The 144,179-nt window shown below is 46.0% G+C and overlaps 4 protein-coding genes across 6 annotated transcripts; 1 reads left to right on the top strand and 3 right to left on the bottom strand.

Moving 5' to 3' along the window:
- Window positions 1-55,545: 55,545 nt before the first annotated feature.
- On the bottom strand, window positions 55,546-65,041 carry LOC119445863 (RUS family member 1). Of its 2 annotated transcripts, XM_037710168.2 has the most exons (8): window positions 64,605-65,041; window positions 64,177-64,254; window positions 63,933-64,047; window positions 60,808-60,853; window positions 60,469-60,501; window positions 60,111-60,216; window positions 59,047-59,219; window positions 55,546-56,921 (listed from the first exon to the last, which is right to left on the bottom strand). In XM_037710168.2, the coding sequence occupies exons 1-8, from the start codon at window positions 64,740-64,742 to the stop codon at window positions 56,216-56,218; spliced, it is 1,395 nt and encodes a 464-aa protein (XP_037566096.1). In that variant the 5' UTR covers window positions 64,743-65,041; the 3' UTR covers window positions 55,546-56,215. The 2 variants fall into 2 exon arrangements, with proteins under 2 accessions (XP_037566096.1, XP_037566097.1); XM_037710169.2 differs by lacking the exon at window positions 60,808-60,853 and having other exon boundaries at window positions 64,605-64,741.
- Window positions 65,042-66,621: 1,580 nt separating this feature from the next.
- LOC119445862 (T-complex protein 1 subunit zeta) lies at window positions 66,622-84,287 on the bottom strand. The gene is made up of 10 exons (XM_037710167.2): window positions 84,082-84,287; window positions 81,485-81,548; window positions 80,446-80,580; window positions 75,483-75,874; window positions 74,465-74,624; window positions 73,989-74,071; window positions 72,548-72,792; window positions 71,942-72,178; window positions 68,882-68,954; window positions 66,622-66,792 (listed from the first exon to the last, which is right to left on the bottom strand). The coding sequence occupies exons 1-10, from the start codon at window positions 84,216-84,218 to the stop codon at window positions 66,723-66,725; spliced, it is 1,596 nt and encodes a 531-aa protein (XP_037566095.1). The 5' UTR covers window positions 84,219-84,287; the 3' UTR covers window positions 66,622-66,722.
- Window positions 84,288-85,418: 1,131 nt separating this feature from the next.
- Window positions 85,419-93,314, top strand: LOC119445865 (voltage-gated hydrogen channel 1). Of its 2 annotated transcripts, none has more exons than XM_049663685.1 (5): window positions 85,419-85,544; window positions 85,923-86,097; window positions 86,241-86,348; window positions 89,061-89,292; window positions 90,781-93,314. In XM_049663685.1, exons 2-5 carry the CDS (start codon window positions 86,017-86,019, stop codon window positions 91,020-91,022), a joined length of 663 nt encoding a protein of 220 aa, XP_049519642.1. In that variant the 5' UTR covers window positions 85,419-85,544; window positions 85,923-86,016; the 3' UTR covers window positions 91,023-93,314. The 2 variants fall into 2 exon arrangements, with proteins under 2 accessions (XP_049519642.1, XP_037566098.1); XM_037710170.2 differs by having other exon boundaries at window positions 85,427-85,669.
- A 350-nt stretch (window positions 93,315-93,664) lies between these two features.
- On the bottom strand, window positions 93,665-133,389 carry LOC119445861 (ribosomal protein S6 kinase delta-1-like). Its single transcript, XM_037710166.2, is given in 16 exon segments — window positions 93,665-100,136; window positions 104,285-104,380; window positions 105,347-105,429; window positions 106,201-106,290; window positions 106,560-107,303; window positions 110,412-110,685; window positions 113,347-113,651; window positions 116,815-117,045; window positions 125,567-125,750; window positions 126,422-126,662; window positions 129,042-129,145; window positions 131,641-131,691; window positions 131,693-131,757; window positions 132,584-132,701; window positions 132,791-132,826; window positions 132,996-133,389. Coding segments are annotated over 16 exon segments (2,841 nt in total). The 5' UTR covers window positions 133,098-133,389; the 3' UTR covers window positions 93,665-100,019.
- Between the last annotated feature and the right edge of the window lie 10,790 nt (window positions 133,390-144,179).

Below are 144,179 nucleotides of genomic sequence, written 5' to 3'. Positions count from 1 at the left end.
TATTATCAGACAGGTAGCTCAATGACGGTCAAGTGACTGTTGCTTCCTGCTTCGCTTCCCATGCTGGTAGTTGTAAAGCCCCTCTTGTGCTGCTAATTTAAAAAAACACACAACTCAAATTTTCAAACCACCACTACCGGGTGATATATGATTCATAAAGCCATAAATAAACCAAACTTTGCATCGATGCCAGTGGCCACAGACTGGGGGTTCTCCTTAAGTAATAGCAGCACAGTAAAGTACGAGCAATTGCCTACGCCATCCGCCTTCTTTCGTTTTTTCGGAACCACGCTGTCGAACCGAAGAGGCACTGAACCGAAAGCTGGAGCTGCACCGTTATTTTAGGCTAAAGTAGAACCAAACCCAACCGTTAAGTTCCCGCCATTTTGAAACCAAGCCTGAAAGGGAACTTGTTGGGGGAACCGTTCTGTAACGGTTTGACGAACGGTTGAGCACATCCAAGGTGAAACAATGCACAAAGGCCTCGCGTAGTCGGCAAACAATTCTCATGCTAAAGGAAAGATTCAGATATAACATCAACTCCGATCTGGCTTTCCGTATGTCATTAATTTTTGTACCGATAAGGCTGTAATGACGGTGACAGAATGACAATGACGAAATGACGACGACGACGTGTTGGTGTTGGAGTTAACGTTCGCGTTTATGTGCAGCAGCTGCCGCAGCGGGACGTTTCCGTTCGCGCACTATTTTTGGTGTATGTCTGCACCACGCCCGGTGCCGACCAGTCACCCAAGACTGTAGCCAGGAGCTAGTAGGCATGACAAGGGCACAATAACGATGGCATCATGATGACGATGAAACGACCACGTGTTGACGATGAAACGACGGCGTGTTGTTGTTGCATGTTACGTCCGCGCCTACGTGCGTCCCGTGCCGCGGTGGACTGCCTCGATTTGCATTATATTCGATGTTTGTTGGCACTATGTCGGGTGCCAACATCGTCCAGACTGCAGCCAGAAGTCAACAGTGATGACAATGATTCGGCGATGACGGCATGGTGATGACATTACTTTCAGTACGACCCATGCATTCAGCAAAAGCGAGCAGCAGTAGCAGCAAAGTCGAAGGAAATAAACAAGGAATGCTTGGATTTAAAAATGAACGCAATTAATGGGATTCATATGACAGCAATTCTTCAGCAATCGTTTTCCCCAGTTTTGCATGTAACGAATTACATGTATCTAATTACTGGTAATCAACTACGTTTCTTGGTATTTTGTAAATTAACGATTTTTTTTTCAAGCAAAGCCTGTATACGCTAGCCTGCGCTGGTGATGTAACCCTAAAAAAAATCACAGCATATCCACGGGGTGAATGATGATGAGTTGGCGAAGCTCCGGAGGGAATCATCGGATCTCCCGCTTAAGGGAACGCTAGCACAAACGCGTTAGAAACGTGCAGTACTCTCTAGTAAGGGGGAGCGGCCACAGCGTCTTACGCAGCCATTTACACATGCCGGAACGTGCACCGCGTTTGCCGACGCCATCACATGACTGCTGAGAGAGTATACCCCCCGGATTCATAAACGCTCCTCGACTTGAACTTGACTTGCCACCGCTTTGGGCAGCGCGTTCGAAACGCGTTGAAGGTAAGGCGGAGAGGCCACAGCGTCTTACACCAGCTTCTTACACGGGCCGTAATGCGCTAGCACAAACGCGTTGGAAACGCGCTAGAAACGCGGCCTTTCGTTAATGTTGGGTATTTATTGCCATAGTGGTGCGTGTGTCCATGTCCGCTTTGTGGCGTAGTGAGAATACTACGCCACAAAGCGGACATGGACACACGCACCACGATATTTAACTGTAGAAAATGAGGACGGACTGCCTTTGGACCTCTTTATGCAAATGGGCCTCCACTGTTTATGACGGGCTCGAATGGCAGGTTTTTATTGTGAGCCTGACCGAAGGCCTACGCGACAACTTTTCCGGGAGGGTGTTTCCAAGTTCATCGATGTAATTAAAGATCAGGAATGCCCCCCGGATTGTCTGACGAGGATTGAGCCCCTCGCAACTTTAAAAGAATTTTAAACCTGACATGACATGGCAGCCAAAATGTGGCTGACCGCACAACATGGATGCATGCAACTGTGAAAGTATGTGTATATGTATCATTATGTATTTTGTTTTTTGGCAAGAACTGTTGAAATTGGTGTCCGCAAAGTGAAAGTTCCGGCAATAAAGAAAAAAAAAAAGCTTTGTGGCGTAGTGAGCTAACGCCGCGCGCTCGGAAGCGAGGGGTCCCTGGTTCGATTCCGCGCTACGGACACAACTTCGGAATTTTTTTTCTCATTTTTCTCAGACTGGTTACACACTACTACTACGACGACGGGGACGAACGGGTGCCGCTATAAGGAGCTTCGCCCCTAAAAACTAGCTGCTCTCAGAGCTGCACAGGTGGCTCGTGCTCGGCACACGCTCATGCCACTGCTCCCACGTTCGTCGTCGTCGTCTGCTCCCACAGCTGGCTGCGTTGCCACTAATCATTCCAGCGTAGATTTTTACTTCTCTTCTGCATTCGTAATGTGGAGGCCGCTTTTACGGGCGTATGAGTCATTTATTTTCTTAGGTAACTGACAGATTACGTTTTCAAGAAATTTCATGAAAATCCATCCAGAATGAACGCGCTCGGGAAAGGGCTCGTCGTCGACGTGCCGATTCTAGCGTGAGGGCTTCAGAAGCCCAGTCGAAACGTCAGCGAAGAGCCGCCGAACGCGAATTGCGGGAGCGCGCGACAGTAGCAGCTACAATTGCCAATGCTTTGCTTAGCTAACAATGGCATCACATCTGAGTTCTTTAAGAAGCCAGAGACGTCGTGCCTGCAACAGCCTATTCAGGACCATTCATAACGCATCTCTAGCTGCTTTAAAGGACAGGCGCTGCATTCTTACTTCAGTAGGCATGGCAGACATAATATCGGTATATTTAAGTGCATTTCAGTGCGATGATTTTTTAAGAATAGTGCATTATTCATCGGTCACTGAATAACGCGTTATCACATTCAACCATACGTACAAGGGAAGGATGCACAGCATCGACAGAAGAAAGAAAATGACACATAACGACAATAAGCTACGAACGTTGATCCGATGTAAGGTCATTAGCGAAGGGTGGGCTAAAGGTGTTAGTGGAAATGTGTTGGAAGCAGAAAGGGTGCCGACGTCGTCAATGCCGTCGAGAGAAGAGCCGTCTGACGCGTCGATGATGTGCCGCGATCGAGCAAATTGGGCATAACCGAGACATTGGCCCAAATCACTCCAAACGGTCGTGAAGACGACGCTGAAATGCTGTTTCAAATCAATGAACAGCGACAACAATTATGATCAACCACCGTGGTTGCTCAGCGGCAATTGGTGTTGGGCTGCTGAGCGCGAGGTCACGGCATTGAATTCCAGCCACGGCGTCTGCATTTCGATGGGGGCGAAATGCAAAAACACCCGTGTACTTCGCTTTAGGTGCACGTTAAAGAAGCCCAGGTGGTCTACATTATTCCGGAGTCCCCTACTAAAGGGGACTCGGGAATAATGAGGCACGCCGTATACGGCGTGCCTCATAATCAGGGCTGCTATGCCGGATGCGCCGAGTTTCTCGTTCGCACGAGTTTTACCCGAGTTTGCTCGATGGCAGTCAGTGAACGGAGATAGCAAGGAACGTGCAAAAACAGCAGGCAAAAAGAAATGTCGAGGTAAAGCCGCGTATGACAACATGAGCGCACCCTGCGCGGCACAGTGCTTCCGCGCTTCAAGCACTGAAGACTGCGCAACAAAATGCGCCAGCGCCGCGTATTGTTATCAACGTATTACCGCAATTTAGCAATACCGTCACTGTCCCGCTGTCTATCTGCACACTTGCCGTGAGCCGCTAGCCACGCCTTTCTCGAGCGCGTCAAGGGCGTGCCTCCTCTTTCGGGCATTATCTTTCTATCCTCCGTCGAACGCAAACAGGGCACATGCGGTGCATTCTTGCACTTGCACTTTCCCTCAGTCGAATACTTTAAAACACAACAAATAAAATAACGAACAGTTTATTTCCTAAAGTATCGGTTTTTCGTTTGGAATGCTTTAAATGTTTGATGACAAACGGAGATCGAGCGAATGATTAAATTTTGCACTTTTTTGTCGCGAGTGGCGACAGTGAGCCGAAAGCTTACAAGCGGATACATTCCAGAGGGTCGCACGCACGAGGGAGTGAGGCAGGGGCGCTGCAGTGCTATCCTTGATAAAGTCAGTCACGACAATGATCTGTTCATTCCCTGTCTATTGGGGGAATGGCAACGCAGCGCTGCGACATGGCTGTTCACCGCAGGTGCTTCACTGAGGCAGCTATTAAGGCCGCCGCTTTACCAACTGAAACGAAATTGTACCCATAGAGACGGGAGCAAGGGCTGTCACTGCCAAATGGCTGTGTGGTATATATTGTAGGGTCCGTAGTGACGCATCACAGTGAAAATGCGCCCGTTTATCTGCGTACGCGAAGCCTCCGCGATGCATTGCGATGAACAGCGTGCTGCCCAGCGACACAATTCATCGTTTGTCATCGCTTGCCCAGTGAAGGTGCATCCGTGCGCATGTACGCAGTATTTAAGCGTGTTGTTCACTCCAATGTGCTTGCTGATTGCCTCTGCTGCTGAGCTAACAGCGATCGCAGATGGATATAGTAACGACGACGCAGCAATCGCATTTATTTGCTGTGCGCTACGTTGCTACAATGCAGACAATGAACCGTGTTGTGGTGCCATCACAGCCTAAGAAGATAGATGCATGAGCCAGCGAAAGTCGCCGCTTTTTTGATAGTGGTTCTCAGTACATCACCCATGACCGTGCGCTGTGCGTGTTTTCTGTCGGCAGTCAAGATTGTTGATGCCTCTCAGTTCCGCACCACGTCGCTGTTGCCGAAAAATAAGTTGGGCGTGGCCCAACCGTTGTGGGCGCGCGCACAAGAGTTACATGCCTCGCGCGGGGCGTGACCTATGGTTTTGATTGACACGCGAACTCGTGCCAAACTCGTACATCGCGAAACCCCCCTCGAGTTGAACTCGCGAACATGGCGGCGGCGGCAGCAGCCTGAATCATCGCATCCAGCGGCAGCAAGCGTCCATATGAACGTCTGGACTCATTCTCATACATGTCCGACGTTGACTTTCAGCGTCATTTTTGCCTTTACGAAACGTCAGTGCGCTGGCTGGGTGACGAGTTAGGCGAAGGCCCACGTCTGCGGAGACAGCGTCGCGGGCAAATTATGCTTTCCGAGCAGAGAGTGGTGTGACTATAAGTTGCGGAGGAAAAGTTCGTGGGATCGCTTCGGCTCTCTTCGGCTTCAAGCGCTGTTCGTCCACCGCGCTCCAGCCCCAGGCCAGGTCCGGCGTCGTCATTGGAGTACTGGGGCACCTGCGAGCACCTGGGGTTCAACCAGGACCAACCAACCTGCGAAGGCGAAGTGCTCACATAATATAGGAAGACTCAGAATGGACGCCGGGCTGCCTTCTGGTGTAGCAGGTGCCAAAAGCAGTTTTCGCAGTTATACGGTACCGCTGCACTGCACGGGTAGAGAGGCGAAGGAAGTTACTTCGCCAACACGGTCCGCCTCGGCCGTCCGAACAACCACCTCTCCAGGTGGCAAGTGATTTGGCTCACGTACTGCGTGAGCAAAAGCGTATACATATGGCTATACCGGCGACATGTTTCCTCTGTCGGAGCACGTCATCGCCGACTGCAGGAAATACTTCCGCGAGGTCGCGAGGGACGAGCCGCTGGTGCGACCTCCACTCGGTGGCCCCAGCAAGATAGCGCAAATTGACGAGTGCCTTCTTCCCGGCGAGCAAAGTATAATCGAGGCCGCCTAATGACCTGCGACAACGTTTCACCGAGCCTGCCAAAATTACGTCGGTGTTAAAGATCATGGACCACGGATCTTCGGCATGGTCTGCGCGACCACAGGGGTGCTGTGACTTTTCAAGGTCGACCGACGAAACGCGGCGACGCTAGGCGCCATTATTGCGGCCAATGTTCAACCGGGAGCCATTATTCATGGTACCGAATTGTCCGCATACAGCTGTATTCCAAACTTAGTAGATGCTAACGGGGATATGCCTCAATGTGCATTGGGAGACAGTCAACCACAGCGTGAACTTTGTGGACCCCCTCACGGCCGTTCACACACAAAAAATAGAAAGTTATTGTCAAAAAGTGAAGTGCCACCTCGTCAGCGGTGGGTACAGGGTAACTGTACCGATGCTGGAGTCCCACTTGGGATGGATGTGATGGCAGTCAACGGCGACGTGCGCTGCAAAGACACTTCCTTGCGTTTGTTAGAAGCCAGGGATCGCTCGCGCTACCCGCTATGAAGACTCTTTCTTGCGGTTGTTAGAAGCCATCGCACGGCGCTAGCCAGTATGAAGGTGCATCATAAAATGAAAGAAAATAAAGCGTAGTTTTCTGAACCATTGATTTCCGTCATTACTCCGTGCTTCCATGTTAAGCGCGCGGCTAGCCACTTCTGTGCTAGCCGACGCTCACTTCGTCTCGCAGCCTCACTTTAGCGTAAGCAACGAGCGATCTGTTAAAAGACTAGTGTGAAAACAAGGGGCACACCAATCTGTGCGCGGAAATGCTAGCGCAAGCATGTACCGAGCCGCGCCAATCCAATCCAGAGGGGAAAAAAAGGAGGACGAGCGTCCCCTCGGGGTATAACGCGAAACGTTATACCACGAGAGGACGAAGAGGCTTATACGAAAAGGCATTATTACCGGAAAGGCATCGCTACAAAATACCGGCCCAGTACGTCACCAATGAAAACATTTTAAAAAATTATGAATCATATGTTGTCATACGCGGCTTTACCTCGACTTTTCTTTTTGCCTGCTGTTTTTGCACGTTCCTTGCTATCTCCGTTCACTGACTGCCATCGAGCAAACTCGGGTAAAACTCGCGCGAACGAGAAACTCGGCGCATCCTGCATAGCACCCCTGATTATGAGGCACGCCGTAGTGGGGGACTCCGGAAATTTGGACCACCTGGGGTTCTTTAACGTGCACCTAAATCTAAGTACACGGGTGTTTTCGCATATTACTTAGATTTCAAAAAGTGCAGACAGTATGGCTAAAATAGGAAAATGTGGAGTCACGGGTTTTTTGCTTCCATCCGCGAATAATTCATTATAAGTACGAAACTATGCATGCTTTCTGAAGTTTGCTCGTGACGATGAGTGTTGAGGTATGCAGAGATTGTATTACCTATTTAACACTATCATGTCGTCAAAACGCTCTTACGTGTAGAAATAGAAGGTAATGGCAATATAAATAATATTAACCTCACAAGATTTCATGGGTAACTTTATTTGTTTAACTGTCTTTTCACTAACGAATATGTTTTACCTATGTCTTCAAGTACCAGAGAAAAACTACACGTGGCACGCGCGTGCTGTATTAGTGAAGATTCAGGTGTGGTTTTTGTGAATTATTTCCACGTAATGTTTATTTTATCTCAACACCGAAATGACACATGTGTGTTGGTAGTAAGAACACATGCATCCGTTACCTAGTGGTAGGGCGCCCGCCTCGGCTGCGGGAGATTGTGGGTTCGATTCCCAGCGCCGCCGGGCACCCACTGATTCAAATGGATACAAACCTCCCCGGCCTGGCGTCTGGCTTCCTTCAGTGGTGATACGCTTGGGAAAGGAGCCTGCGCCCTGAATTCCCGTCGAAACCCTCGTGAGCACATAAAAAAGTGATGTTTGGGCCGCTCCCATGGCGACCATTTCCCATGTGGCGCCCCAAGCACCCATTGAGGTGGGGACGCCTTCGGGCTTAGGCCGAACCCCACCTTCCCAAGCACTGAGGTCCCATAACGGCCGAGCACTAGGCTGGGAGCGCGCCTGCCGCTAGGACACTGCAGCAGTGTCTTAGCGGTAGAGCATCCGCCTCGTGTGCGGGAGGTACCGAACTCAAATCCCGGTGCCGCCGAGAACCCACTGGTTCTTAAATGCGAAGCATTTCTTGGCGAACATTTGCTACTTTGACAGTATCTATATATCTAGCCGCCTGCGTCTTTGCGCTCTCATGGTCGTTTCGTTAACTTGGTATGTACCAAAATTGGCATACTATGACACAAGTAAATGACGAATATAAGTGATATGTCATGGCATGTGTGCCATGTAGGTCATGACACTGACCTAGCGAAAAAGATTAAAACTCAAAAGCCACTGGAATAGGTTCGGACGTGGACACTAAGTGAAGGAAACATTAAAGGATGATGGTAGAAGTCGTAGTCATGAGCATGACTCAGCAAAAATGACAATGACTCAGCGAAAAAAGATTTAACACCACTCAAAAACCACTAAAATGGATTCGGACGTGGGCACTAAGTGAAGGAAACGCTGAAGGATTGTGGTCGAAGTCGTATTCATGACCATGACTCTGCAAAAATGAGAATGACTCAGCGAAAAAAAAAAGATTAACACTCAAAAACCAATGCAATGGGTTCGTACGTGGTACTAAGTGAAGGAAAAGGCTAAAGGTTGATGGTCGAAGTCATAGTCGTGAGCATGACTAAGGCATTGGCCTTAAGGTCTCTTAGGTGTAAAGGGACTCCTGAGCACTCATGACATGCGTGTCATGAAAGAGCTGCCTACATCTTGGTGCTCTCATAATCGTTTCGTTATCTTGGTAGCTGGCATGCAGAGATTGTATTACCTATTTAAGACTGTCATGTCGTCAAACGCTCTTACGTGTAGCCATAGAAGGTAATGGCAATATACATATTATTAACCTCACAAGATTTCATCGGTAACTTTATTTCTTAACTGTCTTTTCACGCCTTCTTATATGACATGCGGTATATGCGGGTTATATTGCCACACCATTCTATCATTCATGTTGCTCATACGTTGTCTTGCATTCTTGGCAAAGCTATTCTTCGGAATTTTGAGAATGACAATCCACAAACAAATGTCATGAAACAAAACACCCACAGCGCATGCCTTTCATGTTAAATCTTCTCAGACTTTAAAACTAAAAGTACGAAACAAAAACGGAAACCTCAAAATTATGGAATTTTTTGGGCGCGGCTGTGCAATATCTCCGGGATGCGACTTTACAATTGCTAGTAGGTACAGCGGGGGCGTGGCACCGCGTGGCACTTTTGAGGCGCTGGTCTGCGCCGCCGCGCGTCGGCTGACCGTGGAAAGAGTTACTGACCGTTACGGTCAGTAACTAGCAGTCGACGCGCGGCCGCGCAGACCGGCGCCTCAAAAGTCCCTAAGCGAATATGTCCCTAGGCACCTAGGAGCTCCACGATTGCCATGACAACACGTGTTAAGCGGAAGCCACGTGACCCGCAGTGCCACGCCCCCGCTGTACCTACTAGCAATTGTAAAGTCACCTCCGGGATCGCCCCACGCAAGAGGCCGCGTTTCTACCAGAAAGCTTGCCTTCGTGCATAGCGTTCGCCGCCAGTGTTTCCCGGTAACCATTACGGTTGCTTAAACTGCAGTTGTCGGGAAGCGTGAGAAGCGGACCGTCAGGGATCTTTGAATGCTATCGTGTTCCACTCTTAAAAGCGTAGCTTAAGCGTCCTCCAATTTTTTTTTTTCGTGCTCACGAGGGTTTCGACGGGAATTCAGGGCGCAGGCTCCTTTGCGAAGCGTATCACGCCTGAAGGAAGCTGTACGCGAGGCCGGCGTACGCTTGTGCCCATTTGAACCAGTGGGTGCCTAACAGCGGTAGGAATCGAACCCACAACCTCCCGCAGCCGAGGCGGGCGCTCTACCACTAAGCCACGGCTCCGGTACTTATTTTAAGATCTGGGTTAACCCATTGCTTTGCCGGTTATTTAAAAACAGCGGTACCGACACAGCACACAGAAAAGAGTGGGAACACACACAGCGCCGTGTGTGTCCACTATATTTTTTATGCCCTGTGTCAGTAGCGCTGTTGTTGAATAACATGAAAAAGCAACAACTCGCCAAGTCTACCGTTCATCTTCAGTCCATTACTTTGAATTCCTGCACAACTGTTGAGGCCCACCGTTGGGATGCCTGCCGCTATGTAGATACGTCAGCATTTATGCCTGAACAGGTCGGCTATACTTTGATCCGACTATTCAAGATATGCGTGACCGTCAACAAGTCGCGGAATGAACTTTCTTCAGGATAAACTCGCCAGTCGTTTGGAGTGGCTCAACGCCATTGAGCTACTCAAACGCGAACGAGGTGGTTAACATACGCATGCATGCGCTTGCCCTCAGTGAAGAACACGTACTGCAAACACCTCATCACGGTCAACAAACAATGTGCAAAAGTTCTGCACACGTGCTTTGGGGCAGAAGGGGAGTGCATAAAACACATTTTGTCAGGCGTGAAAAGCTTCATTCGCCTGCAGAAAAATATATGAGGATGCCGTAATAGCGGAGTTACACGCGTTTGATGATCGAAACACGGCCCTCGCTCGTTTCGCTCTTTCCTTCGTTACTCTCCTCGTCGGCTAGTCTCTCCTCCTCTCCGATCGCTCTTCCAAATGTCCCGTGATTACCTCATCACCAACACGCTTCTCAAAACACTGTCCACTTCCGGTTAAGGCACGTCCAGCGGCAAATATACCGACGGGGGAACCGGCCTCCGGTAGCGTATAACGTCTGCCGCAGGAGAGGTGTCCAAAGTAGACGGCAGTTCGGCCGGCGCACTGCCCTCCGCACGTTCGACGGGCCAATCGACGACCGCGAAGCAGCGCGCCTCCGCCACCGGCGACGAAAACATCCGATGCAGCTTCTGTTTCAAACCAAATAACGCTATGTTTTGAAGTGAACCAGAGAAGGCCTTTATAACGACGATATCGCCACCATCGAGCGATCAGAGGCGTTGAGGCCGGCGCACAAATGTGTCCCGGTCTCATTCTCACTCACCGTTCGCGAGCAAAACCGCCGTCGAACGGCAGCCCGCGAATGGCAAACGGCGTGCGGCGAGTTACCGTGCCGGTAACGTGGACCGGCCTTAGCCGCGACTAAGCGCTTCTCGGCTACCCGCTGTGCGGCCGAGTCGGCCCGTGCTCATGCGAAACGTGCCGCTATGGACCCTGTGTTGCGCGCACGTCTAGAAAGGCCAACACTGTTGCACGCTGTTCGCGCAGCTAATCAGACCGCTAAGCACGACTGTGTTGAAACGTGAGCGATTTGGCACTTGCGTTGCGGGCTGTAATTACCGATTCGTAGTGCGCACAAGCGAGCAACACGACGAGGAAGAGCAGGGAGCGTGCGTACCTGCTAGCAGACTAACCGGAAGTCGTAGTTTCTTGCTGAACCAATCGACATCGTCGCCGCCGTTGGCGTCACCAGATGCACCCTGGTGACAACACGACGACCGGAAAGGCTCGGAGAGGAGCACGGCATTGTTTTTTGATCTTGTGGCACGCCCGCGGCACGTCAGCGCTTCAGCGTTTGGCATCGTTGATCGTGACGGCATTCTGAACTCGATGCGCGTGTTTACTTGAAATCTTTAAAATAAACATCGGAGGTGGTTCAGAGGCCCTTTAAGAAGCGCATGCGGTCAAAATTAATCAGGAGCCCTCAACTAAGGCGTGCCTCCTGATCAGAACTGGTTTTTGCGCGTAAAACGCCAGAAAAAAAGAAAAAAAGGCGTAACCGTTACTGGTATGTTACTGGTATATCGAGCGAAAGCGTCATCCCTTCACAGCGCTGGCTACATATCAAGGTCGCACAGAGCTTGAGGTCGCGGAGAGACTTTTGTGTGAAAGGTGCTGGCGACTTCGTCCTGCTAGCTGACTTCTCGCTACATGACGTTCCCGTCGCGAAAGAAAATTGAATCATGGAAGTACCATTCTCTAGGGAAGAACTGCAAGCGGACTTGGCTGCGCGCAGGCGGTCGTCATCACCCGGTCCCGATGGGGTGACCTACGCTGCTTTAAGGTACCTAGGTTCAGCAGCACAATACTGTCTGCTGGATATCTTTAATCAATCTTGGCATCACTGCATACTCCCCGGCGATTGAAAGTGTAGCCGACTAGTGCCTCTGCTGAAGGCTGGGAGGTCTCCACTGGACCTTACATCGTACCGGCCGATTACACTTGCGAGTTGCATCGTTAAGGTCATGGAGAGGATGCTGCTGATACGACTGGAATACCGCGACTACTATGACATTTACCCTGAGGCTATGGCTGGTGTACGACCTGGGCGCTTCTCAATTGACAGCGTAATTGATCCTTGTGACCTCCGTGCAGCAAGAAAAAGCTATAAAGCGTCTCCCCGTGGCACTTTTCTTAGACGTAAAAGGTGCCTAGGACAATGCAACCCACGAAGCCATTCTCCAAGCGCTTGAAGCTGCAGAACTTGGAGACAAGGGCGTAGCCAGAATTTTTTTTTTTTTTTTTTGGGGGGGGGGGGTTCACCGGCCCGACCGGGGGGGGGGGGGGGGGGGCAAGCTTCTGCTTTCCTCTAGGTCACGTGATCGATAATAAATGTCGGTAGTTTAAGCACACTCTATACATGTATATCAAAGACATGGGACCCCCCCCCCCCCCCTCGCGTGTGCGTGTGCTTGTGAAGCAATTAAGTAACAAGTAAAGTAAGCTCAGTAAATACAGTAAGTACGACAGGTACAGTGGGCGTTTGGAGCAACGGTCTCTCATCGCGCCACTGAATAGACCAGTCTTCGAAAACGCATCATTCAGACGACCCGTGCGATCGGAGAAGACATCATTAATTGTTAATTTCCGTTAAGCGTAGATGGCGTCGTCCTCGTCGGGGCGAAGTGCGTTTCACAAGTCAAGGACGGCTATACGCGTGAAAATGCACGTGTGACTAGGCTATACCTACTCCCATAGCAATAGCTTGTTCGCTGCGTCTTTGCGCTAGAAAACTTAAATACGCGCAAAAACGCGTAAGGCTTTTTTTTTTTTTCGAAGCTTTCGTCGCCCTGCTCCCTCATACGAGAGGGTTGCATTTCCTGCGGCAAGTGCATGGGCCGCTGTGTCTTCCGCTGTGTGCGAGCGTGCAGCCGTCATTTGCCTTTACGTCAACAGATTAGGATTAGGTAGATTAGGAGTTCTCTATGTTATCAGTTATCTATCTAACTGAAGATGGCCTAACAAATATATATATATATATATATATATATATATATATCCAGTCGTGGTGTTCGACAAGGCGGTAGAAATTGAGCCCGACTTTTTTCAATCTTTTTTCTAGTGGGGCTTGCCAAAACGCTACCACAGATGGCTAATGTCTCGCTCTACGCCGACAATATTTTCATCTGGACGTCCAACTTGACAAGGCTACAAGTGCGTGCCGGAGTACAGAAAGCGGCAACCCTCACAGCGGCATACCTTCGCCGACAAGTTCTGACGATATCTCCAGGCAAATGTGCACTACTGGCATTCAATTACACAAAGACTGATGTCTTTCTAGCCGGTGTGTACGGAGGGCCAGTCAATTGAGTACAAGAAAACTCACAGGTTCTTAGGCGTTATTGTGGATGGCGACCTCAGCTGGACTCCCCACGTTCCCTACATGAAGAAACAATTCATTTGTATAGAGAATATCTTTATATTCGTAGCTGGAAAATCGTGGGGAGCATCCCTGCGCTCCATTTTTGGGATACAGTCTCCCTGTCTCGTCCAACACATGCAAGACTAATATCCTTACACTACAGAGCGTACAAGCCCCAGAACTTCGGACATGTCTTGGCATCCCGAGACGTTCATCGACAGCTGCAACAATTGCCATTGCACAGGAGCACCCGACCACCACTCACATCGTCGGTGAGTCGCTAAGAGCGCACATTTGACACCTTTCACGGCTATTATCCCAGCATTTAGTTGATTTGCCAGTGCGAAGGCCACAAGCTACAGTCTGTAGTAATGTGACGAGACACCACACATCCATACCATCTGGCTTCAAGCCTGCGAAACGCCCAACATCGGCATTGCGGTGTCTCCGGCAAGTTCACGTTCTAAATATGAAGTTATAACGGCAGTTCCGATCCGCGTGACTGGCGATCTGTTAGCGTGAGGGCGGAGCCACGAGCACAAGGAAGGCTCGAGCTGGCGCGCCTGCACGGGTCCGTGTAAAAAAAAAAAAAAAAAAGAACGGATGGAATGCACCCAGAACCAAACGGTCGTCACGTCGAATCTGTCTCGTGTGCGCCCCACAAAAAAAAAAAATCACCCTTCTTTTTTCAGTGCTGGGTGTGAAAACAAGGCAGCGTGATAATTTGCAGCTCACGTCCAAATGAATAGAAATAACTTTCAGAAATATCTGTCAAAAAATTTCTTCAACGTGCCAGGCAGTCTGTTTTAGGCGCATTCGCTTCGCGGCCGACGTGTCACATCAGAATAACCAATACAGGGTTCTGCTCGGAGATAGTTTTATACATGAATATTTTGGTGACATTTGCACCCAAGAGGACGTTAGCATAAGGAACGTAACATGCACGAATGTATTTTAGGTGCGCGTTTAAAACCATTTGCGTCAAAGCAGAACAGATGTCAAATGTTGTTGTCCTCCGCAGGCAGAGCTTGATCAATGCGAATACGAATAACTTCTTGTGTGCTCTCACGGTGCTCCGTCCGTGTGTCAGGAGAAAGAATAATATAGTTTAAAGATGGCTGTACGCTTATTGCGGTAGGTGAAAATGAGAAGGGTGGAAGACGAAGTCAGTCCTTAGGAGAACGCTTTTCTCAGTCTGTAATATTTTTTTTTAATGTTCCTGGCCTAGGTTCCACACTCCTCAGACAGTCTTCGTAGAGGCACTAGTTGGTCCCTTAGATGTACAATTATGTGTCATAAATTCAATTGGCAGTGAGAAAGAAAATCTCCAAGTTGTATTTCACTATATGTATCTGAACAGCGCGAAAAACCTTTCTTAACATATATAAACGTACTATTACAAAATCACTTAATCGCGCTTAACATAAACGCCGTCATAGCGACAGATGAATCGCAAAAACAAGAAAAATCGGGAATTGGATTTTTCTCTTCCGCTTTTGACTGCTTGTTCCCTTTAAGAATCCTTGAATACATAACATTATTTTTAGCTGAGTTTCTGGTGGTTACAATGGCCCTACGAGAAGTGAACTCATGAATCTCGGAGGTTGTTATAGTAACGAATTCTTCATCTTTATATTCAGCTGTCACTGCAAGTGGTGGCTCAGATATTTCACGTAAATTTCATTATCTAATAACCTATCACTTAACATTTCTTAGATTGGTATGGGTTCCTGGTCACAAATGATTCGTCAGGAATGAATTAGCATGCAGCATGGCGAGAGCTGCCCTTGGTGATGCAATTCCTGCCAATCCTTACTGTATCAGCTTTCATAACTGCTGCTAAGTTCAGGAGACGGTGAGTTATGCAAGACTCCTGGGACCTATCATTACCGCATTTAACTGATTACCGACACCTCCTATTTCCTTTGGGCAGAGACTTCTGCCGTAATAGACATGTTGAAGTCCTGTTTATACCAAGCTCTGATGTACAACACATACAGTAAACTATTATCTGCATCGATCTGGCTTGACGCTCTCCTCCTTGTGCTCATACTGTGGTGAGGCTCAGACAATAAAACACTTCGTGTCATGCCGCCGTTTTCCGTCATTACGAAAACGTACTTTAGAAGACCAATTTCATGGTACTGGATTGAACACAATGATTCCCGATATTACATCTTTGGGAGCCTCTTCTCCGGGACAATATCATAAGGATTTGGTGCAGTTATTCTGAGGTATCTAAATAAATCAGGACTATTTCCTTGCTAAATTCTCAAATCTTATCTGACTTGTAGAAGGGCACGCATTTGGGCTGGTTGGTTCAAGATTACGATAAGATGAAACAGCGCTTAACAACCGCACGTCACTCTTTTTACCTATTCAAAATGTATCAATAGTACTTCTTTTAGAGTCGTGTATACTTTTTTCTTAAATCGCGCCTCACTCTTGGCCAATCCCTCACAGTGGGTATGAGCCACTCTCTGGGGCAATAAAAAAAAAACAAAGAAACAGAACACTTGTACTTCTTTTCTCAACTTTTATTTCTTTCCCTGCAATTCTGGGAGCTACCGCTCCCTCCTTGCGGCAATAGATGAAGAGACCTCTGAAGACCTTGCTGGTGCGCAGCCGTCAAGTCGTATAGCATCCAGCAAACATGGAAGCGCGTCAAGCGATAAAGACAGCCTGAGTTATGCTTGGAGGACTACGATTGCTCGGAGAATGACTTCAAACTCGCGATGAGTAGGACATCAAAAAGAAGACTACGGCAGGCATCATCGTTGGCAAGTGATTCTCCCGTGAAAAGTGCACCACGGCGCTGGCTGTATACACTGGGCTCTTCATACCCGTGGACCCGACGACCAATTTCCGGCTCCTAAACAGGCACGGCCTCCCGGCCATTTCTGTTGCTCGAGAATATCGCACCAGGTGAGATTAAAGACATGAGAATAAAATCGCGGAAAATGTTCCATGCAGCTCAGGTGTTACGCCGTGCCACCCGATAAGGCCTACGTAATATTCCTGAATTCGAAAATGTAAAATATGACCAATGATCCCTACAGGCTGTGATGGTACTGCGGACGTCCTTTATGACTTCGACATTGCCATTCCGAATGCCCACTTGCCAATACTAACCTAACCAAGGACAGGAGGAAATTTCATTTCGAATATTTCCAGAATGGAAACACGCGCTGTACGAAGGTGTTCTTCGAAAGTGACAGCTTTTCTTCTCACGTCAAATTAGAACATTTCGGCCATCCATTACGACCATTCCAACTCATGCCCCTGCAATGTTTCAAGTGCTGCAAGATTCGCCACGTAAAGGGTGTCTGTTTGAACAACGCCGTGTACCTGTCGTGCGCTGACTCCTATCCAGGAGGTACCTGCCGCACAGATGTTCTAAAATTCTCTAAAGGCAGTGGTGCTCCCAAGGCCTCATCAAAGGATTGCCCGTGGATGCGGAAGGCATTCCTGTCTCTCAAACGAATAGTCTGGAACAATTCAATGCATCGAGAGGCTCTCGATACCGATACCGATACCGAGAGGCTCTCGATACCTACGCCCTCTCGATACCGACGATACCGACGCCAAAGACGTTGATGAAAACCCGCAGCTGCAGATAGTCAGTGACCATCTTTCGTCAGAGGGTTTGCCGCATCGACGCACAGCACCACCAAGATAGATACAAAGAATACAAAGTGAAGACTCGCCCGTCCTGATAAAAGACCTGAGCTACTGAGGGCACAAAGTGCTGTTGAGTCACCTCGACACGCACCGACCTCGACGCCTGCAGCAACGGTTCAAGCGACGTTGTCTAATCTCACCGGGTTATCAAAATTTTGCAGTCTCTTCGCATCATTCTGAACAGCAGGCACACTTCGTCGCACGCACACGCGCAGTCTAGGGTAGAGTGACCTGGAATAATAGGGTATTCTGTAGGTTACTGTAGTCTAGGGAGCCTCGATGCCATCCTCGCCCACCACTCACCTTCTACTGGAAAATAGCGTTTGCCCTCCGCTGTGCGTTCGCCCCCCGTGAACGCGCGTCCCTCGCCCTCGCGCGCTTTAGCGCGCACATAAGTCACGTTTGCTCTCCGCCGTGCGTTCGCTCCCCGTGACAGCGCGCGCCTCCCACCTTCATTCACTTTCACTCGCACATACAGCTTACGGTCAATTAGAGATTTTTTTCTATTTCCGGACGCGACCATAGAAGAGGGAGCCCTTAACACCTTCGCGGTAAAATTTGTTCAACGTGTCAGGCAGTCTGTTTTAGGCGCATTCGCTTCGCGGCCGACGTGTCACATCAGAATAACCAATACAGGGTTCTGCTATAGGAGATTACTTTAATCAATATATTGGTCACATTTGCACCCAAGAGTACGTTAGCATGAGGAAAGTAACATGTAGGAATGTATTTTAAGTGCGCGTTTAAAACCATTTGCGTCAAAGCAGAACAGATGTCAAAGGTTGCTGTCCTCTGCAGGCAGAGCTTCATCAATGCGAATACGAATAACTTCTTGTGTGGTCTCACGGCGCTCCATCCGCGTGTCAGGAGAAAAAATCATACAGCTTAAAGATGGCTGTACACTTATTGCGGTAGGTGAAAAGAGAAGGGAGGAAGACAAAGTCATTCCTTAGTAGAACACTTTTCTCAGTCTGTAGTATTTTTTCAATGTTCCTGGCCTCGGTTCCACACTCCACAGACAGTCCTCGTACAAGCACTAGTTGGTCCCTTAGATGTACGATTATGTGGGATAACTTCAATTGGCAGTGAGATAGAGAATCTTCAAGGTATATTTTATTTTGCTTTCTGCAACAATACTTGAGAAATTCACGTTCTGCACTCCGGACAGTGAATTGTTAACCGTTCAGAGTGACAAAAATATCTTTTGTGTTGTCTACCGCCCTCCAGACCGAAAACTTCGAATTTTTTTCTCATCGTTAGAAGCCCTTTTTGATTATGTGTCTATAAATGAGCATGTGCTATACCTTTCCGGTGATATGAATATTGATATGCGAACCGCGTCACCAGCGCAGACAGAACTTGCTTCTTTATTTGATTCTTACGCTCTTGTGAAAGTAATTACTTTACCAACGCGCGCAACTTGTTCCACTTCATCTACTTTAGATTTAATTATCACTAACAAAGATAAAAGCACTATAACTCCCGGGACTTTGATAACTGACATCAGTGATCATTTTACAGTATTCGCCTTTATGCTAATACCAACCATAAACATGCATCTAAATCACCGGCATCTTATTATCGCTGCATTGATTCAAAAGCCCCTCGACATCTTTCGTAATCGAATATGTGCAGCCGACTTCTCCAATATATTATCACTATCTGATGCAGATTGTGCATACGATGCACTAATGACCGAGTTAAAACACACATACCAAATTGCTTTCCTTTGAAACGCTCTCGCAAAAGAATATCGAGGAAACCATGAATTACGAACGCCTTATTGAAAAAAGTAGAAAAAAGAACGAAATTATATGCGCAATTCAATAAATCCAAGCATCCCGCGAAATTGTCTGAATATAAAAAATGTCGCAATAATTTGAACAAAGAACTACGTCAAGCCAAGTACGATTACTTCAGCTATTTGTTTTCAGATAATTCTAGCACGAACACTCAGTATCGATGGCATCAACTAGGTAAACTACTTGGACATCACTACAACATTGGCCCAAAGTGCATTATGAGTGATGGCGCTGTGCTGACAGAGCAGGATATCTCGAATGCCTTTAACGATTTCTTTGTGAATATCACAAATACACTATGGTTTCCTACTCATTCGATAAGCACGCCAAGTCACCGAGCACCAGGAGTCTCGATGTGAATGTTTATGTCCCCTACAACTAAAAATCAAATAATTTCTGTATTCAGAAATCTTAAAAACAGTAGGGCTTTAGATATTAGCGTTTTTTCAAATAAAATGTCTAAAATATGTAATTGATTTGTTAGCCCCAATCTTGACATACATGTTCAACCTTTGTCTCAGTAGTGGAGTATTTCCTAAGCAGATGCAGATTGCAAAAGTTATTGTGATGCACAAAGGAGGCGATACCTCGGAATTGTCAAATTATAGGCCAAATCCTATTCAACCGCTAATTTCTAAAGGTATGGAGAAAATTATTCACACGAGAATAACTAATTTCTTAGATAAGCATTCCGTTTTGTCGAATGATCAGTTCGGGTTAAGACCAAAAATATCCACTGAGTAGGCACTGCTCAAGCAAAAGGAACTCATTATAAATGCATTCGAAGAGAAGCTCCTTGTCCTCAGAATTTATATTCACTTTTCCCTAGCCTTTGATTTAATCAATCATGACTTGTTTGTAAATAAACTAAACCACTATGGTATATGGGCGACTCCTAATTCTTTGATATGGTCATACCTTCAACATCGTAAACAAATTGTAGCACACAATGATGCTCTCTCTGATGGCCAATACATAAAATCCGGCATGCCGCAAGGCAGTATCTTAGGCACTTTGTTGTTTTTAGCTTACTTAAATGATATTATATTACACTAAGCTACCGGTGAACCTTACTGCCTACGCTGATGAACTTACGGTGCTCATTACTGGTAGATGAGAAAATGACATCCTCTACAGGTAATGAGTTTTTGCAATACATGTGTCAGTGGTCGCACGAAAATTACCTAAAAGTGAACACAAGCAAAATTAAAGCCATGGTATTCCGAGCAAAATGCAAAGTTGTAAAAGATATTATCCTTCGGTTTGGGGATAAATATATTGAAATCGTGCGCAGTATCAAATGTCTGGGAGTAAACTTCTCGGAATCGCTTATTTGGGATGCACAAATTAATAACATACGATCAAAAATGAACAAAGTGAATGGGGTGTTATGTCGTCAACGGTATGTGCTATAAAACAGAATTAAACCGATAATCCACAACGCATTCTTAGTTCCAATACTTAACTATTGCCACACTGTGTGGGGCACAAGTACGAAGCATAATTTATCCAAGATAATTGTTACTCAGCAACATGCGATAAAGTTAGTTGCTAGCCTACCATGGTATGTCTAAACAGACAACTATTATTCCGAGTTTAACATCATTCAAGTGCCTAATCTTTATGCCTTCAGGTTAATTGTTATGTACATGCAAGAATGCTATTAGAACAAACAACGCAGATATGTTGACGCTATTCAACCTTCAAAGTCATGTGCCTATGTACAATGCAAGCCGTTGCACCGCTTGGTCTACGCCGTTTTGTCAGACTGTGTACCGATTTCAATCAAGCGCCTATAAACTTCTTCGTTACCTCGACACACTTGAACGGAATAACATATCACTGGAAGAAATATTGAAAAATAAGTTAATTAGTGTTTTGCGGCTCCTGCACTTATGGATGGTGTTTCATTTTGTTTTTCGTATGTTTTGTTATTGCTTGTTAAATCACACAATGTTAAAAAATCCACTAAGGCTGTTCTCAATTTTGTACGTATATTTTCTTATTGATCCCTAGTGCAAGTATTTTTGCCCTTGTACGTTCGAAAATTCAAAATGTCTACCAATGTCTTCAGCATTCCTGTGCGTATGTCATAACTAAGCTGTTTCCTCACCATACTGTCACGTGGGGCGTAAGGGGGATTTTTCAAGCCGCTGCATGCGGCTTTTACCCTTACGTCCACTCTAATCCTGTATTCTGCGGAAAAAGAGAAATAAAGGTTATTATTATGTTATTATCTTATATTTTACTTTATATATCCGAACAGCGCCAAACACATTTCTTACAATATATATTACAATTGACATATAATAACTATAATATTACAATATAAAGTGTCGTATGAGTTGGTGTCGAAGGATACAGGTAAGAAGCAGCATAATACGGATGAATGTTTGTCTCTTCTGCGACGACCAATTTATGGAGAGATTCCTCAAAAAAAAGTTGGGGTGAAAAATAGAGATATAATTTCGCGCCCGCAGTTGATGATGGCGTTAAGCCGTGAAAGAAAATCTCATCAAATAATCACGTCGTGAGAGCAAGAATGCAGTAATAAAGTCAACCGTGTCAAACGTCCTGAATAACGCTGTGGTCTGTACAGGTTTCTAACAGCTGTGCGCGCTGTGCTGTAGCTGTACGGAGGGCTATGCTGGCGTTGTCGCTTTCCGGATGGAGCGACGAAGTATTAACGCGACAGCGTTTGGGGCTCCGTGTCGCAGCAAATCCGGCGTCGGCGTTGGCATTGGCGCCCCCGGCGGAGAAAATCATCCCCAACCACGTTTAGGCATGCCACACCATTCTATCATTAATGTTGCTCACACCTTGTCTTGTATTCATGGCAAAGTTTTTCCTCGGAATTTTGAAAATCAAACAAATGTCATGAAACAAAACACCCACAGCACATGCCTTTTATGTTAAGTGACAAAGAAATATGGAAACCTGAAAATGATGTAATATCTCCGGGATCGGCCCACGTAAGAGGCCGCGTTTCCACCAGAAAGTACGCATACGTGCATAGCGTTCGCCGCCAGTGTTTGCCAGCAACCATTACGGTTGCATAAGCTGCAGTCGTCGAGAACCATGGGTAGCAGTCAGGGATCTTTGAATGCTTTCGCATTCCACTTTTAAAAGATAAGCTTAAGCGTCCTCCCAGTTTTTAAATGCGAAGCATTTCTTGCCGGCGGCTCTGTCCGTCCCTCCCGCGGCGTCCCACACCCCCACAGCGCATGCGTGTCCCCTCCCCATTTCCTTCCTCTCCTACGCCCCCTTTCTCTCCTCTAGAAATCGTGTACGGAGCGGCGCAGCGCGTCCCACACCCCCCCCCCCCCCCCAGCGCATGCGCGTCCCCTTCCCCTCTCTCTCCTCTCCTACGCTCCCCCCTTTCTCCCCTCTAGGAATCCGGAGCGGCGCGCACGACAGGTGCTGCGACAGCTGTATACTCCGCTGGGGCGCCACTGGTAGTTCCACGGTATGAAAATGACGGAGCGCGCGTGCCTCATTCTCTCTCCTGTGCAGCGCCGCGATGAGCGCTCGGGCCGCAGCCGCGAAACCATCTCCCGCTCAAGCTAACCATCTCCCCGCTGCTTCGCATTCACACATGGTTCCCTTTAGCGGGAGATGGAGTAATTTTTTTTTCTTTCATGAAAGAAAGTGGCCCCAGTGTCAAAGGTGCAAGGGTTGAGGCACATTCGTCAGAAATTGCAATCCCGTGATACCAAGAAAAGCGAGTCCGTGGACGCTGCGACGGCCACGCAGTTCTTGTTTCGTGAACACAAAGAAGTCATAGAACGTAAATTGGCAAGAGTTGCGATAGATTTAGCGTATAATGTTCTAAATATGAAGTTTTAACGGCAGTGCCATTGGCGTGGCCGGCGATCTGGTAGCGTGTGGGCTGAGCCACGAGCACAAGGGGGGCTCGAGCTGGCGCGCCTGCACGGGCCCATAAAAAAAGAAAGAATGGATTGCTCCCAGAACTAAACGGTTGTCACGGCGAATCTGTCTCGTGTGCGCTCGGCGAAAAAAAAAATCACCTTTCTTTTTTCCACGCTTGGTGTGAAAAAAAAAAGTCAGCGTGATAATTTGCAGCTCACGTCCTATTAAATAGAAATATCTTTCAGAAACATCGTTAAAAAAATTGTTCAACGTGCCAGGCAGTCCGTTTTAGGCGCATTCGCTTCGGGGCCGACGTGTCACATCATAATAAGCAATACAGCGCTCTGCTCGGAGATTGCTTTAATGAATATTTTGGTGACACTTGCACCCAAGATGACGTTAGCATGAGGCAAATAATATGCAGGAATGTATTTTAAGTGCGTGTTTAAAAGCATTTGCGTCAAAGCAGAACAGGTGTCAAATGTCGTTGTCCTCTGTAGGCAGAGCTTGATCAATGCGAATACGAGTAACTTCTTGTGTGGTCTCACAGCACTCCATCCGTGTGTCAGGAGAAAAAATAATATAGTTTAAAGATGGCTGTACACTTATTTCGGTAGATAAAAAAGAGAAGGGAGGAAGATGAAATGATTCCTTAGTAGAACGCTTTTCTCAGTCTGTAATATTTTATCAATGTTCCTGGCCTCGGTTACACACTTCTCAGACCGTCTTCGTACAGGCACTAGTAGTTCACTTAGATGTACGATTATGTGAGATAACTTCAATTGGCAGTGAGAAAGAGAATCTTCAAGTTATATTTGACAATATATATCCTAACAGCGCAAAACACATTTCTTACAATATATAAACATGCTATTACAAAATCACTTATTAGCGCCTAATATAAACGCCGTCATAGCGTCAGATGAATCGCAAAAGCAAGTAAAATCGGGAATTGCTCTTTTCTCTTCCGCTTTTGACTGGTTGTTCTCTTTAAGACTTCTTGAATACACACCATTATTTTAGCTGTGTTTCTGGCAGTTACATTGGCCCTACGAAATGTGAACTCATCAATCTCCGAAGTTGCTATAATAAAAGATTCTTTATCTTTATATCACTGCAAATGATGGCTCCGATATTTCACGTAAATTTGGTTGCCTAATAACCTATCACTTAACATTTATTACATTGGTATGGGTGCCTGGTTCCCAATGATTAGTCAGGAATGAATTAGCATACAACATGGCGAGAGCTTCCCTTCCTGGTACAATTCTCCCACCCTTCCTGCATCAGCTTTCATTACTGCGGCTAGGTTCAGGACATGATTAGTCTTGCAAGACTCGTGCGATCTATCAATAACAAATTTAACTGATTACCGACTCCTCATATTTCATTTGAGCAGAGACTTCTGCCGTAATAGACAGGTTGAAGTCATGTTTATATTAAGTTCTGATGTCCAATACATACACTATACTATTATCTGCATCGATCTGTACTGAAGCCTCCTCCTTGCGCTCATACTGTGGTGAGGATCAGACAATTGAAGTTTTCTTCGTGTCATATCGCCGTTTTCCATCATTGCGAAAACGTACTTTAAAGGCCAATTTCGTGGTACTGGATTGAACATAATGATTCCCGATATTCTATCTTTGGGAGCTTCTTCTCTGGGACAATATCATAAGGATTTGGTGCAGTTATCTTGAGGTATTTAATTAAATCAGATAAAGTTCCTGTTGCTGCGCTTCCTGAAGAAGCTATTCATTATTCGGACCCTATTCCTTTACGCAAATTCCACCAAATCTCTCCTCTCGTGTTCCTAGAATCGATGCGTAGTTGCCCAGCCCTTTCACAACAGCCTGCTCTTTCTCCACTTTCGCATTGAAGTCGCCCATGACTACATTATACTGAGTTTGCACCTTTCTCATTGCTAATTTCATATCTTCATAAAACTGTTCTATTTCTTCATCATCGTGACTTGAGGTTGGGATGTAGACTTGTACTACCTCCATTCTATGCCTCCAATTCAGCTTTATTACGACGGCTGCTACCCTCTCATTAATGCTACAGAATTCATCAATGTTGCCCGCTATGTCTTCATGGACTATAAATCTTACTCCGAATTCTCTCTTATCTGGAAGACCTCTGTTGCCGAGGACTTGGCCATTAGTCAGCACTCTATATGCCTTACCAGTTCTTCTAACCTCATTAAGGCCAACAATATCCCAGACAATACCTGATAATTCTTCAAATAGCCCTGCTAAGCTAGTCTCACTCGAAAGGGTCCGCGTGTTGAACGTTGCCAGGTTCAGTTTCCAGCGGTGGCCTGTCCGTACCCAGAGAATCTTAGCACCCTCTGCCGCGTCGCAGGTCTGACCGCCGCCTTGGCCAGGTGCTCCGCCGCCTTGGCCAGGTGCTCCGCAGCCGCTGGGGACTGAGGGCCATTGAGGGGCATACTCGCGTGAGAGGCTCTGTACCTAAAAAGCGTGGACGCCGAATGGAGGAAGAGGTCAAGAAAGTTGGCAACGATATAAAGGATAATTCAAACTGTAAATACATAACCAGGAGTCATCAGACTGAAAGTGGGAGAAACAGAGACACTGAATTGGATGCAAAAAATGGAAACAAAAAGGACCGTGCATATTTACAAGAATGAGAAGAAAGAAATTGGAAGTGAAATTCTGCACGATAATATAATGGGAAGTGCTTTTCCATTTCAGGCTTGAGCCTGAAATGGAAAGGAAATGGAAATGGAGCCTAAGGACCAAAACATCCCGGAGCAAATATTTCTGAGTCAACAGAAAGAAAGTGAGAGAAACAGAGACAGTGAATTGGATGCAACGTTTGAAAACGAAAAAGGCCATAGAGATTTACAAGAATGAGAGGAAAGTAAGCATAGGCAAAATTCTGTACGATAACACGAAGGGAAGTGCCTTACTATTTAAGGCTCGAGCTGGTAGCCTAAGGGCAAGAGCATACGGGAGCAAATATTCGCACCTAAATGAGGCATGTGTATTATTTAAAGTGAACGGAAGCATCAATCGATCAGTAGTCGAGATAATCAAGAGACACTTAGACAATTGATGGAAAAACATCAGGGAAGAGATTGATACGACCGGATCCGTTACAGTTAGCGGTACAACGTAAATGCAGAAGTTTTGAGGAAGAGAAATAAGAATAAAGAGATGTATACCAAAGTGATAAAATGAAAAGCACGTATAACATACCTGAGTAACTCAAGCGGGCTAGGCGACTATTTCTCACCACACCGTTTCAAAGAGAATGCCAAGAAGTCATCATCATAATCAAGCTGCCATTGTAGGAAGTATCATCTTCTATGGGAGCTTCGTTACCATGCGTTGCATTTTCCCAGGAGTTATATTATCGGCGAAGACAGCCCGTTGCATACTAAAAGGGTGCTGAAACCAAACTCGAAGTTGGTCGCAACTGCCAGCTATACATTATTTTTGGCGATAAATGTCTCGACAGGTAGCGAGGAGAAAAGTGGCGTATGAGTTGGTGTCGAAGGATACAGGTAAGAAGCAGCAGCATACGGATGAATGTTTGTCTCTTCGACGAACAATTTAGGGAGAGATTCCTCAAAAGGGAGTCGCGGTGAAAAATAGAGATATACTTCCCCGCCCGCAGTTGCTGATTGCGTTAAGCCGTGAAAGAAAATCCTATCAAATAATTACGTCGTGAGAGCAAAAATGCAGCATTAAACTCAACCGTGTCAAACGTCCTGAATAATGCTGTGGGCTGTACAGGTTGCTAACGGCTTACACGCTGTGCTGTAGCTGTACGTAGGGCTATGCCGCCAAATGCGTTTGTCGCTTTCCGGATGGAGCGACAAAGTATTTCTTTCATAAAAGAAACAGTGGCCCCAGTGTCAAAGGTGCAAGAGTTGAGGCCCATTCGTCAGAAATTGCAATTCCGTCAGACTAACAAAAGTGAGCCCGTGGACGCTGCGACGGCCACGCAGTTCTTGTTTCGTGAACACAAAGAAGTCATAGAACGTAAATTGGCAAGAGTTGCGATAGATTTAGCGTATAATGTTCTAAATATGAAGTTTTGACGGCAGTGCCATTGGCGTGACCGGCGATCTGGTAGCGTGCGGGCTGAGCCATGAGCACAAGGAGGGCTCGAGCTGGCGCGCCTGCACGGGCCCATAAAAAAAGAAAGAATGGATTGCTCCCAGAACTAAACGGTTGTCACGGCGAATCTGTCTCGTGTGCGCTCGGCGAAAAAAAATCACCTTTCTTTTTTCCACGCTTGGTGTGAAAAAAAAAAGTCAGCGTGATAATTTGCAGCTCACGTCCTATTAAATAGAAATATATTTCAGAAACATCCGTAAAAAAATTGTTCAACGTGCCAGGCAGTCCGTTTTAGGCGCATTCGCTTCGGGGCCAACGTGTCACATCAGAATAACCAATACAGGGTTCTGCTCGGAGATTACTTTAATCAATATTTTGGTGACACTTGCACCCAATAGGACGTTAGCATCAGGCAAATAATATGCAGGAATGTATTTTAAGTGCGTGTTTAAAAGCATTTTCGTCAAAGCAGAACAGATGTCAAATGTTGTTGTCCTCTGCAGGCACAGCTTGATCAAAGCGAATGCGAGTAACTTCTTGTGTGCTCTCACGGCGCTCCATCCGTGTGTCAGGAGAAAGAATAATATAGTTTAAAGATGGCTGTACGCTTATTTCGGTAGGTGAAAAAAAGAATTGGGAGGAAGACGAAGTAATTCCTTAATAGAACGCTTTTGTCAGTTATTGGAGATCATCCTAGCTCTACGAAAACTTCCCACATCTATTACTTCAGCCGTAATCTTAACCAACTCCTTGTCTGTTTGCTCCGCTTTATCAGTATCCAATTCATCTGTCATTCTCCGAGAATTTCATTCATCCGTCCCCCAACATTTACGCCTTATCCATCTGGTATGGGTGCCAGGGCACGTTGGGCTCACTTTAAACGAATCAGCAGACGCACTAGCAGCGGTAGCTCTTAAAAGCCCGGTACTGAGGATCCTAAGACCTTCGGCATACGTCACTTCTGCGAGATTTTAAAATTTTTCCGTCCAAGAAGAACATGCCAAATGATGTGTACTCAATAACACCGATTTTCAGCACCTTAGATTTCCTTGGCACAGCAGATGGTGTTCAACAAAAAAATTTGATGTTTTATTTACTAGAATGCGTTGCCGAATACCAAGGCTTAATTTCTGTTCCCATAGGTCTGGTTTGGCACCTTCCCCTCAATTTTTTTCTTGCACTTAACCCGAAACTATGAATCATTTCTTTATAGAGTGTCGTAGGTTCACCTAGCATAGAAAACGACTTCTACAAGGTTCCCTCCACCAACTTAGATTTACTATTACGCGACCTATCATTCTATCTCTGGGGGCGTCGGCACTAGGACATTGTAATAGGAACGTATGCAATGCCATATTTATTTTGCAATGGAAACAAGGAGACAGTCATGCTAATTTTTATAACAACACAACAAAAATATTTGATTCAAATTTTAAGATGCTATAGCATAAAAATTATCATTAACGATTAGAATTCATTTATTATCTCATTCTTAAGTAAGAAAATCCCATTTTAGTATCCATCGTTTTTCTTCCTACTGCCACCCGATTCATGGCCAATCCCCCGTAGTGGGTTGTGCTATTTCTATAGGCACCAAACCAAACCAAGCTTTTCTCAGTCTGTAATAATTTTTCAATGTTCCTGGCCTCGGTTCCACACTCCTCAGACCGTCTTCGTACAGGCACTAGTTGGCCCCTTAGATGTACGATTATGTGGGATACCTTCAATTGGCAGTGAGAAACAGAATCTCCAAGTTCTATTTCACGATATATATCCGAACAGCGCTAAACACATTTCTTGCGATATATAAACGTGCTATTACAAAATTGCTTGATATAAACGCCATCATAGGTACAGATGAATCACAAAAACAAGAAAAATCGGGATTGGAATTTTGTTTTCCGCTTTTGACTGGTTGTTCCCTTTAAGACTTATTCAATACATACCATCATTTTTATCTGTGTTTCTTGCGGCAGGAAGACGACGACGAAGTGGCTCTTGTGTGGAACCCTGAGTGCGCTCCGCAGAATTTTCATGAAATTAACGGAAATTCGCAAGGAACGAGTGAAACTTCTACGACAACGAACATCGAAACATCCCAGGACCACGTGGGGCCAAAATTTGGCAAGTGGATCACTTTTTTCAACGTTTTGTGCGACGTCCACGCCTATGCCTGTTTCGGCTTAGTACGACCTCTGACCCCGCCGGCCCCGGCGAGCGTCGAGGTTAGCCCCGGCGAGGTGACACCCCAGCACTCAAACCGCAGCTCGATATGGATGTCATAGAGGTGGAGGGCGAGGACATCACCCCCGAAGTAATGCAAGATCCAGGCTGGATAGCGGCTCACGAGAAGAGGCACAGGAGCGGGAAACTCAACAATGAACAAGGCGAGAGACAAGTAAAAAAACCGGCCATCACGGCGCAATACAAGAGCGATGTGCGCATACGCCAACCACCGACGGCGCCGAAGCAACCGAAACTGCCGCACGATGACTTTAAGATCGTCATCCGCCCGCGTGGCGGCTTCGATGCGGCGCGACTCCACACCGTTGTCGTAAGGGACGGCGTGCTCCTTGGGGCCGACTTGACTCATGAAGCAGCGAGAGACGATACGCTTAGAATCAACGCACGACAGAATACACTAACGATGAGCACCCCAGTCAAAGACAACGCCATCAAGTACAGCAAACTTGAAGAAATACGGATCGGAAACCAGACCTATGCCGCAGCAGCGTACATAACGGCGCCGGAGGATACTTCGAAAGGGGTTATCCACGGAGTACCCGAGAATGAAAGCCAAGAAGTCATCGAGAAGAGCCTGGTCACCGACCGAAACCCTACGATACTACACGCGAGAAGAATGGGCCGCACAAACTCAATCGTTATAGTATTCGAAGGGACACACGTCTCCCACTACGTGTACTACCGTGGCGCTGAATACCGCTGCCTACTACACAAGAAGAAACACGAAGTGTGCGAACAGTGCGGGCGCATCGGCCACAGGTTGGACGTGTGCCCCAATCCAAACAACAAGAAATGCCGCGGATGTGGCATACCGAACCCAACGGAAGAACACCAATGTACACCAAGCTGCAGATTATGCGGCAAGCAACACATCACGGGAGACAAGAAGTGCACGGAAATCTTCAGGACTCCCTATGTACTAAAGAAACGACATTGGGAGAGAACCCGGCAAGAGCAGCAGAGACTCAGCGCCGAAGACCGGACGAGCCGCTCTAGAGAGCGGCCGAACCCCAACAGCACTGACGCCGGCGGAAACGGCAGAGGCGGCGGCAGCAGCAGGAGCCGCTCCCGCTCCTACCCGAGGCTGCCCCAGGGCGGCGGTGACGGCGGTAGGCGATCGAGATCCCGGACGCCGTCCAGGTCAAGGACTCGTTCCGGGTCGGCAGCGGCAACACCACGGCAGCGGCAGCAGCAGGGACCTGGCCCGCAGCAGCAAGACCAAAGCAAGGTGAGCTGGGCAGACAGGGTCTCTCCGCCCGCCCAACAACAACTGGATTGTGGCATATCCACCCTAGAGCAACAATTAGCTCAAATTCAGGCAACGTTAGCTCAGGTACTACAGGAGAATAGAGGCCTTCGAGCTAAAATAGCACAGCTAGAAGCAGAAAAGACACGAGATCGGAGCCGTACTCCATCCGTCAGCGGTAGGGCAGTCACGACTAACCCCACACCTATGCAGGTAAGCGCTCCGGCACCGGCACCGGCACCAGCGCCGGCACCGGCACCGGCCCCGCCGCATAAGCGGAAGGCGGAAGAACAGCACCAGACTAAGGACGAACCAATCTCGAGTCTAGCAGACTTAATGAAGAAACAATTCGAAATGCTCAATACGCTGATGGAACGACTAGGACAACGCATGGAAGCAATTGAAAACAGAATGGGAAGATTCGAAATCCGAACTACAGCATTAGAGAACACCCTGGCAGAAAATCGGCCCGCACCGGTGGGGCCTATAAAGAATGTGAAACCATACCAGAGACCCACCGTAGCGGACAGCAGTATGGCCACCGGGGGGGGGGGCATCAATTAGCAACATGGCCCCGAATAAAAATAGCACTGAATATCTGATCTGGCAATGGAACTGCCGAGGGTTTCGCCGGAAACGGGGAAACCTGCAGCAGTTCCTCTCAGGAAAAGAAACCCCAGATGTCATAGCCCTGCAAGAAACTATGGGACCGGCAAAATTATCAGGGTACAAATCCTACGGAGCCTCTGGCGAGAAAGCACTCGTTGTAACCCTAGTCAAAAGAAACTTAGCAGTGATGCAACACGAAACCGCGATATCAAACGTAGAGCACGTCCTCTTAGAAATAATACCGGCATGCAAGAACGACGCCAGCCTCTTTGTCCTAAACGTCTATAGCTCTCCAAGACACACAAGTAGGTTCGGGCCCCTGTTCCGAAAAACCCTTGACATAGCAAAGCGAAACACAGTAGTAGTAACAGGGGACTTTAACGCGCCGCACCCCGCGTGGGGCTATCGCAGAGGAACCGTCAAAGGACGGAATCTCTGGATAGACGTACAGCAGGAGGGGCTCACACTTATTACGGATCCTCAACAACCCACGCGCACGGGTAACAGCGTAAGCGTGGACACCACACCTGACCTCACGTTCACAAAGAATACACAGGGCCCCAAGTGGGCAAACACACAAAATGATTTGGGCAGTGACCACTTCATTATAGCCACAACAATACACACGGGACCCACAAAAAAGAAGGGTAAGAAATTGACGATGGTGGATTGGGATATATTCAGACAGACACAAGAACACAACAACACAATAGCAGACATCGATTGCGAAGAAATTATTACGGACATTGATAAATGGACACAACAGATACACAAGGCGGTAAAGCAGGCTACTCGAGAAATTCCCGAGGAAGCAGGGCTCGAAGCAGCCGACAGCAAACTCCTCCACCTGTGGGAGGCGCGCAGTAGCCTACAGAGACGGTGGAGGCACCAGAGGCTGAATAGGACCCTGCGGCGGCGAATAGCACGTTTAGACAGGGAGATTGAAGATCACGCGAACCGCTTGGACCGACAGCAATGGGAGTCTACATGCAACAGCATGGAGGGCCAGCTCGGACTGGGCAAAACGTGGAACTTCCTCCGATGTCTCTTAGACCCAGAGGGTAGCAAAACGACACAGAAATAGAACCTCAACAAGATCACCCACACTTACGCGGGAACCGACGATGAACTCATTCGCGACATACAGAACAGATACATAGGAAGCATTACGCGAGAACCACAGAATGCGTACACGGGCAGGGAAAATCCCGCATTGGACGAGGAGATCACGGAGGCCGAGGTGAGGGCCGAAATACTCAGACTGCGCACAAAGTCGGCACCGGGCCCGGATGGCATTACGAACAAGATTCTCCGCAACCTAAATGACGAATCCATCGCGGCAATAACAAAGTACATGAACGCGTGCTGGGAACAGGGTGCAATACCGCCGCAGTGGAAATCTGCGCACGTAGTGATGATCCCCAAACCCGGGAAGAAATTACTGATTGAGAACCTCAGGCCCATTTCTCTAACCTCGTGCGTGGGGAAGCTGATGGAGCACGTCGTTCTCACTAGATTAAGCAACTACATGGAGGATAGAGGTCTGTATCCGCTCACGATGATCGGGTTCAGGCCGAAACTGTCCACGCAGGACGTCTTGCTCCAAATAAAACATCAAATCCTCGACGCGCGGGGCAGAGGAACGGGACTGAAAGCCATCTTAGGGTTGGACCTCACCAAGGCCTTCGATAATATTACGCACAAAGCGGTCCTAGGGAACCTCCAGGACCTGGGGGTGGGTCGCAAGGCCTACACCTACGTCCGGGACTTCCTCTCGAACCGCACAGCTCAAATCACGATAGGAGACATCAAGTCGGATGACATAAAACTGGGTAGTAGGGGAACGCCGCAAGGCTCGGTATTGTCCCCCTTTCTCTTCAACGTGGCCATGATCGGCCTGCCGAAAATCCTCAGTAAGATCCGCGGCCTCAACCACAGCCTGTACGCCGACGACATAACGTTGTGGGTGACAGGCGGCAGCGAACGCCAAATCGAGGAAACCCTCCAACAGGCCACGGAGGCCGTCGAACGCTACGCGGCAGAGAAGGGGCTCAGTTGCTCCTCTCAAAAGTCCGAACTCCTACTGGTGTACCCTACGACCAGGAAACAATACGGAGGAACACCGAATATTATCATCAAAGTGAACGGGGGCCCGATACCTATCGTAGACCAAATCAAAGTCCTAGGACTCCGGTTGCATGCGGAAGGCAGAAACCTCGGTACCATCAAGGCGCTAGAAAACAGCGCACAGCAAACACTAAGGCTAATCAAACGGATTGCCAATAGACGCTACGGCATGATGGAGGTCAGCTTAATTCGTTTAGTGCAGGCCTTCGTCATAAGCCGCGTCGTCTATGTGGCACCGTACCTACGATTTGGTGTAGCAGAAAAAACAAGATGGAATGCATCATCAGACGATCATTCAAACAGGCAATTGGTGTCCCAGTCACAACACCCAATGACAAACTCTTAGAGTTGGGGCTACACAACACGCTTGACGAACTAATCGAGGCGCACACTACCGCCCAATACGAAAGACTCACACAAACCCGAACGGGGCGACACATTCTACAGAAACTCCAAATTCGATATGAAGCGCAACACGGCACCAAACTAAGCATTCCACTAGAGACGAGGAGAGAATTTAAAATTCCTCCACTGCCCAAGAACATGCACCCGGAGCACCACAAGGAGCGACGAGAGGCAAGGGCACGCCACATTGAGCGCAAGTACCATGACGTAGAGGGCGTGGCCTACGTAGACGCCGCGGAATACAGAGAACGCAAAGGGATGTCCGTAGTAGCGGTAAACGCGGACGGAGAACCCTTCGCGAGCGGCACCGTGAGAACGGACAACGCCGAAGTTGCGGAGGAAGCCGCCATAGCATTAGCGGTGGCCTCCACGAAAGCGAGAGTGATCATAAGCGACTCCAAAATTGCAGTTCACAATTTCGCGAAAGGACGCATCTCGCCAGAGGCGCTCAAAATTCTAAATAGTAACAGCGACCGTCAACGCGGGACGATCCAAATTATTTGGGCACCCGCGCACTCCTCTCTCCCCGGCAACGAGGCGGCTCACAACGTAGCTCGAGGACTTACTCGCCGAGCAAGTGAGCCCGCCCAGCCGGGAACGAGAGGAGACCGCATGGTCAGCTACAAAGAAATAACCGATTACTATCGGCTGGGAAGGGCCCGGTACCCACCAGCTCATCCCGCGCTAACCAGGAAACAGGCGGTGGCCTGGCGCCTCCTGCAAACAAACATGTATCCAAACCCGGTGGCCTGCAGCAGGTTCTATCCAGGGCAATACAACGATCAATGCAAATTATGTAAATGTAGGGCGGATCTGCCACATATGCTATGGGCATGCTCGAAGGCGGCTCCTTTCGAGGGCCGCAAAATTCAAAACTGGCAGCAGTGGGAGACCCTGCTGCTCAGCTCAGACCAGCAAGACCAGGTCTGGGCCGTCCAGTTAGCCGAGGCAGCCGCTGAGACCCAGGGGATCTCGGCCGTCTGCTAGGCGGAGGGAGGCTGCGTCCGCCCTCCTGGCACCATTAAAGTTGTATCTCTCTCTCTCTCTCTGTGTTTCTTGCGGTTACATTGGCCCTACGAGAAGTTAACTCATCAACATCGGAAGTTGTTATAGTAACGGATTCTTTATCTTTATATTGACCTGTCAGTGCAAATGGTGGCTCAGATATTTCACGTAAATTTCATTATCTAATAACCTATCACTTAGCATTTATTATATTGGTATGGGTGCCTGGTCACAAATGATTAGTCAGGAATGCAATAGCATACGTACAGCTTGGCGAGAGCTGCCCTTGGTGGTGCAATTCTCTCGACCCTTCCTGTATCAGCTTTCATAACTGCTCCTATAGGTTCAGGAGACGATTAGTCATGCAAGGCCGCCATTTTGTAGCGATGCCTCATGACTCATTCTGCACTAGTCTTATCATCCACCGCTCACGGCCGGCTGATCCCATTGATAACGTGAGCGGACCGTCGCTCCGACCACCGACTTAGCGCGATAAGCGCGAAAAGGCATTATTACCAGAAAGGCATCGCTACAAAATACCGGCCCAAGACTCCTGGGACCTATCATTAACACATTTAACTGATTGCCGACACCTCCTGTTTCCTTTGAGCAGAGACTTCTGCCGTAATAGACAGGTTGAAGCCGCGTTTATACAAAACTCCAATGTCCAATACCTACATTAAACTATTATCTGCATCGATCTGGCTTGATGCCCTCATCCTTGTGCTCATACTGGTGAGGATGAGACAATAAAACACTTCGTGTCATGTCGCCGTTTTCCGTCAGTATACGAAAACGTACTTTAGAAGGCCAAGTTTATGGTACTGGATTGAACGTAATGATTCCCGATATTACATCTTTGGGAGCCTCTTCTCCGAGATAATATCATAAGGATTTGGTGCAGTTATTCTGAGGTATATGAATAAATCAGGACTATTTCCTTGCTAAATTCTCAAATCTTATCTGACTTGTATTAGGGCACGCATTTGGGCTGGTTGGTTCAAGATTACGAGAAGATGAAACAGTGCTTAACAACAGCACGTCACTCTTTTTACCTATTCAAAATGTAACAATAGTACCTCTATTTAGAGTCGTATAATCTTTTTTTCTTAAATCGCCTGATTCTTCACCAATCCCCCACAGTTGGTGTGAGCCAATCTCGGAGGCAATCAAACAAACAAAGAAACCTTGTATAATTTATTTGTACTTCTTTTCATTTGTACTTCTTCTGAACAATTGCACTTCTTTTCTCAACTTTTTTTATTTGTTTCCCTGCAATTCTGGGAGCTACCGCTCCCTCCTTGCGGCAATAGATGAAGAGACCTCTGAAGACCTTGCTGGTGCGCAGCCGTCAAGTCGTATAGCATCCAGCAAACGTGGAAGCGCGTCAAGCGATACAGACAGCCTGAGTTATGCTTGGAGGACTACGATTCCTCGGAGAATGACTTCAAACTCGCGATGAGCAGAACAGCAAAAAGAAAACTACGGCAGGCATCATCGTCGGCAAGTGATTCTCCCGTGAAGAGTGCACTGCAGCGCTTGCCGCACACTGGGCTCTTCATGCCCGTGGACCCGACGACCAATTTCCGGCTCCTAAACAGTCAGGGCCTCCCCTTTCTGTTGCTCGAGAATATCGCACCAGGTGAGATTAAAGACGTGAGAATAAAATCGCGGAAAATGTTCCATGCAGCTCAGGTGTTACACCGTGCCACCCTACAAGGCCTACGTAATATTCTTGAATTCGACAATGTTAAAGTATGATCAATGATCCCTACAGATTGTGATGGTACTGCGGGCGTCTTTATGACGTCGAGGTTGCCATTCCGAATGCCCATTTGCCAATACTAACCTAACCAAGGACAGGAGGAACTTTCATTTCGAAGATTTCCACAATGTATAAACACCCGCTGTGCGAAGGTTTTCTTCGAAGGAGACAGCCTTTCTTCCCATGTCAAAGTAGGACATGTCGGCCATCCATTACGACCATTCGTACCGATGCCCCTCCAATGTTTCAAGTGCTGCAAAATGTGACCGACCCGGGAGCAAGCAAAACAAATTGGCCTGTCATCCGGTGTTCGCCACTCAGAAGGGTTCCGATATCGATTCGGGAACGACTGTCGAGGTGCAGCCGAGGCAATGAAAGGAGCAGTAGGGGTGGGACGTGGGCGGATGGCAGACTGGATGTCCATGTTTGCAATTTCTTGAAGGACAACATCGTGAATGAGCGAGATGGTCATGTTGCCATGCGTATGAGGACAGTGAGAACTTGGAGCCATAGCCTCAAGTTCGCGACGGATGACCTGTATCAAGCTTGGCGTTGTAGGCGGATGTGATGCCGGAGGGTCGTTGTAGGAGGAAGTGGCAGCCGTATTCGTAAGTCGGTCGAAGCGTTGTACGATGCGTTTGCTCTTCGCTTGCTCAAAATTCCGGCATGCCTTAATTATGAACTCAACCATGGAGCAGTTCCTGCAAAGCAGGAGGTTGAACGCACCGTCCGCGATGCCCTTCAAAATGTGTCCAACCTTATCGGCCTCTAGCATGTCCGTGTCCGCTTTACGGCAGAGAGCCTGAACGTCTTGAATATACGCGACGTACGATTCGCTTGATGTCTGGGCACGAGACGCTAGCTCTTGCTTGGCTTCCATTTGACGTTCCGCAGGTCTTCCGAAAAGATCGCGTAGCTTTTCCTTGCAGGAGTCCCAGCTTCTAATGTCGGCTTCATGCGTCTCGAACCATACATTCGCGGTTCCTCCTAAGTAAAAGATCACGTTGCCAAGCAAAAGTGTGGCATCCCACCTGTGCTTACCGACGCGCTCATATGACGTCAGCCATGCAGTCTTTGACGTCGACCTTGCCAGTGCCGATGAAGATTCCCGGGTGGCGTAGCTGTGTTAGCCCTACTTCAGCTGGTGTCTGAGCGGCGGAGGCAGCGTCAGTAGCCATAACAGCGGAACCGATGTGACGCCCGCTGCAAAGATCCAGGGCCGGCTTGTGTCGAGATTCCCCGCACGTCCACCAAAATGTTACGGGGAGAAAATATATGTATTTACAATATATACAGTTACAAGGTTGTAGCTCAGTGGCCAGGGTAACACCATATCTACCGATCTTCGAGACACTTCAACCTCCTCTCCACCTTCCGTCATTATGTCCACAGCGGCACAAACTCGTACGTGACAATATGTATAAAGCCGCGATAAGAAGATTGTGCCTTCTGGCCGGTGCCCATCATGCGGAGATAAATCTTATTATAATTCTTTTTCTTATTCGGTCGCCGTTTTTTTTTCCATTTTAAGGAAGAACATTTTCGAAGCACGATTTGGACAAGTTTGACTAAATCTTCTTTTTCTTTTCAATCCTGGAAAGTCTTTCTCTGGAAGCTCCTCCTTTGGACAATGTCACAGGGACACTTACACAGTTGTGAAGGAGTTTCTATTTGTTTCACGTCCATTTTCTTTCTGTTAGTGCAGGCTTCAGTAAGAACTAAACGTTTTTCCTAATGTCATCCGACTCTTGGACCAACCCCCCACAGTGTGAATGTGCCATCAATAACTGGAAACCAAACCAAACAAGTCTACTGTCCCCAACACAAGAGCCTCGAATGTGGCGGTTCAAAATGCATGCGTAGCTACCCTAGTATAGGAGTGATGGGTAGTACATGAATTTGACTAAACTCCGTCCTTCTAGGTTCAAACGATTTTGAAACTTCGAAATTGATCAAGACGGCGCCGAGCCTGAAAGGTGGCTTTATTTACACCTAGCAGACGGGCACCACGGCGCTTGCATTCGTGATGCATTGGCGATGCAGTTCTTCAGTCTTATTATTGCGATAGCAGTTATAAGACTGATGGACCATTCCGGCGCATTTCTGCCACCGGCATCGCCGTGATGTTTCGTTATAAAGTCCAAACACGATAACTACGTCGCCGCGCGCCGTACGATGTATGTGCCAGTGAAACCTTGCGAGGGTTAGCCGACGATCGCGGCAACGTGGCTCAATCTCGCGCGCGCGAGGGAAGAAAGAGGCACGGCAACCCGCCGCCTTCTATCGCACGTGAGCCACGGGGTGGAGGCTATGGCGAGGGGGAATGCTTATTACTGCGCGGCCGCTCAGGCGCCGTATCTTGAAAGTGATCTGCAACAAAGTGCGCGCCCGCGCGGGCCTCATCTTCAAAACGATCTGCGATGTGGACAAAGTGCGCCGAATTCCGGTAGCTTCGTACGCGCTGTGCTTTCGACGTTTACTTGGCGTTGAAGCGAGAGACGGCACGAAGGTCAATTCGCTGACTGCTGCCGTGCTTCCTCATTCCAGCGTTTTGACAGCGAGTTTCCGCGGTCATCGTGCGAGATGTGTTCGTGTTTGCCTGTGCGCACCTGACACCGTGCTGTTAATTCAGTTAGTAAGCGAATGTTTACAACTTTATACGGCCGATAAACTACTATCCTTACTTTGTATATCTTTCTACAAATTTTTCTATCGCAATCGATGCTTCGCCTTTCGGGCGAAACTGCGACTTTTTATTCGTAATCCGCCATTAGCAATTTGCGATTTGTTAAAATGGCTCAGGCCTCGCCTATATGGGCATAAAAACAGAATGTAATATTTTTACGGTATGCTGGCCCTGGGGACAAGGCGCCCGCCCACTGAACCCGCTGCAGCACGCGCCTCCTTAATATCTAGTTCGCTCGCAGTTTGATCTAACAGTTCGATCTAGTTCGCCTGCGTTTCGTGGTTTTGCGCCTCAGCTAGGGAACGCCCACTCAACCGTACTCTAGTACACTGTAAATAAAGCCACCCTGGCCGTTCCGACAGCAGTGACAACAGTCGAGCGCGCGCCGGCTACTTGCCGGAAGCGCCGAAAAGTTTGAAGTATATCATGAAACTGCAGCGCACATACAAGAAACAAGGATACAAGGCAAAGGTAACACACTGGCGCTGTGTGTTCTTTGTGTCTGCGCTGCAGTTTCAGGATGAATAGCTACCAACTCGCCCACCTTTCGGTACTTTTACAATTCATCTAAAGTTTATTCTGCTAAAATTAATGTACAAATGTGGGTATGATATTCTACAGAAGCCCTAGCCCAGTGTTATAAGCGCGAAAATCACGAGAAATTGTGCGGGAGGCACTGTCGCACGGTATGCGGAATGTGAACGGCCGCGCTCTTTTTCGGAGAACTAATCCGTTCGCTGTTCGCGGCCACTGCCGGAGCACACATGCGGAACCCTTTCTGACGCAGCGTGGCGCAATTTCGGTCAATTTTCTGTGTTTTGCGCAGTTTGACGCAGGAGTGTGCGACAACGGCGGACTACGGGCATACCGTCAGTGACGTCGTTCTCTCCCTCGTAGAGAACGACGTCACTATCGTGTAACTTCATAATTGAGAAATATTTTAATGAACCCTCGGGATTAACCCAGTGATAAATACCGGGCCGCCCATTTTCAGCTTCGCTGGTTACCCATCTTCACGGAGTGGAAGGGCCGACTATTTTTATTTTTTTGGCTCACACACGATCAAAATATTTAATAGCGCGAGTGGAATGCAGTTTCCCAATACAGTGAAACTTCACTTGAACGAACTTCGTGGGACCCCAGGAAAAAGTTCGTTAAAGTGAAAGTTCGCTGAACTGAAATAGATATGTTCCAACTTGTTATCAGGAGCTAAAGAAAACAGCAGTTGTTGAAATGAAATTTGAACCCTTTTATTTGCAATGCTGCCTATTTTAATGTGAATTTCTGCTTATTTAGCATGTTTTGAAGGATGCAGCAATATTTTGCTGTACTAAGGACTACAGTGGTCATGAATTGAGTTCACCATGTCCAAGCTCTCACAAACCTTCTCCGACACAACACTCTGCTGGGCAGCGAAGGACTTCACTTTTTCCAAGTACATCGGTGCTTCTTTAGCTGAAACTCTTAGTGCTTCCTCTACAAGGGTTACTGCTTCTTAAACATCCAGTTTTTCGTCTAGAGATAGGCGCTTCCGTTTGGCACTCATAACGAGCACGCAGTTGAAGGGCTAAGGCTGCAGCTGTCACTGCGGCTGTGGCTCTGTTTGGTTACGAAAATACGTACGTAGCCAACCAATCCAGTTCAAAGCCGAAGGGGTGCGACTGTTCGTCACGTGGTATGAAGCGCCGTTACAAGTGTAGAATAATGGCCTCCGTGATGGGCGGCGGTGGCGCGCCGCTGGCGGAACTTATCGCGAAGGCCACGGTAAAGCTATGCTACAGAAAGTGCGATTGTACTTGTGATCAATATGACGTAGGAGGCATTGGATGGTGTCACAAAATATGTTCGTAGAACTGAAATGCGCTCTGCACAATATTTCTTTCAACTGAAATGCGTTAGCATTAGGTCCAAGGTCGCTTCGGCAGGGGATTTAAAAAAATGTTCGTACAACTGAATAGTTCGTTTAACTGACATTCGTTCTAGTGGTATTTTACTGTATACCTAATCCAGCAACTTAGTAGTGCGCGCAACGCACGATAATCTAATGTCACACGTGTGTTGAACTGCTCGGACTAATCGTCAGATTTCCATGCTGTAATGCAAACGTGGCGACAAAATCACAAACGCTCGCAGCTATGTATACGATTAAAGCACACGTTCATTTTCTCCTTTCTCGCTGTCCCTGGACAAAGCCGTTCAGAAACAGCAGGGCTGTCAGCGAGAGGCAATCTCCGCTGCTGCCTGTCGATACGCGGTCCGCCGACGGAAATTCAATACGCTGTCGGCAGGAAATCCGTAATGTGCATGCGCCTATTCAATGAAGTTCCCGGCACACACTTTGCCTGATCGATGTCCGCGGTGAGCTGAGCAAGTTACGCTTCACGACCACTCAATTTCTTGCCGTTGTACTTTCGGGGACACGTCGACATAGTGGTTCTCGCTTTCCATCAACAACAAAAGAAAAGGCAAGAAGAACATACTTAGTGTCGTCGAGAAAGCGAGTATAACATTTCGCTTTTTTTTTGCTTTCTCTGGTTTCTTTGTGTTCGTTGGCTTGTTCTTTCAGCTTCTCACTCACCGCTGTCGCGTACACGCTCGTCTTGGCATCTTTGATGGAGTACTTTAACAACGCTCAAGTTGACTTTATCCCCACCTGCTGTATACACTGTTTACATTCGGGCTTCAGAGGACGTGCATTTCTGTACAATTGCAAGCAGGCGCTGAAGGCAGATGATGCAGCGTTCTTGGTGCTTTCGTTCACATACGCTTGTAAAATCCAACGCGGATATCACAACTGCTATCTTTGGAAAGACTTATACGCGTCGCTAAATTTCTTTACCTTTTTCGCTATATATTCAAACAAATGCTGCAAAACCATGTCAATCACTGTTTTTTATCTAGATCGTGCGAACATTCCGGTCACGTTTTCCTCCTTTTGAAATGTTAAGGGAAATATAATAAATATACTGGGATTGAACGTCTCTAAACTGCGCAGTGGTTTACGGGGGACGGCATATAGTGGAGGGCTCGCAGTAATTTTGACCACTTGAGGTTCTTTAACGTGCATCTAAATTAATCTAAGCATACACGCACTTTTTTCCCCTTTTTTAGCGTTTCGCCCCCGTGGAAATGCGGCCCCCGCGGCCGTGTATTGAACCTGCAACCTCGTGCTCAGCAGCAGAACGCCATGGCCACTGAGCTATACCACGACGAGTATTTGAGTGACGTAGCTAGACGTATTGATTGGTTACGTCCGGGACGTGTCCCGTCGCACCCATTCCGCTGGTTTAGCTAACAGCGAGCTCAAAGTATTTATTTTACCGAGAATAGAACTCTGCAGATTTTTTTCTTCTTCTTCTTCGTGTCTATGTAAATTCCTATAACAAGAACGGCATCAGCTGAGAGCGAACCCTTAAGGACTACCAAGGACTACCAACTTCAAATTTAATTGATGCTGGAGTTTTCGTAAGGATCACTCAAGTTCTCATAAGATTATACGAATAATTTTATGATGGGACTGCCCGATCTCGCCGCGAAGACACCCAGACGCGTCCAATACCTTTGTCGGGGACGGACACTGCCAGGGAACTTGGTCTGCTTGCACGCAAAAAAAGTCACAAGCTTTCTGGAGTTCACGTGCCTTCAATTGCCCATTGTATAAGTTGAACCCCTTGCTACGGCTACAACTGCCATCTAGCCTTTCCCGCGGCGAAACAACCTTGCTGTGCCGCTTGTGGCAGGGAGTGGCGTTCACGAACGCTTACTCGTAATGGCCGAGAGCCCGATGTGCGACTCCTGTAGGTGCGAGCAAACCATCGAGCACCTATTGTGTACCGGTCCTCGCTACGATGTACAACGCCTCTCTCTCAGGACAACTTTAAACCGATGGGACTCAAGACCATTCTCCGAGTTAAAGATACTCGGACCGTGGCTGCACCCGTCACTGGCACAAAAAGCGATTCGGGCACTAGTACACTACTTGAAGTGCACCAATTTAAGATACCGCTTATAGTGTCCATGTGCATCGTCCCACGTGTACTCGGTACTCATTCTCTCCCGCTTTTCCTATATTACCCCTTTCCCTTACGTCCGCACCAGCTTCACTGTACGCGTTTATCCACTTTCACCGGGCGGAATGGAGGCGTATTTCTTTTCTTTTTTAAGGCGAAAGCCTTAGGTGGCTCATTACAGTGGCTCATACCCAAAAAAATTGCCCCCACCTCCCCGAAGGGAATCGTGAGGAAATGCGAATGCATTTCTTGCGCCGAGAGTACACGGCGTAGTAATTTGAATGGCGTAAATTAATGACGAGACGAGGATTTGTACCGTAACCATTTATTTACACATTCATCAGCACCTGTTTGTGTTGATCCTCTGCAGTTGGCGATTGCTCTCAACGCAGTTTCAAATACGATGTTCTTTAACGACACATTTCCGGATCTTCGGCTCGGCGTTGGCGTTTCGCAGCGGCTTCCCGAGCACGGAGTTCGGTATCGGCAGCTCGCTTCGCTCGCTTGCGTTCGGCATCACGCGCTCTTCGCTTCGCAGCCTTGTCTTCCGCTTCTTCTCCTCCGGTTGATGATGACGTTGAAGCTACTGCAGTGACGTCACCTCCAGCGAGAGGTGTAATGCTCGGGTTGGATTGTATTACACTTCTTGCTAGGGGTACCGTTGCCGTCAGACATTCGCCTTCACCGACTTCTGCCATCGCCTTGAGAGGCGCCCAGCCAGCGAACGGTCGAGAGTGAGGCGCGCGCTTCACTCCATTTATATATACGTGCGAGCGAGCGAGCGAACGGGAGAGTGGGGCGCAGGGAGGAGAGAGAGCGAACGGCGAGAGAAGGAGCGGCGAAGCACTGCACCTACCCTCTCCTACACTCTCTCCACACACGCGGGAGCTCCGCCGAGTTCCCGCGATGCGAGCGCCCTCACACGCCAGAGCGCGCTCCTCCTCTCCACTCACTCTCCGCTACTCCGCCCGCAACACCTGCTCCGGTTGCTAGGGGCGAGGATAAGCGCGCGCGCCCGCAGCTGTTGCTATGGGAGAGGGAGTGAGAGCGGAGAGATAACACCTGCCGGCGCGCGGACACCGACAGACGCCTGACATGCCCCGACTAAGAAATGCATTCGCATTTAAAAAACGTGGAGTACGCTTAAGCTTTGCCTTTAATAGTGGAACGCGATAGCGTTATTGAACGCCGTTGACGCCGACACCGACACCGTATTTTCTGCGACATGGGGCCCGATCAAAATTTAGAAAGGCTCGGTTTTCGTGCTGGGCTGCTGAGCACGAAGTCGCGGGATCGAACCCTGGCCACGGCGGCCGCATTTCGATGGGGGCGAAATGCGAAAACACCCGTGTACTTAGATTTAGGTGCACGTTAAAGAACCCCAGGTGGTCCAAATTTCCGGAGTCCCCCACTACGGTGTGCCTCATAATCAGAACTGGTTTTGGCACGTAAAACCCCATAATTTAAAGGCTCGGTTTTCAACATTCCCCTCAATGTTGCCTAGAACCAAAATACAGCGAAACACGATCAGAATTGGAGGACGCTTAAGCTTCGCCTTTAAGAGTGGAACGCGATAGCATTCAAAGATCCCTCCATGGCTACTTATCAGGCTTTTTTCACGTATATTCAAAATACAATCCGACGCTATCACATCTGTAGGTTGTGGTTAAGTCGTACTTAACGATTCTTCTGACGGATTTTACTTCGAGAAATTCAATTTTTGTTCACTAACGCCTTGCGCCACGCGCAGGGCCCGCGCGGTCGAGGTGGTGCGGGACGATGTGGTTCGGCATAATTATATCAGCCAGACGCCGATGCTTACGCCGTCGCCGACGCCAACACCGGATTTTCTGCGACACGGGGCCCTTAACGCTATCGCGTTGGAACGCGTCGTCCGGTCCATTGGTATAAACTAGAGTGTACTAGATAATGGTCGAGTGGGCCGAACGGCGCTCTCACGCTGAGGCGCCGCGTGTGGAAAAATTATGCGAGGGCGCTGCGAGCGAACTGGATTGGGGCGGAGACGTGCTCCGCGGCATATTCAACATACTTTCGCTGCGGGCGCCGAGGCCGATTGCGCATAGTACGCTCTTAAAATAGTGCTTTATTTCAACTGCAAATTTATGTTTACACCATCTTGCTAAACATATATATTTGAGGCATGGATTATACAACGCGTCGTCTTCAGTTTTGCTGTCGTTGTCAAGCGCGTCGTCTGCTAGCGAGCGCGCGTTCGCTACGCGGATGCTGGCGGCGCCCAGTTTTTCTCGCAGAACGTCTGTGTAGTGCATTTTTTTTTTTTTAGTTGCTTTGGTGCGCCCATGACTCTTGACGGCGGGTACCAAAGGTAGTTTTAGCCAAGTGAACCATTGTTTTTAACACTGTCTTCTAAAAGCAACTGGCATCTCTGCAACATGAAGCCATGTAGGAAAATTTTATTACTGATAGCGTGTCATTTTACGCGCGCTTCTTGTCGGTGGATATTGATCAGGAACAATGATCGAAGCAAGCAATATTAAAGTGAAATAAACCAGGTTTATTAGCTGCGTGGCGCGAAGAATGACCGATGTATTTCTACGTAATTAAATCAAAGGGTACATTGAGAATGGTACAAATGGTACAGTGAGAACTCCCGACCGTGCACGTTTGCATACGAAACACACGTATTAGTGAATACTGCACATAAAACTCTCACTCGCAGAAACAATATTCATAGCAGGCAATTAAAGCTATATATATATATATATATATTCAAGTGTTATTGATATGCTGTACGACGCCGAACAGTCGTTTCCGTACGAATGTAACGCATAACAGCACTATTGCAGTCTGAAAGGTGAGTTACCGATGCAAGTGCGGAATGTTGTTCCGAATGATTGTGCTGCCGGAGAGTTGTGGCTGTTGCGCAGAGGCGCAGTTCCTGGGAGAATTAACGCAGGGGTGTTAATAAGTCCGGCTAATAAGCTGCTAATAAGCCCTGCTAATAAGTGTAATAAGCTGTCATTCAATATAAATGCCCCGTTTTGTGGCAGCCTATAAATCTGCTAACTTGATTCAGGCAAGGAAAACTTTTTTTTGACAGTCTCACCATCTTTGCAACCCATTAAAACTGGGTGCCCCATGTGGTACCACACTTATCTTCTTGAACGAACGCAGCAGATCTACACATATCTGTACGTGTATGTGAGGTATGCCGTTTCTCTAATTGCTTCCTTATTGTCGTTATGATAGTGCGTTGAATAACTGAAAGCAGCCGTTTATAATATACAAGCTGCTTAGTTGAGCGGACATTTGGGAATGGCATTACATTTATGTATGAAATATAGGATAAGCGTAACATGTTTTTCTCGGAAATCAGACTCGAGAATAATTTATTTTGTTTACACTCCTAGAAAAAAGACGAAGAACGCAGCCACCCGTCTTTTTATTTTTTAGTTCAAACAAATTTGTGGGTTTTATGTGGCAAAACCACGATATGAGTATGAGGCACCCGGTTTAGATTTCCCCACCTGGGGCTTTTTAACGTGCACCTAAATAGAAGTACACGAGTGTTTTCCATTTGTTCCCATCGAATTCCGCGACGGATTGAATCCGCGAGCTCCAGTTTAGCAGCGCAACGCCGTATCCACTATACCGGGTGTTCGAAATTAAGGTTTAGGGAATTTTTAAAAATCTCCTGTGGCAGTTAGCACAATTCTCATTGATGAGCTGGGTTATTCGAAGAGGCGGACATTAGTAGCACGAGAAATCGAAACACCTATTCAACTTATTAACAAAATTGATTAATGAGCTTCTTAGTTAATTACTTTAGGACACATATTGCAATTTCGAATTGTAGCTGGTGAGGTTGCAAAACGCATCCACTTGAAATGAATTTCCAGAATGACACCGACCGCGATAAAGGACCCCGTACCAATTACTCCGCATTCTGTTACGCGAGTAAGGCGGAAACTTGAATAGAATGTTGCGCTGCAGTTTTTTTTTTTTTTTTCAATAACAATGCTTCCCGTAAATCTGAGTACCAGCCGCGGGGGCTCAGTTAGCTAAGGCGTTGCGCTGCTGAGGAGGAGGTCGCGGAATCGAATCCCGGCCGCGGCGGCCGCATTTCGATGGAGGCGAAATGCAAGAAGCCCGTGTGCTTGCGTTGTAGTGGACGTTAATGAACCCCAGGTGGTCAAAATTAATCCGGAGCCCTGCACTGCGGCGTGCCTTATAATCAGAACTGGTTTTGGCACGTAAAAAACCCCAAAAGAAGAACGAAATCTGAGTACAAGGTGCCGGATGGGGCAGATATGCTTTACTTGTTTGAAGCGGCAAGCAGGAAGGTTACATATGTTTCTCCGTTTGCGTTCCGCAAGACCTACTGATGGAAAACTATATGCGGAACAATACACACGAGAGATACATGCTGCTTGAAGAACGAGAAAAATATTTGTTCTCCAAAGGGAACCGTACAATAACATAGTAGAATGAAAGCCGACACTGCGGCCGCAATGCACGCGCATCACCGAGCGGCATTAAAAAATAAAATGAAGAGAAAGAAAGGCATTTATTCTTAAGACATAAATACATGTCATATTCGATTATGAACACCATTTGAGAGGTCTTAACGCAAATACCAGCGCGCGAAGTAGTGCGAATGACCCTGCCGAGCAGTATCGCCAGCAGTTTCCAACGGCGCGACCTTGATGTGGCCCAATCCAGTTCGATCGCAGCGCCGCCACAGTATTTTTCCACGTCGGGCGCCTCATTGCAAAGCATGCGCCGCCCCAGCCGCTCGTCCCACTCGACCATATTCTAGTACACTCTAGTATAAACACTATGGCTCGTACCCGGGTCGTCCCCTCCAATGGCACAAAAACTATCATCATCAGCAATGGCTCATACCTCCCTAAGCAAGCAAAAAATGCAAGGCTCATCCCTCTAGTAATACAGAGGCTACAAGCCCTCAGTGTGATGAGTAGAGTGCATGCATTCATTATGATGATGATGAACCTTTATCATGGCTCGTACCCACTGAGGGGGATAGGCCAACAATTGGGCGGCAGTAGGTAGCTGAAGAAAATTCTTTTTCGAAATGAGAAACGCAAAGTAAAAGAGAGAAAAAAAACAAAAAAGAAGATTTTGGAATAACTAGACTAGTGTGTCAGCGAGCAGTTAGACTAACTGAAGGGTGAATTTTAAATGAGGTTACAATCAAGGGGGGTGGGGTGTGAGAATAAATACCATGTTGCTAAAGATTCAGAGAAACCAATGTCAGTTAAATGAATACTGATCTGATAGGTAGAATAAAGTTACAATAATTAGCAGGGTAATCGTCTTGTTTCAGTTAAAAATTCAAGCACTGCGCAACTTTAATTGTCTCTGTGACAACAGCCGAGGGTCGAGGCCCCAAATGATAATAATACTGGTGTACTTAATCTTCATTCCATTTTTGCAGATTGGAGCTTCGAGTAATATCTTTCTCTGGTTTGAATAATGTCGGCATGATAAAAAGTAGTGGTCTATGTTTCAATTTCCTTATAATTGTAGCACAGAGGGGACATCGTCAGACCAGCTCTATGTAAATAGAAATTCAATTCCGGGATGCGACAGCGTAATCTGGAGACACCACTGATTATTCCAGAAAAAAGCGAGATGCTGAAAGTCTACAGATGTAATCAGCGATAATTTGCCTCATTCATTTCGTAGGCAAAATGTTCTAAATCTCGATGCAATGACGAAAGCTGTATCCGGTAAAATATGAATCAAAGGTCCATTTAAACATGTTCTGGCTAATAAATCTGCCATTTCGTTTAAGTATAAACCGTAGTGTCCAGAAACCCAGAGCAAATTAATTATTTTGTAGCGCTGCAGGGGACTAAATTTTGTAACACATTTAAGATAGTTGTATTCGTTGCCGAGGAAAGTGACGCGCATACCGACCGAGAGTCAGTTAGTACGACAGCTGACAATTGATTCGCGGGAAGTTTGTGCAGTGCTAAAACAATCGGCAAAAATTCTGCCATGAAAATAGGCATGTAATCCGGAAGGCGAATGGAAAAGGACCAACTAAGAGAAGGAGAGAAAATGCCTGCGTCAGCCTTCTCGTCTGACATTGAAGCGTCAGTGGCTATTATATTGCTAGTCTCCTGGTGAGAGAAGTAATCTTGTAATTGGTCAGTTAAATATTTGAATGGCATTAGTTTAGCATTCAAGGGGAAAATATCGTCAAATTCAATTTGGAGGTTTTTCTTGGATTGACTTTTTGGGTGAATACGTTGAATTTGCACATTCAGTGGTGTTAGCTGTGCCTGTACGAATACGATCTTAGGGGTGTGTAGTCGCGACGAATGATTATTAAAAATGTAATTCGTTCATTAATGAAAACATACACTGATCTTCTTTGAGGAGAATCGTAAAATTTTAGGTACGTTTGGACAGTAAGGATTCTGAATCTACTTTTTAAACATGGTAATCGCTCTTCCATATATAGAACGGTGTTTGCAACAAACTTAGAGAGTCCAAGGCATAAACGCAGAGCGTCCCTCTCTAATAGTACTAAAGGTTGAATTTTATAAGCTTGACTGACAGAAAACAAGACGCATCCAAATTCCTTGATGGGTCGGACATACATTTTATATATCATAATTAATGTGTGTCTTCGCAACCCGTATCGTCGGTTACTGATTTTACGCAGCCATCCAACAGCACGAGTTAGCTTAAACGCGACGTTTTCAATGTGGCTTTTCCAGTTTAGTGTTCCATCATATGTAATTCCCAGGTATTTAAGAGAATCCACCTGAGAAATAAACTCGTAAGAATCCCGCATACAACGTTACTCATCATCAGGAATGGCTCATACATACGTAAAAAAAAGCAAACATGCAATGGCTGAATGTGAACGAAGAAACAAAAGAACGAAGAAACAAAAGAACGAAGGAAAGAAAGAACGAAAGAAGGAACAAAAAAAAAAGACGGAAAGAAAGAGAGAACGAAAGAACCTTTAGGTAGTGCATTAGGTGCTCGCAAGTGTCGTTAAGGAGGTCGACCTACAGCGCTCTACATTTACGTTACACACTGCGGCTCGTTATGTCTTGCAAGAAGGCTGACCTCCCCCCACCATTCGTATAACTTAATCCATTACCACGTGTGCAGCAGGCTTTCGCATTCACGTGTCACAGGAGTGTAACATGCTGCCGACGTTTTTTCTTCTTTTTAATTGCAGATCTAAAGGCCTATCGACGTTCTAGCGATCATATACGCACACGCTTTACCGGAAAGCTCGACGTTCTACTGCCGTAGACGGGCGGACGGCTGCCACCGCTGTATCTCGATGGTAGACGTGTGATCAACCTCCTACACTCTCGAAATATTTACGCCCTTAAGGGTGTTTTTTATCCCATGGGTAACGCCCCTACCTTTAGCGCTCTAAAGCTTTTATTGCACACGACAGAGAGCCTTAGCTACAAGTGCGAGGAGAACAGACGCAGTTGAAATATCTGTAATTGGAGGTACACAGAAATATGTGAGAAGAGAATTGGACAGCGATAGCCTTGAATGATTATTTAATCACACTTTTCGTGTCGTGTGTCGCAGCTGTCATCATTTTTACGAGTCACGAAAAGTCGACAAAATAGAAAATTTCACTGCTCCCCACCAACGGTTCGATCTTACCCCCTAAATGTGAAGTTGTTAGCCATGGAACAACCAAACACCCTTTTTACACCCATAATGGTGTAAAATGTTTTGTGTCTACCGGCAGCAGGTTGCCCTTAAGTTCACTTTCATTCCTGTTTTCCTAGTTACTTCTGCATGTCACTGAAAAGAGCATTTCATTTCCCCTATGAACGGCGTTTACAAGACGCTAATATTTGACACAATCTCTACATAGGTCAACTCTTGAGTATGAAAAACACAAGGAAATTTTATTTCAGAGTTCCGGCCGGGGACCGATCTTTCTCAAGTCTACCGATAAAGGCGGTCGCCGGCCGAAATGTCGAAACAAATTTCTTTCCGTTTTTCAAAGTCATCATCACCCCAATCAGCCTACGTCCACTGCAGGGCTGCAAAGTTCTCTCGGCGATCTTCAATTAACCCTGTCTTGCGCCAGCTGACTACATACTATGCCTCCGAATTTCCCATTTGAATCACGCCACCCATAGTTCTCTGCCGTTCTCCACTGCGCTTCGATATCCCTCCTCTTGGCACCCATTGTGTAGAACACTGCATGGTCATCTGCCCTACGCATTGCATATGGCATACTGGACTCCAAGTCTTCCTCTTTTCCACACTGCTGTTTTCCTCTCTAATTAACGGCTACCACGATCATTTGTTGCTCGTTAATGCGCAGCCCTTCTCAAGCACTTTATTAAACTCCAAGTTCCTGTCCCGTATGTCCAATTTGCCTTTCACTCCTTCACAAGCTGTAATCACCATCCAACTATATACGCGTCACGATTTCTTCCAGAAACCCACAGTCAAGTTTACACGCAGAGATCACCCTTATAAAATCAAACGCGTAAGGTACAAAACATCTTACCTTGCCGTATATGTCAATTATTCCTCGCACTATCATTGAATGGAATAATCTGCCGCCACACATCGCCACTTAGCCTGACGTCACAAGATTTCGAGAACGTTTGGCAATTAATTTTTTTAAGTTTCACTTGACATCATGTCAACGAATGCATCGTGCCAAACCGCCGCCTCTGCAGAGCAACGCCATGACCACTAAGCTGCTGAAGGCATTCAAATGCAGCGCAAGACGTTAGATCGGATTAGAGACAGGTGGGCGACACGTTGCACGAACCTCAAGTTTACATTTGTCCAACGCATGTAGGAAGGAAAATACTTTTTTTTCCCTTCATTTCCTTTCCTCCATGGCCTGACAGAATACAGATAGCCGGGAAAAAAAAAAAGGAGAAAAAAGTTGAGGATTGGTTGGTTAGGTATGGTAATCGGTGCGTTTCTTAAAGGGGCATTGAATAGAAAAATAGATCGAGCAGCGTGCGAGTAAATTACCCTTGTGCAATACCAAAGAAAGCCACTGTTACCGTGGGAAGACGCCTGATAAGCCAGAAAATGCGGGAAAAGGAAAGACGGGTGGCGAATTTTTTACCGCCTTGGCAGTTCCCGCACCAGCGCGCCATCACGTCATGAAATTGGACGGCGTCTGCTCGAACCTCGCTAACTTTTTTTTTTTTTTGTAAGAATTGACTAAACTGTCTTCTAAAGAAGCCAAACACTGAACTACTGCAACGCCGCAACGGCCTAAATACGAGAGTAAATACTTTGAAATCGCCGACGTCACAGACGTAGCGGCACTGGAGCTTCGGCGCGAAATTCGAAAAATGGAAGTTTGGCCGTCAATTTCACCTCTCGGAATCAACCTGTAACCGCTAAATTCACGAAAATAGAGTCTCGAAAGAATAATGTGTTAATCTAAGCTGATTTAATGTTCTTATTTAGCGCCCCAATAGACACCTTCTCCTTTACCACCCTACGCCTTCCTCAACGCAGGGACACGCACATGCGCAAACGCAACCTTCTGCCATGAATAAGCTCCTATCCAAGGCCACGATCACAACTGCGGAGTTCCACCTCACGACCACTGCGGCGACGAGTCGTTTGATATCGAGAGAACAGCATGTGGCCAATCCCCCCTTACTACACAAGGATTCTTTGCTTCGTCACAAACGCTCGAGTCCAATCCATTCCAGACTGCTGCAAAAAATTATCCTGTTCAGTAGACATTCCGTACAACCCAGGGATACGATTGCATTGTGCATCGTTAGTTAGCATTACAATCGTGAGATCTGCCTTTCTTTCTCCGAGTTCGCTTAAGTTCCCCCCCTTCCCCCCAGCCAAGTTACTTAGCAGTCGCGTTTTATTTATGGAATTAAATCTGCAAGTAGAGATTTTTCTTGTGTCTCCCTGCTTATTGCAGAAGTTTGAAGAATGAGCCAAACAGAATGGTTTACGAATAAACGGTTAAAAGACAAACCCCGCTTTACGCTACGGCAAAAATAAAAACACAACGGTGGATCAAGCCACAACGCTACGATCTAGCATAGTTGAAGTAGAGTTCACAGTTGCGTCATTTTTCACAACACCGTCTTGGGATGTGCACGTTGACCAACTCATAACTAAACTATCTCAACTACTGCTTGGCTCAGTATATTGCAATTGGCATGTCCTTCCATGCCATCTTAATATACAATTCAGTATTTTCTTCATAGCTTAATTACCGCCATTTTGTCTGGGCCTCAACTACACACGATAAGATGTACTTTCTACAAAAATGATTTCCAATAGCTGTAGCAAACAGACCCTATCATCATCACTCCGAATATTGATTTCTATAATGCCAAGTGTCATGCCAGTAAACAAAAGTTTCGTAATTGCTGGCAGTTAAACAGAAAATAAGGACCGACTAATTTTTTAACAAAATTTAGCAGGTTTGAAGCGACGCACTGCAGCGTACATGAGAAATATTCGGCCCTAGATGGTAGAACCATGTCAAACAACTTACAAGTTACGAATCAGGCGTTAAAAAGCAAGCTACCAAGATTACTAAATATACTAAATGATAGAAGCATTATTAGGCTGCGCCATGCATATTTACGTGCTACTCTAAAAGACTAACCATATTTGCACAACCACATGTGTTTCCTATTACGCTGTGTATATCTGGTGCGTGCGACCGTGTTGAAGCTGCGAATGCAGCATCCTGCCGCCTTGTCAAGCTGCTGGACTCCAGCATCACGTACACTCTACAATGATGCGAATAAACTATTTATTATTACTGCCTATGGTAAATGTATACCTTTGATGGTGAAAGTGGACATCCAAAAATAGAGTCTATGCTCCAACTACACGAACCTTTCATCTCTTGCAGCATATCTTGTCATCTGTCTTGCGTGCATTTCATGTTACACACTGCGCTCAAGTTTTCTGTCAAGAACATTGCTTCACGCCAATACATGCCTGTGTTCGTGGCCTGAAAGTGTGAGGCACGGAGTGTTAAAGGGACACAGACCCCTCCAAGCTCGAAGGTGAGCGAGCAATTTTCTCTCACCTTCGCTACCCTCCCCACGAGCGGTTTCTCCTCCTCGTGGCATACGGTACTTCTCCAGAAGACACGTAGCCACAACGTCAATACCAAGTCACGTTGGCGCTCTTTTTGTTAGCAAGGCTAACAGGAGGCTAGTTGGTATGGCGCTTGCTTCATCTTGTTCGTGTTCCTTGCTGCTAACCAGTCCTTCGTCTAACCTCAAGCAGCACGTTTAGCCATGAAAAAGCTCTTTTTGTGTTTGAAAGCACCATCCACTTTCCCTTAACAGGACTCCGCACTACTCGGCTTCACGCTGTTGTCGCCACACGCACAGTGCAAAACATGCAACACCAGGTGAAATCAGTTGATAGCACACAACATGCAAGCAAGAGCGGGCGTGCGACTGCATGGCAAAGGTGTGCTATCAAATAGGTTGCAAGCGATCTTTTGTATATGGACCAATTGACAGCTTCTGCCTTGGTGATGTCACGGGCATACGACCCTGTTGGTGTCGCGACATAGACTGCAAAATCCGAGGAAATGCAAAAGCACGCAACGATTTTTTTTTTTAATTAGAGGTTGTTCAAGGGCCCTTTAAAGAAAAAAAAAAGGCAAGCAAGATAGATGACGATTGTCTTTCGGGGACAAGAAACAGGTTTGTAGAGTTATACTGCCCCAAATGCTTCCCCAAATTCATAGACGGAAGCTCCTATGGTTATAAGCAAGCCATGAGGCAGAGGGATTGACACGCCCAATTTGGGCACCAATTATTTCATTGTTGAAACTTTCATTCCAATGCATGTGTTGCATCTTAGCAGCAAGACATGTTAAGAATATTAAACTTTTCAACAAGTTTTGCTGTCTGCACACATGTGGACAGCAGGCCCCATTTCTCAAGGATACTTCAGGTGCGTAAACAATAATTTGACTCGCTTGAAATATTTTCCAAGTGTGAACCATTACCGTTAAAAACAAAAAAACAAAAAAGTGGATTCACTATGCGACATGGACATCTACATATAGCGACTATCTGGTACGGTAGCTCGGTGGCTATGGCTCTAGGCTGCTGACTACGAGATCCCAGGTTCGATTCCCAATTGCCATAGTCGCATTTTAATTAGGGCAGAATAACGTTCGTAACTTATATTTAGTGTGAAAGAAGGTAAGGCGTGCAGATTTCGGCGTTTGTGTTCTCTTCTTTTGTGTCCATGTCTGCACGCCTTACGTTCTTTTACAATGAATGCATACCGACTAGCTCAACTTTCTGTAGTTCAGATTTAGTTACGAGAATACTTGGGAACAGCTTGGAAAGATTGGACAACAAGAGCCTAATCTTGTCCAGTCTTTTCACGCTGTTTTAAAGTATTCTCTTAACATACCAACGAGCTCAATTTTCAACCCTTCTGTTGACTTAGTTAATTGCACTGTGCGGTCATTTTGTGCTGAACCAAAACGCCACACCTTTTAGACAAAGTTTATTCATTTCATAAACATCCCAGGTGATCAAAGTACGACACTTTAGGCAAGTAAATCGAATGACTACTTTTGCAACAGTAAATAAAAACACCTACCCAAATGACTTGCTTGTGTGCCATCAGACTGGCATACTTATATTACCCACGCATGGCCCTTCTTGTAGTAATGGCATGCAAGTGCAGCAAGGCTGATGCCATAGCTGACTCAGCAGATACCAAAAATATGCACACCACATAGCAAGCATGTGGCACATTACTGATCATAACACTGTGCTAAGCACATGTTTTTGACATGTCTCTAAAATGGAGGCTGATGCCACATAGATGACAGGTGCCAACAAAACCCCCAAGGTCTAAAATCTAATTAGCCCAAAGTGAGATGAACAACTTCACTGGACACTGCTTTCAGCCAATGTAAAAATTATGCAGAAACCATAGATGCTTAGCGTCATCTTTCATGCATTAAAAAAAAAATTGGATAAATAGTGCACAGTTCACGTAAAATGGTCCTTGGTGTCTATAAAAACGGTCACAGCGTAAAAGTTTACAGTCCAGCTTCCACACGTGGCACGTTGTCAATCACAGCAAAAGTTGAATGGAAAACATGCCTTTCCACTACCAGTACAAAAAAAGAAAACTGTTGCGATGTCCAGTCAGTCACACCTGCTTGGAATGTGAAGTGTCACCTGGTGATACCGTCTCGTCCTCACACCAAGTCACCCTCCACTCTGTGGCCCCAAAAAGAGCTCGGTCAGTCTGCCACTCTGAGCCTTCAAGAGCTTTCCAGAGCAGTGGGAAGCACTTGTTCACCATGGCCCTCGAAGACCGGAACAACCTGTGGTCGTCACTGGAAAGGTCCTCAGCGGTGTTCTCCACATCCGCAATGTCTACTGCCCACGGATGGTCCACACCGACCCTCAATTTCAGCAGAATGGCCTCGAGCAGAAAAGCATGAAACATGGCCTCCATCTGGTCTTTTACTGTGCTCTCACTTGAAAGCACTATGTTGATGTTGTAGTGCCGCGACGAGTCTCGGACGACTGCAAGCAGGTACGCAGGTTCTGCTTTCTGATCACCGACAGCGTCTTGAATTCTGCACTGAAGCTCTTTTGAAGTGGGTGCGATCGAGGACAAAGGCACACCGAGGTTGATGCTGACAAATGGTTTGCCACACTGAATCCACACCGACTCATGGGCGTTAACCCAGGCGACGGGCGCAATGTCTCCAGCCATTTCCAAGAAATGCCTGACCACAATGGCATAACGAGATCGGTTGAAGGTCTCCATCACGACGCAGGACACAGCACGGTAGTTTGCAAAGATGTGCAGGAGTGTGAATGAAATAAAAATGCTGTAGAGTAACCTAGAAGACAAAGCGAAGCAAGAGAAGGCACAAAGCAAAATTAAAGGCAGGTTTCATTACAGTTGCTTCAACTGCATGGTTTCCAATCTGCATATATGTACAACAGACTTACGTTGTTCGGACACCAGTTAATTTAGACTGCTTTTAATCCACCTGTCTACAAATGCGAGATAAAGTACTAGCACATATTAAATGCTTCCTTTTAACTGTAATGTTGGCTAACTTGAACCAATTTTTATCTGTCTTGCTGTGCTGGAGGTCACTGTATTTGCACCCCCTCATATACACAAACACACAAAGGTAAAATACCAAACACAATGCACATGTGCTAATGCAGCCTGCCTGTAACGTTTAAATTGCGCATTCAGTTTTTAAGGATTCAAAGTAGAAAACTAACATAGAAATTACATTAGAGCTCCTAAATTAAGTGGAAATCTAAATGTGGCAGCTCCTAAATTAAGTGGACAAGAATGTAGCATGCCTCCGCTTCTGGCAATCAGACAAGATGAAACCAGTGGAGTTTACCTTCACAGACTGAAAATTTAATGCTCATTGATGTCATTCTCAGGTAGCACTTTATCGCTGTCTGTGGACCACAACATGCCATCCACACAGTCCATTGCAAATCTCATATTCCACGCATTTCGAGCAACTGTGTACCAATTGCAACCATGGCGACCCATACCTCGTTCATCCTGCGACACAGGAAATTCTCCGGAACACCAAAGTCTAACCGACACCGAGGTCATACGGCCACTTCGAGGCTCTGACGCAGGCTACCGTTGCCAGCTGCTCAGAACTCTGTACATATTGGATGTGTATAAACACCAACTGGTTCACATCGAGTTAACTGTATCTGCCCTCACTAACGGAAAGAAATTGTGCAAGGTCGGAGAAACCGAAACCAGTGCCGAGCTCGCCTGGACTACATTGCATACGAATACACTCATGTGCAGAAGCTCCACCCCCTTAGTTTTTGTTTCATAGCCAAGAAAAATTGCCCGCAAACACAATGTGTGTTGCACAATGACGGCTGGTTTCCTAAAGTCAGCTTCGCCACAATACATCCGTTATGCGATAAACCACACGAATGCCGCGAAGGCAGTTTTGGTTTCGTATTTGATTGTACCGCAAATTTAGGCCCAATTTTCATGAAAAAAAAGAAAAAAAGATTAGAACCCCGTAAATACCGTATCCAGACACTGAGCTACAGTTACTGCTTGAAAATCTTCCGAGGGTAGGTCGAATATAGCAGCTTCGACTGGAAATGACGTGTGTTCAACACAATTACTGTCCCTTAAGCTCCGTCACGACAGACGCTGCCGCTAAAGGGATCACTATTAGGATCACCATAGGGGTCAGGCGCATGCGTGCCGACTGGTCAAGTTCAAGTTATCCCACAAAGGGCAACCTTAAGATCGAAATAATGAAACTTAAAACGGCATAGGTGCCGGCCAGGACCTTCGGCCAGGATCGAATCTATCGAAAAATCAAATTACCTACAGTAGAATTATTATTAGAAGAGAAAATTAAGGTCAGAGCTGTATTTGTTAATTTTATGCTGATAACCCCACGCTGGTATGTCAATGTGACGCCATGGATTTCAGGTATTTGTGTGCTTGGGATATGGCGGTGCCTAAAGCTTGCCAAGCTCGGTCCTCAGCTCTTTTGGAATGCAATGTAAGCTATCTTTAACGATAAGAAGGGCCCAATCAGATGCCACCAAAATCCATGGGATCACAGTTAGCTGGTGTGGGAACTTCAAGGTGGCATCGCCACTCATCTTTCGTTATTGCATCTTTCTGGCTTACCAGGCCTCTTCTCATGGCAATTGCTTTTTCTTTTTTTGATATTGCAGGAAGGCTATTTACTTAACACAGCTCAAAGTATTTCTCTTGAGTCCCTTTAAAGCACATCAGAGCACTGCTTGGAGGATAGCTCAGACAACATGCGAGGCTGGTATTGAACTTTGCTTTGTGATGACTTGCACGGCATACCCAAAGGCTTCTAGTCGCATACACTGGATTCCCGTCAGCTTTCAATGGATTCACGTTTAGTTTTGTTGGATAGTGGATCAGCCGTCCAAAACCACTCGGAGTAAAAGGCAACTTGCACTCATACGAACCATGGGTTCCCAGCAACGATTCTGAGCAGAAGCAGGCTGAAGAGGAAAGCTGCAAGGTTGACCAGGGTCTCCTGGCTGCCGTCCTTGGCACTCACGTCGGCCATGTTGTTGCTGCGAGCCTGGTGCTGAGTGAGCGCAGCTCGAGTTGCTCCTCCAGCCACACCCACGATGGACTGGATGCGAAGAACAGAACAAAACGGTATAGACGGTACCCTACGTTGCATTGTTCACAAATCCTCAGATCTGCGTAAGCTGCATGTCTGTGAAAGTGAACAGCATCTCTGCAGTCATGCCTTGACCCATCTTTAATACGCACCCAGTTCTCTTAGTTGCCTTTTTTTTTTAAAGCCCCCCCAAAATTATGGCTTGATTGCCTTCATGCTCAGCCATAACTTGCAAAATGCATGAGAGATGAACGTTGAGTGGCGGGGCAACCGAGATGTTCATAGAGGTGGGAAAAGGTTATCTTCGGTTAATGCACACACTTTAATTCAATACTAAAGTTGTCTCAAAATTCCAGATGTGGTGTCAACATTATTGCAATGTCATGACACAAAGCAAAATTTGGCGATTTCGTGTGGTAATAATGCTAGGTATGATGACACTTATTATAAATTTATAAGAAAGCTGTGCATATTTCTTTTGGCTGCGTGTGTAGCAGCCATGGTAATTACAGAAACGGAGCGACACAGTGTGCTGCAGCATCGCAACACATTCACCTCCTGGATACCGAAACTGGTTCATAGAAACAATTATATCATGTTTAATTATTCCCCGTATATACTATAAGGTTTAGAGAATTATGATGTTCATTCAACATGAAAAAATGACAAGTCAAAAATTTCAAGTCAGCATCGCTTAAATTCATACTTCACTCTAATGTAAACGCTTCTTGATGTCAGTATGACTCAAGTCTCTTTATCAGCCATGAAGCATGACAAGCAGCTGTGCTGGCCATATGATACACCCATGTTTTGCAAAGGGCAGTGTAGCAAGTATTAAGATTTTCATGGCTATGAACTCTGGGACCACAGTAGTGCAGGACACTGTAGCTTAGGACATACCTTTGCAATGCTGGATACACAAAGTACTGCAGTCACATATCCCTTAAAATATTGGCACATGAGCTCCAGGAATATGGCGATGTCGTTCAGTATGTCGGCAAAAAGCCTGCAAACAAGACAATCACAAACGATTCATTATCAGTTCCTAGGCAACACGCAGGAGCCAAACAAAACGGATAGCCATGGTAACATTTATCATGCTATAAGACAACGAAAATTCCCTTACATTTACCAATCTCTAATGACAAGCTTTAATACTGTCCCCCTCACAAAAAGTGTCAAGATAAAGACAGCAAATGCAAAAAACTTATCAGAAATTAAAATAAATAACCTGCAAGGGCTGCTACAAGGCACTCACCTCCACTTTTTGGAGTCATAGTCAAGGTTCGAGCTGTGAAGAAAATGTGAATAGAAGAATGAAAATGAACATACAAAAGATACACTTGCTAAGAAATCAATGTAGAATCGGCTACAAAAGCTTGTGGGACACAGGACGTGCAAAAAAAGCTGAATTGCCATTAAACCTGGTCACATAGGCTCGAATGCAAAGCTTCAATCTGCAGCCATTTTGGCGACTGAGCCAGTGACCTATAAAATTAGAAGCACCATGCCTTTTAACATACTAGAAATTCACATTTGTTAAATGACCAATGTCCCGTATGTTTTGTGGCCAACTGTACATGATATCAAAACGTACCCTTGAAACCAGGCAAAGAGGATCCGCCCTGTCATGCCAGTGCCATCTAAAAGACGAGCGAGAGAATAGCACAGCCATAAATTTCTCCAAGCTACCGAAACAGCAGCCGGAAAAACTATTGGTCCAGTAAAATAGACACACATCGACAATATTTTAACAAGGGCTAATTAAAATTAAACTAAATTGTTTCCAGCACAACAACAGCAGGGCACAAATCGAAACACCCCTCAACTCATAGAGTTTCTAAATAAAAAACCTAGAGGGAAAAGTGGCGCTAGTGTCTACGGGGGTTCTCCTGAACGTCGCCTCAACCAACATGGGAATGATGGGAAGTACAGGCTTCGGATTGACTTCTGTCTTGAAACTGGTGGCGTTTGCATGTGGCGCAGTAAACGAAGCTGTATTAAAACATTTTCGTGCAAAAATTAATTTTATTTATGTTGTGTTTTATATAATGCATAATACATTGAATAAAGTTTGTATGACTTTGAGATTGAAGCATGGTTTACCACCAGGGTATGCATTGTTCTGCCTGATTTAGCGCCATTGAATAATTATTTATTTACTTTCACAACAGCAATAACAACCGTGCATGTGCTTATATAAAAAATACTCATCAGATATTTGTGGGAATAAAAATTTTGTATTATGAGAAAAGTGTTGCGCCTTTGAGAGAAATGTTACAAGTGTCGTCTGCTACGACGCCTGCTCGCTGCGAACGCGGGGAAAGTGAACTTTTCTCGCAGACGCACTTGCGAACTCTCTCGCTCTTTCGAAAGGCTGCATCGGCTATCACGATTGATGAACGTCTTCGAGTACTTTTAAACACATCTGCTGCAGTGCTATCTTGGACGCTTGTGGCCTCTTACGAGCATGCTTCACTATATTTTATGTTGACGTACCGCTTCTTCTGAAGTGCGCGCCAGCAACTGTTATGTCGTGGCTTTGCGCTTACCCGTTTTGCGACAGCAGACTACAGCCAGGAAGCAGCAACCTTTCCTACCACAAGTAAGTTTGTGTTCTACGGATTGTAGCAACTGCGCTTGGAGCAAAACTAGCGAAACCAAAACTGACAAAAAAATACCTGTAGACTAGTTCTCCAGTCAACAGAATACCAATCCGTAGCCTGTACTTCCCATCATTCCCATGATAGTTGAACGATCGCAGCGCCACATTGCCCTCTAGTTATAGTAATATGAAACTCTATGCCTCAACTCAAAGAGCCATAGAAACATCTCGGAAGAGCGTACCACTCATTAACGAATAAAAAAAGATTGATCACTATCTTGTGGTTGTGCCATATTTTTTAAATGATAAAAGAGTAGCAGAGCTCCAGGATTTAAACAGCAGTGTCTTGTGACCTAGTTTAAGTTAAAGGGTGCAGGCAGCGTGACGATCCCCTAAGTTAGGCGCACTGCAGGGGCGGTATTCTGTAAGAGTCTACCTAGTGGACTGTCCATTTCGGCTGTCATTGATTGGCTGCTGCTTGACATGCAGGAAGGACACTGGCTGGCACCTTCCTGCACATCAAGCAGCAGCCAATCAGCGACAACCGAAATGGACAGTCCACTGTCGAAATGGACAGGTAGACTCTTACAGAATACCGCCCCAGGTCTTACTGCTGTTTTTGATTCATTAGCTGCATTTAGCATCCAAAGTGACATCGGGGCTACAAGAGATCGTAGCGAAGGGCTACAAATTAATTTTGACCACCCGAGTGTTACACGCATCCCAAGCATGGGCGTCCCAACCCCCCCTCCCCCCCTCTCAATGTTTCCTCCTATCACCCCATGGAGTGCCAAGGGCTGTCATGCGCCTCCAAAGAAAATGGGGAATCGTGCCCTTCCCCATAACCAGCATACCCTGGTGCCACCGCCGATCTCAATACCATGAGCAATTTGGCATTCCGCCAACATGCGAATGCAACCAAGATGGCCGAGAGTGAAACCTGCAACCTTGTACTTCGCAGTAGAACACCACAGCCACTGAAGCACTACGAGTCTAGTAGTGTTTCTTACATGTTTGTGGCAAACGTACTACAACACATCATTAGCTTTATTCCTTGCTGTTATAAAAGGCAAACATGCAAACTTGATAAAAACAACACAAACAACAACGAGGACGAAGAAAGGTAGGTTCACACACGAGCGCAGACTCAAGATTAAAAGCTGCGCATTTGTGGCAAAGCCAGCCTGGTAAAGCCTCTTTGTCAAGTTGTCCAGTGTTCATATAAATGGTTGTTCACGAATAACCTCCTAGTTGAGTGTCAGTGCTTGTGTGTAAATGTACCTTCCTTCAACCTCATTTCTGTTAGCGTTGTTTTTGTTTTGTCAAGCATGAACGTCCACCAACTTGCCCAAGTTCCCCTGCTACCACAAACATGCAAAAAAGAGAGGCAAACCAGAATTTCATCATTCTGTGGCCAAGGTGTTTCATAAGCTAACTGCCACTTATTACCCAAAAGAAATTGCAGAACTGACAGGCTCTGTCACAGTGATGGCAAGGTGGAATTAGTTGTGAAATAGATCTCACAACCACAGACATTACTGCAGCTCGCAGCCACTGAAGTGCATATCACACTTCGCACCATTCCAATACAACTTCACAAAGAAACACCTTGCATTGTAAAAATAGTCACTCTACTGTCTCATCATGGCCCGCTAAATACTAAATGAACCGCCTTCGAATCAAGTTCCGTAAATGATGCTCAGACTACTACAGTAATAGGTGCAGCACTGCAAAGGAAACCCATTTATCTGCAAGTCCATATTGGCCTACACCAAGCTGGCATGACCAGCTAGAGACGACGCAATGGTTACAACTGCAGTGCGATCCCATCGTGGTACTAGAGTCATCACACTGCCCACAAGAGAAGCCAGATTAAAGAGCTGTTATGACTTCAACCAGGCTTATCGTAAATCTCACTAAAGAATCATCTTTGTATATCTGCAGTATAAAATTGAGACAGGTTAACGCATGCCAATTTTGCAACTTTGTACACAACAGCCAAATACGGCGGCAGACAATGAACTGGTGAATTTTGTACCGATTGACAGTGCTTATGCATACCTTCTTCCTAGGACTGAAAAAACGCTGTGCTTTTCACTATGTCAATGCGCGCTCACCTCTGAGAATCCAAGTGGTTGTTGCAGCTAACACCGATGCACCTTGGTCCCCGACTCCAACGCCCGCGAGCACGGACTGGGTAGCAAGCGTTCCCGTAATACTGCTGGCGAATGCCTACACAAATAAGCCAATGCAAACTGACAAAAACTGTGCGACAGATGTGCAAGCAGGGAATGATCGTGTGAAATTAAATGGTTGGCACGCAGAAGCGGCGGCGTCTCAAAATTTGAATGACAAACTTACTTGGATGCTGTCCCATATCTGGTATCGTGCGTAATCACTGCTCACGCTGTCCGGATAGCCAACAGGGAGAAATATTTCCTGCAGCCATGGCAAAAATTGTTACAACTGGCTGTTGTTATTGCCTATCTTGCATGTGGCTCTGGTTACTCATGCTACACTGTGCTCCAAGCTATTTTTTTTTTTTTTTTTTTTTTGACGCTAAGGGCCTGTTTTCATTTCAGCACTACTCTACAAGCTTATATATACACCGATAAAACTGGCAAAACCGCCGCCACTGAAAGACGATTTGCGTTCTCATTCATTTGGAGCGCAATGCGAGTGCGCGGCGATAAAGGTGAGAGATAAACTGAACCACGATCGACTGTCATGATCACGCGGCGATATGTTTGGAACGATGGGCGCGCGCGCAGGAGAAGGTAATCACTCACGCTGAAAAACGTTCTCAGCGACGACCACTTGCGAGGCCATCGCTTCACGACGTACAGCTTATCGCTGTTCTCGAACTTGACGTAAGATTGCTGAATCTCGGACCCGCAGGTTTCCCGTGCTAGCAGTTTCCCAGTCATCGCGGTGCAAGTACAACCAGTGACGATGCACTATTTATCTGGTGGGAAAACAAGAGACGTGCCACGTTCGAAGTACAGCGGCTGTCGCAGTTTAGTGTAAACAAACCAAAGCCTGCAAAGCGACGGCTGCTAGTGGTCAGGTCTAGAATGATTGACAGCTGCGATCAAAGCCTTCGCCGTTTTGTGCATTACGCTGGTTAAACCCGTTAACAGGAAGGGTTGGCGAAACAGAAAAGTTGAACGCGTCAGCGTTCGGAGCTCAGTTGCTGCATGGTTCAAGCCATTGTTCAAGTCATAGAATAAAGAACCGACTTCAAGTAGTTCCAAGCGAGGGCGACAGAAAGACATACGAGCAGTGCATGGCCTCCGAAACCGACGCGGTGAAGTTTCGGCAAAAAGCTCGGAGGCCATAAGCACACATCAACTACAAGTGGCATAAATTCTTAATAACATAAATTAAATAACATAAATTCTGATTAACAACTGAAAAATTACCTTATGTTAAAATCCTTTATTTGTGTATGCTGAAACCTAATATACTCGGCCGGCATTATTCAACGCGGCACAGTGGTGCCCACGCGGTTACTATAGTGCCTAGAATATAAGTATATTCTAGGCACTATACGGTTACACAGTTGGTCTACAGTGGCTAGAGTTGGTCTTTATTCTATGGTTACACTAGGCCACGGTGGTGGTGCCCTTCGGCACATTGGACAGGTCGTTTTTCCAGCGCTTCTCCTGGCTCCTGTGAAGCTTCAAATGTCGTTTAACAACGTTACCATAGAGTTCGTTATATTAACTCTTTAAATTTAACTAAGCTTTATGATGACAATAAGCATACTCAGAGTTAACAAATCCGGAATAATACTACTAAAGTCGTTCGATCGTCTCCATTATCGATACCATAATACAGTCACAGAACACCCATGCAGTTGCATTTTCGTTTTAGACGCCAATCACAGCACTTTGAAAGCGCTCTCAAAATACCAATGTGCGGGAGGGAGCCAATCGCAGCCGAGAATTTTGATCCGGATCGGGCTCGATCACGATCGAAAATGGCCGTGTGACACCGCTATTATAGTTTACTCACGTGCAGAACGAGCCCGGCAGGGTCTTGAACGGGCTGAAAATGATGGGACACAAAAACCACGTATGTTATGAAATCCCACGCATTGCAGGAATCGTGTGATCAAAGCTTTCGTATCGACTTCCCTCTGCCTTCCCAGGTTGATGACGTCATCGCTTGCGCCAACCAATGGACATGCCGTTTATTACCTCTCCCCCAGCCCCACTTCTTAACTCAGCTCCTTTCCCCCTTATCACTTGCACCCTGCGCTCTCTACAATCGAACCACCACCAACCAAACCTACACCACCCAAGGTAGTTACGCTTCAAAACTAACTTCGACAACAACCCTGTCCAACCACCAACTGCACCAAAATCTGCCAGACTCTACAAAAAACAAAACCTGCTTTAAATCACATATTTGGCAGTTGAATTGGCACAATATGTTATCCCATTATTTATCAGCATCCACCTGCACCGTTAGTGTTGCCTGGCAAAAATAGCTGCACATTATTCAGAAAGTATTCAATATTCAATTTGATTTGTTTCTAGCACTATTCAATTTGACTTCAAAATGTATTCTCATGCAGCAACCCAATGGTATCAAAAGGCCCACCAAGTCATCACCCTTGATTACATCTTCAGGATCAGTCCCATTTACACGGCCGAACCGCTGCCCTTGCAAAGTGGGCTGACGAGCCAAAGAAAGCTCTTCCTTTAAAGTGAGAATGGTGCTGCACATACTGCCAGTGTGCGCATTGACATGTTAACAGAATAATATCATACTGCTGAATGATACTGGAAACTGCAAAGAGGCCAAATCTACAAACAATAATTTATTCGTGGACAGCAGCAGCACAAGCAGACATGAAGAGAGAACAGTAAGTGCGTCCAGATGGGGATAGTACGAGCTGTTTATTTGGGTCCCTTGGTTCCGCCAAACATGATTTCATCCACCAACAGCAGGTTGCTTGCGATGACCGTGCTGAAAAACAAAACACGAAAGTGTCTGTGATGTAAACTTCAATGTTACACACACAAGAAACACGAGCCAGCGGCGCAGCCAACCACGGCAATTGCTAGATGTTGCTGGGACAAAGAAATGCACAGCTTACTGCTGTCAAAATGCATGCCAAACATGTGTCAGCGATTCAGATCTGGGTCAGCCAAGAGGAGCGCTTTCTGTGCAACGTGGCAACACTAACCAACCACAACGCTACTTTCTCCTTGCTCACTTTTTTTGCTTTTATTTATGCATGAAGAAATACGGCGCTTCGACTCTCCTCTTTACAACAGTACAAACAGAAAGCCCTGCGATTCACAGTGCAGCGACACATCCTTTCCAAAGCCCAATTTTCTACCCGTCTTTTGTCGACTGAGCACTATAACAGTGCAATTTTTCTCAACATCTGCTCCACATTTCATTCTAATTCATGTTACCCCATGTGATACAACGGAACAGCTGAGGATTGCATGAAATAAAAAGAATCAAGAGCACACCTCTGCGTTCCTTTAGAGCATGGATCCTCAAAGTGGGTTCCGCGGAACCCTGGGGTTCCGCAGGCCCCTGCTCGGGGTTCCGCGAACCACTGATAAATTTTCTGTGGTACCGCGCTCACCAAGCGTCTAAAACGGCGAAAACGAGGTGCGCTCGATCCACAGAACTTCCATTACTCATGCCCGAGTGTCAAAAAGCACTCACAGCGCGTAACGGCAACGCGCGAACTGCGCAATAAATTCGCAAGCAGCTTGTAGCCACCCAACCTCCGAAAACGGGCAGCGCGCCTAAGCTTTCGCACTTAAATCTCGGAGGCCGTAATTTACCAACATGCGCATTTCTCCCATTTGTAGATAGCGTAGGTGCCGATTGCGTGCGCACTGATGTATACGTTGAGGAATAAAAAAAATGAAGAAAAAAAATACGCGGAGCATCGCAAATACGTGCCGCAGAAGAGCAAGAACGGCGCTAGCATCCAACCGAAACGAAGCGGCGCAGTCCGCATCGCCATGATCCTCAGTGGCAATCGTGCGCGGCACGTGATTGACAGCTACGCCGGAGCGGTTCGTGCCTAATTGTGCCCTTAAAGACTTTATTCTTGCGTTTATCGCCGCGCGTAACACCGCGTTGGCGGCATGCCGCACGCCTTCATAAGTGCGTAGTTGCCATCCACGATCGCGTCGATAACCACCGCGGTTTCAGTGCGCACGTCTTGCAACGAACGGTAGTTTCGTTTTGACTTGGTGCGTGCATCGGCCGCCTGCCTTCTGAACCGCAAGGTCGCCGTCCATGATCGCATCGATAGCGGACCCGGTTTCGTCCGCAGCGGTTGCGGCAAGCAGTAGTTTTGCTTTGACTCACTGCAAAGCTGTGGAAGATTAAGAGCACCGGCTACATCGCGATGGACGGACAATTTGTTGGCGAGCAGCTGACTGGCTAAAAAAATAATCGGGATGTATGCGCGAGGCCTTTGCCGCTGCTAGCGCTAATCAGTCATGAGATGACTAGAATTTCAGCTTCCGCACTGGTCTTTATGCTTAATAAATATAAACAGGATTGGCTGATTCATTGAGTAATTAATAAAAGCGTGTTGACGTAGTTAAGCATTTGTTTATTGTTTTCTTGATACCCTCGATAATTCGACATTTGGTTAATTACGACATTTTAATTGGGTTAATTCGGGGGGGGGTCCTTGACACTTCATTGAGCTTAGCAGGGTTCCCTGGAACGAACATGCTTGAGAACCCCTGCTTTAGAGCAAAGAGTCGTGGCATATGGCCACGCTCTATGCCACGCTCTTTGCGTGGCATAGAGCGTTGCAATGGCAATAGAGCAAAGTGCCGAGACATGCTGCCATAGACCACATGAAAATTAGGGGCCTTGTGCTACCTTTGTTTGCATTCATTATAACTGTGATCGTTATAAGAGGACTCTACTGTATCTTTTTTAGCCACTTCCACATCGTAGTACACAATAATCACGACAGTCAACCAATTCTACAACACTTGATTCATGATAACAATAGTATTATAGGCCCAATAAGTGTTATCACATACAACAAGGAGGTTGCACCTACCAAGAGTTGAGAAGCTGCCTCTTCACACAGTAGTTGTCAAATATGCCCTCGTTGGCAGGAATCAGAGCCTCCCCTGAAAAGATGGAACAATAAATCTTTTCATACATGCACGTAAACAAACTACAAAAACAAGCATGGATTACAGTACATTATGGGTTCTCAAAGTGGGTTCCGCACGCCCCTCTTCGGGGTTCCGCGAGCCACTGACAAATTTTCCCTGGTTTGGCGCTCGCCAAGTGAGACAGTGAACCACCTGTAACTGCAGTATAGACCACTTATAACGTAACCGCTTATAGTGCAGGACCGGATATAGTGCGGTCTTTTCAGACTCCCATTAATTTTCCCATAGCACCCCATGTATACACGTATCGCTTATAGTGCCGTTGCGGGAAACGAAATAGCGGTTACAGTGCGGCTGCCCGGGAGTACGGAAGTCGGCGGCGACGGCGAACGCTCCCCTCAAACGGGCGCCCAAGGAGTGCTCGAGGAAGAAAGAGAGACGAAGTGGAGGAGAAGGACACATGGTGCGAACGAACAGCCAGTGAGGCCGAAACCAAAATCTTGAGTGCGAGTCGTGAAATATCACGGCGAGCGTACAGAGCGAGGGCCACGAAACTGTTAGCGCCGGCCAACGGCAGTAAACGAAACTTCAGGAAGCGGGCGGCGCCGGCACAGCACGGCGAAAGGCGCATGCAGAGACCATGGAATGTAAAGGAGGAGGGCGGCAGGGAAGCGGATTTCGCCTCGGCAACTCCGCCGCTTCGGTGGCTCCCCTAGCCCTCACTCGTAGCTCCCTCACTTTCGACTGTCACCGTGCGGGCCCGCCGGCGTGCATGCGCCGCCGGGCCGGCTGCCCGAAGTTTCGTTTTCTGCCGTTACAAGGAAGCGGGCGTTCGCCAGCATGGGCAGTTTCGTTGGCCGGCCTGGGACTGCTTCCCTCTGCGCCGTAGCCGCAGCGTGCAAGGTCAACACGTGACTAGAAAGTAGAGGAAGCATAAAGGAGAAAGAAGGGTTCACTGCCATTTTCTACGCGTGGCTATGGTAGCGTGGCTGAGATGTCGGCATGTACCCGCATGTTCCAGCGCAACGCAGAATCGGCGACCTTGCCATTTGAGAGAGGGTGAAATTTCTGCACCGTTTTTTTCTTTTTTTGTTTTGTTCGCGCACGACATTGAGGGGTCTCTCCTATGCTTTTACTCTATAGCGGTGCCGGAGCAATGCCGGTCGGAGGCGCCGCCGCGTGATTTGGTTCGAATTAACGAGACTCGACTGTAAATTGAATGCAAACGTTCTAGCCGCATTCCTCGACTGTCGCATACGCGTGGCGGCTCAGTGCACATGTTTTGCATATGTGCGGGCCTTGAAAATAGTTGCTTTGGTTATAGTGCGGTACTGCTTATAGTGCGGATATTCGAGACTCCGGCGACTTACGTTATAAGCGGTCTACACTGTGGTTAGTATCCTCCTGGCACATAGTCATTTTGAGAATTGTTGCCTGTGTGGCATTTTTTGAGGGCCTGATGCATGTTTTCCGCTGATGCACGCTTTCGAGCTGAAGCTTTCGATCGCCGCCGATCTTTTTCAGCCATGCGATCACTGCAAAATTACTCAAAACCACGTAATCTAAACAAAGACCCGTAAACAGTTCAATCATGGCGCCGACGCCGATGTGAGAGGTGTGTCTGCCGGTCATCCACGGCCCATCGTACACCGTGATTTTCCCGGGGTTGAGACACAAGTCGCCGTAAAGTTCGCAAACCGAACGCGCGCACTCACTTGTCACGTTTCGGGGAGCATGATCGGCGGCGGGAGTCAGCTTTTCCTTCATGTAGTGTTGCCACGTCTTCATGTGAAGTCCGTGGCGGCTAATGTTCATCATGGAAAACACATCAGTGAGGGCTGTTTGCCAGTTTCCCATTGCTTGCATTGCACTAGCGGCGAGAACATTCACAGCCCGCGGATGCGCGGCGAGCTCCACGTCGACGTAACATCACCACAGTTACCGCACATAAGAATCAACTTGACTTGAGTCCATATTCGTGCTCACCTCTGACGATTTTCATATGCCTGCCACTGCATTCGTTGCAATTCATTTGCACAAGCAGAATGTTCACCACATCTAAACTTACTATTGTAAACACGGTCCCATCAAGCGGTTCGACGGGTTCAGCTGCGGCATCGGTGTTATCAGTCGGGAGATATCGCTTCCTTTCCGTCGCGGGAGTGGACGACAGCAGCTGAAATTTTTCTGGGGCTCTTTTTATGCCCTCTTTCAATTCTGCGGGCTTCAGGAACTTCGTATCGCGACGAACGCAACCTTAGACACCTTTGCATGGCGACGGGCTTGTTAGGATTAGGCCTACATCGGCGGTGTCAGCAGAGGCGGGTTCGGAGGGGGATGCGACGACTTCGACGTCCAGATGTGTTGTGCTACGCTTCTTGAAGTTATGGATCAGTGCAAGTCGCACCTTCTTTGCACCAAACGTATTCCTCGTATGGAATTTCTTACGGGCCATCGCGTAGCACGGCGTCACTTCACTTGACAATGACTCGACGCTCGGACAACATGGCGCACACCCGACCGCGCGGATGAGCGCAATGTAGACGACGCGAAAGGAATCCCGCCAATCGTATGCCGAGCACAGGTCTCGTGCGCTACACCAATAAGGGGCCGCGCTAGGACTCTTTTTTGGCGCGGAAATTTCAGAAAGCCAATGGCAGCATGGTGCCGGAGTTGGTGCAAATTTTAAGAAGAAAGATCACCCTTTCAAGTGACACCAAGACGTCCGTGCTACGATGCGTGAAACGACGGCTGCGCTTCGCGAAAAAAGTACCGTTCTTGCGATAACTTCGGTTGTAATTCTGCAGGTATCGACAAACTAAAGTGATGCTGTGGCTAAAATACTGATTCAAAGGTCAAAAAACTTTGTGTAGTTGCGGGAAAATACCTGCAGGTTTCAAAAATTCCATTTTCCAAAAGTCGACTTTTTGCGGTTTTTTCGTCCTTAAGAGCCGCGTCCCCCCTTAATATAAGAGACCAATGCCCAGCGGGCCACACACCAGTGCGCAGGTTGAGGCCAATAGGCTGCTGTGCCTGCTGCTGCTCTCTCTGCAGCCGCACCAGCACATCCTGTGGATCCAGGCCACTGTTGGACGCCAGCGTCTTGACGATGATGAGAAGCGCATCCGCAAACGCCTGCACCCCAAGCTGTGTCTTGCCCTCAATCGTGGGACGCATCGCAGTCAGGGATGCATGAGCTGCCAGCTCAAAGGCCCCTGCTCCGGGCACCACACAACCTGCACAGCACAAAGCAAATAATTTTTTTCAGACACAGTGAGGGGCAGCACAATGCCCAACACGGTGCGGAACACTGAATTCTTAGCAAAGAACTACACAAATATAAATAAGCAGAAAAGAACCTTAATCAATATCACAGTAAAACGTTTTCGGGGAATTCAAATCCACACAACATAATGCCTAAATCACATTGAAAGTTCTAGCAATTTACTTTTCCTTCAATGGGCGACGCCAAGATTCAGCAAGCGTGTTAGCGTTGCACGTGTGAGCCATTGCTTCACGCATTTTTCTATGCATAAAATCGTTTTGAAGTGCTATCACGAGATTTTTATAAAGTGAACACTGGCTGCACTGTTTGTGCCACTTACCGTCTTCAATGGCATTCTTGACGGCACGCAGTCCATCGTACACAGCATCCTTGATCTGGGTGAGTGTGTGCTTGGTGGGTCCCTTGATGAGCACTGTGACCGAGCGTGGGTTCTTGAGCTCCTCCACAAAGGTGAACTTATTCTCGCCAAGCACATGCTCGTATACGACTCCAGCATGGCCAAGTACGTCTGGGGTCAGCTCCTCGAATGAGTTCATGGCCTTGCAGCCACACGCCAGCGCCAGCCTGTAACCAAATGCGGGTACAGTTGAATGCCTTCATAACTAAGTGCTTGAGACCTCCAAAATGATTCGTTATACATGTCACTTCGTTGTAAAGGTCGCGCACCGCACACTTCCCAATAGAACCGGGACAGCATTATTCGTTCTCCATACAGGTCATTTCGTTGTAGGGGTGCGTTGTAGGGCTGCATTCACCTCACATATGCTCAAGTGCCGAGGCTCAAAAAAAGACAGTCCACAGAAATTTGTTTTTCCCCCTTTCATTCTAACAACCTTCGGCCACTACTGGGGCCATATACCCGACCAAAAGCTTTCTAGGACATAACTTCAGTGCATGTCAACTGACAGAAATTGCTGAAGCAGACGTCACTTGCCAGGCAGGCACACTACTTCCCACCAGTTTCTCAGCCCACTCACTAGATAGGCCACAGGAATATTATTGAAGCGATACCATGTTTACTTCCAGAATGAACACACTTTCTTGCAAAAAATCATTTATGTGGAACTGGAGGTTGGTGGAGGTTGGCGTTCATTACACAAGATACCGTTTCTGGCAAACACTTTGTAATGGTAGGAATAGCACACATTTTTTAAGAAGTTTAAAAAAGCAGAAGCAAACTTGGAACAGCAGAGACCGGCAAGCAGACAGATTGGTTTAGATCACTATAACTTTTTCAAGGACTTTGCTGTTGTTAACTTTGCCTGCTCAGGAACATTTCCGAATAAACTTGCTCAAAGCAAGTCCCTCTGATGTCCTTTACGCATAATAAGACTTCTCAGGAAATTGGTCACAGACCGAAGAGCGAAACTCCGTTCAGGCCTTGTTTCAGTAATGCTGTGGAGCAATAGCAATCTGTCCACACGATGAATGTTTCCTACTTGTACCACTGTATGCCACATCTGGGTTCATTCAATATGTCCAGCAAAAGTTTATAAGATTGCAAGTTGATCAACTAAATTTCAACTCTCAAGCTTCACAAAACTTGACGTAACATTCTTACACCATAGAACAAGCGCAAATTCCAAGTAAACTTAACACAAAATTTAGGAGAGTTGGCAGGTATGAATTCACATACGCAAACCCAATGGGTATGGGTCCATCCAACCCTTCGAACTATGAAAACAAGTGCAATACTGACAGACAAGAAGCAGTATGGTGAAGTGCTGGATACCAGACGAAAAATTTCAAATAAAACTCACCGCTCCATGTTCCTTCGCTTGGCACGCCTCAGGGCCACAATGCCTTCCTTGGCCAGAAGGTCCAGAGACATGGGGTCAATACCCTGAAAAAGTTAGTGAATGAAGTGAGCAGCTCAAGATATTTCGCATTCAAAATGACCCAACTTCCACCACAAAAGAAAAGTGGCAAAAGTAAGTGACAGTGTGATCACAATGCCAAATGAACAAAATGAAGCAAGCAATGAATTTCAACAAACAGAAATCTGTGTTAGTTTCTGGTAAAAGTTCATTTACAGATGACAACTTTTATCTAAAGTTGTTACAGCATTACAGCGCATCCACAAGATAGCGATAGGTTTATCAAGCTGATAGCACCCGACAAAGTTCATATTCAACAAGACAAATTCTGTCCAAACATGTCATGGGCTGTCACTGCAACACAAGACAAGCTGCACAAAGGAACCAGCGTCTAAAAGAAAAGACTAAAAGCTTCTCACCTGCTGATTGATGACGACAAAGTTCTTTTCCGGGGTATCACAGACCTTGCGCTTGAGCTCAATGATCTTGAGCACTCTGTTCTCAATGAACTGCCGCTCTGCCTGAACCAGCTTCTCACGCTCGTCGGCAGACTTGTAGAAGAAGCCAGCGTTTACTTCCCTGCAGAGAGGAAAAACATGGCAGTGTGAGGAGTGCACAGCAAATCGAAGCTGAACTGTAGCTTCCTAGCCACCTTGCGTTATTCATTGTAAAGTCTGACCCAGAAAACTTGATGAGGAAAATGATCTCCTGGAGTTATCTTTTTTATGCTCATAAATTTCAGGGGGCACTGCTTCAAATTCTTTTCGAGCAGAGTTGACCCCCACTTACATGTAAAAAAATATATATATATGACCAGAAGCCTGAGTACAAAACACATACTTTCAAATATCATGATTCGAATAAAAAGTTTTCACTGTCCTCCACCATGATTGCAGGAACTAGTAAATTACATGAACTGTGACCATATCAATAAAGCTATGTACAACACAGTTCTGCACAGATCCTTTGAAGGTTGCATTATGCAAAATGATACGAAAATTGATCCAAGAGAAACTACGAATAAACACGCACACTGGTATATGCATACAGAGCGAGATATCATGCTTTTTACTATAGAGGGCCCAGTAAATCAAGCACACAAGTTTGGGGTCATATTTTCTAAATTTCTTTTTTTTACATGCCTCGGTCCTTGTTACCCACTGCATCAAGTGGCCAATCCAAGCAATAACAGTGGCACAGTGATGTCCGAGCCAATGACAAAGGGTTTTTGAAAAGAATGGAAAATGAAGTGAACAGTCACACAAAACAACCCTTAGGGTTTCGTTTACATGCACAGGAATCTCAGCAGCTGGATTTTCTTATGCCTCTGCCCTCTCATAACAGGTCACAAAACAAAACCAAACAGCAAACAATGGTGCGTCTGTCATCAAAAGAAGAAAAAAAAAGTAGGCAACGCGAGTTACTCCTTTTACGTACGTCTTCTCATACTCCAGGGACACATTGCAGGCCAGCACGTAGGCGTCCCGGACCAGCTTCTTCATGTCGGGATGCCTCGCCCCGTGGTCCAGCACGAGTCCGCGCACCAGCTGGGTGTCCATGTCGGTCTTGTGCTGCATCTCCATTATCTCCACCATGTGCAGGTTCAGTTCCTCTCCTGGCCTCTGTATCGCCAGCACGGCGTCCACGCACACCTCCGTCAGGTGCTGAGCCAGCTCGGGGCTCACCTTGGTCGCAAGCGCCGTGTGTGCCACCCGCACCAGCAGGTCCCGGTCCACCTCACTCGGGGTGATCTTCAGGGTCTCCAGCACTTCCAACGCTTTCACCAGTGCCTTCTCAAAGCCATCGGCCAGAATGCGAGGGTGCAGGCCCTGCAAAGGTGCAAAAATATTTATTTAAAAAAATTAAATTACGTGATTCTATGGGCCAAAACCCCAATCTGATTATGAGGCACACCATAGTGGGGAACTCCAGATCAATTTAGACCACCTGGGGTTCTTTAATGTGCACCTATATCTAAGCACACAAGTGCTTCTGCATTTCCCCCTCGTCAAAATGTGGCCGTCGCAACTGGGTTCGGACCTGCGACCTCAAGCTCAGCAGCGCAACTCCATAGCCGCCTAACCTAAACTAACCTAACCTAACCTACAGCAGCAGGTTGCGAGGGTGCAAGCATGAAGCTTTAACACATGACCAAGTTATCACGTGGGAACTACCAACCGAGGCGCGTCCATACCTGCCAAATTCTACAATTTCATCATAATGACCCAATCTTTCGAGCTTGTTTTCAAGTGTTCTATGATTCAATGATATTTCGTTTGTCTACCATAAAGCAGAACTTGGGCTGTAATCTCGAGCTATCACTTTTACAAGCTTTTGCGTGACATGTCACTTAACACGCTCCCATATATACTGCAGACAGCATTCCTGGCACTGTGCCAAACTCTGTATTTTCACACAGTGCAAGGAACAGTGCTGGCCGATGCCAATATATATGAATATATGCCAATGCATCTGGTGCCAAGTCGCTTGAAATCTCGTGAAAGTGGAAATCTCGTGAAAGTGGTCAAGTCACTCGAAATTTCGATGAAGTGACCGTATCCCCCAAAAAAGACCCACTTGAAATATGCTGCCCCTGATTTCAAAAGAATGAGCGCCTGTCCAGTTGTCTCGTTTTTCTGCACGGTGTATAGCTGTGAACATGCATACCAACTAGCCGAGTAGTCTGTTTTACTAATATTAATACAGATGCTGACTCATTTTTCGAACAATTTTTCAGACCTACCCACAGCAGTGACACCAACTTATAGAACCCAGATATACCGAACCCACATATAATAAATTATTGTGTATATCGAACAGGGAACAGCTGCAAAATCCCCTTGAAAATTTGTGTACAAAGTTTTTATTTTATATATCGAATTACATATACATATATCGAACTTTTTTTTGTGATCCCCTTCAGATTCGATATATGTATCCGGGTTCGACTGTATAATGGCAACTGAAATGTCAGACACCGTTACGTGAATATTTCATAATTAAGCTTCATAAGCATTACCACCTGAATTTTTAATAACGATGTTCAGCAGCGAAACAAATTTTGGTATACATTTCAACAATTTTTATGCATTTTATTTTCTGCTTTGACTATAGTATTCTTCATATTACAAGGTTGGCAGGTCTGGAGGACACTCGAATTCTGCCATCTTGGCAGTTTGAGCCAATCAGAGATGGCATAACTGCCCTTTCGGCCATTCACAGATGTAATACCCGCCCTTGCGGCAAATGAGAGATATCCTAACTGCCCTCTCAGCCAATCATAGCTCACAAGATGGCGAATTTGGCAGTGCCCAGAACAGCACCACTAGTCATGGAAGACTCGAGCAATGCCGCATGGCTTTCTCGATGCATCAATACCAGCACAGCAAGAGTCAACACATACACACAAAAAGAAATGCTTCTTTGTGGGCCCACCTTTCTTTTATTCTTTGAAAGAGCTCAACGGCAGAGCTTCATTGCATTTCAATAATTAAAGGAACACTAAAGGGAAGTGCTAAACTGGTTTACACAGATCAAGCATAGTACTGTTCTGTCAAAACTCTTATTTTTATTGATTGGACTAAGTGGTTCACTATTTTTTTTTATGAAGACTAAAGGTTATTTTATTTATTTTATTTTTTTTTGTACAAAAAACCCCAGTGCCGGTACATCAAGAGTGATGTCCTGGAATTCCAAGTACTATGTTCTCATATCTGGGCTATTGTGGTGCTGTAAAAGTTCTATAAACTACCTAAGTTCAGTCTTTGGTTCATGTCCATCTTAGAAAATTAGCTAGGCCCAAGCCGATTCTGTCAAAATTCATGATGCAGGGGTGGGAATAATACCCAAAGCCATTTTTTAGCAATTATTAGAGAAGTTAAAATTTTATTCGGGAGCAGATTGTAGCAGACAAATTCTGATTTTGGGGAAGTCTTTAGCAGGTATATTTTATTATTGAAGCACTATGGAGCCTGCAAATTTTAATTTAAAGCGTGAGTATGATTAAGTGGTGTAACAGTCACAAGGCTGCATTCTGCAGCATTAAAGAAGTGTTGAAGAGCAGCCTAAAGGCATTTTTCATACTATTTTGGTATTAAATACTGGTCAAGTGACTGCAGGCATTTTCCAACAGAAGACGTGAACAAGCTAGGGTTAGTGAACACCACAAGGGTTTATTCAAATACAGTTCTGGCCAATGCAACAGCATGATTTAGAAGCACCTAATAGTACTCGATCTTTATACCCCATATCATGTTTCTCCCCCTCTCAAATCTTTGCAAGTGCAACATGGAGCTGCCTTTTGCCAGATGTGTGTGACCTCTCTGAACTTCTACCATGTCTTTATGTTGTTGGACAGGAAAGGAATGATAAAGCATATCATCACACTGATGAGCCTTGGTTTTTGATTGGTAATAAGTTCAAACACCAGGAAAATTTCCCCAAAACAATATCTAGTTAGTATGAATTGTTGTTGGGCTAGTTAGTACATGCTAATTAAAGTGAATTAGACTAAGCGCAGAATCAGAGGAAGAAAAAAAACGACAACAGGACAAGGTGTCACTTGCAACTAACATTATTTTCAGAAAAAGTGTGTAATATGTATATTCCATGCCGAGCATGCCCAAAAAAGTGTTGTACATCGCGCCATGCCAGATCCGAAGATTTTGAGACAAATGCCAATTTAGAAAACCACGAAAGAATTCAAAGAATTTATATTCTTTCATGATAAACCTATTGTAGTGTGATGACTTATCGCAGCAATAGGTTTATGAAGTTTTCACTTCCTCTGATAGTGTGCGTCTAATTCACTTTAAATATCTAGTTAGTTTGGTTTTCGCAGATACAATGCCACCAATTATTCTGTCTTCCACTATAGGCGCATGTGAAACAGGAATGTGAAGTATGCGTGCACAGACATTGAAGCTTCGAAAGACGCAATGCAAAGATTCTCCATGAGAAACAACCTAGGCCACTGCTTCACACACACTAACAGCAATGAGGTCCGCTGTACAGTTAAAACCGCAAGCACATGACAAAAGAGTGCATTTTATTAGAAAAAAAAAAAATACAGTATCGGCTCAGTAAATATCTCACGAACTAGAAGCGTGTTTTGTTTTTTTATTGTTTTAATAGCGACACCATTCGTTCAGCCACTGGAACATGAAGCCAAAAATGTAAAAACAATCGGCATCAATTTCAAGCACACAAACGGCATCATTAAAACGTGTGCTACAAAAGAACAACACAAGGACGATTTACATTTGCTCATCATTGTCCAAGCGCAGGATGGTGCATTTGCATTGACCAATGAATAAAGGAACCACGGCGAGCACAACTACGTGCTCAATGCCCCATGCGGGCAGCGAACGATGCAGCTAGAGACGGCGCTAACAATGTGGCCGTAGAACAGCTACAACCACATGTCTCATTCAGGGAATTCTATGGCGCAAACTACTAGACAACGACAGAGAGCAGATGTGACAGGGTGATCGCCATCTCATATGTGTTACCTATCTGCATCTATGCAGTTTTTGCCAAAGAACTTCTTGAATATGGCACACCAACTAGCAGAATATGGCCCACTAGCTCAAACCAAGATTCAGCCAGTGACTGACTTTGCTTTGCCACTAACTGGACTCACTAGAATCACTGCATCGTCTGGAGTTCACACTGAGTGATTGGGTGCGGCTGTCCGCACCCCACTGGCGGCCAGAATACGAAAGTTATTTTCACATGACCTATGAACCGACACACCCTGCACAGTGCCGGCAATTTTTCGCGGATGCCTGCCACAGTGAATTCTGTTCTGGAGCAGCATAGTGCAATTTCGATCGTTTTCCCACTTTCGACGCAATATGGCACAGCCATGTGCGCGAGTGTCAAAATGTCACAATTGGCATAGGATTCCCACCCCTGATGATGTCACAGCGTGTTGGTACGGAGACTTCAATGCAGCGTCACCCCTTATTTTTCATTTTTATGTTTCTCTGGATTTTTGAGCCTTCTCTAACTGTTAAGAGCAGTTTTCTTCTTTTTAGTGTCCCTTTAGGTGCGGGGGTAACGTTTCCACGACATAATTCCTGGGAGAACACAAAAAGTGTTACAGGCAAGCTCAAGTTTGTGCAGACATTGTTTTGCCAATAATGACTTATTTCCATTTTTTTTTCCACCGTATTTCCATTTCAAGCAGTCTCCCCTGCTAGTAACAGATACCAAAATATTGGGCAAAATGTGAACTCTGTCACAGTGTACCGTAAGTTACTTTATAAATCAGTGGGCATAATCTTCCACGCTATAATAATAAAAGTCTTTGCAATCTACTTGTGACACCAATGGTCCTAGACCAATGTAATCTTGGCTAAGGAATTTGACGAAAGCTGAAAAACGAAACATTACTAACCTCAGAAACGTAGTGGTCAGCCTGCTTGAGGAGCTCTCCAATGATGAGAACAGTTGACGTTGTTCCATCGCCAGTGATGTCATTCTGTGCTGTTGAAGCCCTAGCGATGAGGTTCGCAGTGGGGAGCTGAATTTGCTGAAAGAGTGAACATGCAGGTTTTGGCATGGCTGGTTCAATTTAAAACAGAAACAAACGTAAGAAACAAACTTACAATGATTACAAACAAATCCAGCAGGTTTCATGGCTATATACTGCCAGCGTAGCCCAATATAGTATTGTCGCAAGATGAGAAGAACAGCACACAGGACTACGGTGCAGCAACAAACACAAGCTCTATATTCAAGGCCCAAGAATAATTGGCCACGCCAACTTTACCCTCTTCGGAGAGAGACATGCTTGCGCTCGTGTCTCTCACTTCATTGTCTTCTTTAGTCGTGACAGTATTACACCCTTAAACAATGAAAGCTTCAAGGTTTGGTAGGAGCTTTAAAAAAGTGCACTACTGACCTTGAAACAGAGATCTAAACATCCTGTAATATGAGTGAATATGCAGATGCCCTTTAAGAAAGATTACCAGTATGAATCTGCATAGTTTTTTTATGTAATAGGCTTCTCCTTTCACCAATCATAACCAGCTATGTGCTAACAACAATACTAATAATAAAAAATAATAATAGTAACAATAATAACAACACCACACTGACACCACCATCATCCTATTTGTCCACTGCAGAACAAAGGTCTCTCTACAAGAGGTGTCGAGTTACCCCTGCCCTATGTTAGCCAGTCGACTCCTACAAATGTTTACATTTGCCTATGTTGGCATCTTACACCTGCGAACTTCCTAATTGCATCACTCTACCTAATCCAGTGTTGCTTTCAAGTGCATTTTGCCTATAAACATAAGAATAGCGAAATGCGCACTTCATAACAACCACAATGCCCTGGCCATTGGGAATAGATCTATGTGGTTACACGACCTAAGTGCAGCTAGTAAGGCCGTGCCCGGCTATTGAAGCACATTTATGTCTGAACTTACCATTTCATGCAGCAAGACATTGCCATCCTTTGTTATCTTTATATCACCGGCACCCGACACGAGCCTAGAAAGAAAAATGGGAGGTGTAGAAAATTTTTTAAAGAAATAGCGCTGAGTTGCTTCCTTGTAAAAAAACGCACGTCTGAAGTCACTCAACTGATGCAACTGCACTAGTTGCATTCATAGACTGTCCTCTGTACTGCAATCTGCAAATACTACTGAGATTTCTTTTACAAATGTGACAGTTCAAATTTGAGTTGGAAGTGATTCAATTCTAGAACTTGTTCTCAATTTCTCTACACATTCAGCCATGGCTGAAGATACAACATTATTATGGTTATCGAGGCGCCCCGCCACCACTGTTCCTTAGAAATACTTTGCTATTTCAACAAACTCAAATATTACCTGCCACAGGAAGTATCCATACTGCAAAGAGAGCAGTTACTAAGCAAGCCTGTTGAACAATCCACTTCATTGCACGATAACTTGCAGTAGCCTAACGAATGCATTTTTGAGGCTGCCACCACATTTTTCTTGAATTCTAGGCAGAGCTCACAATATTATTGTAAGCTCTGCATAGAATAATGAACCACTAATGTGAATAATGCACCACTAATGTTAAATATGCTAGTGCTGTTTAATGAAAGAACACTAACTGTAGCTTCCCATCTTTAATGACTATGCCACAAGCCTATAGTCCGTTTCACACTTAGCAGGCAACGCTGTGGAAGCTACACTAGTGAGGCACAGACGTCCCACTACACACGTTTTGCAGTAAAGTTGTCTTGGATCTGAGACAGTTTCTATGGATTGACTACTTCACATGTTACAATTAACCTAGTATATATAAGGTTACATCATATCACAATATCATTTGTGCCCCTTTATTACGCGAAATACTAGGGAGCATTACATTTTGTGCACCCCAAGTGCCGGTTTCACAAAAGAGTGCAAATGTTATACAATAGAGAACAAAAAGAGTACAAAGGAATGTAAGTGGGGCGTGGCACTTTGGCTGTGCGAAAGTCCCTATGGGTTCCCAAAAACTAAAACTTCCTTTACTATGTTTTGGCATGTGCAAGCAGTACACTGTGGCGTGCTGGTAGCAAAAATGTGCCACTCCATTTGTTTGGTCCTAAACATGTTCAGAACAGCGACACCTTCCACATATTGTGACCCGTTTTGCAATGTTAAAGTGGCAAGACAATGTCACATTGCTTTACATGACCCAAACCTAGATCTTGCTTTCGTATGTGGCGTGCTATTTTTTGGTTGTGAATGCGAGCAGTGGGGGGAGTTTCTTTAGCCTTTGTGGCATTACGTGCTATGTATGAAACAGACCACAGGCCTTCATGTGCACCTAGTCGCTTATCTTTCATTGTAAGACACAGTCTAGACTAAATGAAATGACTTCTCACCCTTTGCACACAATCTACCCAGTTGAGATCCATTGAATTTGCTTATCAGCAGTGCATGTATAAACATATAATAAGCTTTTTCACCTTTCTATTTTCAGAATGGAAAAGTAGTTGGTATTCGTTCCAATTCACAATTCTTGGCCTATCCATAAATTGGCACATCAAGGGCACCGACTGCCAATGATATCACAGGTGGCGTCGATCGTAACAGTACTTTTGACTAGTGCAACCGGTTTATCAGGGGATGGTAATACCTACATATTTGACAGACAACTAATACAATACTTACAGTTGTTCCTAGGGGCAGACGCTTGGATTTCATTCGTGTTCATTTACGTTTCCTAAATTCTATAGAAGACATCTCTGGTAAAAGCTGCACCACGAACACAAGTGGAGCCAGGCGATTAGTCCTGCGTGTAGCGGCACGCGTAGGCAAGAAAGGCACAGCCATGCACGTGCGATATCAACACCTTCCCTATATGAAAAGTGTTGCACATAAGTATTACCACATAAAGGAATGTCGTAAACCACGTTCGCATTAGCAGCAAGCGCCTCGTGGTGGACGCTCGTCTTCACTGCAGCACACGGATTAATACCGGTGTCACACCACTTCTGATCGCAATCAAGCCCGATCCGGATCGCAATTCTCGACTGCGATTGGCTCCCTCGCGCAGCTTGCGCAAAGGAGCCAATCACGACCGAGAAATTCGATCCTGATCGAGCTTGATCGCCATCAAAAGTGCGCCGTTTAACACCCGTATAACTTGTCCATATATGGAATCAATGGGCCGTCACGCTGGTATTACCCATAAAAATTCAGAACGTTCGTGTTATGAAGGCTAGTTAAGCTTTCCAACTCAACGTTTTTTGCTGGTGCAAGCGAAACACCAGACCGCAAACGACTTCGCGCAGGTAAAACGCCCGTCACGAACTTTCTAGAGTGGCCCCATCGCAAGCCGGCGTTTTGTATCGCCTCGCGGGACACCTGATCAAAACATCATCGATATTTCCTCACAGCTTGAACAAACAAACGATTTTTCTTGAGAAGGGCAACCTGAAGTAGCGTAATTCAAATGATCGCGGTGCAATTTTCCTTCAGCCCTCTCCAATGCAGGCCAACAAACGAAATTAAAAGGCTCCGACGATGCTTAGGCTTAGAACGGCACAATGCCTACTCACATCTTCATCGTGCCTGTGGGGCCCAGATTCGTGCGAAGAACATTTTGCAGCCCCTTTGCAGCGTTGATGTTGACAGCGAGAGCCTGGGCGTGGCGTGCTACTTCAGCCTTGGGGTTTAATGTAAGCACTGCTGCCATTTTTTCACAAACTCGCTTCGCTACTTCGGCGCCGATTCACGTGCTCATTCACTCAAACCCTCAAACGCCGCCCGTAAGGGAGTGACCATAACAAAAAAAAAAAAATCTTGCAGTTTTACCCTAAAGGCGAAGCATCAATTGCGATAGCAAATTAGTAGAGAGCTATACGGAGTAAGGATAGTAGTTTTGTCAGCTGTATAAATTTGGGACATGCTGCAGCACCAGCGCAGAACTGTTGTCGACGCCGTCGGCGTTTTGCCAGCGTTCGCTCCGAACGCGCGCGGCGTTGGTGACGGTTGACTGAGGTGACTGAGGTTTTCGACAAAATCAGAACGTGACACTCGTCGAGCAGCGTCGAAAGTCTTTGCCCCATTCTCGCCTCGGAACGTTTTTATATAAATACGCATTTGGTGCCGCAGCTAAACGTCGGCTCCCCTCCCTCCCACGGCCTTTCGCGCGACGGAATAAGTCGCGTTTGCTCTATATATACATGCTGATTGTAAAGGAGCAAAGAGACGCTGAATTCTGCAGCCCTTCAGGGAGCACGGCGCAGAACGCGCGTTTGCTCTCGCCGTGTGTTCGCTCCCCGTGAAAGCACGCGTCCCTCGCGCGCTTTCACTCGCACATACAGAATACGGCGCGCGGCGACGATTTCATCGCCGTTGACGTCATGCGGAACCTCATGGCGACGGCGACGCCGACGGCAGAAATCCGCTTTGAGTGTCAATAATAAGACGTAGCAAATTAAGGTAAGCAAAGGCGGCCATGCCACAGGATCGGCGCTCCGCGCCGAGCCGTCGCAGACAGCTCCGATTCTGACGGATCCTAAACTGTCTGTAGGAAAATTATTGAAAGGTGGGCGAGGTGGTTTGGTTTTACGATGTAAAAGACAGCGCAAGGACAAACCAGGGATAAAGTGAAGAGCAAGACAATGAATGCAGTTGCGAGTTCAGCGCCCGTCTTGATTTTTCTGAAGAAAAAATGAAGCTAGCACAGAGATATGTGACGTCTGTTCTTTCGGCTCAGCCCTATGCTGGTGAGATGTGAACAGCTCCAATTTTATTCAAAGAAAGATTTAGTTTTCGTATCAGGAACTCGTGCTCTCATAGTTGCCCGCAGCGGCCCCGCAGCGCTTACGTGCGCCCGCCAAACCCAGCGCGCGTTTTCAAGTGGCTCAGCTGGGAACAGTGGAGAACTATATTTTGCTTGTTTTGGTTTGTTTTTAGCAGCAGCGCCTAAGTTGGTCAGTTGGGTCGGGGGGGCGTAGTGCGAAAGTTCGTTGATCGCACCTTTTGTGGCCGTGCATCTGGGTGACAATGATAAAAGGTTCGCGTGACAGTAGAGCCCGGGAAAACTTCAGTCGCGACTAGTGTATTTGCGGAGTAACTTCTACATCCCAAGCTGGGACGTCCCGTTCGCGTCAGCTACCATACCAGCATGGAGCGAGCGTCGTAAGTTAAGTTAAGCATGCAGCGAGACGCAAATTCACAATCTGTGGTAATTTTGCTTTGCAAACAGAGGCCTCAGGGACCGAGTTGTATGCGCTGATTGTGTTCACTGATGGGAAAAAAGCGAAAGTTGTATTGGTTGTATTGCCCCGTCTTAATTTGCCACAGTAAACTTGGAAAATCCACGTACTTGCGACCATTAGCGTAATACCTCAATTGTGTCTACGTGCTCTGTGTCATGTTTGTTCATTCGCAGGGAACACGATCAAGATTTTTCCCCTCGGAAGGACGTTCCGAATATACAAACACGGGACAAACCAAGCGCCAGTTTTGTGTCCATCGACGTTGACATGGAATCTGACGTCGACATTAGACCCCTTGTCACATTCCGCGAGAAACTGTCAGCCCTGTTGCATTCTACCAAGTTTCAGGTGTGAACACTATAAATAAACTTTAAATCTCTTCAACTTGCTGTTTGCGAAATCATACTGCATAAAACCCGAGACTTCAAGCTGGCTGCAGTGCAGAAAGAAATGAGATTGAAGATTTTAAAATAGCTGCTTTGTATTTACAGATTGCCATCGTGGCTTTGGTGGTTCTCGACTGCCTTCTAGTCATCACTGAGCTGCTTGTGGAACTGGAGATCCTGAAGCTGCATGAACACAGCTACATCGCGCCAAAGGCAAGCATATATTATTGTCTGAACAAATATGTAGGTCAACTAGCAGTAATTCCAAGCCTGAAAAGCCTTCGTGCATAAACGATGCCCCTGTTGCACAGCCATTCCTATCAGTGCATATATATGTAAGTGCTTCCATGTACCTGTATTACATATCCTTTCAAGGTGCTTTAGTGCCACCTTGAACTGCAGCGCCATCAGTCATATCACAGGTTGTAGCTGGCTGAATGCAGCATGCTTATTCCAGTTAAAAACCAGTTTACTACTAACAAGTTTACTACCAACTGAAAACAGAACATAGAAGTGTACTTACCAAACTGCATGCTTCCGTTGTTGCTGTCATTGGCATGGAGCTTAACACAGAACTATAGTGGAAATGCTATTCTGTAAGAGTCCACCTAGTGGACATGTCCATGTCGTCTGCTGTTGAAGTTCTGATTGGCTGGGCTGGGGTACGCTTCAACAGGAGCCAGGCGCCACAGCCAATGAGCACTTCAGCAGCAGACGAAACAGACATGTCCACTAGGTGGATTCTTACAGAATACCACCCCTGCACTCTCTAACAGTATCATGGAAATGACCTTCTTTTAAACAAACAAGCATGTTGAGAAACAGTGGGTGATTGTTGCCACCACAATAATTGTAACCAGAGCTGGCCAGTTCCACTTGTTACAATTAACTACCATTAATTCAACATTGGTTCATGCGTGTGGTCAGATGAGGACAGATTAAGGGGGCTCCCGACTATTGTTTATCTTTCAGCGAAATTTTTATATAAGGTGGGAAAATGTCTCTGTAGAAAGGAACCACCTTCGTTTTGCGAACCTTAGCACGGATTTCGTGAAAAAAAAAAAAAAAAAAAACTCTTATTTCACTAAAGGTGGAAAAGAGCGTTTTAATGACTTGCACATTCAAAGGTCTGTCACTCTTAAAGTTAATGCATTGTACCCCGCCAAATTTATTGGTAAATATACACCACTAGTACTATTGGCCCACGGGAAGTTAAATTCATGTCACCCACAGTCTTTTTTAAAAATTGCCAAACTTTCGTTTTTGATCAACAGCCTCTGACCGACCCCGAAACCAGGGGCTTTTTAGGGCAATTTTAGCCACGGCAATGAAGCTGAAAAATATTTATGACAAATCTTCAAAAGGCTTTTTGCAAACTAAAAAATGAAGTGTGCAACTACACCACATACTTATTTCATTATAAAACCTCAAACTGTCAAAAATGCAAAAATAGTGAGAATTGGAACATTTTAGAGACATTAAAAAAAATTATTGGTGATTTTTTTGAAAATATTATGGAATACCCACTCAGGACTGGTAAATCTAGTAAATAAAAAACATGTTGCTTTATTTTATTTTAAGTGAGAAAATTCAGCTTAGTTTAAGACCCATGAGTCATTCAATTGTGGCTCGTTCTGGTAACAAAATAAATATCACACTCGTATTGAATTCTGAACTCATTATTTTCGTTGTAGTAAAGAATAGTGACTCTGAGTGTCTTTTTTTGCCTCTTTTTAGCTGTGAAATGAGTCTAGCTTTAATTTTCAGGGTTCCTGCATCCATATTTCTACTACGGTACATTGAGGTAGAAAGCACGCGAGAGCGCCGCGTACAGCAAATTTTAAAAAATTAGTTGAGGGAACCTATTTCTGGCATTGATCTCTATTACATCTGCTATCTGAAATGCTCCCCGTGTACACGAGTGATGCACCAGCCTAGTGGGAAAGCCCGATGATGCCACTGCAGTGAATGAGCCAGCTGGGTTCTGAAAACGGGTCCCGAACATTTTTCATTTTTACTTAAATCTTTATATTAGGCATATAAAAATCCTTCTACACTGCGGAACTGCGACTACTTCACCAACACATTTTTTTTTTTCAAACACAAGAAATCTTAACTGAGACAAAGTGCAAAAATCTTGTTATCAAGTTGCAATATGTTGCAAACTTTAAATGCACGTGGTATAGAGAACATAGTTTTCTGCACGTTAACCCTTTTACTTCACATCTATAATACCTCTCACATGGCACAATTTTGGTTACCAAGTTTTGTTAACATGAGTGGAAGGTTAATGAAAAAGAAGCAGAAGGCAGGTGGTCACGTCACCTTGACATTTTCCAACTAGCTCCCCTTGACATTGTAGATTTTAATGCCATTTGGTCGAGGCTAGATAAATGTTTGATAATGGAGAATGGTATACGGCATTTATAAGTAACCACACCTTAACTGCACAAGTCTTGAAACATCTCCTGGCGTGAAACCACATGAAATCTGTGATTACAGTGAAATTCATGTCACACTGATATCATGGACCTGGCAGTTAGCGCATAAAATTCAAGAATGAAATTTTTAATTAATCAATATTCTATTAGTCAAACAAATTGATCTATTTCTCTTTAGAGCCTCCTTGTCAACATTTTTCTTCCCTGCATGGCTAGTTCCTGTACAGAAACTCTTGATTATAACAATGTTATTTTCCTCAATGTTTCAGAGTTGCGTGTTAAGCGGCTTCATATGTGTGAAGCTTTTTGTTATTTAATACATTATCTCTTTTTCATTGTTGATTACACAATATTTTTCTGGAAGTCTTTGAACTCACGAAACCTGAGAAACAGCACCTTTACATTTAGCAAATAAATCTCCATAAAAGCCAGAATAGTACTCACTGTGCTTTCTCACTAAATGAACACCACACTACCTTTGCAGATCATCCATTCGCTGAGCATCTTCATCCTGAGCTTGTTCTTGGTGGAAATTGCTGCCAAGCTATATGCCTACCGACTCAGCTTCTTCCGACACAAGATGGAGATGTTTGACGCTGCAATTGTCATCATCTCCTTCGGCCTGGACGTCGCATTCAGGGACCCTGAATCGGCTGCCAACGGTTCAGGACTCATCATTGTCCTGCGACTCTGGCGAGTGGCACGCCTCTTAAATGGTACGGCATTCTTTCCACACTCCCTTTCCAGCACAGCAGTTTCGTAATGGTGCACACAGTGTGTGTCGTGCACTATGGTGTGCGTAAAAGCAGATGGGTGTCAAACCTATGAAACTGAGCATCAGACATCCATCAACAATTGCCCGTGTGTGTGTTTTTTTATGTGCCTACATATATTACAAACGCTTGTGTGTGTGTGTTTTGTATGTGCCTCCTGTTACTCCCCTCCTCGGCCTTGTTCCGCGTTGTTGACGTCGTGTCTATTGGAGCAATGAACCAATGTGTCTAGACTAAAGTTTTCATCAACAATCAGGTTTGGCCTAAGTGTTTACTGTGCACCTCTAAAGCCAGGTCCTGGTTATTTAGACTGTGTACTTGTGGTACTTTTAGATTGTGTTACATGCAGTCCAGTATTGGAACATGGTGCCGCCCTTTGAGCCTGTAACAGTCACATTCGACACCCAAACACCTCCTTCATAGGTATATATCCGTTAAAGGCTGGTAGTATCGGCAAGAAACGTTGTAGATTTACTTTCAGCAATCAGTTATATCCATATTTTTTATACAGCGGTTTGACTGTATTGAGAGATTTCAAGTAAAAAGGGTGACACCAGACCTTACCTCAGTTCGCGCCACTGCCATGACTTTTGTCGTCCGCATTACCACGACTCAATCCATTGCATGTTTTGTTAAGCCCCCCCAGTCAATGGCAAGGACAAGAAGCTTGCAAGCCTAGAACAGCAGCTGTGAATGACAGATGAGTTGAAAGAATATATTGAAAGAATAGTTGAAAGTTGAAACAATATACAAGCTGAAGAATATATTGTTATGCCTCATACCGCATCAGTAGCTAACATTTCCAAGCTCAGCTGAGTGTTTTCTTCAGGAGTGTGGGTTTCTGTAGTAATAGTGTTGCCAAGGTAGCTGGCACATTGCAGCTAGTTTTATTATTTTAGGCATTTACTACAGAGACATTTTGTGCCAGAGACCATAGGATTTCAATTAGAACCATCATTTTCATATTCAATCCACATTGTATGTGGTCACTATAAACACTTTTACATAATTACCATTTGCACTCAGGTTTGTGAAAACTGCAGAGCAAGTAACAAACGATGTGCCCTTTGGCATAGCCAGATACCATGACAAATGTATTGGGCAATTCCAAAGCGCTGGTGCCACTCTCTCCAATTCACAGTCACTCTCGCATAAAAGCTGTCCTAAGCAACAGCGGCATACTCGTAACATTTAGAAAATCAGTATATTACGCTTGACCTAATTTTTGCCTGTAGTGTACCTTCAGCAGCTGTTCTCGAAGGGGGTTTTGTTTCTTACGCATAGGCACAGCAGTATTAAATAAAACCCTGAACATCTTTGCCCCAGTCATTTTTCCAATCCTCCAGATAATTTTTTTTAACTTGCTCAGAATTTGAATGCCTCGTCAGGTGTATTGCACAGGGTTCACTTTTTCTTCGTCTCACCCGGCAGGCATTGTACTCACAGTGAAGACACAAGCGGAACGGCAACTGATGCGCGAGTGCAAGTTGCGCGAGAAGCTCATGCAGGACCTGCTCAAAAACCGCGACTACTGCAATGCCTTGGAGCAGGAGATATCGTCCCTCAGAGAACTCCTGCACAGCCGCGGCATCACCGAGCTTCCACCAACGGTGGTCGTCCAGGAGCCACCCTTGGGTGGGGAAGAGAACCAAGAATCTGGCGTGCAGGATTGAAGTTCCTTCGAATGGTTGCTTGCAGCTCTACGCTTCTGGTGAGGAAGCCGCACGTGCACGCCCAAATCTGCCCGAGTGGTGCTACAGATGCGGCAATGCAATGTTTGTAGACATCTCTCGCCGGGATTGGTGTGAGAAATGTTGGAGAGCATTATTTATTGCCCTTTTTTCTTGGATACGTGCAGCGCTTTGAACATACTGTACCTATTTCTGTGAGGCAGGGGAATTGCGACAGGCGAACATGCTTGTATCGTGTGCATACGTGCATTGACATCCAGAGCCATACAAGCAGCGTTGTGTGTACACACGACCTGTGGGTTTACCCTATGCACTCTTTATGTACTATTCTTGCGTAGCTACAGGTCAATATCGAACGAAAATGGTGCAATTGATCGGTAACATACACGGTGCTTTGCAAGAACAAGGTTGCAATACCTCGCAGCAGTGCAACACGTGCATTGCTATGTCCAAGGTATGAGTGGCACGCTAATATTCTCAAGGGCATTGAGGGTGTTCAATGACCGAGTTTAATGCAACATGTTGCTTCACGAATTTAGTCCGGTCATAACATGCTGGTACTACACTGTATGCGCTTTTATTCAATTACTTTCAGTACCTACATTTAGCACTAGAGCAGTAATGTATTGTAAATGGGCAGTCTGTGTTACTTAACGGTGATGGAATGAAGTGAAATCTGTGTGAAGTGCCAAACCACAAGCAATGTGGCAGCTTGGAAGTGGAGCAGTCAGTATTCTTCTTTTTCTTTTTTTCGAATGTGTTTTTGCACGGAACACGATATAGTATCTCAACTAAAATATGACATGAATCTATGGGAGGTAACCTTTTTATTAACCACAGTAAAGTGCAATGTTACGTTTAGGCTGATCATCTTCCTGCAATATTGGACGAGGAAAACTTTGCCTCAAAGTATTTTTCTACTCTGGTGACATTACCGGACATTTTCTACCTAGTCAACTGCCAAGATCTTCACACAGCCTTGCGGCCCTAAGCTGCCGTCAATGGACATTTAACACAGGGCACATAAAAAAAAGCACGAAATGTTCTAGGCATAAAAAAGCCTCTGTGAAATTCCACAAGCAGGCTTTCCGACATTCCTCGAGAGATATGACCGAAGTTGTGCTTCAACCAGGAGTGAGGTGTAGGCATGCAAGCTGGTTCCGCTCTACATTCCTCACTCCTAGCACGAAGCCGTCAGTTTTTACTGTAGAAGCAGATGCATGTGAAGAAATCCACAAGGAATTTAGCACAAGGTTGCCATCTCTGTAAATACACAGGGTGCACCTCACGTCGCGGCAAGTGGCTCATGGTGTAAACAAAAAGAGCAGACGCACATTCTGACCCTGCGCTTCTTTACTGAGCCCCCCCACTATTTTGAATGATAATCTCCAGTGGACAGCTCGTGCCCAAGTGATCATGCAAAGCTCACAGAAGTTTGTTGTAACTGCGTTACTTATGACACCAGGTCAAGTTGCAAATGACTTGCAAATGGGATAGCCATCCTTTGCCTGCACTCAAGCTGACTGCGGTGCCGCTACATATTTGCGGAATCACACTTTGCTGCCTGTCTGTAGAAAAGGAAACGGCACTTCCATACAACTGGACATGCCTCTTGATTCAATTGATGTTGTCTACGCATCAATTCCTGCTAGTCCAGTGAAAATGAGTTTGGGGTTTTTCCAAACTAGGTGTCAGGACTGTGGCTAAGCTTGCATAATGCTTGTGAAACTGTGGAGATGTTTTTTGTAGTTCTGTATTGTCGTTATGAACATTTAATGTTTGTCTGTTAATTGTTCTGTGCATGAAGAATTTCTTTGTATCTCGAGAGCTAAAAGTATCCTTGGAGTGAATCTTGAGCACTTTTGGTGCAGTATCTTGGTGACGTGCTCACAAAAGAGGATACACAACTGGTCACAAACTAAGTTTTTTTTTTTTTTTTTTCTATCTTACCTCCTTTATCAAAGGAAGGCAACGTACAATGTACATTATTAATGCCCAGTCCAGCCATGTTTCTCACAAGAGAGCTTTGATTGTAAGAATGTTGTGATAAATATACCATATATATTTTTTATGGTTGTTATTTACTGTAGAAGTGTGTTTGTGTGTGTAGTAGTTCACTTGTGCCTTGAGAAATGTTTGGAATTAACACACAGGGCAGAAACAGTATGCAATACTCAGCTGTGGTTATATGTACAGTGATGTATTTACTTGTGATTATCTCTCATATCTTTACTGCTTGTATTTTATGTTGTCACAATGTACATGTTGTTTCGAGAGTGGTGTTCTCTTTTCTTTCATGGATAGCTGTGCTGCACATAGAAACACAACGTTGAACCTTTCTACTGCTCATAAACTGAATTCAGAAGCACTCAATAACACATATAACACAACAGCCTAATTAAAACTGCAAGGGGGAGCACAGGCTTTCATGGTATTAATATGTAGTAGCAAGGGTGTTAGCAAAATGAGTTGGTGAATAGATCATCTGTGATTTCAACTCTGATTGTTACTGCAAATGATCCATTGCCGTTTTTCGAGCGCTTCCTCCTCTATAGTAAGGGATCATGTCAGCATACTACAACATGAAGAAAACAGACAGAAGGAGCACAATCATGAACACCAACTGAGTGGTGCCACCCACCTATTAACTACAATGCTTTATTCAATGCATAATGAATCGCCATTTGGGTCAAAACAGCAGTGGCAACAATGCCCGCAAGAAGTCTCTGAATAAAATTTTTTTGTAGCAATATTATTTGAGAGAAAAAAAAATTATAGCAGCAATCACACGGTCATCACTTTACCGATTCAGTGAAACAGGAGTGCAGAAATTTGGCACATGTGACATATGGTTTACCACGACACACAATTGCACACTATTTTCTCTAACAGGTACGGTAGACTTTCTTTAGATGAACTCTGGTAGGATGAACCTGGGTATGTGTGGGGTATATATAAAGGAATACCAATACATGTTTCAAAAGTTGCAGAAGCTCTACCGCATGTTTTCCGCGTGTATAAAGGATGACACTTGGCAAGTACGAAGGCTGGGAAGCAGTTATAAGATTTTTAAATTTAATAGTAAAGTTATGTCTCCAAATACCGCATCTGATGTCATCGACGTTACTGTGACATCACAACACAGAGCTAAATTTGCTGATGTTGTGTAGCAGTAAGACTAGGAATGGTTTCTCACAGAAAAATAAACCAGAGTGCTGCCTGCGTCCGTTTATTCTGGCCGTGCTCACTTGTGACAGCTGCATACATCGCAGAAATGGAGCAAGCAAGCATATCATTGTGTCATGACGCCATCTACATCCCGAGTACCGAAATTTAAGATGATTCACAGAAACAAGTATTATAATACACCATGTAGGACTATTCGACATTTGCCAGTATCTTTTCTAGGATTTAGAGGTTTTGAATCACTTGATGGGGGAAAAAGAGACAAGTCGGAAATGTTGTGCCAGTACTTCAATATAGTATCCTGTTGAGTCTGTGCATTCTTGGGCTACGGAAGAAGCTTAGCTTCAGATCATCATCATCATCAACCTATATTTATGTCCACTGCAGGACGAAGGCCTCTCCCTGCGATCTCCAATTACCCCTGTCTTGTGCTAGCAGGTTCCAACTTGCGCCTGCAAATTTCTTTATTTCATCACCCCACCTAGTTTTCTGCCGTCGTCGACTGCGCTTCCCTTCTCTTGGTATCCATTCTGTAACTCTAATGGTCCACCGGTTATCTATCCTACACCTTAGATGTCCTGCCCAGCTCCATTTTTTCCTCTTAATATAAATTAGAATATCGGCTATCCCCGTTTGCTCTCTGATCCACACCGCTCTCTTCCTTTCCCTTAATGTTAGGCCTAACATTTTTAATTCCACCGCTCTTTGTGCGGTCCCTAACTTGTTCTCGAGCTTCTTTGTTAACCTCCAAGTTTCTGCCCCAAGTGTTAGCACCGGTAGAATGCAATGATTGTACACTTTTCTTTTCAACGACAGTGGTAAGCTCCCAGTCAGGATTTGGTGATGCCTATACCGTATGCACTCCAACCCAATTTTATTCTTCTGCATGTTTGCTTCTCATGATCAGGGTCCCCTGTAGTTCATCCCCATTGTTGCTGAATAGGACGTCATCTGCAAACCGAAGGTTGCCGAGATATTCGCCGGAGATCGTCACTCCTAAGCCTTCCCAGTCTAAGAGCTTGAATACTTCTAAGCATGCAGTGAATAGCATTGGAGAGATTGTGTCTCCTTGCCTGACCCCTTTCTTGATAGGTAACTTTCTACTTTTCTTGTGGAGAACCAATGTAGCTGTGGAATCCTTGTAGATATTTCCCAAGATATTCACGTATGCCTCCTGTACTCCTAGACTACGCGATGCCTCTATGACTGCTGGTATCTCTACTGAATCAAATTCCTTTTCATAATCCATGAAAGTCATATAGAAAGGTTGATTGTACTCCGCAGATTTCTCCGCAGCTTCAGATAATGTGAATATAAAGCAGCCTCTGTGCAAAATTTTGCATTTAAAATATGGGTAGATGCATCACGGAAGGTTCGTCAAAGTAATCATTTTTGATACTGAAACTGAAAAAAAAAAAGGAAGAGTTGCCATTAGTGCGCACCAGAAGTGACGCGCGACTTGAAATATGTGGCTCTTTGGCACGACCTCCGAGATCTGGCACCGCCTGAGGCGTGCTGAAAAAATCTCAGAGGTGGCGTGCTGGAGTCATATTCACTAATTACCAGATGAACATGTCTGCTTCGCTGCTAAATGGGGTTACATAAGAAAATTAGACAATTACCAGCCTAGCAGCATCTCCCAATATTACTTCAGTAATATGCAATACTCCTTTATTACCAATTTAGCAAAAGTGAAATTTTGGTACAGTTGGCATTAAAGCAAACCTTCTTGTAAAATTATTTAATTCTCAAGGTCTCTCGGGGTTCATCTTAAGAGAGTCTACTGCACACAACTTCATTCACACTGCACACACTAGATGACGATGGACGGTTGCAAGTGACTGTACGACGCTACTGGCTTGTTAATTTTTTTTACCCATTGTCATTGTACTGTACAGAGGAGAAAACAAAGGTATAGGTTTGCTGTGACCTAAGAAACAGTAGCACACAACAAAGTCATGCCCCTTTGCTTGATAATCTACACTGCTGTCTTCCTGTCTCTTAACATCACACCTAACATTTTTCATTTCACTTGTTGCACGGTCCTTAACTACTTCTCAAGTTACTGATTCTTCTCAATCTCACCACTTGAATACTTCATTCAAGCATAAATCTCAAACTGCAAGTTGTATGCCTAAAGATGACGGCATAAAAACAAATTGTATGAGAATCAAATATTTGAATACAATGCAATCTTCTAGAATAGCTTTATAACTACACTGGCTGGCTTCGTATTTCTCATCCACCGAATTGTGGTAAAGCAGGGAGATTTGGCTTATACATTTAAAATATGCCTATCAATAATGTACTCCCCTCTCCCCCCCCCCCCCCCCCCAACATTATACAATGCATCATACATTTGAAACTTAGTAAAAAGTATTGTCGTTTGATAAGTACATTTTGAAAATTACAATATTTTAATAGTGGCTATTTAGACTAAGGAAGAAATGCAGTAGATGCGATCCACTATTTAAAATTTTCCAATATTTATGCACCTCTACCAATCTCCAAATAAACGCACTCATGGCACGTCACCGAAATGGATTGCACAATACTGCAACAAATGACATTTAAAGGGACACTAAAGAGGAAAAACTAAATCAACTTAGACTGGTAACGTAGTCTTTCATTTGGCAGAAAAGGTTTGATTACTGGTAAAGAAAATAAAGGCCACACTTTTGTTTACTGAATTTTGCACCAACACGTCAGCACCGAAAAAAAGTACGTACCAATATGTCAGCACCGATACGTCAGTGTGACCGCGGACTTCAATTTATTTTCTTGTATTTGAGCCATTTTGGCACAAGGAAAGTTCTCAAAACTCAACAAGTTAATTCTTCGGTTGCCTTAGAATGCAATGTCATATCTCTTTACTGATAAACAGTCGAGTAAACCACAAAGGTTGTGGGACCAAGTTAAGCCCAAACCCCATACACGCAATTTTGTGCGAGATGGTGACAAGCGACAGCTTTGAGCAATGAAACGGGCCGTCATGGGACCAGATCACTTGTTCTTGTTGCTCGATGATTCGGTTTTGGAAATCTAAAATTCATCGCTCGTTGCACGGAGCACCCGGAATTTCATAAAGTAACCGATTTTTTCAGCTCCGTGACTGAAATCACAACGCTGCTGGACAATAAGCAGTGCCAGGAGCAGAACATAAAAATATGCCTATGCTTATTTTACATGGCTATGGTGGCGCGAGCAGGTGAGAACAGCACCAACCACAAGACATTTCAAGGTGGTGATGGGCAGGTCACACTTGTTAGTGTGAACATCGGTTGCCATGCATCAATCTTTGGTCGCCAGTATCAGTCAGTTGGGTGACCTTTGTCAATTTTCGGTGTAAAAGCCACCTTACTGAGATCCGAGTAGACACTACCAAAACCCATTATATCACGGAGAGCTGGTACAGGAACGTCAGAGTGACTTTGCTAGCTATCTCTGGCTTACCAGGCCTCCTCTAAATGCAAGAATGGCTGTTTTGCTGTACTACAGAATCGTAACTTAGTAATGCAGCACGAATGCAAATTCCTATTTGTCTATGTCCGTGTCTGCCTTCCGTCCCTGTTCTTTCCTTGGCGCTTCAACTCTAGTCATGATAGAATAACAACTAGCTCGCTCTCAAACCTTCCTCTTTAGTGTCCCACTGACGACAGGCTTTGTCTCTGTTCCACGTATCTGCAATTTGAAAGAAACATACCTGTCCAAAAGAACAACAAAGAGAGTGCTGGAGAAATGAACAAAAGCATGCCATGTGACATTCAAGCAAACAGTAAAGCACAAATAACAGGGTTCTTGCACATAGAATGCCTGTAGTACTTGCACAATGTGATGATAAATACATGAGTATCTGCGGATTAAGACGTCAATACTGCCATACTGCACTGCCACACTATTCAGTGTTGTGGTACATTATGATATAGTTAAATGCCAAAGAGAGTTTTTTTCTTTTAATGTGAAAACGTTCCAGCTTCCCCTCTTTCAAAAACAAAGGTATAGAAGCAAAGCTGAAACAGGAGCTTTTTACTGAGCTTGACCAGCTCTGTTTCTCTTTTGGATTCACCAAAATGGAAACACAAATTTAATCATGGTGTGTCACTATCACGACAGCTTTCTAATCACATCATGACATCTTAAACAAGAAACTACCATGCAAAAGTGCATAAAAGCTAAAAACACGAACAAGACAATCCTACAAGATAAAAAAAGTCAGATCCGGGCCAGCTACAGGTCTCATTTCTTTTTCATATAGTTTGAAGAACAGGCAACTTGACTCACTTTTTGATATCATTAACAATAATAACAGTCCCAAGATTAATTCCCTTCATTTAATTTTTTTATGAGTCGCTTGGTGTTATGAGGTGAGACTTATGGCATCAGTTTAAACATTATCAATTCAGTGGAGCCCGCCAGTCACCATTAGCGAAGGTTCATGGCAAGCAAACAGTGCAACAGTAATAAGCACAAGAACTGCATCATCACACAAAAAAGCATAATACTGAAGCATTACATCACAAGTGCTATCTCGGCCAAACACAAATGTAAAATGGTTGTTTCCACACACAAAGCACGACAGCAATAAAAAAAAAAAAAAGAGAACCTTGGCAGATGTATGTCACTCTGAGCAACTAATACGTCACGAACTTCGAAGCTGTATAAGGGAGTTCTCACATCCGCTGAGTGTAGAACAGTGCTCCTTAGGGAGCAGAGGCCTTGACGCTATCCTTGCAAGAGGGCTGGCGATTATGGGCCGAGGCCCCTAAGATCAGCAGCAGGCAGGATCCCTGGCACGTCCGTAGACGCTGAAGCCAATGCCAACGAGACGCTAACAGGACACTGATAAGGCGGGAACATGAACGTTGAGGTGCTTGGTATACCACCCAAACTATAAGTGATCTTAGCCAAAAGTCCCCAGACATGATACCCGCAAAATTGCGATTTGGGCCCCACCTTGCTGAACTCCAACGTGGAGCCAGTTAAGCACCAAGTGAGAAACAAAAGTTGTGGATTACTGCTAAGATACACACCAATGAAATTGTTGTCTAGTCCGGCAATGTTTACGCAGGGTAACATTTATTCTATAAATATTGACAATTACGTTTCAAATCATATTTGGGAATTTGATGCAGGCTGTATTGCTCTCTCTTCTTTGCTAAATTCGCACAAAACTGGTCGTAGAACTCCCCTTAACAGCGTTGCTATAAAAAAATGCAGTACAGACTCCTCAGTTAAACTAAATCATCTTTAAAAATTCATTGTTTATGTATCTTATCTATCTCTCATACGTTCAGTGCAACTCTGTCAGGCTGACTGATCATAACACTAACAGACTTCCCAGGCCTGTTCACGCACACATCTTGAAAGCATAGTACTATATTTGACCCATACGTCAACAAACACGTACACATCTGAAATGATCACAGACGCTGTTGTTTCTGATGCTGCCACTGGCCCTCAATTGCCGAGGCATTGTCAATGTGACAATGTGCAAGGACACAACCCAGCCACGAGTTTCTGATAGATACAACAAATAAACATCTTGTTGAACTCATCTGTGACACGTACAATGATGATGGCTATTCTGACCACTACCATTATCACTTGTGACAAAAAGAGAATGGTTTATAGCAATGCAGTCCAATGTGCATGAACAAACACGTCTGGTGAATGCTGGATGGAAACGACTATGAGTTCTTTATACAGCAGTCCCAAATGAGAACGGTCTTGAGTGACTTGAATGTGGCAATGCAAGGTGCACAAATTGCAAGCAAGAGTTCGGGGCTGCGCAGTTCACCTCGGTAGACTTAATCTTTTCCAGTCGATCGTGGCAAAGAAGGGGTGGCACTTGACATCTTCTGTGCCTGTGGGGCCGTAGCCGAGACGCTGATGGGCGTGGTATGCCAAGAGCTTCAGGAAAAAAAGACGAAAGAGAAAGAATAAGCTATTTAAGAACAATTGCAGCATTTATGTATGCCGCCTTCCCGAGACCTTATCAGCAGCCTAAAGCCTCAACGGCTTTAGGCTGCTGAGTTGAGGAGCGCCCTCAAATTTAAACATTATAAGAAGTATGCCCCCACAGTTGGATCTAAAGTACAGAGACGTGAAAAATGTGAAAGGCACAAGAGGCTGGTAACCATGGCAATGATGTTGCAACATGCAGCGCTGCAGTCCGCGATCACACTGACAGCAATAGTGCTGAATTCTCCCCACTCTGGAGTCGCATGGATGCTTCGGGGAAAAGCTGTTGCTGGAAAATATTTGTCCTCTTTCTTGGAATAAGTGGCTGTCTTCCAAAAGATACAGGCAAAACAATAAGCAAACTGCAAAGGGTCACTGAAGCAGAGGCTTAATGCCCCTGCTAGCAGCAGTGTGTGTTTTAACACTTGTCATAATTGCGCTAAGCTTTGATACTGACAGGGCCACTGAGATCAGTCTATCGCACTACTCTATCCCAAAGTAAGGCAATGTGACCGAGCTAGTTGATCCATAATGTTGGACAGCACGAACGTAGACAAAGGACGGGGGTCTTCCTTTGTAGCCTCTTTGGCCGTTGTTTGTCTACATTCGCACTGTCAAACATCATCTATCGCAGAGGCCATAGTACATCGGCACAATATTGTTCTTCTGCGTCAATAATCCCATAGGACACTATCATCATATCACTCGTGAGATTTCTCTAGTTTTGATCATGCCAGTGACATTGCTTAGTCATGACGTCAATGCCAATTTTTCCAATAGCCATTGTGTTTTTAGGTGTATCACTGCAAAGGGTCACTGAAGCAGAGGCTTAATGCCCCTGCTAGCAGCAGTGTGTGTTTTAACACTTGTCATAATTGCGCTAAGCTTTGATACTGACAGGGCCACTGAGATCAGTCTATCGCACTACTCTATCCCAAAGTAAGGCAATGTGACCGAGCTAGTTGATCCATAATGTTGGACAGCACGAACGTAGACAAAGGACGGGGGTCTTCCTTTGTAGCCTCTTTGGCCGTCGTTTGTCTACATTCGCACTGTCAAACATCATCTATCGCAGAGGCCATAGTACATCGGCACAATATTGTTCTTCTGTGTCAATAATCCCATAGGACACTATCATCATATCACTCGTGAGATTTCTCTAGTTTTGATCATGCCAGTGACATTGCTTAGTCATGGCGTCAATGCCAATTTTTCCAATAGCCATTGTGTTTTTAGGTGTATCACAATAAGCAAAAAAAAAAAAAAACTGGCTGATATTTTAAAACACTTTAAAGGAAAGAGCAAAGCAGTGTTTTGATAAAAATCATGGTCCTCTGTGCTACACGATCATGAATAATATTTGGCTCATGCGTTCATAACAATATTGTCTATCAACTAGGCAGTCTTATTTGCCATGCTTAACTCGTATTTATGATCCCTTTAAAATATAATACAGTGTAGACCACTTATAACGTAAGTCGCAGGCGTCGCGAATATCCGCACTATAACCAAACAACTACAGTATAGACCACTTATAACGCAACTGTTTATAGTGCAGAACTGGCTACAACGCGGCCTTTTCCGACTCCCGTTTACCCTCCCATAGAACTCCATGTATACGCATACCGCTTACAGTGCAGCCGCGTGAGACGAAATACCGGTTATAATGCGGCTTCCGTGGGAAAATCTCGCCGACGAGGGCGGCAGCTAGCACGCTTCTCAACAAGGTGCGTGCTGCCGGCCGGCGTATGCATTATTCAATGCAATCAAACTCTCGTTAATTCAGACTTATTTGGCCGCACATCGGTTAATTCTGACTACTTTCTGAGCTCGGTGAGCGAGGAGCGCCGCAAATGTGCGACGCAAAAGAGCAACAACGGCGCTACCGTCCAACCGAAACGAAGCGGCGGAGTCGGCATCGTCCCAGCCATCAGTTGAAATCGTACGTGAATGACAGCAACGCCAGAACACTTTGAGCCTATTTGTGTCTTTAAAGCCTGTATTCTTGCCTTTACCGCCACGCATAACACTGCGTTGGCCGCGGGCTTTCGTAACTGCGTAGTCGTCATCCACGATCGCGTCGATAGCCGCCGCGGTTTTCTCTGCAGCGGTTGCGGCGAACAGTAGTTTTGTTTTTACTCGGTACGCGCGTCGGCCGCGTGCCTAGAAAACTGCGTAGTCACCATCGATGATTGCATAGATAGCGACCATGGTTTCGACTGCAGTTATTGCAGCGAATGGTAGTTAATTCGTCCAGTCGAGGTGCGTGCGTCGGGCGCGTGCCTTCAGTGCCGCAAAGTCGCCGTTCATAATCGTGTCGATAGCGATCACAATTTTTTTTCCCGCAGCGGTTGCGGCACACAGTTTTTTCGTTTTGACTCGGTGCAAAGCTGTCGAGCTTGAAGAGCACCGGCAACATCACGATTATGTTTTCGCCAGCTCACTGGCGAAAACGTAATCGCGATTTGCGCGCGATAGTACAAAGCGTGTCTACATGCTTGGTCTACATGTTTTGCATACGTGCAGGGCTTGAAAATCATTGTTTTGGTTATAGTGCGGTACCACTTAGAGTGCAGATATTCGCGACTCCGGCGACTTACGTTATAAGCAGCCTACACTGTATTTTATTGCGATAATGGACACTCCAGGCGCATTTCTGCCGTCGCTGTCACCGTGCTCTAGGTTCCGTATTCGCTTACTAAATAAATTAACAAGCACAGTGTCACGCGCGCACAAGCACACATGAACACATCTCGCTCGTTGATCGCGGAAACGAACTGTCAAAACGCTCGAGTGACGAAGCGCGGCGAGCGAATTGACCTTCTTGCTATCATGCCTCTCACTTCAACGCGACCTATAAGCGGCGAAAACAGGGCACGCGGCGAAGTTTCCCCATCGCAGATTGTTTTCAAGATAGGGCTCAGGCGATCGTGTCACCGAAGTGGATCGTCGCAGATTACGTCCTGCTTCGGTCCACTGAAACCATGCTGCATTGTTTTGCTGGCGAAAATCCTCTTCGGTTTGCGCCAGTCCCGAACGAAAGTTTCGGATTCTCCAAACGCCCGTGATGCGGCCCCATTTCCGTCCGTCTCCGCACACATGATCACTTTCCTTTTAAATGCGGCATCATGATGAACTCGGTACTTCATGCTGATAGAGCAGATGCAGAGAACGTGAAGACAGATGGTAGACTATTGCTTAAGCACGTGTACTGCAGCACATGGAGTAAGCTACGGTAGCTAGACTCGAGAGTAGCTAGGCTGAACGCGCGTGCGAGGTGGCCATTTTGAAATGCCGACGGTTATATGGTAACCATGATTTAGGGTCGTACTCGATTCTAACGCGCACGCAATTTTTGGACCTGTTTTATCGGAAAAAAGTGTGCGTTAGATTCGAGTAAATATGGTATTTGTGGCTTGAGAGGAGCGTTTGCTGTCTAGGTTGACTGCCGAACTTCCAGGCAGCCGCACTGTAACCGGTATTTCGTGTCCCACAACTGCACTATAAGCGATATGCGTATACATAGAGTGCTATGGGAATAGTAACAGGAGTCTGAAAAGACCATATTATATCCGGTTCTGCACTATAAGCGGTTACGTTATAAGTGGTCTATACTGTATTGCTACAGCAGGTTTGTAGAAGAGTGCTGAGGAAAGGGAAGTGAAATCCAGTTGACAGAGGAAGTCTGGTAAGGCAACGACCACAACAAAGGTTCAAGAAACGTGATTTCATCATTGGTCATGTTACCTTGCACTACCACCAAACTGTTAGGCTGATGTGATATGCTTTATTTTTAAAAACACAGTAGCGAGCTTAAGACTTTTGTTATTTCAATCCTGAAGTTGGTCCTCACTGGATAATTCAAACACGCCTGGCCTCACCCCAACAGTGACCCCAATGATGACCGCAGTGGCAGCGGCCTCCATATTGGCAGCACTCGGGTACAAGGAATGCATCAAAGACACGTTGTTTACAACTAAAAACACCAATTTCCAGCTTGCCTTCAGCACATTTCGAAGGCTCAAACGTGTCAAGCCATTTAAGGCTTTTCGTCAGATGATGAATAAGGTTGAACTGAACAAAACTGGGCTCCTCACCTTTTCCAGCAGGTCTGCAGCTTCGGCAGAAACATGAGCAGGAATGTAAAGGCGAGTGCTTGGTGTAATGCCCCCAGGATGGCATAAAATCAGTGGCTGAAGGAACAAGAGATGAAGAAGACAGTGAACTCATGAGCCCCACACACGAACTTATAGTAACTAGTGAGCGCATGCTTCCAATGAACTGCTTTTAAAGCGAAGCTTTCTTTTGCCAACCCTCTCGGACCTTCCTGACTGAGGCCGTTGGGTGCTGCTGCTGTCTTGCAGAATAGCTCACATTTAAAAAAAAAGGAAGATTGAATTACATGCCCGAAAGTGGGATTGAACCTCAGTTCCCTAGGACAGCAGCCCAATGCTCTAACCATTAAGCCATAATCGCACGTATCATTCTATTGTGCAACATCTACTAGCTTTTTGAGATGATCGCTGTGCTTGTCACACTGGGTAGCACATGTGCACACCAGTTTTTTTTTTTTTTTTTTCCACCACCGACACAGGAATGAAATGGGCAAACTTATAGCATCTTATTAAGTACTTCATGATAGATTTGCTTCACATACATTTTTTTTCTATGCACACATTCAGAAGTCTTGAGTCCCTGCATATCCAGAGACCTACATGAACTGTGAATAGGAATGACAGAAATCTTTACCCAATCTATGCTTGCACACCAAGTCATGTGCTCAACCACACATCACCTTGCGCCCATCCTGTTTACCTCGTACATTGTGAACAAGGCCCCTCTGCATTGGGGCTGAAATGCCAAATATTATTAGATAATAAATTTCTTCAGTTTGGTCGGTGTCAGTACTGCTTTCTCCACAATTCTTCCAGACCAGATGAAATTTAATCAGACTCTCAACATCATCAACCTGCACAAACATCTTACACATGACACTGCTACATTACGCTAATAAATGGGCAACGGCACCGACACTAAAACTAGGTCATGGAAGTTCACAATCTAATAAACACATATTATGACAGCTCCGCCTGGAGCGGCATTAGTCAAAAGGATCTTCTCTTTGACACAATGCCCAATGGGAAGGAATCTCCACTCACAGCTTCGACAAAGAGCTCGTACAATAGTGCTCCAAGACTCCACCAGTCACATGCTGGTGTCACGGGACCCAAGTTGTCGATTTCTGTACCATTTCGAAATAGAAAACGCAAGCCATATAATCAAATATATGTTGCTCTGCACTGGCTCTGCGGAAAATGAAAAATCAGGGCGACACACATATGGGCCGGTATAATGCAAGGATTCCTTTTTCTCTTTTCTATTTGTTTTTTATTACCCACCACTCACAAGAGCCCACAACTCACAACCGACTGACCCAGGTGATAACAGCGGGTGACTGGTATCACCAGGTCAAGAGCCGGTAAGTGGAGCGCCGCCTGTACCACTGATCAAGCATGCAAAGAATCGAAATAGAATCATTACACTATCCTGGCCATCTACTTCTTATGATATGATTAATAAAAATCGGGCCCCTCGGTTCCCTTTCTTCTTGTCCATTAATAAAGTTACACAAACAACTGAAAGGGACCAGTGTTTTCATGTGGGCTTATAATAACACTGTTTTTCACTGGTGTGTAACTACAGTGACATGCAGAACAAAAACCACATGCACAAATGTTAGAAGTTGAAAGAGCCAAACAGCTTTTCAATGCTGGTTGCTGGGCAACCACAGCTAGAAAAAGAACGTGAGATTGTTGGCAATGAACCATAAAAACTATCCCAGCACTCTGCAGTAGCAGTGCAAGTGGTTGCAGTAATTAAAAACTGGTAGCTTGCTTTTCACACTATTAAAAATTTCCAAGAGCGACTGGTGAAGGTCTTAAAATAGAGATCTAACCTGCCCGTAACCTACAACAAAACCCTCCAGTGCTATGCGGAACAACGTTTAACTTACCTGGAGCACAATACTCATTCTCTCGTGCAAACTGACTAGGTGACCGGTCAACACAGTTGAAGTAGCAGCAGTATGTGAGCACCACATGACCTGTCAAGGAGCAGATGGAAACAATGTGAACAAGACAACATGAACGAAAGCAGTCACACAGCGTCTTGTCTATTTCATGAAACCTATCCCAGTTTTTAGTCAGAAGAATTAGTCAGAATGGCTAGCAATTGGCACATGTCACCGGCAAACCTGTCCCTCTGAAAGCACAGACTAGTCAACAATAACATTGCCGCCATGCGATCATGTTTATACAGAGAACACAAAAGCGCATGCGCAAAAATGTTATGAATGTCAAGGTCACTACTCACCCCCTTCTCCCAAAAGGATGTCATGTGGACAGAGGTCCTGCCGGATTACACCCAGGCGGTGAAGGTGACCGAGCGCCATCACAGTTTCTGCAGCCCAAAGCCGGATGCAGGCTTCCGGAAGGTGGCTGGGCTTGGCTAGCTGCTTGGAGAGGCTGTCAAGCTCACGAAATGCCTGGGCAGCTTGCGAAGACAGCGTCCGCTTCACCGGCTTTCTTGGGCTGCCCACACTTTTGGGTCCATCTTTCCGTGTTTCCTGTTTCACCAGGTGCTCCCCGGAGTAACTGTGACTTTCTGCCTTGGAGGCTGGCACATTGAGGGCATTGTTCCTACCAACGATGTCCTCTAGAGACCGGCCCACTACCTGACTCCTGTTTTTGTTACAACATGACTGCGGGGCTAGCTTTTTGTTCGGTTTGTCAATTGCCAGAATGTTCATTGACTTTATGGACTTCTCCAAGCCCAGTGTGTCACAGCTATTCGAAACTTTGGAAAGCTCAACGCTATTTTGAGATGGCGGGGTGTTTACGACGGATGGTAACTGTAATGAATTTTCGTTGGTGTCTGTTTGTATTCGGGACGCATTGGTGGTGCCAACCGATGGCTGCTCACTTGAAACGATGCCTCCTTCGATTGGAGATGTCCCATCTAGGGCGGATACAACTGACGTAGCAGAAATTGAGGCTTGAGATTCTGAGCATGCAATAGCGAAATCACATTCTGAAGGAGGCATGGGTACAGGTTGGCCTGGAAAGAAAAGGAAAAACACTTGTCAAAATAAAGAACCGCAATGAAAACGCTAAGTAGGGCACCAGCTTTGCAAATGCTATGAACACTACTAAAACAAGGCCATCTCTTATCTCTCCCTGCCTCGGGGTACTATAACAAGTGCCAGGCTGCTGCAGAATAGATGCAAGTGGAAAGACTAAGTTAAAGAAGCATGAACAAAACATTTTTTACTTATGATTCTTTCTTTATGCACTTGTTAAGGGGGGACGCGGCTTTCGCATCGCGAAAAATGGCTAAAAAATCGATTTTTTGAAAATCACATTTTCAGTTTCTGTAACTCTTATTCTATCTGATTCCGAAATATCATCACTGAAAACCAAGTAGAAGTGCTCTAAAAAAATTTTTGTATCAGCCAAGGTGCCGAAAAATTGCGTGGAAATCGTGAAAGAACGGCGTTTTTCAAGCCACGATATCTCCGGAACGGCGCAGCCGAGCGCCGCCATCTTGGTCTCGTTGGAAAGCGCATTTCTCCGTCTTCAAATCTGCCGCTTCAGCTATCTCCTCCATACAGAAACAAGCACACAAAAAGCAAATGATTGAAGGTCGTGCCGGAGCCACCGATTGGCCGCGCCCGCCACGTGACCCCAGCGCGGTTCGCCATTGGTCCGGTGCTCGCTCCGTGATGGCGTCGTCTGCTCCGCTTGTTGCGGTCTCCTCGCGAGCTCCGGACAGTTTCCGTAATCTCGACGAGTGTTAAAGCGGGCGCTACGCGGACATCGCAGTAGCGTGGCCGATCCCGCTTTTTGTGGACGTCTCAGACTCGCGGCTAAGCATTCCGAGCATCGGTGACGCGAACTTCGCGACCGAGCTTCGGGCACGGAATGCTCGGACACGCGGCTAAGCCTTTCGCGCGTAGGCGTCTCCGACTCGGCGATGAAGCACATCGCGCGCGGACTTCTCGGATCCTTGCCAAAGCATTTCGTGCGTTGGCGCCTCCGACTGCGCGACTAAGCAAATCGAGCGTCGACTCCTCAAGCCCGTGGCTACGCATTTCGCGCGTCGGCACATCGCTCAACAAGGGTCGACTCCTCGGACCCGCGGCTACGCACTTCGCGCGTCGGCACCTCGAGCGTCGACTCCTCGAGCCCGCGGCTAGGCATTTCGCGTGTCGGCACATCGCTCATGGAGTGTCGACACCTCGAGCGTCTATTCCTCGGGCCCGCGGCTAGACATTTCGCGCGTCGGCACTTCGGACTGCGCGATTGAGCTTACCGAGCGTTCGGACCCGCGACCAGGCATTTCGCGCATCGGCACCTAGGACTGCGCGACTAAGCTCGTCGAGCGTCTATTCCGCGGACCCGCGACCAGGCATTTCGCACATCGGCACCTCGGACCCGCGGCTTAGCACATCGCGTGCCGACTCTGTTATCGTAATGCCACGATATCTCGTAACAATACCTATCATACCACCCCTTCATAAAGAGAACCTCATCATGAGCTCTGTTCACTAGGCCACTTGGGCTGGCACAGACACCTGGCTGCAGAAGTGAGGCATGATACAAAAGTACAGACTGGAAAGCACCTAGCAGCTGCATTGCTGCCTCTCTATCAGTGGCTCTCCTAACATCCACAGCCATTGTCAATGGAAGATGATTCAGAAGGCTGCTGAGAGCCTTCATTCAGTAACATGATCGATTCTACCAAAAGAAAACAATGCCTCACTGACTGCACTAGAGGCTGCTATCAATGAGGCAGTCTGCAGATACAACGCTAGAACTACTGTATATTTATGCCCACATAGTTCTGCACCTCACTTGGTTTGAAAACCCAGGCACCATGCTCTTTGTAGAGCAGCAGTAAAGAATGCCATACAAACATGAAAAAGGCAGAACGAAGGCTCAGCAGACCAGAGGCCACATGTCCAAGAAGCCCCACATAACAAAAAACATCAAAGATTACAACTTTGGTGCGTTTTAGAGAACTGAAGAGAAGGTGCAACTTTGAGAGCCGTTTTCTCAAAACTGTTTTTTCGCCTTTCTGCTCAGTTTCTGGAGCTGATTTCTTCGTTACCGTTTGACCTATTTCGATTCTGTTTTTTTTGTCACGTTTCTTGGACTACTGTGCAGGTCGAGACAGTCTCGCATTTTTATGTTCACTTTTTATAAATTTATGGCGTGGCTATTCGTTCACCCTGAAAGTGTGCTTGGTGCGAAGGTAACTTGAAAAATGACTATCTAAAAAATTTGCGTTGCGAAAAAAAAAAAGTAAGACTGTCACGACCTTCAGCACGCATTGAGCTATGCAGTCAATACTCAACGAGCCTTCCATCATGTTTTTTAAGCTCCCCAGGCCCTCCAGAAAGTTCAAGAGAGAAAAATTCTGCTCAATAAAATGTTCTCAAGGTATCACTCTGAAACTTTCATGGAAGTATCAGAGAGACATTCTAAACATTTGTGCCAATTTTCATCAAAATCCATGAAGAAATCAGGAAGTTGATTTTCAAAGCCACGTCCCCCCTTAAAGGAAGTTTTCAGCCATCTAAACACTACAAAAGATACTGGAAAGTGTCGGAGTGGCCTAAATAATTTCTTACGAGGCAGTTTCAGTTTTAGTACCCAGGAGGTGGATGCATTATTACGTCATGTCGTGTTATCCAATGGCTTGCACTGCTTCTGCAATCGCTGCGGCTGCCACACGCAGGCGGCGCCAGAAGAAACGCACATAGCACTCTTGGGTATTTTTTATGAGCAACACCTTCACACCTAGCCTTATTGCTTCATGACGTCAGCCAATACTGCTCTGTGCAGCGGCATCAGGACAGTGTCAATGACACCAAAATCAGGCTGTGGGGCCAAACTTTATTATAAAATTAAAATGGCTTACAAGTGTGTGCTAGCTTCGTTATTGCTAAACGCAATAACAGTGAGGAAAGTATTATGGAATTCATACAACTTCGAAAGTATGTGCCAGTACTCCTGCGAGACTGGCATCTGTTCACGCCCCATGGTGCGCAACTGCCGAGAGTTGCACAGAATCTCCCCGAAAATCTCCTTTCTCCGGTAACAGTGACCTTGCATCTTCTAACACGTTCCTTAGCCACGAGAGACTCATTGGTGGCCGACTCACCACTTGGTAAGCAGGGACCTGCTGGTGGCCCATTCAAGGGAGACGAAGGGGATCCCGCGTAGGACGCTTCACAGGCGGGATTGGGCAAGGGCAGCCGGTTTGTGAGATAAGGTGCCAAGCAGTCCCAGAGGCGGCCACCCGGTGCGTACTCCAGCACCAGGAAGTATGAGCAGTCAGTCTCGTAGAGGCATAGCAGCTGGGCCATGTGAGGCACACCCTGAGGCACTACGCTAGGGCGACCCGAAGTGGAGCCACCAGGACTCTTGTGCAGCACCTGCGACCATCAAGACAGCATGAACAGCTGGAAATGCTGCTTGCAATTGAAGAGACACTAAAGAGAAAAATTATCTCAGCTGTGTTAGTAAAATTATGCTTCTACAATACCAAAAGAAACTGAAGGGAGAGAGAGATATATATACATGCTTTAATGACATGTCGGAGACGTTAGCCTGGCTGATCGCCTGGCATGCTACTCCATGTGCTGGGTGATAACTACGATATACACAGTGATCAAATAAACACGCAAAGCGCACATACAGTCATAAACACACAAGTTCACAATAGAGAAATTTACAAAGTTTCGTTAAGGCTCGTGGACCTCAGAAACTGAAGGCCAAAGCATTGATAGCAATGGAAAGGTTTAACGTTGCGCTTGATCTCCTCGGACAGTGTTCTAATTATACAGGGGTGCTACATGTTGGCACGACGCAGCATGCAAGGCAGCTGCTGCTGGGCACAAGACAGCACCCTGGAAGCTACCAGGCATCTCACAACGCTGGTAAGATGAGGAGCATTGCCAGTCGCGTTGCAGGTGCTGCACCTCTATGGTGCACAAGATGAAACCAATACAAAACTGTCGGTCATAGTCAGCACCAAATGAAATATTAGATAATGTTAGATTGACGTTTACTGCCTGTTCCGTTTAGACCAGTGCATACACACAGCAGCTCACAGCAGGAAAGCTAGTGTGCTTATACAGTAGAACCCCGCTGTTACGTTCCCGGGTGCTGCGTTTTCCCGGCTGTTACATCGTTTTCGGCCGGTCCCGGCACAGTTCCCATAGAACCCAATGCATTGGTAACCCTTCTGTTACGTTGCAACTGTGGGACCGTTCCCGCATCATACATTGCGAACTGCCACCCCAAGCCGGCCCGAGAGGCCATTTTGACTTCATGTCGCTTGGCTTGGTTGCTTGACGATGCCATTGGCCGGCCAAAGTGCCGGGAGCGACACTTATGATGTATTTTCGGTTTCCGCCAGCAAAAGTATGGCCCTTGAGATCCGTATTTGCTATCTAAAGATGGTGTCTATGATGCGTTACAGCCCTAAACTTGGTTTTGGCTCATAGATGTTCCGTATAAAGTCCAAGGGCGATAACGTCGTCGCTGTGCGCCGTATGTTGTATGTGCGAGTGAAAGCATGTGAGGGGAGCCGACGACCTCGTCTAAATCTCGCACGCGAAAGAAAGAAAAGCAGGGAGGAAGCGCACCTTCTTCCGTTGTGCTCGAGGCACCGGCGAGGGAGCAAGGAGGGAGCGAGAGCGGCATCAACTGCTTACTGCGCGGCGGCGCACGGTCGCGCAGGCTGTATCTTGAAAGCGATCTACGTTCAGAGTCAATGCAGTGTAGGTGCGTCGGCGGCTCGTAGCTTTGTGCGTGCTGTGTGTTCTTGGTGCTCAGTTTGTGTTGAAGTGATAGACAACAGCACGAAGGTCACTTCGCTCGCTTCTGCAGCGGCGCTTTAATTCCTCACACCAGCGTTCGACAGCGCGTGTCCGCGCTCAGCGAGTGTGATGTGTTCATGTTTGCCTGTGGGCGCTGACATCATGCTTGTTAATATAGTTAATAAGCAAATGTTTACAAGTTTATACGGACGATAAAACTACTATTTTTACTTTGTATAGCTGTCTACTAATTTGCTATCGCAATCGATACTTCGGCTGTCGGGCGAAAATACGACTTTTTTCACACGTAAGAATTATAATAATATTGTGTGCCGTTCAACACTACTCCCATTTCTCAACTTTTCCTGGTCGCGTTTGCCGCGCTCGAATTCACGGCAACCGCGAGGCGGGCCTACATCCCTCGACCCGGCAATCTTGCCGCCACAGGCGTGACCTTTCCCCCTCCCTTCATTCAAACCTGATCCCACCACTTGCTGCAGCTGCCCTAGCCCGCCAAGCCGGCACTCTTCTTTTCCAGTTGATGTTGCCGAAGGAAAAAAAAACTTTTTTTTTCAACGCGCTGACAGCGCCACTGTTTGGTTACTGCACAAGACCCACAATGCAATTTCGCGCGAAGAAATAAAGGCGCCCCCGCCGCTTCGCCGACGGTCGCAGACAGCCGTTCAAAGCGGCGCGCGTGCTTGGGATCGTTCTGCGCATGCTCTGAAGATAACAGCTGACCAACGTTACTAGACTAGCAACGCTGCAGCCGACGGCGCGCGCGTTGGAGTATAGAGGAGATGGCGTTTCGGCTGGCGCAGCACAACCGGCGTAGCGTGACTGGCCGCAAACGACATTGGCCCACGCGTCGATAACGTCGGACTATAAACGGGCCTTATACAACACCACGGCGCCATCGGTAAGCGGTAAGAATCGAGTAAATACGGTAAGTGTTTGTTTTTCGAATTTTCGTGCCGAACCTGCATATAACGAAATCCTCTTTATAACGAAGTTTTTCGGGAATTTTTCAAGTTCGTTATATCCAGGTTTAACTGTGTAGTGTAACATGTGTCTGGCTCCTACAGTGCCTGTGGTTTTCTGTGTACATACTGAGTTAGTGTTCCTTAGTGGTGTCAACACATCTTCCTGTCTGCCATTGTTCGTACCACCCTTTAGCTACATTACCACTCACTGGTACCCATATATAAGCTAAGCCTAGCTTGCTCTCATGACACACACATCAAAACATGCTGATTCGCTGACCAAGCCCACCTTAATGACTACAGTCTGACTCCGACGCATATCCAAGACGAGAAGCACAGTGCCAACAACACCGATGACCTTGTAGTGTTTCAGGTCCTGAACAGGCCCCCTTAGGCCAGGGCCCCACGCAGGTGCTGAAGTGCTTCCAGAAGTCGGAGCACAGGACTCTAGAACCTCAGGACCTTGACTTAGGGACCACCGCCGTTCACCTTCCATGCGCCTCGCCAGTCGATGCTCGTATATTTGTTCTGCTCGTGCCAGGTACTGCGCAGTCTTTCGTCGAACTGCATCCCTTCGCGAGGCACTGCTGTCCTCTGTACAAAGAGATACAGAGCACATTATGCTGCTGAAGTAAGAGAGCAGGGTATAAAATTTTCAGGTTTGTTCCGTGCTTAAATTTTGCAGTAACGTGGCACTTCATAATGCCTATCGTTTAAAGCTATCTTTGGTTGTGGCATCTTTGGCTTTGCAGCATCACACTCGAGTGCGTCAGGCAAATTAAATCGAGAGTATGAGTAGTCTGTTGCAAATGCCAACGCGAAGTGCATGTTTTCTTCGTGAGAGAACGATGGTGCCACTGTACCTTTCACAGGTAACATGTAATAGTGATTTACGCTGAATGAAAACAGCAGCTACAGTCGACTTCCATTAATTTGACCCCGACGAGATCGGTAAAATCGATTTAAATATTCGGTAGGTCGAATCAAGCAAGATGCATAAAATGCAAAACACACCACCAATTCATTTGGCAGTATTTGCCAGATTCTAACATGCCTCCCGAATGAAGTGCACACCCACTTTCAGCGCGTCCAATGTTGAAAACTAAGTTAGAAATTACATTAAAGCTCCTAAACAAAGCAGAAATGTAATGCATACCCAATTTTTTAGCAATAAAAATGTATATGTTGCACAATGGTGGCCGGCATCCTAAGATCAGCTTCGCCACAGTACATTTGTGTTAAGCAGTAAAGCATATGAACGCTGTGAAGGCGGTTTTGGTTTTGTATCCGACTACACCGCGCGGGCAATTTTTGGCCCAATTTTCAGATAAATAAATAAGAAGACGTGCGTTTAAATCGGGTGAATACTGTAATCGGACATTGTGAGCTATGATTATTGTTTGAAAATCTTCCTAGGGTTGGCTGAAAAAAAGGCGTTTTCGATGGGCGTTTAATCGCATTCACTGTTCCCTAAACTCTTCCGAGACGGACACTACCACTAAAGGAGTCGCTATTAGGGGATCACCATAGGGGTCAGGCCAGGCCCTTAACCAGGGGGGGAGAGGGCCTAGGGCCCCCCCCCCCCCAAAAAAAAACTCCTGGCTACGGGCCTGGGTCAGGCACGTGTGCTGAATGGCCAAGTACGAATTATCTGGCGAAGGCCAATTTTAGTATCGAAATAACGAAAGTTTGGGCCCATAGAAATGCGTAGATGCCAGTTGGAATCTTCAATCAGGATAAAATTAACCAGAGTCAAATTAACGGAAGCATACTGTACTACATCCAAACATTGTTTTAAACGAAACAGCCTGCAAACAATCACCTCGGCGTGATATTTGAGTGCAAATCAGCGATTTATGCCTGGCTCCCTTACTTTTGCAACATTCAGTAGATATACTACAAAAATCTTGAGGACACTTAAGCTTTGCCTTTAAGAGTAGAACGCAATAGCGTTATCGGGACCCGTTCGCATACAGCAAGTAGGCTTCATTCACTGCAGCACTGAACGTGAGAAAGCCAGCTTACAAAGACCAAGCTTACACCGATATCCTTAAAGTTGGCTTCACTTTTAAACAGAAATGCATTGCTGGAAAGACGTTTTTCCAGGGGCAATATAAGTGGTCTTATATTAAAATGTGAAGGCCCTAGCACTTTTCTTTATTATTTTATTAATTGTTTGCTATTGCCCCGACGTGCGCGCATGTCCAAAACGAATCAGCAGGCGAAGTCCCAATTTGACCTGCCTAGGATGCAAGCGCCATCTGGATATTATTTTCGCAAGTAAAGTACCCGAACGCACGGCTGTAGGTCTGGTAGAAATTCTGAAAAATGGGTTTGTGCTTGAGTTTCCTCTTAGCAGAATTAGGTTTTCTCGTACATTCAAATTACAATCCGACGCCGATTGGCAAACAATCCGACGGCGAATCCGACGCCGAATGGCAAAGTCGTACTTTAGCATTTTTCCGACGGATTTCACTGTGAGAAATTCAATTTTTGTTCACCAAGACCTTGCACCATGTGGAGGGCCGGCGCGGTCGAGGTGGTTGGGGTAGTTGGGGATGATTTTCTCCGCCACCGAGCCGACATCGCACGCCGGTCGCCAACGCCGGATTTTCTACGACACGGGGCCCTTAACGCTCTCGCGTTAATACTTCGTTATTATTTTTGTCACTTACACACCCTTAAAAGGCCCCTTATCCACCCGGAGGTCAAAATTTGTTATATAGTGGTAGCTGTGTATGATTCTGCAACGAACATGCAGCTGCAAAAACTTCAAAATGAAGCCGTAATAGCAGAGTTACAGGCGTTGGCGTTAATGGTCAACAATGTGGCCCACCGCTGGTTTCTCCCTCTCCGTGTCTTTCCACCTCGCCATGTACTTCTCTAAATGGCACGTAAACACTACATTATTACCAATTGCCAACATAATATTCGCATTTTTCTTTTGTTTCAAAACATTGTGCGCTTTCGGTTACCCCAACTCCAGGCTTTTCGGCTACCCACTGTTGCTGCCATGTTCGCCCGTGCTCCTGCGAAGCTGTGCTGCAATGAACCCTCTGTTGCGAATGATATGCGACCAATGCCCATTTTGTTTACAATAAGTTGTTAGAGGCATGACAACCCACTGCACAAAGAGAAAAGCGCAAGTGTATGGACGAAGGAGGTTGCCTTGTTGTTTGCAGGGCGCCTATCATCAGCGCCTCCAAGAAAAACGAAAGCTGAAGCACTGTGCTGGTGCCGATTTTGTGTTTCTTTTGCTGTATTTTGACTTTTCTAATTATTCCCTTGAAACGCAAACAATGTGGCACTGTGAATTGCAAACCAAAACACACAAAACGTGTGTGCACAACAAGCAAGCAACACAACGAGGAAGAGCATGCATGCTGTAAAAAAAATGTCAGAGGTGGTTCTGGGGCCCTTAAGTGCATCAGAGTAAGACAGGCTACATGATGTTATGGTTCAGAAGAAATGAAAGATAACAAGCGGTGAGAGTGGAAAGCGCAGTAAAATGACGTGGTTGGAAGAGATACACAAGTGACAATGCCAGCAAGAAAACACAGTGTCTGACTGGTTGCATGTCATTGCTGGCCAACCAACAGTGGCATTGCACATGTCATGCTGGGCCCTTTCCAATAATTATCCAACATGCATGCAATGAGAAAGGCAGAGGGAAAGCAGCAAAGACAATGACACCGCACCATTCTCGCGACCCACTTGAGCAACACTTTCTTATTTATGCTCAAAGGACAGCACTCACTTTGCACTCCTTCAAGCAGGCTGCTGACGGCCACCTTGTAGAGAGAGAAGGCCCCCACAAAGTCACCCTGGGCTTCGCAGGCGTATGCTTTGGCAGCATAGCTGGTTGCTTCGTGCAGGTAACCGACACCCTCCGCATCAAGCGGCGACACCGGTGTGCCAGGTGTGAAACTCGTGGATGACTCGTGTCTCGACCGCCTCGTGTCTCTGCCTTCGCAGCTCTCATCTGCATCTGCATTTACATACATCATCACATTCCAGCATCAGCTAGTCATTCATACTGTTAATGTCTTTTCATGTACACAGTAAATCGCGGAACAAAGATCAGATGCAGTGACGTACCTTTACACTGACTCAAGCTCGAAGTGCTACCATTGCTGCAAATAATAATTAGTCACCACTAGTCTTAAGCAGACTTGTACATAATGAATTACATGTAATTAATTACTGGTAAAAAGTTTTTGGTAATTTTATAATCTAATGATTACTTGTTTACTCGGCAACGATCACTGTAGTTCAATTACGTTTTTCAGTAATTCCATGTAACCAGTCACATTTTTGAAGAAACGAACTAAAAAAGGCACTGCAGCTTTGAGAATTTAAATTTGGCAGGAACTACAGTGTCCAAAGTGATGAAAACATGTATGTAGGCTACCTTCTTTCTACAATCAGCGTACTGTAGCTACACCTCGATCACCTGAACATGGTAGGCTTGCAGATTTGCACAACTCTCTATGAAATCCGACCTATCAGCCTTTCTCTTACAATAAATTTCTCTCTCTCTCTCCTGGAAGTGTATTTAGGCGGCCTTCATAGGTGCTGTGAGCTACTGCTTAATTCTTCTTCACTTAGTGCATCTATGCCTTCTCCGATATAGACAAAAGTTTTTGGCCACTAAACACAGAGGTTTCTATCTATTTAATATAGGTACTGTGAAGAAGACGTGCCTCCGTCCAGCGGCATCGCCAATGCTTGGCTGCACTGCTCGCGCTGCTGGTCACTGATGTCTTTGGAGACAGTGCCCCTCGCTGCCTCACCGTTTCTTGAACTCGTAGCATCCTTGAAGGACATCGCCCTTAAGCCTCTTCTCAATTGGTGGATGTTGCAGGAATTCCCCCGTCGCTTAAACCTTGGAACTTTGAATCCAAACACTTCCGCCCATCATGACTGACAACACAGACCCACCGGCGCCCCAGTCCGTCATCTGCATCGGGGTGCCACGGCAATGTGATCCGTAGGTCTTCAGCGGTACAGATGACACTGACGTGGAGGACTAGTTTACGTCGTATGAATGGGTAAGCGCGCATAACAAGTGGGACGATGCTGCGAAGTTGACCAACGTCATATTTTATCTTACTGGCGTTGCCCAACTGTGGTTCCATAACCACGAAGTCGACATCCCGACATGGTCAACTTTCAAGACGTCTTTCACTCAAGTGTTTGGTCGACCTGCTGTCTGCAAACTATGCGCTGAACAGCGCTTGCGAGCCCGTGCACAGCAGACTGGTGAAACTTTCACGAGTTACACTGAAGAAGTCGTCGACCTTCGTAAACGTGTCGACGCCGCCATGCCCGAAGCTGATAAACTTCAGCACATCCTAAAAGGCATCGATGACGGCGCATTCCAGATGCTTTTGGCCAGGAATCCGCGCTCCGTTTCTGAAGTGGTCACATTATGTCAGAGCTATGAAGAGTTGAAGAAGCAACGCACCCTTACTCGGCAGCCTCTGTCGACTGCCGACTCCGCTATCGAGTCTCGTTGTCGTTTCCGACCACTCTTCACTGCTTCAGCACATTCAAGACTTCATACGCAAGGAGGTTGCCCGTCAACTTTCCTTGGTCCCCTTCACTCAGGAGACATCCTGTCGTCTGCCTCCGACGCTCCGCACTGTCATTGCCGAAAAGGTCGCTCAAGCTGTTTCCATCGCTCACCACCAGCCACTTGTGGCCGCGCCTCTTTCCTATGCATAGACAGTGCTTCCTGTAGCCGTGCCTCTTACGTATGAGCAGGCAGCGCAGCCTGTAGCCGCGCCTCTTACGTATGCGCAGACAGTGCAGCCTGTTGCTGCGCCTCATACCTATGCGCAGGTAGTGCGTAGGCTTCCCCAGCCGCCTTTCTCGATCCTGCAACAGTCTGCACCACCGGACGCTCCTACTGCTTCTTCCGAGAGTAAGCAATCCATGGTGGACACCTGACAGTCTTCCAATTTGTTACGCCTGCTGCACGCTAGGACACGTCACTCGCTATTGCCGCCGTCGCCTTCAAACTTCCGACGACGCTGCCGGCCGCTCCAGTATGGCAGTCAGCCCATGCACCAATCAGCCCCGGGTCCCTCCCAGTGATATGTTGCTTCTGACCTTCCTCAATTTCTGTCGCGCCGCTCCCCATCTTCACGTCGACGATCGCCCTCCCCAATGCGTCGAACTGCCCAAGTCCTCGTTATTCTCCTGCTAACATGGTCACCATATCTGTCAAAGGTATTTCTACTTTTGCGCTTGTGGAGACTGGTGCCATCGTTTCTGTTATAGCCGCCAAACGCTGCCGTTCACTGCGCAAGGTGACCACGCCGCTCTCTGGACTGCCGCTTCACACGGCAAGCGCGCAGTATGTTACCCCTCTCTCAACCTGTACTGCCCGTGTGCTTTTAAGAGGAATTTTGTACATTGTCGAATTTATTGTTCTTCCTGCCTGCTCCCATGACGTCATCCTAGGGTGGACTTCTTGTCCCGTCATAATGCCGTCATCGACTGCACACGAGTTGAAGTTGAATTTTCGCCGCTGTGTGACACACCATCCCACGACGCTCTTGATCAGCTGCCTAAACTAGTCGTGCGTGAGGACACTGACATGCCGCCTGGCTCTTTTGCCCTTGTCCCAGTCGTCTGCAGTGCCGTCACCGATGCTACGGTCTTGTTTACACCATCTGACATCTTTATGAGTCGCAAAGCCGTTCCGCTGCCTTTTGCAACGCTTCACATCGCAGCCGGTATCAGCAATATTTTTGTATGCAATCCACTTTCTGCGTCTGTTACGTTGCTTGTTGGCGAATGTCTCGGTCGCGTGGAACACCTTGACTCTTCATTCTTTGTTCCCGTGCCAGACGAATCTTTCCATCTTGACTCAAACGAACTCCTTGCCCTTTCAACGCTTGAAGAGTCGTCGAGTAGCATGTTCTCCAGTTCCATCGCCACTGCACTTACCCCTGCCGAACACTCCGAGCTCCTTCAGCTTCTACACCACTTTCGAAATTCCTTCGATGTTTCTCAGCTACAACTGGGCCGAACGTCGGAAGTGCAGCACTACATTGATACTGGCTTACACCAGTCGTTGCGTCAACGACCGTACCGCGTCTCTGCCGACGAGCGTCGCGTCATTAACGACCAAGTCAACGACATGCTGTGCCATGGCGTTATTCAACCATCCCACAGTCCCTGGGCACCTCTTGTCATTCTCGTTCGCAAGAAGGACGGGTCTATTCACTTTTGCGTTGACTACCGTCGATTAAATAAGGTCACGTGCAAGGACGTTTGTCCTTTGCAGCGCATCGACGCCGCCCTTGACAGGCTCCAGGCCGTAGAATTCTTTTCGTCCCTAGACTTGCGTTCTGGCTACTGGCAGGTTTCCATGGCTGAAGCCGATCGCCAGAAAACGGCGTTTATTACACCTGACGGCCTATACGAATTCAATGTGATGCCCTTTGGACTTTGCAACGCGCCTGCAACATTTGAACGACTAATGGACAATACGCTGCGTGGCCTCAAGTGGTTTATGTGTCTTTGTAACCTCGACGATGTCGCGGTTCTCTCACCTGACTTTCCGACCCACCTACTTCACCTTAGACATGTTTTGACATGTCTCACCAATGCTGGCCTGCAACCTCAATAACTGTTGCTTCGCCGCGCGGGAGCTGACCATCTTAGGCCACACCGTGCCCAAGCACGGCGTTCTACTGGACCCTACGAAACTTCGTGCAGTCGCTGAGTTCCCGAAACCTACTAACATCAAAGAACTTCGCAGTTTTGTGGGCCTGTGCTCATATTTCCGGCGCTTTGTCCACAATTTCGCATCGACCATGTCGCCCTTGACCCAGCTCCTACGTGGTGGTGCGGACCTCTCCTCCTGGACCCCTGCATGCGATGCCGCGTTTGCTGCACTGCGTCGTCGTCTTACCTCTCCACCTATTCTTCGCCATTTCTACCCGACAACTGCAACTGAGGTACACACAGACGCCAGCGGGGTCGGTCTTGGCGCCGTCCTCGCGCAACGCAAGCCCAGCTACTCCAAATACGTGGTCGCCTATGCGAGTCATACGCTAACAAAAGCAGAGGCCAATTACAGCGTGACTGAAAAAGACTGCTTGGCTTTTGTATGGGCGCTTGGTGAATTCCGCCCATACTTTTACGGCCGCCCATTTGACCTAGTAACGGATCACCACGCGCTTTGTTGGCTTGCCGCGTTGAAAGATCCATCTGGCCATTTAGCACGTTGGGCACTCCAAATCCAGGAGTACGATATTCGCGTCGTCTACTGCTGTGGACGCAAGCACACTGACGCAGATGTCCTGTCCCGTTCACCTCTGCCTCCAAACTCGGCCTGCGGAACCACTTGCGCACAGCCCCTGTCACCTTTTGATCTTGACTCGATTGGCACCGAACAACGCCGTGACCCGTGGATCACTTCTCTTTATGCCTATCTCTCTAGATCAGGGGTTGTCAAGCATGTTCGTTCCGGGGAACCCTGCTAAGCTGCATGAAGCGCCAAGGAACCCCCCCCCCCACCCCCAAATTAACCAAATTAAAATGTCCTAAGTAAACTAATGTCGAATTATCCAGAGTATCAAGAAAACAATAAATGAATGCTTACTACGTCAATACGCTTTTATTTATTGAATGCATCAGCAAATCTTGTTTCTATTTTGGACAAAAGCAGTGAGGAAGCTGAAATTCTTCTCATCTCATGACTGACTAGCAGCGGCGAAGGCCTTGATCCTTCGCAGCGCGGCCGCGGCGCGCGTCTTCATCTGCAGATACGCGCACATCCGGTTATTTTTTCACTAGGGAGCTGGTCGCCAACAAATCGTCCGTCCATCGCGATGTAGCCGGTTCTTTGACATATTTGCACTGAGTCAAAGCGCAACTACTGCTTGCCGCAACCGCTGCTGACGAAACTGCGGCCGTTATTGACGCGATCATGGATGGCGACATTGCGGTTCAGAAGGCAGGCGGCCGACGCACGCACCAAGTCAAAACGAAACTACCATTTGCTATAAGTATGGACGAATCCGCAGTCGCTATCAACGCGATCATGGATGGCGACTACGCAGCTATGAAGGCACGGAGCCGACGCGCGCACCGAGTCAAAACGAAACTACGGTTTGCCGCAACCGCTGCGGATGAAACCGTGGTGGCTATCGACGCGATCACAGATGACGACTACGCACTTATGGAAGCACGCGGCTAGCCGCCAACGCGGTGGTACGCGCGGCGATTAACGCAACAATAAGGGCTTTGAGGGCACAAATAAGCACAAAGTATTCCAGCGTTGCTGTCAGTCACGTATCGCGTACGATTGCCGCTGAGGACCATGGCGATGCGGACTGCGCCACTTCGTTTTTGGACGCTAGCGCCGTTCTTGCCCTTTCGCGGCGTACATTTGTGGTGCTCCGCACTTGTATTTTTTTATTCCTCCGACGCATACGTCAGTGCGCATGCTATCGGCACCTATCCTATCTACAAACGGGAGAAATGCGCATGTTGGTAAGTTACGGCCTCCGAGATTCAAGTGCGAAAGCTTAGGCACGCTGCCCGTTTTCGAAGGTTGGGTGGCTACAAGCTGCTTGGGGATTTATTGCGCAGTTCACGCACTGCCGTTACGCGCTGTGATGTGCTTTTTGACACTCGGGCATGGGTAATGGAAGTTCTGTGGATCGAGCACACCTCTTCTTCGCCGTTTTAGCCACTTAATTGGTGAGCGCGGGACCACGGAAAATTTATCAGTGGCTCGCGGAACCCCGAGCAGGGGCCTGCGGAACCCCAGGGTTCCGCGGAACCCACTTTGAGAACCCATGCTCTAGATCATCGACCACCCCTGTATCCCGATCCCTCCGACACCAAGCTGGTCATTTCGCCATTCGTGATGAGCTGCTCCACCGCCGCAACTACGCTTCCGAAGGCCGTAGATGGCTACTAGTCATTCCCCGCAGCTTAGGATCCCAAATCTGTGCCTCTTTTCACGACGATCCGCAATATGGCCACGCCGGAGTATTTAAGACTTACGAACATATTCGCCATCGCTACTACTGGCGGGGAATGTACACTTTTGTACGAAGTTTGTTCAGTGCTGCCCCGACTGTCCACATCGCGAATTACCACCTTTACGCGCGTCTGGCGCCTTGCAGCCTCTTCCATGCTTTGCCAGACCCTTCGATCGCGTCGGCATTGACCTGTACAGCCTGCTTCCCATGACACCAGATGGCAATCGGTGGATCATAGTTGCTGTGGACCATTTGACACGCTATGCCGAAACTGCTGCTTTACCGAATGCTACAGCACGGGATATAGACTCTTTCGTCCTCCATCGCTTCATCCTTCAACATGGCGCACCTCAAGAACTCCTCAGTGATAGAGGTCGCGCCTTCCGTTGTCGAAACTCTGCTTTCGGAATGCCACATTATTCATTGAACGAGCATGGCATACCATCCGCAAACTAACGGGTTCACAGAATGGTTTAACCGCACTCTCGGTGATATGCTCGCGATGTACGTGGCATCTGATCATGGGAACTGGGAGTGTGTACTTCCTTTTGTAACGTTCGCATACAACACTGCGATACGAGCTACTACGGGATTTTCACATTTCTTCCTCCTATATGGACGGGAGCCTTTGCCATACCATCGACACTCTCCTTCCATACCATCCTGACGGTTCCGAGTGCCCACCTGTGTACGAAGCTGCCCGACAAGCCGAAGAGAGCCGCCAGCTCGCGCGCACCTTTACATCACAAGAACAACAGCGCCAGAAGGAAGGCCGCGCCAACTCACTTCCGATGCCCGCGTATGCCCCAGGGTCTCTTGTATGGTTGGCTGTTCCTTGCCAAACTCCTGGGCTTTCCTTGAAACTCGTCCCAATGTATGAAGGGCCTTACTGCGTCTTGGAGCAAACGTCTCTGGTGAGTTTTCTCATCGAGCTACGTTCTCCATCTGACGACATGCGCTGGCGTGAACGTGACCTCGTCCACATCGCGCGTCTCAAGCCCTACCATGAACCTCTGCCTCTACCCTCTTAGGTCACCAGGATGGCTCTTTTCCTGCGGGGGCGATTGTGAAGAAGAACACGCGCCTCCGTCCAGCGGCATCGCCAACGCTCGGCCCGCACTGCTGGTTGCTGGTGTCTTTTGGGACGGTGCCCCTCGCTGCCTCGCCGTTCCTTCAACTCGTAGTGTCCTTGAAGGACACCACCAATAAATCTCTTCTCAGTACCATACATGACTCGTATACACCTATTTTTGTGATTGTAATACATGAACAGTATTAATAGGGCTAAATAATATGGAGCTTTATATTAAATTACATTACAGATTTGGCCACCTTTTTAAGAAACATAGATGTTTGCAGGCATCCATTATGATTAGTCGCTTATGTCTAAATGGCTAACGAGTGAAACGCACCAAGTGGTGGTCTGTCAGATGTCAGCCGACAAATATTAACGGTGCTTCTATGGCTCAATAGCGATGGCCACTTTGGACGTTGATGCCAGGATATCAACGATGGACAATTTTTCAGTATTTTATTTGCCATATCGGGAATTCCTTCCCCCAACCCAAGCAACAATGAAGCGCTACACTGAATAGAGGATATAGACTTGAGCACCGCGGCACTTAGTTATCATGCACAAGCTTGCAGGCAAGGTGTTCGTACGTTGAAACACAGCCCTTCCCCACAGCGCACGCATCGAGTAAGTTTACAGTGTCGCTGCCAGACGTCTTCACAAGAAAATGAGGGAGGATCACGGAAGAAAATTTTGAAAAGCAGTCCTTATTGAAGGTAAATAACGTTGAAGGGCTGGAGAGGATGCACTGAAAGAGTTCGTTCTATTTACTGCATTTGTACAGTGTCAATTAAAGTAGCGTGGAAAGTAATGTTAAAATAATCAATTATTTTTTAGTAATTGCTCGATCACTTTCTCAAGGCAGTAATTGGTAACTGTAATCAATTACATTTTTCAAACATGTAATTGAAATCGATTACTTTTTTTCTGTAATGTGTACTACAAGTCTGGGCTTAAGTGAGACTATGAATAAGAGAAATCTGTGGATCTTGAAACAGCAATGTTTGGTTCTCGCTCACTTTTATTTCCTTCCTTTGGCGGTTGCACAAAGCACGCTGCCACTGATGTGATGGAACAATGTAGCTGTTGAGGAAGCATTTTGTCATAGAAAAGCAGTCTGAAAATAGGACATGACAAAACACTAACATACCAGTAACAAGCCACACCCAGCTTGCATTATAAAACAAGAGGAACTCTACATAAATCACTACGAAAAGGAAATATAATAAATGTAAGCACAAGCATTCCTTTAAGAAAGAAATTATTTTTCTTAAAAACCTGCTTCAGCTAACTTGGTCGGCTTTCTCTTTTGTCAGCAGAGCAGTGTACCTCTTTGAAAAACCAGAGATGTATTTTCTCCTCATATTGACCTGTACCTTTTCCAGGCCATTTATTTGAACAAAATTTGCACTTGTCATGCTTGGTACCTTCAAGCTCCAGCTCTGTCCAGTCATCAGCCTCTTCCTCTACCGTTTCCTTGACTGGATTGGGAAAAACAAATGCAGGACCACTAGGTGTAGGCATAGATTCATCTCCAAGGCAAGCACAGGCATCAGCGGCTGAGAGGATCCATGCATTGCTCAATGAAGTCAGGTCATCGCTGTCATCCTTCTGTAATGGCATGAGAAACACAAGCACGTGTGCTACAACAGTCTTCAACGTAAACTCTAATGTGCACTTTGAGTTGTAGTCATCGGTTATTCTTCCGTGCATTTGTGACCGCATCTGCGTTTTTGCATCCTGTCTAAAGTAGCAATAACCGTGCATTATCTTTAATTAAGTTGAGCCTACCAGCTCCAGTGATAATTCTTCTTGCTAGCACAGCCTTCACACTCACCAACCAGGCAACCCAAAAAAATACCGAGCATAAACCATCAAATAATGATTGTCAAAGTCCAGCAGTAGCTTTTCCGGTAGTGCTGCTGAATGTGCTGCTGGAGACACTTGTTGGTTAGGTTAGGTTATCTATCATCGAGCGGACTGTATTGCAATGCTGTGAGGTGTGTGGCTGCTATGACACTGCACTGCTTCCAAGGTCGGCCCCCATTGCACACCAGATTAAAACCCTCGTGGAGAAATGCATTGTACACTGGTATTAGAATCGGACCACCAAGTCACCACCTATGATCCTACTGCGTCCAGTATTGGCTAAATTTATTTGGCCAGGCCATCGTCCAACCAAAGTGCAGAGAGGAGCCAAAGAAAGCTTCACCTTTAAAATGTTTCCACAGCAAAAGAAAACTAAGCTTCGAGTACCTACTACGAAACAGGAAGTACTGTACCTGTAGGACGGGGTCAAATTCGGCTATATCAGGACGGAGAAATCCTGCCGGCGATGTCTCATGTGAGGTTAAATGCCGGTCCTCTTCCTCTCCTTCCGTGGCCATGGAACGGGTGGACTGGTCAGCCTCTTCCTCCGTCGTCGTGCGCGAGTCTAAGCTGACTGCATCGGCAGCCGAAGATGGCCCCCAAGATACTTCAGAAGAACAGTCACCTCCGGCAAGGTCGGCAGCGTGGTTGACACTAGGAGGTAAGGAAGCGAATCAGGTCTGACATCACAGTGAGATGGACATATTTATTCTCTGTGTTCCCAAGCACATGTTCAAAGGCAGCGATGCGACATGACTGAAGGAATTGCATGTGAAAGATGCCTTGCAAGCACTTTAGACAGTGCACTAATCAGATGGACGAACATTCACAGTTTCTGGCTTCATGTGGCGTAAGGCGCCACACGGAGAATACAGTATAGGTGCCATGTGTTAGCAGGATGCACAAACAGATGCTTGTATGAACAAGGGAAAAAGAGCAAGGACGCCCACTGCTTCAATTTCTTGGAGTGGTCAGCAGTGCTGCCCTTTGAATCAAGCAGCCACTGTGTTCCTTAACAATCGCCAGTAATTACAAAACTGCAGCATTGTTGTCAGGAACTATAAGAATCGACTCGAAGGTGCTGTAGTTGGAAGTGTTCAGCAAGCAGCTCTGGATCAGAGCAATCACTCAGCAATTCTAGCAATGTGATTGTGATTATTTACTGACTACTTCACTAGAGCAAGAGGCACTGCCCTCCAAAATGTGTGTTGCGTAGAAGAACGTAGAAAAAAAAAAGTGGATGTTTGTGTCACTTGAATTGAATGTCACTTTTTGCAATTGAGACTTCAATCCTGGCACTCACTTCGCTCTAAGAACACACCTTTGACAAGAGCAAGCAAAACGAAAGTGCGTTGAAGACAAGGGTTGTACTAATGTTGAGCAGTTCTATCCGAAACTGCATTAGCCGGATGGATGGATGGATGGAAAACTTTAATCGGAGGTCAACAAAAATTGTTTTTCCATGTACGCAACCAAGTTTGACATGTTTCAACATACATCTGTAACGATAAATTTACAGCAGATATGTTTACATTTGTTCTAAGAGACCATTTGGAAAGGCCATTATCTGACCCTCTACTTACCAATTTAAATTAAAATCAGCGTAAAAATTATTATAGGACTAGTTATCCTTATTTTATGAGTATATCTGTGTGTACCAAACACTTATATAAAAAAAAAACAAGACAAACATGTTTATTAGCATTTGGTTACCTGATCCAATTACAATCACACACTCATGTCTTATAAAGCATTTAGAAGCTCTCGTATTCCTAGAACTGCTTCTGAATGCCACTAAATACAGTTGCTTACATTCCTAATAAGCATACAATGCCAAAAAAAGAGGCACAGAAAGAAGAAACAATTATAAATGACAATGAAGACCATTAAAGCTTGCACCGTGAATAACAATGTAATTTTATGCCAATAAACTAGAGGAAAAAATTTCAAGAGAGCCGCACCAGAACATTGGTAGCCTGGCAAATGCTAGTGTGGCATCAGGGAAGTGTTTCGAGGACGGCTGCATGTTTGTGTAGAACTCTGCCTTTGTGCTGCACTATTTAAACCTGTTTAAACTGTTAAACTCCAAACTGTTCTTCAATGCACGGCACACTGTGATGGCTACAGCTTTGCTGATGCTTGATTAAACAGATCATAACAAACAAAAATTGGAGTACGCTTAAGCTTCGCCCTTAAGTGTGGAACGCAATAGCATTATTGGACGCCGTTGACGCCGACACTGACATCATATTTTCTGCGACATGGGGCCCGATCAAAACGAATTGGCAGGCGAAGTCCCAGTTTGATCTGCCTAAGATGCAAGCGCCATCTGGATATCATTTTCACAAGTAAAGTGCCCGAACGCATGGCTGTAGGTCTGGTAGAAATGCTGGAAAAAGGGTTTGTGTTTGAGTTTCCTCGTAGCAGAATTAGGTTGTCTCGTACATTCAAATTACAATCCGACATCGATTGGTAAACTATCCGACAGTGAGTCTGACGCCGAATGGTAAAGTCGTACTTTACCATTTTTCTGACAAATTTCACTGAGAAATTCAATTTTTGTTGACCAAAACCTTGCAGCACGTGGAGGGCCTGCGCGGTTGGGGATGATTTTCTCTGCCGCTCGCAGACATCGCACGCCGGTTGCCGATGCCGGATTTTTTGCGACACGGGGCCCTTAACGCTGTCGCGCTAAAATACAGAAAGGACAAAAGAAAACATGGTAGCCTGCTTGCTTTTTCATTGTTTGCTAACAGTTGGGAGTCATAAAATGTAAGTCAGTCACGATGAACACCCTCTTTTATGTGTGGGTGAGCCTACGAGAGATGTTCATAAAGTTTGTGTTATTGGTGCCATAAATTCGAGGGAGAGGGGGGGACGAGGCAGACATGACAGACATCGCAATCAGTGCCACAATTCTATTCTCGGCAGCAAATAAAAATGCGGTTCTATATACCTAGTACCATGAAACACCCCTCGTAACTGCAGGATGACTGCCCAAATTATTGCCACTTCTCAGACATTGATGCTTACCGTTGATTGGACGAGGATTCACTGGGTTTGGACGGCGGCGCCAGCAAGGGTGGCCTCAGCCCTGACATCTCCCCTTCAATATCATCGTGGGATTCTTGGCTGTTCTGTTAGAAGGGAACCCATGCACGAAATCAACATCACGCTTCAATGAAGCGCATGCAGCTTTCAGGAACCACAAACAAGGCATTTACAACAATATGAAGAGAGCATAGCGAATCCACAATGAAGGCACAGCCCTATTTCATAGTTAAACATGAAACCTTCTTGGATGCATCATCACATGCAAAGTCAGCGAAAAGAAAGAACCACCACACGTATCCACAAACACTTCTGACTATCCCCCAAGAAGGAAAAACACAAAAACATAAAAGAACATGCTGCTGTTGACTCTGCTTAGTATAAGCACTACTCGTTCAAATCCCCTCTTTAACCTTTTAAGCCCCAGACACAAGCTGCAGGTGTGCCATCAACTCATAACAATATCAACAAAGATGACTCCTGCATGTTAAGGATACAGTTTGTTTTCTTTTCTTTGGCTTGCTGGAAACAAATCATGCTCACCAGTTCAGTGCAGCAAATGCAGTCAAGTTTGAGTCCTCAGGGTTATTATTTTGTTATTAGCATTGATTTCATTATAATGTGTTCAACCAACAATATTTATTAATTACATATGTTGTGAGGCAATACACCTTTTCCAAAACAAGAAACTCACATTTTATGTGAATACAGAAGACAAACAGAGCAAGCAGTGCACTTCCAATGTGCAGTAAAAAAAAAAGGAAGGGGGAGAGATTTATTGGGATTCAAGAGGCTAAATAATTTTTCTCCTTTAAATCGTCAGATAAACTTTCTTTGGCAGATTTTTGCTGTTACCTTCTTTTGAGAGTAACAAACCTATAGACTGGAGACAAATATTACACAGTGATCAACAAGACGCACATTAGCGATGGTGAGTGGATTCTCTGATACATCATTTCACTAGGATATTGTGCAGCCATGTTAATCCTTACCACTGCAATTTTTGTCTTTTTCTTTTCTTTATAACATGCTTCAATACCACAAAATGCTTTCTATATGCTGACAGCTGCTCTATGCATCAGTAAACAGTTGTTTCAAGAAGATTAACATGATAACAAAATAGTCTCAACAAAATGACACTTTAAACAGGTGTTATAACTAGAGTGACAACATGCTGAGGCAGTAAATTTTGCTGAACAAAGTGTATTTTCTTACAAAGCAAAATTTTTGTAGTTTAGCTTGCTGTGTGCATACTGTTTCTGTGTGTGTACTCAGGCTTCTTATTTTTATGGTGAGCTTTTTACCTAAGTGGAGAATGGTTGTGCCATTCCACTCATATGTGCTAAACTTTCCATTAGGAGCTATTGAATCACTCTAGCAGTCACAAAGCCAAATAAATATGGCCATTGTTCATTACCCTGTCAGAAGAGCGACGTGAGCTTATCAGATAACTCAGTGGGGCAGTGTCACACATAACACTGGCTATCACTTGCCTGCAGGACCTTATCTCCCACAACTACAACATGGAGGGCATGTTGGTAAAATCATCTATATGCCCTAAGCTTCACAATTTCCTATGAAGTCTTTCATTCAAAATTTCTAAGTGTCTGAATTGATAACGGTGACATGGATTCATGGAGTAGGAAGCAAAGAGCATATGTAATCATGGCATCCAAATAGAGTTAGGGTTGCCAGCTTTCAAAGTCGAGACGCAGAATGGGGAGGACGTGAAAGGTGGCCAACCCTGCCAATTTCAGGAGCCGACATTCGATACGTGTAGTCTGCAGTAATATATGATGTCCGAGATTTACATCGAGAAAGGTGTAATAGTTGCCTGGCTAACACGGCTACCAATGCAGACAGAGGTACTGTCAACGGTTAGGGCCCTACGCCAGAACTATAACCACGACAAAAACACAAATGTCTTTATGTTTATGACAATGCAGCTGAAGAAAAAAGAGAAGAATGTCCAACCAAGCTGTCAGGCATTGCAAAAAGAAAATCTGGTTTATTGATTGTTATTCAGTAGAAAAAAAAGAATAAGTTGAGACATTTGGCCGTCCCGACTGAGTCATTTACATAAATGTCGAGACTGTCCAGCTAAATTCGAGATGGTTGGCAGCCTTAAACGGAGTGCAGATTATGTTAGTCTGGCTATGTTTTAGAAAGTAACAGCTATTCAGTGAAAAGAAAACCAACATAGGTGAATCTTCAGGATAGAGGGAGTGAGCTTGGTCTATGAAAGGTGACAGGTCACCTCGAAGCCCAGAAACATAAATGGGCTCGAGAACTGTGTATTATATAGAAAACTGATACAACCTGTAAGAAAATTTTCACAATACAACATGAAACACGGACAGGCATGAATAAATTGAACACAAGAAGCACTTACTTCCAACTACTTTACATATCTGTATGCAGATATCTACAACAGCATACACATACAACCAAAAATCCAACACGCAAGAAAGCACCAGAAAAAGCAACATGCAAAATCACACAGAGGACAAGGGAAACCAAGAAGAATGGTGCATTGTTGATGTTAGATGATAACTGTTAACTGGGCCATGTGCAGACTTACTTCAAAAAATTTTACAAACACTTGGCTGTTGAACAGGACGGGATACTGGGCAGGCAAACTCCAAAAGGCAGAGAGCAGCCTTACGCCGCTCCTCCACTGTTTCTTCCTCGAAGCGACCTTGGAGGTGCGGAAAGACAGTCGATGGCAGCGTCACAAGACAGATGAGGATAAGAGGACAATGGCGTATTTCGCTTTTTTAAACAAACATGTTATTTGTGTGTTATTTCAAAATGAGAAGCTGCTCTATGAAAGTTAGGGTTTGCCCCTGGCTTCCATGTGCACCTTAATTTCAGAAATTGAGTTTAGATACGTAAACATGAATTATGCAACTAAATTTTAACAAAGGAGAGGAGCCCATATGTGACATTAGCAAGAACAACAACAACAACAAAAAAAAAAAGAAAATCCTTAATTTTTAATCACCATTTCTCAAGACAGAATACACATAGTGAAGCTACCATATAATATAGGGCATCGCTACCACCTACATGTACCAACATAACAAATTGTTATTGCATTAATTGTGAGACGGCCGATATGTAGGGCTGATCCCATAGTAAGAAATTCCCAAGTGAAATAGTACGCAAATCACTATAACAAATTTAAATAGAGAGCAACAACAACAACAACAAAACTCCACATAATCGACAAAACTACAACTGACAGTTTAGGCGTACCAGATGGCCACAAAAATTAAACCAGTCGCGCGACATAGCAGGTTATATATCGGTGGAAGAGAATGAACACTACTTCTGACAAGCGCTGCTGCAGCTGGCGCTAATTACGTAACACACGACTAAGCAGTAAAATGCATATGCAAGCAGCGAAATTTCCTCCGAATCCAAATCACGTTTCGACGCAGTAAAGCTGCCCCATTTCTTTGAAATTATAGGCCAAGAGCGTTAAACAACAGTGATCACCGATCGCTGAAAAACACACTCACCAAAATAGCTAGCCTTGGCAAACTTCGGAAAGTTTCCTTTCAAATGAAGGCCTTGGTAAAGGTGAAAGAGAGCCTTGTACAACTTGCGGAAGTCACTGTACCTTTTCCATACTACGACCTAACGGCAAGAATACACAACCAGCGTTAATGACGCGCATGCAGCAATTAAGAGGACGAAACCATGAACGCACGGTCGCGCTTACGTACCTGAGATGCCGCTTCCACCGAGTTCTTGGGAAACACCTGTGAACGTCATAAACATATAAATCGACATCGAAGTGCTTCGGCGTAATGCTATCTCTGCGAGCTGAGCATCTACTCATCTCTGCGAGAGGCGCGAATCAAATAAGACTATATCGGGGCTGTCGATCGAAAGCGCCCAACCACTGGAAAACCACGGCCGATCGTTTACCTTGGAGACAACCTTGTAGATAGTGTAGCCTTTCTTGTGTCGTGTCGGATTCGACACGTAGAAGCTCCTGACCCAATCGTTGTGATCCGGTAGCTTTGACATGGTCGAGGCAAATCATAAACCGAGCGAACGAGACAACTCGAGCAACAACACAGAGTACACCATCACCTAAGCCGATCGGTAGCTTGTGTCACGTCACAGGCAACACCGACGCGACAACTTTCGGCGGTGAACGTCACATTGCACGATGCGCTTCATCCTGTCGTGTAATCCTTGAAACGAGAGGAGCGAGAGCAAACTTCCACGGCGGCACACTTGGCCTGCCTGCTAACACGGCACAATCCAACACCACAACACCGGATGAACCGAACACAAACTACACAAATCCGCAAGAAAATCCTGACTGCTTGCCTTGACCCATGTTGACTTGCTGTGGCAGTCGCGCTGGAGCCCCACTGCCCATACAGTAGCGCCCTCTAAAGTTAAAATGCGAATCTTAAAGGCTATGCTTTTGCAGAGTGAATGCGCCGATTGCAATCACGGGAGCCGAAAACACATCATAAACGTAAACACTTAATAAGCTAAATTAAATTAATAAAAATAAGTTTTAAATTTTCAGTAGTAAGATTAGTTTACATCTCGTAAAACAAACTTTTTGGCAAAAACCAACGTTGCCGAAAATGTTGTATGAATGCGCGTCAGTTCCGTACCTAGGCGCGATATTCAATTTGAAATTTACGAGAGCAGAAATTAGTGATGTAACGCGGTCGTAAGTGAAGTCAATCGGCCTGTTTATCCGCCTTGAATAAGTGGCATAGCGGCGATTCCTCGCTGAAAGCACCCACTGTGCTACACGGGCTTTTAGGCGAAACAACGAAGGGCGGCGTAAAGTTCGAGCAGTTCGCGATGTGCGAATGAAATTATAATTTTTATGCTTTTCCGGCGAAATTTCATTAAATCACGCGCTTCCCACTTGCATTGTGATGCCATTGCTGCTCATATGTAGGATACAGAGAAATCGAATAAATTATCGAGGTCTGTATGCAAACACCTTCGATCAACGAACCTAATGCTCTATTTCTTGACGAATCCAGACGAAGGATACGACGAAGAAACGAGTCCACCAGTGGCGTAGCCAGAAATTTTTTTCGGGGGAGGGGGGGGGGGGGGGGGGGCTCAAGTTGCAACGCGGCCTCCTCCTTATAAAAGTTGTCGAGGCATCAAATACATGAATAATAACGGCATTGCCATTGCCAATGCCGTTGTATATTAGGTGCTGAAAACGAATTATTTAACGCTACGCACAGTCAAGACAAGTAAATTATGTGTTTGTTTCATAAAAGAATAGCTTCGTATGTCCCAAAAATTGTGGCAGTAATAGCTGATATCAATGCTTCCGCTTTTTTTTTTTTTCTGGTCTATCTAATAAGCAAAGAAAATATCACGCGAACTTTAGAACTATATCAGTTCGAAACCAGCAAAGCAGTGCATGCAGCTGGTATGAAAAACGTAAAGGCCATACAATGAACAAGTTGACAAATATTTTGATGAATCTTTGTCATTTAACAACCTTGTTTACATTTTTGTACATATGCGACGGCCAGGGAAAAACATCAATGACGCTGTCCTTCGTTGCAATGGATTGCGCAGCAGCAGATGTTACCGGTCGTATATATTGTAATTGCACCGAAATTATAGTTGCAACAACGAGTACATATAAAAAGCAGAAGTTCCGCAAAATATACATTAGAAATGCGAAGATAGAATGGAATATACAAATGCCAAGATAAACGGCAAGAAAGTGTCGCGTGAAACCAAGTTCACTGCTTGTATACACAAAACCTCGCAACAAGATATTTAAATATACGTATAAGTCTGCAATAAATATACGTATCTAAGGAAACTTCATTGTATATAATGCGTCAGACAAGACAAATAAACATGTTGCGCAGTCACAGATAGTAAACTTCACGCATACGAGTATAAAGACAGACGATGCAGACAAAAACAAAACTATGATCTCAGAAATTGTGATATGCATTTGGGCCATGCTGCAACCGTGACAGCACCATGTGGCTAGAATGAGAGAAAAAGAATGCAGAAATCAATACGAAAATGCGTATTTTAACTGCCTGCACAGCGGCAACAATTATTATGCACCCAAAGTCAAAGACGGCTATTGCTTCGTTTCAAAAAAGAAGTAAATACATGTAGCTAAAAAGGAAAGAAAAGGACAAACGAAAGCCACAGATGATGCGGCAAGTTGATTTACCTAACATCCGAGTGCGTTTTTGGGAAACGCCGCGTGTGCCGGGCTTTCAATGAGCAAAGTTTGTCAAAATTTGTTATTGATGTCCCCATAATTTTTGTATTCCCAGGATAATATTGATCATCATGCTAACTGTTACAATAAACGGTGAAAATTTCTGTGGTTTTAAAAGCTAATGAACAGTCATACGTTTTCATAATTACGAGATTATATAGGAACGTGAAGGAACAGATATTTTTACAGGCATTGATTTTTGCTGCTTCGCTATCTAAACGATAAACTTTACTCGGCGGGGAGGTTTAGCGAAGCGTTCAGTAACTTCGGACACGTTGATGGCGACGTCTCTGTGGGCGTATAGAAGCGCCAGCATAACCATGCGTTCCTCATTGTAAAGCGCAAGTGGTTTTTTTTTTAGTAATCTCATGTTTGAAAATCTCTCTGCGCTGGCAGTGGCACTGGAAGGGCGACTAGAATATGCAGCAGTTTTGTACTAGAGCACTGCACGGGCCGATTTTTTCAGCCCGGACCCAGCCCGGGCCAGTTTTTACGTTGGGCTGCCCGCCCGAGCCCGAACAAAACTTTTATGGCGAGACCCGGGCCCGGCCCGGGCTCGGAAATAATCTACGTTACCCGCCCGGCCCGGCCCGCCACCTACCTTACCTTAGGCCCGAGGCCCGGCCCGAGCCCGGCTCGAAACCGGCCCGAACCCGGCCCGAACCCGGCCCGAACCCGGCCCGAACCCGGCCCGAACCCGGCCCGAGACCGAAAAATACATGTTTGTCAGAGTTGAGACCCCCGAGAATAACTCGCTGCACGTTACATGCACACCACCAGAAAGCCCGAGCCCGGCCCAGGCCCGGGTCTTTTAAAAAGCACACGCCGGGCCCGGGCTTTCGGGTAAGCCCGAGCCCGTGCAGTGCTCTAGTTTGTACACATGTACATATAACCTGCAGTCTCCATGAGAGAGGGCATCTATTCCTGTGCTAAAACCTAAAAACACTTCGATATCGTTTCCTCAGCACCACGCTCGACAAGGTAGACAGCCGTCCTCTTACGCAAGCCACAATTCTTGGTCCCTGGTCCCAGCCGACGTCGGAACTGCTTTAAAAGCGCTATTACGCTTTTTAAAAGAAACAGGACTTAGTGAAAAACTATAGAATGTGCGGACTGATACGTTTCTTTTAGTTTTCTTTTTAATTTTCTTTTGTTTTCTAATCTTTTCTCCCCTTACCCCATCCCCCTGTGCAGAGTAGCCAATCGGACACTTAACCTGGTTAACCTCTCTGCCTTTCACCTCTTATTTTCCTTCCTTCCTTCCTTCGATATCGTTGACATCCTTGTTTACGTACCTTGCACAAACAGTAAGCTGTTCGATTCCAGCAATATCCGTCGTTTCGTCAGCAAGTACGGAGAAGCAGCCTGCAACGTTCACTTTTGCATCTAGGCTTTCTTTGATAATTTCACCACAAATTTCTATAATTTGGTTTTGTACGTCTGGTTTAAATACGAGGCATTACTGGGGCAACTTTCCAAATGGTTCTTCAGATGTGTATCTCCACAATCAGCTCGCATGCGAAGAAGCGTTCTGGATATACCAGTATTTTCAGCGGGGGCTTTGCTTAAATCCATAGGACCAGTGTCCCTATCGCCACGGAGAGCAAGAATTTGCCACCCGCAAAAAGGAACTGTTTCAAATTAAATAGGCCGCTGAGTTTCTTCTGTTTTCTCTTATTTTACTTTGCCTGCCCTGGTCCAGCTTATCGATCACATTGGGCGCGCTTCCTGAAAATCTTTGGAGAAAATTATCAGATGCCAGCTGACAGTCACGGTGATATTTAATATTTTCGTGTGTGTGGAAGATTGCGAGCGCGTGCTTCCATTTATGGAACGGCTTGGACACGCGCGTTCGAGTGCATGCGTGCATGTTGGCCCAAGTTTACAAAAAACATTAAACCCAGAAAGTTACAGAATTAAAAATCCGAAGCACGCCTTTGGAAATGTCAGTGCACTTTTCGCGTCAAAAGTGTATGAGAACTTTATACCCATCAAGTTTCGGAATTGAAATCCATGCGCTCCGTAGATTCCGGTGCCGCTGCGAGATGCCGCGACGCGCCCGCTCGCTATCGAAAATCCCTTGAGACTTTGTGCTCGGCTGGGGCTCCTTACGTTATGTGACTCCAGGTGCATGGGCGTTTCCACGAAATCCAGCCCGAGTTCGCAATTTTCGCGCCGAAATATCTTTTCGAGTGTAAAAAAGACATTGTAGACAAAATCCACAAGAATTTCCGGCGCCGGTGGTTCTTGTGGTCGGCGGTGCATGACAGCACAAAAAAATTTCGGGGGGGGGGGGGGGGCTTTCAGCCCCCCCCCCCCCCCTCCCGCTTTGGCTACGCGCCTGGAGTCCACCCACAATTTGTACAATCTTCTCCCCGACAACGCGCACCCCCAGGACGAGCTGATTGCGTTTTGACTTCGAGAAAGAATGTGACATCAATAATAAACATTCTCAATACAGGACGAGGCAGGCCCAACGTTACTAGTTGGGCAGGCCTGCGCTCGTATTGCTTCCGTTTGCCGAGGCGCCCGCTGCCAGTGACTTCCTGCTAGACGAATTTTCACTTCGCTGTTGCATATCTATATCCGGGCGTCTATATACGGTCATCAAATGAGGAACCAAAGACACCCATAAAAACGTTCTCTCTCTCAGGCGTCCAGTGCTCTGTTGGAGACCGCGTGCTGCACAGACTGAGGTAAGGTTTGATTACGATTGCACGTAGAACTAACGTAGTCTGAATGCTTTCAGGAGACAAGTCACAACCCCTTTAGACTCCGTTTTAACTATCACTTACGGACATACCCGCTTTCCCGCTTCTCAAGCGCGCGGAATGCCGTATATATGGTGTCCTAGACTCCAGATAACATGTACTAAGTTTGAAAAAGAAAAAAAAAAGCGAAGCATGAAACCAATTGTACGTTGTTAGCAGCCACTTGCAGAAGCGTCCAGTAATTTTTTGTACTCCTAAAATGACTAATCATAAGCAAATTTTTATTTCAATATTGGTGAAATTCCGCCACTATGTTAGAGTTAGCTTTTCGCCCATGCTTGACAACTTAGGTACGTCTCAGTGTCCGCGGCGCTATCTTTAGCGCAATTACTTCTACAGTTACTAAAAAAAGAATAAAAGAAAAGAACAAAAAACTCCGCGGAATTGAGAAAAAAGGAAAAGAAAAAAATTATGCCGATTCAACGCACAATTTGGAGTCTATGTGAAGCGAAGCTTTCGTGAAGCGGTGAATGCAATGCTATAAATTTGCACATTTAATTCCTGCGACCTTAGCGTAAAGAAAACTGGCGCGCGCTTTCTCTTGCGCACCCGTTCTACGCAATATGAACAACTCTTATATTGGCTTGTATTTCTTCATTTCTTCTTATTCATTTTAAATGTACCGGGCCGCTTCTTCGCCGATCCCCCGTTGTTGGTGCGTGCCATAGTATGAAATCATCATCATCATATTTAACACGGGGCGATCATCTGAAAGAGCTATAGTTGGCGTTGACAAGATTAAATATACCTGCAATTGTGTCTCACATGATCTTCAAGATAGAATAAAAGTAAAAACGTCTAATATGCATTTGTATTGTGATTTGAAATGCGGAAAAATAAAAAATAAAATCTGGAGCCCGCTTAAGCTTCGCCTTTAAGAGTGGAACGCGATAGCATTTAAAGATCCCTGGCTGCTTATCAGGTTTCACGGAAACTGCAGCTTTTTTTTTTTTTTTTTCTACACTGTGGGGATGCACGACTCTCACGCGTCCCCTGATGTGGTTTGCCCCGCATGCATAGGCGGAAAGTTTGCATTATTCCGGGGGAGGGGGGGGGGGGGCAACCAGCTTCCCGAAACCTACCCATATATATATACATATATACCCTCTGCTAACAATTTTCTATTTCTAGCTTTATGTCGAATGCGATTATATCGACACTTCACGCAAATTGTCGCGGTTGTCGTCGCCGTGATGTTCCGCATTAAATCGAAAAGCCATATACATGAGCGATCCATATCCTGTGGGTGCGGGAAAAAGCACGTAACAGTGAGCCGAAAAGGATGGCGGTTTGATGGCATTATTTCCCACGCGCTCAATATTCGGGTTAGTTGTAGGTCACGTGGGAAGGAGAGCACGCGCCTTCTGCTCTAGCCCTGCCGTAGCTGTGAATGACTGAGCGCGGCTGACGCTTATGGGGCCCGCGTGCCATATCTAATTGTTTCAATGATTGGTGGGTGCAATGATAAAGGGCGACCAGGGATGGCTTTTAACTTCATGCGCGCTGTCTTCCTTGCCGGGCTGTCTTTCGGTGCCCCCTAGTGTTGCAGAGTTAAGAGACAGAGGCCATCGCAGATCACTCACAGAGGCCGTCAGTAGTGAACATAAAAATAGGCAGATAATGATGATAAATCCAATTTTCAGAGTTGCGGTGATTCGCGCGGCTGTACGAACCGTTCGCCTCCGCTGCCGGCGTTCTTCACAGTGCTTGCGTTGTGAAAGCGAGTGCTCGAGGTCATCCAGTGAGGTAATTTACAGGTTCACATGGTCCGTGTTTACTATGTCCACTATGCTTGCTATTTTAATGTTATATGAATGTTTACTACAATTTATATGGCCACTATAACTAACGTATAGACTCGTGTAAGGGCCGCACTTTTCTGTCGCGATTTTGACGAGCCTTTCATGGGACCGGGTCATTTGACCTCATTTTTCCAACTACGAGTATCAAATCCGCCATAAACCGCTGCCATCGTCTCCTCTCGACATCCAGTAGCGACGCGCGAAAGTACGCTGCGCGCGACAATTCGCTGTTGAGCCCGATCAGAAACAGCACATGCATAGAGTTTCTCACTATAACTAGGACTCCGTGTTTTCGGTGTTTATCTTTATTGAAAATCGGCGGGTGTTTATCGGAGTTTATATTTCTGGCGGAAATTCGGCATTTATCGGAGTTTATTTCCCGTAAATCCCCAATTCTCCGAAATTCGGTGTTTTGCATTGTTCTCAAAACCCGAAAATCGTAGATCAATTCATATCTAAATACTAAAATATCAAAACGCACGAAGCACATTTTATTTTTCCTAGAACGTTTGAATGGACAAAAACGTATACGCACAAGCGAAATACTTGAACACAGAACACCTTTAATTTTCCGTATAACAACCTTAGCTTAAAGCTTATTGTAAAACACGCAAGCATACTTTGCGAGATTGCTGCCAGTGATCGAAGCACGCTCCTTTCTATTGACGACTCTCAGCTTTGAAAACGCCCTTTCAACGTTAGCGCTAGAAACAGGAAGCTCCAGAAGACGCAGCGCGCAGCGAGAAAGCACTGGCCACTAGACATTGTGAAGTCTCCAAAACGACAGCGGTTTAACAATGTTACGTATTTCATAGTACTGATAGTTCGCAAAATCACTCAGGAGCTGGCTCAAGTCGTCAGTTTCAAGAAGCACTAATTGAAAAATAGCCGCATAGGTTTCGAACGCGCAGGGAAGCTCATGCTTCACATTTGGATTCACAATTTGAACACAGTACCAAAACGATTCTTTGGTGTACTGGAGTTGATCACACAGGTTCCTCTCAGATGTCTGTCTCCACTTTTCGGCGACAGCAGCGTAGTATCCGTTAAAGTCTGCGACAGTCGTTAAGCGTTGATTCTAGTCAAGGAGGTCCAACATACTTGTGACATCTGATGCGAAGACCTCGGTTGGATCCCGCCATTGACTGATGAGTGCGTGCAAACGAACCTCAGATGGGATAAACTTGGTGTACCAGCTAGGGTACTCTCTGCCTCAAGTTCCTTAACGATTGAGATCACGGCACACGCATTGGTCTTCAGAAACCTCATCTTAACGAGCAAGTCGTGCACAGCTTCAGGAGATGAAACAAGACTCCTGAGCTTCTCACACTTTGTCCCCTTGGCTTCGTCGCTTCTCAAGAAAGACAAAATGGCTTGCCAGTAGTCCAAAATATCTTCTAGAGCTTCATAAATAGAGAACCACCTCCCCGGACATACGGTTTTCAGCGACTTGATGGTCATACCCATGGCCAAGCAAATCGGAGTTTATCGGATAAATCCGAATTGTCAAAAATTTTACCGGCGAATGTTTATCGGATTTTTTCGGATAAAACTGAAAACACGGAGCCCTAACTATATAACAGACACATATATAGTAAGAAACTCTACAAGTACAGGGAACGCGATTGCTTCTCGGTTGGATGTCGTTTTTTTTTTTTTTAATATTGGCTGTCAAGTTATAGGTGCGGCCCTTACACGGGTGCGATCCTTACACGGATTTACACGGTAACAATATTCGTTCGTGTAATTGTCTTCTACTTCGCTATCACTAGTACTGCTTTCGCCTTCCCGGCCAAACTGCACTCTTTTTTATTTCTTTAGTACTTTGAGTCCGAGTATAAGTGCTGCTGCGCATGACTTCTAGACTTCTATTTATTCTGATTTTGAGTGAATCTGGCTTGGTATCATTTCGGTTACTGAGTGAATTCTATATACAAGGTGCTGCAGCGAACAGTTTCGAAAATTTTTAAAGGTGGCCTGTGGCAGATAGTACAATTCTAGTTCATGAGGTCGTCTACTCGAAGAGGCGGGCATTACTTGCACAAAAAATTGAAATGCATAATCGACTAATTAACAAAATTAACCAATTATGTTTTTAGCTTATGGCCCATGGCCTTATGCCTCACGGCCCATGTTGGCCCACCTTATGGCCCATGTTGCAATTTACACATTCTAGCTATGGAGTGCGGATCCACTTAGAACTAAATCTCAGGCTGACACCAGTGTCGAGATATTAATTCTCTAACTTTCCAGAGAAATACATTGGCGTGCCAGTCACTTTCTCAACAAAACGTCGTTTTATGCATCAAAGCTCGAAAGTATGAAAAGAACAAATTATGGGACTTTACGTGCCAAAACCACGATCTGATTATGAGGCACGCCGTAGTGGAGGACTCTGGAATAATTTAGACCAGCTGGGGTTCTTTAAGGTGCACCTAAATCTAAGTATACGGGTGTTCTAGCATTTCGCCCCATCGAAATGCAGCCGCCGTGGCCGTGATTTGATCCCGCGACCTAATGCTTATCAGTCCAAAACCATAGCCACTAAACAACCACGGCGGGTAAGCGCAAAAGTAACTGGAATGCCAATGCATTTCTCCGCAATGTTCGGGAATTAATATCTCGAAACTGGTGCCATCCTGAGAATTAGTTCCTAGTGCATTCACCTTGCGAATTCCACAGCTAGAATTTGTACATTGCAACACGGGCCATAAGTTAATATGTTAAAAACCTATTTGGTGATTTTGTTTATTAGTCGATTATGCATTTCAATTTTTTGTGCAAGTAATGTCCACCTCTTCGAGTATACCAGCTCATGAACTAGAATTGTGCTATCTGCCACAGGCAACCTTTAAAATTTTTTGGTAAGTGTTTGCTGAAACACGCCGTATTTATGGCCTCTGCATGCAAGATGCGATGTTTCCATCCCTAATGCGTAAATGTTGTAAATAATTAGAAGATCGTTTTTTTTTTCCTTTTATTTTGTCGCCAGTCGTTAGCATTGCCTACTGGAAAGAGAATCAATATTGAGACACATATCACTCACGTGCTTTTCACACGCCGTTGATAGAAGACTCTGCCGAAGGGGTCACTGAGGTCTGAAGGTTCTTTTCAGGGTCAAAAAAGCACGCAAAGTAATTTGAAGTGAGGTGAAGAAGTAGTTTATTGATGTGAAATGTAGAGAGGTCGGCCGGAAAATGGAGCATCTGGCCTGCTACTCTACGTAAGGGAAGGGGAAGAGGGGAAGAAAGAGGGTCACAATGGGGGATGATAATGGGAGGAACTAGGTGAAAGGCACACATCGCATAAATGATTATCACAAGCGTGAGTCCAGGCCCGTGTCGCCTAAGAAACGTGAAAAAGCACGCATTGCCTCTGTTGTCTGACAACTCTGTGGCCCTGCGCCTAGCAAGAGGTCCTCCGACAGTGGTCTGTTATATAAATGTCTCAAGGTGGCTGCCACTGTGAGTCTTTCGCGTGCATACTCAGGGCACACCACGAGCACGTGGTCTATAGTCTCTATAACACCACACACTGAACATTCCGGGGAGTCTGTCCGCGTCCAATGATGTGCAAATATTTGCGCGTGAAAGCGACGCCTTGTCGTGAGGTGAACATACATCAACATATTCATTCTCTAGGTGTAGGCTATCCATTATAGTTGGCTTCCTCCTTCTCTTTAAAAAATATAATAAACGTTGTCCTTTATATATATTTAAATATATTGTGTATGTGCGTGGTGTTCTCAGCGGAAATTTTAAGGAAATGTTAAAGTGAGGAAACACGGATGAGGTAGCCGCCGCTGGTGCTTCGAATGCGCTTGTCCTCCTATTGTCAGGATTTGGCCAAATAAAGCGAAAGTATAAATTAAAAACCGTGCACGTCCGCGCCAACAATGGTGCCGTAAGCTTTTAGCCACCACGAAAGTGAAAATGTGGAGGCAACGCAAGAGAATCATCAAATTATGTGGGGAACAGAACTCCGGTAATGACATTGTAGGAGCGGGGAGGGGGGGGGGGGGGCTCAGCCCCCCCGGGAAAGTTCCGGAGGGGGCTCGAGCTCCGGAGCCCCCCCCCCCCCCCCCCCCCCTGTAGTCGGCGCCTATGCCCGCATGGCTCCCGTCTCCTGTAATCCGGCTTCGCCACGTTGCTTTACGGCGGCGGCATATTGCGAGAGATGGCGCTAGTGTTGCACGGCTAACGCCACCTAACGGCGGGGTTACTTGGCCGCAAAAGTGAGAAAGCGCTGTCACAGAACACGACGATGGGGTGGACTTGGCGCAGCAAAC

The sequence above is a fragment of the Dermacentor silvarum genome, chromosome 3 (assembly GCF_013339745.2).
Source record: "Dermacentor silvarum isolate Dsil-2018 chromosome 3, BIME_Dsil_1.4, whole genome shotgun sequence".
NCBI classification, from domain to species: domain Eukaryota; kingdom Metazoa; phylum Arthropoda; class Arachnida; order Ixodida; family Ixodidae; genus Dermacentor; species Dermacentor silvarum.
Note: the sequence above shows the minus strand (reverse complement) of the source record. Positions and strands in the feature narration are given on the sequence as shown.

Excerpts from the sequence above, each read along its gene's own strand:
- LOC119445865 (XM_037710170.2), top strand. Across the intron at positions 86,349-89,060 it reads ACAGCTACATCGCGCCAAAG|ATCATCCATTCGCTGAGCAT; the intron begins GCAAGCATATAT and ends CTACCTTTGCAG. Across the intron at positions 89,293-90,780 it reads AGTGGCACGCCTCTTAAATG|GCATTGTACTCACAGTGAAG; the intron begins GTACGGCATTCT and ends CTCACCCGGCAG.
- LOC119445862 (XM_037710167.2), bottom strand. The coding sequence starts at position 84,218 with ATGGCAGCAGTGCTTACATTAAACCCCAAGGCTGAAGTAGCACGCCAC. Across the intron at positions 75,875-80,445 it reads CTGACCACTACGTTTCTGAG|GGCCTGCACCCTCGCATTCT; the intron begins GTTAGTAATGTT and ends GCACCTTTGCAG. Across the intron at positions 68,955-71,941 it reads TGGCCTCAACCTGCGCACTG|GGGAGGCTCTGATTCCTGCC; the intron begins GTGTGTGGCCCG and ends CCATCTTTTCAG.
- LOC119445863 (XM_037710168.2), bottom strand. The coding sequence starts at position 64,742 with ATGACTGGGAAACTGCTAGCACGGGAAACCTGCGGGTCCGAGATTCAG. Across the intron at positions 64,048-64,176 it reads AGATATGGGACAGCATCCAA|GCATTCGCCAGCAGTATTAC; the intron begins GTAAGTTTGTCA and ends TTATTTGTGTAG. Across the intron at positions 59,220-60,110 it reads GTGTATCCAGCATTGCAAAG|TCCATCGTGGGTGTGGCTGG; the intron begins GTATGTCCTAAG and ends CTTCGCATCCAG.